The sequence below is a fragment of the Corticium candelabrum genome, chromosome 2, assembly GCF_963422355.1.
Source record: "Corticium candelabrum chromosome 2, ooCorCand1.1, whole genome shotgun sequence".
Lineage (NCBI taxonomy): Eukaryota > Metazoa > Porifera > Homoscleromorpha > Homosclerophorida > Plakinidae > Corticium > Corticium candelabrum.
Window position 1 is genome coordinate 9,409,878 of NC_085086.1, and position 144,179 is coordinate 9,554,056.

Here is a 144,179-nt window from a genome sequence, read left to right on the forward strand (position 1 = left end):
CTAGTACGCACAAACGACATCTTTCACAAGTCGTAGTAGGGGCGTGGTTGTATGAGAAATGACTCAGGATCTCCGTCAAGCACTCTAGGCGAGCGTTCTGCGTTCTGCAGTGTTTCCCATAACTGAATTTAGTCAACTGCAGTCATTTGAAACATAGAACTGTTGCCGCAAGGTAGTAAAGGCAAGAAAATGGGTGTTTGACGATTAGGGCCGTTACCACGAGCGTTTCACTGACTGTAACTGTTACAGATCTTAGCTGACATGCAGGGTAACAACAACATTTGTAGGTAAAAAGTTTTTGATGAGCGATACATAAGTAACTAGGCTGAAAGATGCGTGTGCAAAATTTAAACGCTATTTTCCGGTGAACGATGCGTTTGTTTGATGAACGGGGTATGCAAGGCTTCGCGCAGTTTTCAATCTCACTCTAAGCAGAGAAGAGGTACAATGCTCTCTTTTCGTCTGCTGAATTACAAGTTGGATACCTAGTTCAGTTCAAAATCGGATAACTGACAACGCGCGTTCGCAATATGATGGTGTCCGAGGAATGGGGTTGCTTTCTGCATGACCCGAATCTACTGCTAAAAACCAAATGCGATAAATAAAAGGCACATTACAGTGTAGTTTTCTTATAGAAATCTTACTTTTAAAAATCTAAAAATTATTTTTTTCAGGGTATGTAAACCATTAGAACTATTGTATAAAAATTAAATTATTTTTGATTTTTGTATGTCAGTGGACCTTTAAAATATATTATCTTTCTATATAACATAACGTAAATTCGAGGTCTTTGATCAAATAGTAAATATACATTGTAAAAAGTATTCTGTCCAAAGCCTCACGTGCCGGACTGCTTCAGCAGATTCTGACATATTATTGCTGTATATTAAGTAAATATGGTATTAAGATTGATATATAAAATACTAAAGTTTTGAATTTATTTAGAAATTCAATGTCCACCTCTTAGCGATCCCGAACATGGTACAGTACAGTTGAGCTCAGAACAAAGGTTTGTAAATGATACGGCAGTTTACAGCTGTCATTCCGGCTATGACCTAAATATGGATAAAAAGATTCAAATATTTACTCGAATTTGCTTACAACACGATAACCCTCACGAATGCAAAGGAACGTGGAGCGAAAAACAGCCATGTTGTATACGTACGTCCTGTTTGTGTTAATCTTGTGACACTAATAACAAACTTGTATTACAATAGCAAGGTCATGTCCGGATCCTAACAATCCTAATTTCACACATGGAATCATAGAGGGAAAAGCCTATTTCTATCCCGAAACAATCTTCCTAAATTGCAGTGAAGGTCACGAGATCGTCGGCGGAAGATCCTATTTTCAGTGCAATCAAACTGGCCAGTGGCATGAAATATCAAAACCCAGTGACGAGGCAGCACAACAAGCCAATGAGAGAATCAACTCAGAACGTGAGAAAGTAAAATCCTGCGTATGGCCAAAGTCAAATTCAATCAAAACAAGGCACTTTCCCACCAACATAAGACAATTTCCTACCTGCCAACGTAAGAATATAACAATTACGTATTAAGTTAGTATGTATATTGAGTGCATTGCACCTTCTAGCTAAAGATTGTGGAAAACCTTTTGTTGCCAGTAACTGTACTCTGGTGTCAACGATCTTCCATTATCCACACAAAGTGATGTTTGCCCGCAACTATGGATACTGCGTTGTTGGCAGTAATATCTCTCAATGCAATTCACAAGGACTTTGGTCAAAAGCGTCACCAAGCTGTGAACGTAAGATATAGTTTTTGATTGATTAAGCAAACAGTTTTAATAACATTTGGAAATTGGCGCAAACAGATTGCTTCTGACTGAACAGAAGCAAATATTATGTGATTTGGACTAACGCGCGCAAATAGGCGTAATTAACTTTGAAACTATGCTCGTCCAAGAGATTAGTTTTTCAAAATTGACGAGTCAAATATCATAATAAATTAGCTAAATCGTTATCATAAACTGAAAAAATGACTTCAGTAATTTATTTTGAGTACGTAATTATATGTCATGGCTAGGAAATTTTCCTTCTTTTAATATATTAGTTAGATCATAACCCTGAGCATTATAGACGCTCTAGAAAGCCACTGATATGCTTGAATCAAAAATTAGTATAAATTTTTATATGGTAGTTCTCAAGGCGCACACATACCAGAAAAACTAATTTTAGATTTTTAAAAGTACTTTTTCTATAATATAATTCCACCGTAATGTGCTTCTGGGTTATCGCATACGGTTTCGAGAACCAGATTTGGGGCGTGTACATATGACAGGCGAAGTGAGAACGAAAGTCGTGTTAGCGCAAGTGGAATAGGTAACGCACAAGACTCGAAAGTGTACTACGGTTAGAATGGTAAGTTCACGTGTAGCAGCTGCGCGCTACAGCACGGTGAAAGTTGTGAGGCTTTTTCAGTTTCCGAAGACCACGAACAAAGACGAAAGTGGGCGGAACAACAGACAAACGAGAGATCGCTGGGAAGCCCAAAGTGATTCTTACGTCTTGTATAGTCGTTATTTCGAAGCAGACTGCTTTGAAGATGATCCACGATTGTGCTTCGCAATTTAGTTAAGGCTACCTGGACCCGAAATTGAGACGAATACCGTGCATACTGATTAAGACAGTGCAAGGGCTAAGCAGTTGGAAAACCAAAAAAGATGAGATTGGCATACGAAAACCGTGAAAGAAAGACAGTAGGTTGTATTTAGATTTTACAGAAGTGTACATGTAGTGATGTATTAATTAGATTGATCTAGTTCATGAGTCACTGAAAAATTTGTGTAGTGGGACAGAATCTTCGAAATGCTGACAAGAGGCATGACAAACAGATCTTTCTAATTGATATTAAGAAATATATTTGTATAGCTCCTGTGCAGAACAGAAATCCATTGTTGAAGTTATTGTTGGTAGAATTAATTTGTATTGTTTCTCATGAATTGGAGGAGAATCAGTTCTAGGCAATGCCATAGTCCTGCTGTCTGCAGTCTTCAAAACCCACACATTTAGGCAGATGCCAAAGAATCCTGGATGTTCAGTGATGCAGTTTTGTCAAGTATGCCCTGGCAACACACACAATGATGACCAGAAGTCAGCAACAACAACTACATGTAGTTGTACACCTAAACAAAATTCGACTACATGACTTGTAATATCAGCCTAAACTGTATAATATCACGATAAATCTAGTAGTCGTTCGCTTTGCTCGTCTTCGGGTGCTACAAGCGATGGCGTCTCAGTGGCGACAGGTTCAAAGCTGGACAGACCCACCTTTTCTACGGCTTCACTTTCGTCGTCTCCCAAGCCATTCTCCACATCACCAGTATCCACTCCATACGATAATGAAGGTTCTACGCACACAGACTATTCCAAACCGTCATGCAACGACGATTCCTGAGGCTGACGTAACCGTAACTATGGTGTTTTTGCCGCTAACGATTGTACCTCGTGAAGAATATGATAGCGCAAAGTTTTCTTGAGATCACCGACGTCTTCATCACTAGAGAAATCCGCTTGCTCTGTCGCGTTCACTGCCTGAGCTATTCAGCGAAACGTTATGCGCTACGCGACATCCGTTCTCACTTTTACGTCATATGTAGAGCACCGCCCCTGTTATAGGACACTATCAATCATCGGACAGCCACAAGATGTAGACGGAGTAAGACTGAGATTTGCTGAAGCCCACCGTAAGAAGGATTAGTAAAAACTGTGATTGTAGACGCGGGAAATCCAATCGATTCAAACGGTTATGCTAGGACGGTAAACATGATCCTTTTCTGCGATACCGTTTATCAGATACCACTATCATTCATCGGACACGACCTTCCCATGAAACAACGTAAAGGCAATTCTGCAACTTCGCATCAGATATATATATATATATATATATATATATATATATATATATATATATATATATAGGGTAATTGCTAACTAGCTAATAAAACAACACTATCACTGTCTCCGTTTGCTACTGTACTCTCCAGGAAAGATAGCGCATGCTCATTGAGCGTGATAACGCCCCTTTCGACGGACAGTCGTTTTTGTTTTTGCAGCAGCAGTCTGCGGGTAATAACGTCATGAAAGAGAGTGAGAAGGAAATATGGTGTGACCCCAAATTCGTGTGACCTATATTTGACTCAGTACGGTTATTAACCGAAATTGCTGAATTTTGTATGCTGACACGATCACTCTGTTGGCATCTACCAGACCTCTGGTAATGCCTAATCTTCCAAGCGTAAGAATTGCAACTCCTGAGTTTTGTACAACTGCATGCATAGGCATGATGCACAGGGATGTAGTAAAAGATTCATGTCATCCATGTTCGAGCATTGTGGTGAGCACATTCTCCCAATTCGCACAGGAACAGCTCGTGCTTTCCTCTCAAGGCGCCTAAATTGATATTTGGCTCTGAATAGGACGTATGCAGGTGTTTCTATCCCATTTTGATATCTACCATTGCTTGACCTTGCAGAGTCACGACGTGCAGCACGTCATCGTTGGTACAACGAGTTGTACTAAACGCAAAAACTTTGTTTACTATCAGAGCAGCTAGAACCTTCACCCCTGCTTCTCCTAGGTAAAGTTGAACTAGATTACGCTAAGTCCTTGTAAACGCTACGCAATGACTTTCAAAGGTTAAAAAAGAGCGGTTTAGCACTTCAATCGTGCCCTCTCATCGGTTTTGGTTGTAGCCTTCTTTGTTGAACGGCTAGTTCGTTCAAGCGACATCTTTTACACGTTCTAGTAGGGCGTGGTTGTATGAGAAATGACTCAGAATTGCCGTCAAGCACTTTACGCGAGCGTTCTGCGTTCTGCGGCGTTTCAGATAACTGAATTTAGTCAACTGCTGTCATTTGAAACCTAGAGCTGTTGACGAGAATGTAGGAAGGCAAGACAACGGGTGTCCGACAACGTGGGCCGTTACCACGGGCGTTTCACTGACTGTAACTCGTAATTACAGATCTTGGCTGACATGCACGGTAACAACACGATTTGTAGGTAAAAGTCGTTAATGAGCGATACATATGTAACTAGCCTAAAAGATGCGTGTGAGCAATTTAAACGCTACTATCCGCTGAACGATGCGTTTGTTCGATGAACGGGTTATGCAAGGCTCCGCACAGTTTTCAATATCACTCTAAGCAGAGAAGAGGTAAAATGCTCTCTTTTCGTCTGCTCAATTACAAGTTGGATACCTACATTTAAGATGTGGTAGGGACTGAGTTCAAAATAGGATAACTGACATCTCGCGTCCAGAATATGATGGTGTCCGAGGAACGAGGCCGCGCTCTACCTGTCCCGAATCTACTGCTCGAAACAAGATGCGATAAATAGGAAGCACATTACAGTGCAATTTTCTTATAGAAACCTTGCTTTTAAATATCTAAAAAGTGTTTCCGGGTGTGTACACCATTAGAACTATCATATAAAAATTTAAAATAATTTTTGATTTTGGTATGTCAGTGGACCTTCAAAATATATTATCTTGATACATAATATAACTTAAAGCCGACGCCTTTGAGCAAATACTAAATGTACATTGTTAAACGTGTTCTGTCCAAAGTCTCACGCGCCGGACCGCTTCCTCAGATTCTGAAATATTATTGCTGTATATTTAGTAAATATGTTATTAAGATTGATTAATAAAATACTAAAGTTTTGAATTTATTTAGAAATTCAATGTCCACCACTTAGCAATCTCGAACATGGTACAGTACAGCTGAGCTCAGAAAAAAGGTTTGTAGATGATACGGCAGTTTACAGCTGTCATTCCGGCTATGACCTAAATATGGATAAAAAGATTCAAACATTTACTCGAATTTGCTTACAACCCGATAACCCTCACGAATGCAAAGGAGAGTGGAGCGAAAAACAGCCATGTTGTATACGTAAGTCTTGCTCGTGTTATTCTTGTGACACTAATGACAGACTTATATTACAATAGCAAGGTCATGTCCAGATCCTAACAATTCTACCTTCAACAATACTACCTTCAAAAATGGAAGCATAGAGGGGAAAGCCTATTTCTACCCGGAAACAATCTTCCTAAATTGCAGTGAAGGTCACGAGATCGTCGGCGGAAGATCCTATTTTCAGTGCAATCAAAGTGGCCAGTGGCATGAAATATCAAAACCCAGTGACGAGGCAGCACAACAAGCCAGTGAGAGAATCAACTCAGAACGAGAGAAAATGAAAGCCTGCATATCGCCAAAGTCAAATTCAATCAAAACAAGACACTTTCACAGCAAAGTGAGACAATTTCCTACCTGCCAACGTAAGAATATAACAATTACGTATTAACTTAGTATGTATATTGAGTGCATTGTACCTTTTAGCTAAAAATTGTAAGACACCTGTTGTTCACAGTAACTGTACTCTGGTGTCAAGGAGCTTCCATTATCCACACAAAGTGATGTTTGACCGCAACTATGGATACTGCGTTGTTGGTAGTACGAGCTCTCAATGCAATTCACAAGGACTTTGGTCAAAAGCGTCACCAACCTGTGAACGTAAGATACAATTTTTGATTGATTAAGCAAACAGTTTTAATAACAGTTGGAAATTGGCGCAAACAGATTGCTTCTGACTGAACCACATTGTTACGTACAGAAGCAAATTTTATGTGATTTGGCCTCCTAACGCGCGCAAATAGGCGTAATTAACTTTGAAAATATGCATGTCCGAGAGATTAGTTTTTCGAAATTGACGAGTCAAATAACATAATAAATTACCTAAATCGTCATCATAAACTGAAAAACTGGCTTCAGTAATTTAGTTTGAGTACATAATTGTATATGTCATGGCTTGCAAATTTTCCTTCTTTTACTATATTAGTTAGATCATAACCATGAGCAGCACAAACGCTCTAGGGAGCCACTGACATGATTAAATCAAAAAACAATAAATTTTTATAAGATAGTTCTCAAGGCGCACACATACCAGAAAAAATAATTTTAGATTTTTAAAAGTACCATTTCTATAATATAATTCCACCGTAATGTGCTTCTGGGTTATCGCATCCGATTTCGAGGACCAGATTTGGGGCGTCTACATATGACATGCGAAGTGAGAACGAAAGTCGCTTTAGCGCAAGTGAAATAGGTAACGTACAAGACTCGAAAGTGTACTGCGGTTAGAATGGTTAGTGCACGTGTAGCAGCTGCGCGCTACAGCACGGTGAAAGTTGTGAGGCTCTTTCAGTTTCCGAAAACCACGAACAAAGACGAAAGTGGGCGGAACAACAGACAAACGAGAGATCGCTGGGAAGCCCAAAGTGATTCTTCCCTTTGTATAGTCGTTATTTCGAAGCAGACTGCTTTGAAGATGAACCACGATTGTGCTTCGCAATTTAGTTAAGGCTACCTGGCGCCGAAATTATGACGAATACCGTGTATACTGACTGAGACAGTGCAAGGGCTAAGCAGTTGGAAAACCAAGAAAAATGAGAATGGCATAAAAGAACCGTGGAAAAAAGACAGTACGTTGTATTTAGACTTCACAGAAGTGTACATGTAGTGATGAATTAATTAGATTGATTTAGTTCATGAGTCACTGAAAAATTTGTGTAGTGGGACAGAATCTTTGAACTGCTGACAAGAGGCATGACAGACAGTTTACACCGTCTTGCTAATTGATATTAAGAAATATATCTGTATATCTCCTGTGCAGCACAGAAAGTTATTGTTGGTAGAATTAACTTGTATTGTTTATCATGAATTGGAGAAGAATCAGTTCTAGACAATGCCATAGTCCTGCTGTCTGCAGTCTTCAGAACCCACACATTTAGGCAGATGCAAAGAATCCTGGGTGTTCAGTGATGCAGTTTTGTCAAGTATGCCCTGGCAACACCCACAATGATGACCAGAGGTCAGCAACAACAAGTACATGTAGTTGTACACATAAAACGTTTTGACTACATGACTTGTAATATCAGCCTAAACTTTTTAATGTCACGATAAATCTATTAGTCTTTCGTTTTGCTCGTCGCGGGTGCTACAAGCGATGGCGTCTCAATGGCGACAGGTTCAAAGCTAGACAGCCCCACCTATTCTACGGCTTCACTTTCGTCGTCTCCCGAGCCATTCTCCACATCACCAGTATCCACTCCATACGATACTGAAGGTTCTACGCGCACAGACCATTCCAAACCGTCATGCAACGACGATTCCTGAGGCTGACGTAACCGTAACTATGGTGTTTTAGCCGCTAACTATTGTACCTCGTGAAGAATATGATAGCGCAAAGTTTTCTTGAGATCACCGACGTCTTCATCACTACAGAAATCCGCTTGCTCTGTCGCGTTCACTGCCTGAGCTATTCAGCGAAACGGCGACATCCGTTCTCACTTTTACGCCATATGTAGAGCACCGCCCCTGTTATCGGACACTATCAATCATCGGACAGCCACAAGATGTAGACGAAGTAAGGCTGAGATTTGCTGAAGCCCAACGTAAGAAGGATTAGTAAAAACTGTGATTGTAGACGCGGGAATTGCAATCGATTCAAACGGTTATGCTAGGACGGTAAACATGATCCTTCTCTGCGATACCGTTCATCGGATACCACTATCATTCATCGGACACGACCTTCCCATGAAACAACGCAAAGGCAATTTTGCAACTTCGCATCAGATATATATATATATATATATATATATATATATATATATATATATATATATATATAGGGTAATTGCTAACTAGCTAACAAAACAACACTATCACTGTCTCCGTTTGCTACTGTACTCTCCAGGAGATATAGCGCATGCTCATTGAGCGTGATAACGCCCCTTTCGACGGACAGTCGTTTTTGTCTTTGCAGCAGCAGTCTGCAGGTAATAACGTCATGAAAGAGAGTGAGAAGGAAATATGGTGTGACCCCAAATTCGTGTGACCTATATTTGACTCAGCACGGTTATTAACCGAAATTGCTGAATTTTGTATGCTGACAAGATCACTCTGTTGGCATCTACCAGACCTCTGGTAATGTCTAATCTTCCCAGCGTAAGAATTCCAACTCCTGAGTCTTTTACAACTGCATGCATAGGCATGATGCACAGGGATGTAGTAAAAGATTCATGTCATCCATGTTCAAGCATTGTGGTGAGCATATTCTCCGAATTCGCACAGGAACAGCTCGTGCTTTCTCTCAAGGCGCCTAAATTGATATTTGGCTCTGAATACGACGTATGCAGGTGTTTCTATCTCATTTTGATATCTATCATTGCTTGACCATGCAGAGTCACGACGTGCAGCACGTCATCGTTGGTACAATGAGTTGTACTATACGCAGAAACTCTGTTACTATCAGAGCAGCTAGAACTTTCACCCCTGCTTTTCCTAGGTAAAGTTGAACTAGATTACGTCAATTCCTTGTAAACGCTACGCGACTACTTTCTTTGCAACGGGTAAAAAGAGCATTTCAGCACTTCAATCTTACTCTCTCATCGGTTTCCGTTGTCGTCTTCTTTGTTGAATAGCTAGTTCGTTCAAGCGACATATTTTACACGTCATAGCGGTGAGTTGTTGCACAAGAAATGACTCAGAATTGCCGTAAAAAACTCTAGGCGAGCGTTCTGCGATCTGCGGCGTTCCAGATAACTGAACTTAGTCAAATGCAGTCATTTTAACTGAACTTAGTCAACTGTAGTCATTTGAAATCTAGAGCTGTTGCCGAGAAGGTAGGAAGTCAAGACAATGGGTGTCCGACGATTGGGGCCGTTACCACGGACGTTTCACTGACTGTAACTCAAACAGATCTTGGCTGGCATGCAGGGTAACAACACGATTTGTAAGTAAAATGTTGTTGATGCGCGATACATAAGTAACTAGGCTGAAAGATAATGTGAGCAATTTAGACGCTATTGTCCGGTGAACGATGCGTTTGTTCGATGAACGGGGTATGCAAAGCTCCGCACAGTTTTCAATCTCACGCTAAGCAGAGAAGAGGTACAATGCTCTCTTTTGGTCTGCTCAATTACAAGTTGGATACTTACATATATGATGTGGTGGGGACTGAGTTCAAAATCGGATAACTGACAACTCGCGTGCGGAATATGATGGTGTCCGAGGAACGAGGCCGCTCTCTACATGCCCTGAATCTACTGCTCGAAACAAGATGCAATAAAACTGAAGCACATTACAGTACAATTTTCTTATAGAAATCTTTCTTCAAAAATCTAAAAATATTTTTCCCGGGTAGGTGCACCATTAGAACTATCATTTAAAAATTTAAAATAATTTTTGATTTTTGTATGTCAGTGGACCTTTAAAATATATTATCATACTATATAATATAACCTAGAGCCGGCGCCTTTCAGCAAATAGTAAAGGTACATTGTTAATAGTGTTCTGTCCAAAATCTCAAGTGCCAAACCGTTTCCGAAAATTCTTACATATTATTGCTTTAGGTATACAATGTCCGTCTCTTGAACATATAAGAAACGGCGGCTTTGTTCTGAAAAAAGACAACAGATATGTAGACACCAAAGCGCGCTACACCTGCAACAGAGGCTACGATATCTTGATGGATGCAAAGAGGTCATCTTACAGCCGCCAATGCCGTCAACATAAAGACACGAAGAAATGTGAAGGATACTGGAGCGGAAGAAATCCGTGCTGCATACGTAAGTTTTATATCCATAGTAACAATACAATAATCAATTCATTTCTAATTTAGCAAGATCGTGTCCGAATCCTAAGCCATTTTTGAACGGAATGGTTATTGGAGAAAATTTCTTTTACCCTGAAACAATTTTAATCAATTGTAGTAAAGGGCATGAATTGACGAAAGATGGGCCAGTTTATAAATGTGATGAAACAGGGTCTTGGGTTCCTCTATCTGGTCAATTGGCAAAAAAGCATAAACCCGTTAATTTGCGTGCTGCGGCAGAACTGCAACTAGTCCAAACCTGTCTAAGAAGAAAGAGCATTCAAACAAAAAATTCGACAATTCTCAAACAAATTTCGCAAGTTGCGAACGTAAGAACATTTCACGTTTCTAAAACAATTTTATACTCTTTGGCGTGTTTAGCGGTCAACTGCGGAAAGCCGAAAAATCCTGTAGATGGACAATGTTCAGGAACTTACTATAAGTTTAAAGGAGTTGCGCTATGTACATGCAATCGGGGATACTGCATAGTTGGACCAAACGAAACTCAATGTAACTCATCAGGAGAATGGTCGAATAAGGCACCAAGCTGCAAAAGTAAATATGGTATTGAGATTGGCATATAAAATACTGCAGTTTTGAATTTAATATTTTGGAATTCAAATGTCCACCTCTTAGCGATCCCGAACACGGTATAGTACAGTTGAGCTCAGAACAAAGGTTTGTAGATGGTACGGCAGTTTACAGCTGCCATTCCGGCTATGACCTAAATATGGATAAAAACATTCAAAGATTTACTCTAACTTGCTTACAACTCGATAACCCTTACAAATGCAACGGAGCGTGGAGCGAAAAACCGACATGTTGTATACGTACGTCCTGTTTGTGTTAATTTTGTGACACTAAACCTGGTTCACAATATTGACACCGACGTCGACGTCGACGTCGAAAATAGAAATGAATCCTATTCCAGCGTCGACGTCGGCGTCAACATCAAAGGATGCCGCCGACGTCGAGGCGGTTTCTTTGAAGTTTGACGGTCAACTGAGCGTCGGCGTAATATTGCGAACCAGGCTTAATAACAGAATTGTATTACCATAGCACGGTCATGTCCGGATCCTAACAATTCTAACTTCAGAAATGGAAGTATAGAGGGAAATGCCTATTTCTACCCCGAAACAATCTTCCTAAATTGCAGTGAAGGTCACGAGATCATCGAAGGAGGATCCTATTTTCAGTGCAATCAAAGTGGCCAGTGGCATGAAATATCAAAACCCAGTGACGAGGCAGCACAACAAGCCAATGAGAGAATCAACTCAGAACGTGTGAAAGTAAAAGCCTGCCTATCGCCAAAGTCAAATTCAATCAAAACAAGGCACTTTCTCACCACAGTGAGACAATTTCCTACATGCCAACGTAAGAATATAACAATTACGTATTAACTTAGTATGTATATTGAGTGTATTGTACCTTTTAGCTAAAAATTGTAGGAAACCTGTTGTTGACAGTCACTGTACTCTGGTTTCAACGAGCTTCCATTATCCAAGTACAGTGATGTTTGACCGCACCGATGGATACTGCGTTGTTGGCAGTAACAGCTCTCAATGCAATTCACAAGGACTTTGGTCAAATGTGTCACCAACCTGCGAACGTAAGATATAATTTTTGATTGATTAAGCAAACAGTTTTAATAACAGTTGGAAATTGGCGCAAACAGATTGCTTCTGACTGAACCACATTGTTACGTACAGAAGCAAATTTTATGTGATTTGGACTAACGCGCGCAAATAGGCGTAATTAACTTTGAAACTATGCGCGTCCAAGAGATTAGTTTTTCAAAATTGACGAGTCAAATAACATAATAAATTACCTAAATCGTTATCATAAACTGAAATAATGGCTTTAGTAATTTATTTTGAGTACGTAATTGTATGTCGTGGCTTGGAAACTTTCCTTCTTTTAATATATTAGTTAGATCATAACCCTGAGCAGTATAGACGCTCTAGAGAGCCACTGATATGCTTAAATCAAAAATTAGTATAAATTTTTATCTGATGGTTCTCAAGGCGCACAAATACCAGAAAAAGTAATTTTAGATTTTTGAAAGTACGGCTTCTATAATAATTACACCGTAATGTGCTTCTGGTTTATTGCATCCGGTTTCGAGGACCAGATTTGGGGCGTGTACATATGACATGTAGGTCAGAACGGAAGTCGTGTTAGCGCAAGTGAAATAGGTAACGCACAAGACTCGAATGTGTACTACGGTTAGAATGGCTAGACGATGTGTGGCAGCTGCGTGCTATAGTACGGTGAAAGACTGTATAAGGCTCTTTCAGTTTCCGAAGACCACGAACAAAGACGAAAGTGGCCGGAACAACATACAAACGAGATCGCTGGGAAGACCCAAGTGATTCTTCCATGTTGTATAGTCGCTATTTTGGAGAAGTCTGCTTTGAAGATGAGCCAGGATTGTTCGAGCAATTTAGTCTTGGCTACCGGGCGCCGAAATTGAGACTAATACCGTGCATAATGATTGAGACAGTGCGAGAGCTGAGCAGTTAGAAAAACCAAGAAAGATGAGATTGGCTAACGAAAAACGTGAAAAAAGACAGTAGGTTGTATTTAGATTTTACAGAAGTGTACATGTAGTGATAAATGAAATTGACCTAGCTTTATAAGTCTCTGAACAATTTGTACAGTGGTACAGAATCTTCTAACTGCTGACAAAAGGCATGACAGCCAGTTTACACCATCATGCTAATTGATAGTATAAATTATATCTGTATATCTCCTGTGCAGCAGAGAAATCCATTGTTGAAGTCAGCATTGTTTGTAAAATTAATTAGTATTGTTTCTCTTGAATTGGAGGAGGATCAGTTCTAGGCAATGCCATAGTCCGGTTGTACGCAGTCTTCAGAACCCACACATCTGGGCAGACATCAGATAATCCTGATGCAGTTTTGTAAAGTATGTCCTGGCAACAGCCACAATGAAGACCAGAGGTCAGGAAAAACAACTACATGTAGTTGTACACCTAAACAAAATTCCGCTAAATGACTTGTAGTAACAGCCAAAACTGTTTAATACCACAATAAATCAAGTAGTCGTTCGTTTTTCTCGTCTTCGGGTGCTACAAGCGATGGCGTCTCAGTGACGACAGGTTCAAAGCTAGACAGCCCCACCTATTTTACGGCTTCACTTTCGTCATTTCCCGAGCCATTCTTCAAATCACCAGTCTCCAATCCATACGATACTGAAGGTTCCACGCACAAAGACCATTTCAAACCGTCCTACAACGATGATCCCAAGGCTGACGTAACTGTAACAATGGTGTTTTGCCCAGTAACGATTGTACCTCGTGAAGAGTATGATCGTGCAAAGTTTTCTTGAGATCACCGACGCCTTCATCACTAGACAGAGCCGCTTGCTCTGTCGCGTTCACTGCCTGAGCTAGTCAGCGAAACGTTTTGCGCTAACGCGACATTCGTTCTCACTTTTACGTCATATGCAGAGCACCGCCCCTGTTATCGGACACCATCAATCATCGGACAGCCACAAGACGTAGACGAAGTAAGACTGAGCTTTGCTGAAGCCCACAGTAAGAAGTATTAGTAAATACTGTGATTCCAGACGCGGGAATTCCAATCGATTGAAACGGTTATGCTAGGACGTTAAACATGATCCTTCTCTGCGATCCCGTCCATCGGATACCACTATAGCGCGGCACGTTCCTCGGACACAATCATATTCCGGACACGAGTTCTCAGTTATTCGTTTTTGAACGCAGTCCCTACCACATCATAAATGTAGGTATAAAAGTTGTAATTGAGCACACCGAAAGAGAGCATTGTACCTATTCTCTGCTTAGAGTGAGATTGAAAACAGTGTGGAGCCTTGCATACCCCGTTCATCGGACAAACGCATCGTTCACCGGAGAGTAGCGTAGAAATTGCACACACGCATCCTTCAGCCTAGTTACTTGTATATTGCTAATAAACAACTCTTTACCTGCAAATCGTGTTGTTACCCTGCATGTCAGCCAAGATCTGTATGCGTTACAGTCAGTGAAACGCCTGTGGTAACGACCCCAATCGTCGGACACCCATTTTCTTGCCTTCCTGCCTTCTCAGCAACAGCTCTAGGTTTCAAATGACTGCATTTGATTAAATTGAGTTATCTGAAACGCCCCAGAACGCAGAACACTTGCCTGGAGTGCTTGATGGCAATTCTGAGTAATTTCTCCTACAACGACGCCCCACTAGGACGTGAAAAAGATGTCGCTTGAACAAACTAGCCGTTCAACAAAGAAGACGATAACCGAAACCGATGAGAGGGCAGGATTGAAGTGCTAAAACTCTCTTTTACCCTTTGCAAAGTAAGTCGATTGCCGCGTAGCGCGCGTTGACAAGCACTTGACGTTATCTAATTCAACTTTATCTAGGAGAAGCAATGGTGAAGGTTCTAGCTGCTATGATAATAAACAAAGTTCCTGCATTCGGTACAGCTGGCTGTACCAACGATGACGTGTTGCACTTCGTGACGGTGCAAGGTCAGGCAATGGTAGATATCAAACTAAGATAGAAACACCCGCACACGTCTTATTCAGAGCCAAGTAACAATCTAGGGGCCTTGAAAGGAAAGTACGGGCTGCTCCTGTGCGAGTTGGGAGAATGTGCTCACCGCAAATCTCGAACATGGATGACGTGAATCGTCTGCTACATCCGGTGCATCAAGACTGTGCAGTTGTGCTGCAAGACACTCAGTAGTTCAAATTCTTACGCAGGGAAGACTAATTAGTACCGGAGGGCTAGTAGATGCCAACAGAGTGAGTTTGTCAGCAGAGAAAATTCAGCAGTTTCCGCTATTGACCGTTGCTGAGTCAACTAAAGGTGAAACGAATTGGGGGCCGTACGATATTTCCTTCCAACTCTCTCTCTCTCTCTCTCTCTCTCTCTCTCTCTCTCTCTCTCTCATGACATTACTACCTGCAGACTGTTGCTGCAAAGAAAAAGACTGTCTGACGAAAGGGCGTTACCTCGACTCAATGAGCGTGCGCTATCTCTCCTGGAGAGTAGCAAACGGAGACAGTGATAGTGTTGTTGTGTTAGCTAGTCACCTATAAACCTATCTCAGGTGCAAAGTTGCAGAATTGCCTTTGCGTTTTCATGGGGGACGTCGTGTCCGGTGAATGATAGTGGTGGTGTCCGATGAACGGGGTCGCAGAGAAGGATCATGTTTTCCGTCCTAGCATAACCGTTTCAAGCCTTTGGATGTCCCGCGTCTGGAATCACAGTCTTTACTAATCCTTCTTACTGTGGTCTTTAACAAAGCTCAGTCTTACTTCGTTTACTTCTTGCACGGCTGTCCGATGATTGATGGTGTCCGATAACAGGGGCGTCGCTCTATCATTCATCGGACACGACCTTCCCATGAAACAACGCAAAGGCAATTCTGCAACTTGGCATCAGATATAGGGTTATTGCTAACTAGCTAATGCAACAACACTATCACTGTCTCCGTTTGCTACTGTACTCTCCAGGAGAGATAGCGCATGCTCATTGAGCGTGATAACGCCCCTTTTGGCGGACAGTCATTCTTGTCTTTGCAGCAGCAGTCTGCAGGTAATAACGAAAGAGAGTGAGAAGGAAATATGGTGTGACCCTAAGTCGTGTGACCTATACTTGACTCAGCACGGTCATTAACGGAAATTGCTGAATTTTGTATGCTGACAAGATCACTCTGTTGGCATCTACCAGACCTCTGGTAATGTCTAGTCTTCCCAGCGTAAGAATTTGAACTCCTGAGTCTTTTACAACTGCATGCATAGGCTTGATGCACAGAGATGTAGTAAAAGATTCATGTCATCCATGTTCAAGCATTGTGGTGAGCATATTCTCCCAATTCGCACAGAAACAGCTCGTGCTTTCCTCTCAAGGCGCCTACATTGTTATTTGGCTCTGAATAGGACGTATGCAGGTGTTTCTATCTCAGTTTGATATCTACCATTGCTTGACCTTGCACCGTCACGACGTACAGCACGTCATCGTTGGTACAACGAGTTGTACTATCAGAGCAGCTAGAACCTTCACCGTTGCTTCTCCTAGGTAAAGTTGAACTAGATTACGTCAAGTCCTTGTAAACGCTACGCGAATATTTTCTTTGCAAAGGGTAAAATAGAGCATTTTAGCACTTTCATCGTGCCCTCTCATCGGTTTCGGCTGTCATCTTCTTCGTTGAACGGCTACTACGCACAAATGACATCTTTTACACGTCGTAGAAGGGGCGTGGTTCTATGAGAAATGATTCAGAATTTCCGTCAAGCACTCTAGGCGAGCGTTCTGAGTTCTGCAGTGTTTCCGATAACTGAATTTAGTCAACTGCAGTCATTTGAAACCTACAGCTGTTGCCGCAAGGTAGTAAAGGCAAGAAAATGGGTGTTTGACGATTATGGCCGTTGCCACGGGCGTTTCACAAACAGTAACTGTTACAGATCTTGGCTGACATGCAGGGTAACAACACGATTTGTAGGTAAAAAGGTTTTTGATGAGCGATACTATAAGTAACTAGGCTGAAAAATGCGTGTGCAAAATTTAAACGCTATTGTCCGGTGAACGATGCGTTTGTTTGAAGAACGGGGTATGCAAAGCTCCGCGCAGTTTTCAACCTCACTCTAAGCAGAGAAGAGGTACAATGCTCTCTTTTCGTTTGCTGAATTACAAGTTGGATACCTAGTTCAGTTCAAAATTGGATAACTGACAACGCGCGTCCGCAATATGATGGTGTCCGAGGAATGGGGTCGCTCTCTACATGGCCCGAATATACTGCTAGAAACTAGATGCGATAAATAGGAGGCACATTACAGTTTAGTTTTCTTATAGAAATCTTACTTTTAAAAATATAAAAATTATTTTTTTTCGTGTATGTAATCCATTAGAACTATTGTATAAAAATTAAATTATTTTTAATTTTTGTATGTCAGTGGACCTTTAAAATATATTATCTTTCTATATAACATAAAGTAAATCCGACACCTTTGATCAAATAGTAAATATAAATTGTTAAGAGTATTCTGTCCAAAGCCTCACGTGCCGGACTGCTTCAGCAGATTCTGACATATTATTGCTGTATATTAAATAAATATGGTATTAAGATTGATATATAAAATACTAAAGTTTTGAATTTATTTAGAAATTCAATGTTCACCTCTTAGCGATCCCGAACATGGTACAGTACAGTTGAGCTCAGAACAAAGGTTTGTAAATGATACGGCAGTTTACAGCTGTCATTCCGGCTATGACCTAAATATGGATAAAAAGATTCAAAGATTTACTCGAATTTGCTTACAAGCCGATAACCCTCACGAATGCAAAGGAACGTGGAGCGAAAAACAGCCATGTTGTATACGTACGTCCTGTTTGTGTTAATCTTGTGACACTAATAACAGACTTGTATTACAATAGCAAGGTCATGTCCGGATCCTAACAATTCTAACTTCAGAAATGGAAGTATAGGGGGAAATGCCTATTTCTACCCCGAAACAATCTTCCTAAATTGCAGTGAAGGTCACGAGATCGTCGGCGGAAGATCCTATTTTCAGTGCAATCAAAGTGGCCAGTGGCATGAAATATCAAAACCCAGTGACGAGGCAGCACAACAAGCCAATGAGAGAATCAACTCAGAACGTGAGAAAGTAAAATCCTGCATATGGCCAAAGTCAAATTCAATCAAAACAAGGCACTTTATCAACAACATAAGACAATTTCCTATCTGCCAACGTAAGAATATAACAATTACGTATTAACTCAGTATTTATATTGAGTGCATTGTACCTTTTAGCTAAAAATTGTAGGAAACCTGTTGTTGACAGTAACTGTACTCTGGTTTCAACGACCTTTCATTATCCAAGCACAGTGATGTTTGACCGCACCGATGGATACTGCGTTGTTGGTAGTACTAGCTCTCAATGCAATTCAGAAGGACTTTGGTCAAATGCGTCACCAACCTGTGAACGTAAGATATAATTTTTGATTGATTAAGCAAACAGTTTTAATAACAGTTGGAAATTGGCGCAACAGATTGCTTCTGACTGAACCACATTGTTACGTACAGAAGCAAATTTTGTGTGATTTGGACTAACGCGCGCAAATAGGCGTAATTAACTTTGAAACTATGCGCGTCCAAGAGATTAGTTTTTCAAAATTGACGAGTCAAATAACATAATAAATTACCTAAATCGTTATCATAAACTGAAAAAATGGCTTCAGTAATTTAGTGTGAGTACGTAATTGTATGTCATGGCTAGGAAATTTTCTTCTTTTAATATATTAGTTAGATCATAACCCTAAACAGTATAGACGCTCTAGACGGCCACTGATATGCTTGAATCAAAAATTAGTATAAATTTTTATCTGATAGTTCTCAAGGCGCACACATACCACAAAAACTAATTTTAGATATTTAAAATTACGGTTTCTCTAGTGTAATAGCACCGTAATGTGCTTCTGGGTTATCTCACCGGTTTCGAGAACCAGATTTGGGGCGTGTACATATGACAGGCGAAGTTAGAACGAAAGTCGTGTTAGCGCAAGTGAAATAGGTAACGCACAAGACTCGAAAGTGTACTACGGTTAGAATGGTTAGTTCACGTGTAGCAGCTGCGTGCTACAGCACGGTGAAAGTTGTGAGGCTCTTTCAGTTTCCGAAGACCACGAACAAAGACGAAAGTGGGCGGAACAACAGACAAACGAGAGATTGCTGGGAAGCCCAAAGTTATTCTTCCGTCTTCTATAGTCGTTATTTCGAAGCAGACTGCTTTGAAGATGATCAACGATTGTGCTTCGCAATTTAGTTAAGGCTACCTGGACCCGAAATTATGACGAATACCGTGCATACTGATTGAGACAGTGCAAGGGCTAAGCAGTTGGAAAACCAAGAAAGATGAGATTGGCATACGAAAACCGTTAAAGAAAGACAGTAGGTTGTATTTAGATTTTACAGAAGTGTACATGTAGTGATGAATTAATTAGATTGATCTAGTCCATAAGTCACTAAAAAATTTGTGCAGTGGGACAGAATCTTCGAACTGCTGACAAGAGGCATGACAGACAGTTTACATCATCTTTCTAATTGATATTAAGAAATATATCTGTATATCTGTTGTGCAGAACAGAAATCCATTGTTGAAGTCATTGTTGGTAGAATTAATTTGTATTGTTTACCATGAATTGGAGGAGAATCAGTTCTAGGCAATGCCATAGTCCTGCTGTCTGCAGTCTTCAGAACCCACACATTTAGGCAGATGCCAAAGAATCCTGGGTGTTCAGTGATGCAGTTTTGTCAAGTATTTCCTGTCAACACCCACAATGATGACCAGAAGTCAGCAACAACAACTACATGTAGTTGTACACCTAAACAAAATTCGACTACATGACTTTTAATATCAGCCTAAACTGTTTAATATCACGATAAATCTAGCAGTCGTTCGCTTTGCTCGTCTTCGGATGCTACAAGCGATGGCGTCTGTGGCGACAGGTTCAAAGCTAGACTGCCCCACATATTTTACGGCTTCACTTTCGTCGTCTCCCGAGCCATTCTCCACATCACCAGTATCCACTCCATACGATACAGACGGTTCTACGCACACAGACCATTCCAAACCGTCATGCAACGACGATTCCCGAGGCTGACGTAACCGTAACTATGATGTTTTTGCCCGCTAACGATTGGACCTCGTGAAGAATATGATCGCGCAAAGTTTTCTTGAGATCACCGACGTCTTCATCACTAGTAGAGAGAGTCGCTTGCTCTGTCGCGTTCACTGCCTGAGCTAGTCAGCGAAACGTTTTGCGCTAACGCGACATCCGTTCTTACTTTTACGTCATATGGAGAGCACCGCCCCTGTTATCGGACACCATCAATCATCGGACAGCCACAAGATGTAGACGAAGTAAGACTGAGCTTTGCTGAAGCCCACAGTAAGAAGGATTAGTAAAAACTGTGATTCCAGACACGGAAACTCCAATCGATTGAAACGGTTATGCTAGGACGGTAAACATGATCCTTCTCTGCGATCCCGTCCATCGGATACCACTATCATTCATCGAACATGACCTTGCCATGAAACAACGCAAAGGCAATTCTGCAGCTTCGCATCAGATATAGGGTTATTGTTAACTAGCTAATACAACAACACTATCACTGTCTCCGTTTGCTACTGTACTCTCCAGGAGAGATAGCGCATGCTCATTTAGCGTGATAACGCCCCTTTCGACGTACAGTCCTTTTTATCTTTGCAGCAGCAGTCTGCAGGTAATAACGTCATGAAAGAGAGTGAGAAGGAAATATGGTGTGACCCCAAATTCGTGTGACCTATATTTGACTCAGAACGGTTATTAACGGAAATTGCTGAATTTTGTAAGCTGACAAGATCATTTTGTTGGCATCTACCAGACCTCTGGTAATGTCTAGTCTTCCCAGCGTAGAATTCAAACTCCTGAGTCTTTTACAACTGCATGCATAGGCTTGATGCACAGAGATGTAGTAAATGATTCATGTCATCCATGTTCAAGCATTGTGGTGAGCATATTCTTCCAATTCACACAGGAACAGCTCGAGCTTTCCTCTCAAGGCGCCTACATTGTTATTTGGCTCTGAATAGGACGTATGCAGGTGTTTCTATCTCAATTTGATATCTACCATTGCTTGACCTTGCACCGTCACGACATGCAGCACGTCATCGTTGGTACAACGAGTTGTACTAAACGCAGAAACTCTGTTACTACAAGAGCAGCTATAACCTTCACCCCTGCTTGATTTAGGTAAGGTTGAACTAGATTACGTCAATTTCTTCTAAACGTTACGCGACGACTTTCTTTGCAAAGGGTAAAAAAGAGCATTTTAGCACTTCAATCTTACCCTCTCATCGGTTTCGGTTGTCGTCTTAAATGTTGAAAGGCTAGTTCGTTCAAGCGACATCTTTTACACGTCATAGTGGGGCGTGGTTGTACGAGAAATGACTCAGAATTGCCTTTAAAAACTCTAGGCGAGCGTTCTGCGTTCTACGGCGTTCCAGATAACTGAATTTAGTCAACTGCAGTCATTTGAAACCTAGAGCTGTTGCCGAGAAGGTAGGAAGGCAAGACAATGGGTGTCCGACGATTGAGGCCGTTACCACGGGCGTTTCACTAACTGTAACTCAAACAGATCTTGGCTGACATGCATGGTAACAACACGATTTGTAGGTAAAAAGTTGTTGATGAGCGATACATAAGTAACTAGGCTGAAAGATGAGTGTGAGCAATTTAGACGCTATTGTCCGGTGAACGATGCGTTTGTTCGATGAACGGGGTATGCAAGGCTCCGCACAGTTTTCAATCTCACCCTAAGCAGAGAAGAGGTACAATGATCTCATTTGGTCTGCTCAATTACAAGTTGGATACCTACATATATGATGTGGTGGGGACTGAGTTCAAAATCGGATAACTGACACCTCGCGTGCGAAATATGATGGTGTCTAAGGAATGAGGCCGCTCTCTATATGCCCTGAATCTACTGCTGGAAACCAGATGCGATGAATAGGAAGAACATTACAGTGCAATTTTCTTATAGAAATGTTGTTTTTAAAATCTAAAAATATTTTTTTCATGGTATGTACACCATTAGAACAATCATATAATAATTCAAATTATTTTTGATTTTTGTATGTTAGTGGACATTTCAAATATATTATGTTTCTATATAATATAACCTAAAGCCAACGCCTTTCAGCAAATAGTAAATGTACATTATTAAAAGTGTTCTGTGCAAAACCTCACGGGCAAAACCGCTTCCGCAGATTCTGACATATTATTGCTTTAGGTATACAATGTCCGTCTCTTGAAAGTATAAGAAACGGCGGCTTTGCCCTGAATAAAAACAACAGATATGTAGACACCAGAGCGCGCTACATCTGCAACAGAGGCTACGATATCTTGATGGATGCAAAGAGGTCATCTTACAGCCGCCAATGTCGTCAACATAAAGACATGACAAGATGTGAAGGATACTGGAGCGGAAGAAAACTGTGCTGCATACGTAAGTTTTATATCCGTTGTAACAATACAAAAATCAATTAATTTCTATTTTAGCAAGATCGTGTCCGAATCCTAAGCCGTTTGTAAACGGAATGGTCATTGGAGATCATTTCTTTTACCCTGAAACAATTTCAATCAATTGTAGTGAAGGGCATAAATTGACGGAAGATGGGCCAGTTTATAAATGTGATGAAACAGGGTCTTGGGTTCCTCTTTCTGGTCAATTGGCAAAAAAGCATAAACCCGTTAATTTGCGTGCTGCGGCAGAACTGCAACTAGTCCAAACCTGCCTAAGAAAAAGGAGCATTCAAACGAAAAATTTAGAAAAGTCTAAACACAATTTCGCAAGATGCGAACGTAAGAACATTGCACGTTTCTAAAAACAATTTTATACTCTATGGCGTGTTTAGCGGTCGACTGCGGAAAGCCGAAAAATCCTGTGGATGGACAATGTTCAGGAACTTCATACAAGTTTAAAGGAGTTGCAAGATGTACATGCAATCTGGGATACTGCATAGTTGGACCAAACAAAACTCAATGTAACTCATCAGGACAATGGTCGAATAAGGCACCTAGATGCAAAAGTAAATATGGTATTAAGATTGGTATATAAAATACTAAAGTTTTGAATTTATTTAGAAATTCAATGTCCACCTCTTAGCGATCCCGAACATGGTACAGTACAGTTGAGCTCAGAACAAAGGTTTGTAAATGATACGGCAGTTTACAGCTGTCATTCCGGCTATGACCTAAATATGGATAAAAAGATTCAAAGATTTACTCGAATTTGCTTACAAGCCGATAACCCTCACGAATGCAAAGGAACGTGGAGCGAAAAACAGCCATGTTGTATACGTACGTCCTGTTTGTGTTAATCTTGTGACACTAATAACAGACTTGTATTACAATAGCAAGGTCATGTCCGGATCCTAACAATTCTAACTTCAGAAATGGAAGTATAGAGGAAAAGGCCTATTTCTACCCGGAAACAATCTTCCTAAATTGCAGTGAAGGTCACGAGATCGTCGGCGCAAGATCCTATTTTCAGTGCAATCAAAGTGGCCAGTGGCATGAAATATCAAAACCCAGTGACGAGGCAGCACAACAAGCCAATGAGAGAATCAACTCAGAACGTGAGAAAGTAAAATCCTGCATATGGACAAAGTCAAATTCAATCAAAACAAGGCACTTTCCCACCAACGTAAGACAATTTCCTACTTGCCAACGTAAGAATATAACAATTACGTATTAACTTAGTATATATATTGAGTGCATTGTACCTTTTAGCTAAAAATTGTAGGAAACCTGTTATTGACAGTAACTGTACTCTGGTTTCAACGAGCTTCCATTATCCAAGCACAGTGATGTTTGACCGTACCGATGGATACTGCGTTGTTGGTAGTACTAGCTCTCAATGCAATTCAGAAGGACTTTGGTCAAATGCGTCACCAACCTGTGAACGTAAGATATAATTTTTGATTGATTAAGCAAACAGTTTTAATAACAGTTGGAAATTGGCGCAACAGATTGCTTCTGACTGAACCACATTGTTACGTACAGAAGCAAATTTTGTGTGATTTGGACTAACGCGCGCAAATAGGCGTAATGAACTTTGAAACTATGCGCGTCCAAGAGATTAGTTTTTCAAAATTGACGAGTCAAATAACATAATAAATTACCTAAATCGTTATCATAAACTGAAAAATGGCTTGATTAATTTATTTTGAGTACGTAATTGTATGTCATGGCTAGGAAATTTTCCTTCTTTTAATATATTAGTTAGATCATAACCCCAAACAGTATAGACGCTCTAGACAGCCACTGATATGCTTGAATCAAAAATTAGTATAAATTTTTATCTGATGGTTCTCAAGGCGCACACATACCACAAAAACTAATTTTAGATATTTAAAAGTAAGGTTTCTATAACGTAGTTGCACCGTAATGTGCTTCTGGATTATCTCACCGGTTTCGAGAACCAGATTTGGGGCGTGTACATATGACAGGCGAAGTTAGAACGAAAGTCGTGTTAGCGCAAGTAAAATAGGTAACGCACAAGACTCGAAAGTGTACTACGGTTAGAATGGTTAGTTCACGTGTAGCAGCTGCGTGCTACAGCACGGTGAAAGTTGTGAGGCTCTTTCAGTTTCCGAAGACCACGAACAAAGACGAAAGTGGGCGGAACAACAGACAAACGAGAGATTGCTGGGAAGCCCAAAGTTATTGTTTCGTCTTCTATAGTCGTTATTTCGAAGCAGACTGCTTTGAAGATGATCAACGATTGTGCTTCGCAATTTAGTTAAGGCTACCTGGACCCGAAATTATGACGAATACCGTGCATACTGATTGAGACAGTGCAAGGGCTAAGCAGTTGGAAAACCAAGAAAGATGAGATTGGCATACGAAAACCGTTAAAGAAAGACAGTATGTTCTAATTAGATTTTACAGAAGTGTACATGTAGTGATGAATTAATTTGATTGATCTAGTTCATGAGTCACTGAAAAATTTGTGCAGTGGGACAGAATCTTCGAACTGCTGACAAGAGGCATGACAGACAGTTTACATCATCTTTCTAATTGATATTAAGAAATATATCTGTATATCTGTTGTGCAGAACAGAAATCCATTTTTGAAGTCATTGTTGGTAGAATTAATTTGTATTGTTTACCATGAATTGGAGGAGAATCAGTTCTAGGCAATGCCATAGTCCTGCTGTTTGCAGTCTTCAGAACCCACACATTTAGGCAGATGCCAAAGAATCCTGGGTGTTCAGTGATGCAGTTTTGTCAAGTATTTCCTGTCAACACCCACAATGATGACCAGAAGTCAGCAACAACAACTACATGTAGTTGTACACCTAAACAAAATTCGACTACATGACTTTTAATATCAGCCTAAACTGTTTAATATCACGATAAATCTAGCAGTCGTTCGCTTTGCTCGTCTTCGGATGCTACAAGCAATGGCGTCTGTGGCGACAGGTTCAAAGCTAGACTGCCCCACATATTTTACGGCTTCACTTTCGTCGTCTCCCGAGCCATTCTCCACATCACCAGTATCCACTCCATACGATACAGACGGTTCTACGCACACAGACCATTCCAAACCGTCATGCAACGACGATTCCCGAGGCTGACGTAACCGTAACTATGATGTTTTTGCCCGTTAGCTAACGATTGGACCTCGTGAAGAATATGATCGCGCAAAGTTTTCTTGAGATCACCGACGTCTTCATCACTAGTAGAGAGAGTCGCTTGCTCTGTCGCGTTCACTGCCTGAGCTAGTCAGCGAAACGTTTTGCGCTAACGCGACATCCGTTCTTACTTTTACGTCATATGGAGAGCACCGCCCCTGTTATCGGACACCATCAATCATCGGACAGCCACAAGATGTAGACGAAGTAAGACTGAGCTTTGCTGAAGCCCACAGTAAGAAGGATTAGTAAAAACTGTGATTCCAGACACGGAAACTCCAATCGATTGAAACGGTTATGCTAGGACGGTAAACATGATCCTTCTCTGCGATCCCGTCCATCGGATACCACTATCATTCATCGAACATGACCTTGCCATGAAACAACGCAAAGGCAATTCTGCAGCTTCGCATCAGATATAGGGTTATTGTTAACTAGCTAATACAACAACACTATCACTGTCTCCGTTTGCTACTGTACTCTCCAGGAGAGATAGCGCATGCTCATTTAGCGTGATAACGCCCCTTTCGACGTACAGTCCTTTTTATCTTTGCAGCAGCAGTCTGCAGGTAATAACGTCATGAAAGAGAGTGAGAAGGAAATATGGTGTGACCCCAAATTCGTGTGACCTATATTTGACTCAGAACGGTTATTAACGGAAATTGCTGAATTTTGTAAGCTGACAAGATCATTTTGTTGGCATCTACCAGACCTCTGGTAATGTCTAGTCTTCCCAGCGTAGAATTCAAACTCCTGAGTCTTTTACAACTGCATGCATAGGCTTGATGCACAGAGATGTAGTAAATGATTCATGTCATCCATGTTCAAGCATTGTGGTGAGCATATTCTTCCAATTCACACAGGAACAGCTCGAGCTTTCCTCTCAAGGCGCCTACATTGTTATTTGGCTCTGAATAGGACGTATGCAGGTGTTTCTATCTCAATTTGATATCTACCATTGCTTGACCTTGCACCGTCACGACATGCAGCACGTCATCGTTGGTACAACGAGTTGTACTAAACGCAGAAACTCTGTTACTACAAGAGCAGCTATAACCTTCACCCCTGCTTGATTTAGGTAAGGTTGAACTAGATTACGTCAATTTCTTCTAAACGTTACGCGACGACTTTCTTTGCAAAGGGTAAAAAAGAGCATTTTAGCACTTCAATCTTACCCTCTCATCGGTTTCGGTTGTCGTCTTAAATGTTGAAAGGCTAGTTCGTTCAAGCGACATCTTTTACACGTCATAGTGGGGCGTGGTTGTACGAGAAATGACTCAGAATTGCCTTTAAAAACTCTAGGCGAGCGTTCTGCGTTCTACGGCGTTCCAGATAACTGAATTTAGTCAACTGCAGTCATTTGAAACCTAGAGCTGTTGCCGAGAAGGTAGGAAGGCAAGACAATGGGTGTCCGACGATTGAGGCCGTTACCACGGGCGTTTCACTAACTGTAACTCAAACAGATCTTGGCTGACATGCATGGTAACAACACGATTTGTAGGTAAAAGTTGTTGATGAGCGATACATAAGTAACTAGGCTGAAAGATGAGTGTGAGCAATTTAGACGCTATTGTCCGGTGAACGATGCGTTTGTTCGATGAACGGGGTATGCAAGCCTCCGCACAGTTTTCAATCTCACCCTAGGCAGAGAAGAGGTACAATGCTCTCTTTTGGTCTGCTCAATTACAAGTTGGATACCTACATATATGATGTGGTGGGGACTGAGTTCAAAATCGGATAACTGACACCTCGCGTGCGGAATATGATGGTGTCCGAGGAATGAGGCCGCTCTCTATATGCCCTGAATCTACTGCTGAAAACCAGATGCGATGAGTAGGAAGAACATTACAGTGCAATTTTCTTATAGAAATGTTGTTTTTAAAATCTAAAAATATATTTTTCAGGGTATGTACACCATTAGAACAATCATATAATAATTCAAATTATTTTTGATTTTTGTATGTTAGTGGACATTTCAAATATATTATGTTTCTATATAATATAACCTAAAGCCGACGTTTTTCAGCAAATAGTAAATGTACATTGTTAAAAGTGTTCTGTGCTAAACCTCACGGGCAAAACCGCTTCCGCAGATTCTGACATATTATTGCTTTAGGTATACAATGTCCGTCTCTTGAAAGTATAAGAAACGGCGGCTTTGCCCTGAATAAAAACAACATATATGTAGACACCAGAGCGCGCTACGTCTGCAACAGAGGCTACGATATCTTGATGGATGCAAAGAGGTCATCTTACATCCGCCAATGTCGTCAACATAAAGACATGAAAAGATGTGAAGGATACTGGAGCGGAAGAAAACTGTGCTGCATACGTAAGTTTTATATCCGTAGTAACAATACAAAAATCAATTAATTTCTATTTTAGCAAGATCGTGTCCGAATCCTAAGCCGTTTGTAAACGGAATGGTCATTGGAGATCATTTCTTTTACCCTGAAACAATTTCAATCAATTGTAGTGAAGGGCATAAATTGACGGAAGATGGGCCAGTTTATAAATGTGATGAAACAGGGTCTTGGGTTCCTCTATCTGGTCAATTGGCAAAAAAGCATAAACCCGTTAATTTGCGTGCTGCGGCAGAACTGCAACTAGTCCAAACCTGTCTAAGAAAAAAGAGCATTCAAACGGAAAATTTAGAAAAGTCTGAACAAAATTTCGCAAGATGCGAACGTAAGAACATTGCACGTTTCTAAAAACAATTTTATACTCTATGGCGTGTTTAGCGGTCGACTGCGGAAAGCCGAAAAATCCTGTGGATGGACAATGTTCAGGAACTTACTACAAGTTTAAAGGAGTTGCAAGATGTACATGCAATCTGGGATACTGCATAGTTGGACCAAACGAAACTCAATGTAACTCATCAGGACAATGGTCGAATAAGGCACCCAGATGCAAAAGTAAATATGGTATTAAGATTGGTATATAAAATACTAAAGTTTTGAATTTATTTAGAAATTCAATGTCCACCTCTTAGCGATCCCGAACATGGTACAGTACAGTTGAGCTCAGAACAAAGGTTTGTAAATGATACGGCAGTTTACAGCTGTCATTCCGGCTATGACCTAAATATGGATAAAAAGATTCAAAGATTTACTCGAATTTGCTTACAAGCCGATAACCCTCACGAATGCAAAGGAACGTGGAGCGAAAAACAGCCATGTTGTATACGTACGTCCTGTTTGTGTTAATCTTGTGACACTAATAACAGACTTGTATTACAATAGCAAGGTCATGTCCGGATCCTAACAATTCTAACTTCAGAAATGGAAGTATAGAGGGAAATGCCTATTTCTACCCCGAAACAATCTTCCTAAATTGCAGTGAAGGTCACGAGATCGTCGGCGCAAGATCCTATTTTCAGTGCAATCAAAGTGGCCAGTGGCATGAAATATCAAAACCCAGTGACGAGGCAGCACAACAAGCCAATGAGAGAATCAACTCAGAACGTGAGAAAGTAAAATCCTGCATATGGCCAAAGTCAAATTCAATTAAAACAAGGCACTTTCCCACCAACATAAGACAATTTCCTACTTGCCAACGTAAGAATATAACAATTACGTATTAACTTAGTATGTATATTGAGTGCATTGTACCTTTTAGCTAAAGATTGTAGGAAACCTGTTATTGACAGTAACTGTACTCTGGTGTCAACGAGCTTCCATTATCCAAGCACAGTGATGTTTGACCGCACCGATGGATACTGCGTTGTTGGTAGTACTAGCTCTCAATGCAATTCACAAGGACTTTGGTCAAATGCGTCACCAACCTGTGAACGTAAGATGTAATTTTTGATAGATTAACAAAACGACGTTAATAACAGTTGGTGATTGGTGCAAACAGATTGCTTCTGACTGAACCACATTATTACGTACGAAAGCCAATTTTGTGAGATTCGACTTAACGCGTACTAGTACGCGTACTTAACTGTGGAATTAACGAGCGTTTAAATAATTTATTTTGAAATATTGACGAGTTGGTATTTATCTCTTTGGTAATTCTATACTGTATGTCATGGCTTGAGAACAATCTTTTCTCGCACATTTACATCATACCACTCGGCAGCATAAACCCTATAGATATACTATATTTCTGTATAATATAACCTAGATGTTATTGTATTTTAGGAATTTATTGTCCTCAAATGAAGTATAATGCGACTGAAATGTGGGTAACAATAAAAAGAAATGGACAAGCCAAAGACTGCCTTAAATACAAGTTTTGCTACGGACATACTGTTACCTTTGATCCTCGCCCTGGTTACTCCCTCGACCGCAGCGTTCAACTCGTATGTGAGCAATACAAATCAAGCCCTCATCAATGCGCGGGCTACTGGTATCCCGACGATCGACTACCACAACCTTTTGGTATTCACACGTGTCTTTTCTTGATAAATAACAGACTGTATAGTATTTGTAAATAGAAAAGATTTGCCCTCCTCCTCCTGTAAAGATCAATAACGGACTTGTCCAAGGTAGTGATTCTACCGTCGGATCCACAATCAGCTTCACCTGCTCAGCAGACTACGAGCTAAAGGATGGTAGTAATACAAGAATATGTTTGTCGTCGGGACAGTGGAGTGGAATGCAACCAAGATGTGAACGTGAGTCGTTTTCCACTTGCTCTGCTCGATTTCCTTTGACAAGTATTTTCTCACTAGACGTTTGCGCCAAATATGTGGCACAACCTGGCTCCGTTCAGTATTGTACAGCAACAAGCGGAAAGGCAGAACTAGTCTGTCCAGGAATAACTGAGTGTCCGTCAGACCTCACTCCCGTCTGCTCTAGTGATACACAAACCTACGACAACCTTTGTCTTCTAAAAATTTATGGCTGCAGAAAGTACGGCGTCAACGATACAACAACCGCTGTAGCAAACGACAACTGTCTATTCGGTACGAAGTAGCTAACAGTTAAATAGACCACGGTGCTTTGAAAATTTTACATTAACATGCATTAGGTGGAATTTGTACTGAACCGCAACCCAAACCATCACCTGGAGATCAGTGCAGACAAACTGCGTATCGATATTTCTACAATACTGAAACGTCAGAGTGTGAATGGTACGCAAACGGACCCTGTTACAAAGGACATAACAGTTTTTATACATTGGACGATTGCAAAGATCACTGTGAAACAAGTAGAAACACCGTAGTTGGTTATCCATAATATATAAATGATTGATAAAATTTATTGTATTTAGGTAATCCTTGCATTTCTAAAATGGATCCTGGCTTGTGCAATCTTCATCAGCTACGGTACTATTACAACCTGACAGAAGAGAAGTGCATGGAATTTAACTATTCAGGCTGCTATGGAAATGAAAACAATTTTATATCAGAGTCAACGTGTGAAGCAAAATGTAAGCACTAAAAAGAATATAAGGAGTCAGTCATTAACGTACTAATATGTTTCAGGCAGCGGAGTTCGCATCACTCCTACACCTGTCATGATGACTGCAGGTAAATGACAAGTTGACTGTACTGTCACGTTATAGTTGGTCCCCGCCTTAAATGGCCCAGCGACCAGTTTTGGCTGCTATAACCAATACCCCGGACTAGTTGTGATTCCATAGTTGATCTGGTATTGCGTAAGTGGTTGCTGACCCGCGGACGCTAACCCTATCCCTAACCAGCAATCATGGATAGAATCAGTTTCCTTAATAATAACAATGATATATTTAGCTGTGTCATGTGGACGACCTCCTTTGCTACTAAATGGGAAATATGAAGGACACTTCTTTAGCTATGGAGCCATGGTACGCTACCACTGTAATGTCGGATACTGTCTAGCTGGAAACAATACCTCCATTTGTTTGAAAGAAGGTCATTGGCATTCAAACACACACAGAAAATGTCAAAGTATACCTAATTACCAAAAATTCCATGCTAAATAGATTTAACTTGTATTGACTTGTTATAGTTCTGAAATGTCCCAATTTACAATCGATATCAAATGGTTCAGTTTCGGTGTCGTCAAACTATTTGGGCGGAACTGCTACATACCGATGCAAAACTGGCTTTGATTTGATTGGTTCACGTACAACATCATGCCAGAAACATTCACCAGCGCATTGCAGTTTGACATGGACTGAACACCCACCAACATGTAGAGGTTATTTAATATGGCATTAACAGTACTTGTTAACGTTTGAGTTGCTACCGACAATTGTATTTAGGTAAAGATTGCGGCGATCCGGGTGACATTAGTCGTGGAAGAATAGCCGTGATACAAGGAGACGGAAGGCGATATCCAAGTTACATACAGTTTATATGTAATCTAGGATATCAAATTGTCGAAGGCACAGAGTTTATGACGTGTTCAAGTTCACAAGTGTGGAAGGGAAAACGGCCAAAGTGTCAACGTAAATGGTTACTAACTTACACTAGAAATAAGTTCAATTGCTATTTATTTCAGCTGTTTATTGTGGTGAGTTGAAACAACCCAAGAATGGCGAAATTATCGTGAACAAATTCTATTTTGGAGAGTCCGCGACGTTTTCTTGCAATAGAGGATACATGATGATAGGAAAAAAGACTTCAACGTGCGTGGCGTCTGGTACATGGACTAATACGTCACCCAAATGTATTGGTACAAAGCGCTGCGTAAAAATGCCATGAATGGCAGTTTTGTAAGTTCTGTTTTGTCTTTTAGAAACTAGGTGTTTTCCAATTCAAAGACAGAAACATGGGCGTGTTGTTGGAACGGGCAACCAAATTGGCTCTGTTCTTGTATTTCAATGTACGTTAGGATATGCCCTGAAGGGACCTTCAAAACTTCATTGCGTCCAGACAAAAAATTTACCAGCAAAATGGAATATGCCAATACCTGAATGCCAAGGCAAATAGTAAATTCTTTCAGTTTACAGATTTATATATACTACGTTTTGCAGCAATGCGGTGCGAGCCCTTGCAACCTCCTGAAAACGGTTTTATCAGTGGCAAAAGCAACACATTTCCGAATTATGTTGTCTATGCATGTAAAGAAGGATACAGACTTATTGGAACATCAAAGCGCAGCTGCAATGCATCTGGACAATGGAAAGGATTAGCACCAAATTGCCAACGTACGCAAGCAGTTGTCACAAACATATCCTTACTGCAATTCTGATTCCGTCTTGTTGTCTAGGCATTTCATGCCCGCCAATTCAAAACCCATTAAATGGCGAATTGGTTAGCAATAACTTTTCTATAAACTCTACAGTTGAATTTATTTGTAATGCCGGATATGCTGTGCGAGGTTCGTATACGTCTACCTGCATGGTTCAAGGAATCTGGTCAAGTGAACCTCCAACATGCCAACGTTTGTTGAATATTTTGTGTTAGTTGGGTATTAGATTGAAATGTTCTCTCAAATAGGTATAAAATGCGCATCACTGCCTAGACCAAAGTTTGGTAAAGTAGTTGTTTCGCAAACTCATGTCCGAAGCGTTGCTCGGTACTCTTGCATATTTGGGTACAGGCTCGTTGGCGTCACTCACAGACAATGTACGCAAACCTCTCAGTTCACTGTGGAAGCAATGTGGAGTCCTAAATCTCCCAAATGCATTCGTAAGAAAAGCATTATAATACCCATAATTGTTAATTTGCTAAAATTTCTATATTTAGCTGTGAGATGTTCTACACTTCATGCTCCATTAAACGGAAAAATTGTTGGTAGCAAATTCTATTATCCACATTTTGTGCTGTACTTATGTGACTACGGATACCAAATACTGTCCGGAAATAGCACTAGAAAATGCAACGAAATAGGAAAATGGACAGGCATCGCGCCATTGTGCAAAGGTATACACACAATCTTGCACAGATCATTTAGATATCAATCACTATGAATGCATTTTGTTATCAGGTGTTTGTGAAGTTGCAAAACTGAACTGTTCAAACGCTCAGATTTGTGCAGTGGACAGCGACGGCAGTGCAACGTGTGTATGCAAATCTCAGTCTGCTTGTCCATTAGACGTCAGACCGGTCTGCGGTTCTGATGGGCGAACTTATATAAACGAGTGTTTACTGGAAGTGGAAGCATGTCTGTTTGGATCAGATTTATTAAGATCGATTAGTCAAGGAGCGTGTGGTAAATTGCAATGCTGCAGAATAAATTATTAAACTGAAAAATATTATATTACAACTTTAGAATTCTCTTGTCATGTCTGCCATTCCAATGCTGATTGTGTTGAAAATACCAACTGTAGCTGCAAACCTCGTTTTGTTGGCGACGGAAGGAAATGCTGTTTTGAAGGTTTAGTTTGGCTCAATTTTTTAGTAATGCGTATAAAACTTTGCAACAAATGTCAACATTGTTCTAGAATTGACCAACCAGGTGGCGTTACTTGGATCTGCTGCATGGTTCGATTGCCAAGAATCGTGCGATCTTCCGTTTGGTTCAACTCAATGGTACCTGAATGGTCAACTTCTAGACCACTTGGATACTAAGTCTAGATTTGCGGTTTCAATAAACGAACGAGGACTTGCCATTACAAAACTAAAGTTAGAAGACATTGGTGAGTATACATGCAAGGTGTCCAGTGACAGGATCACTTACGAACGACATGGACATTTGGATGTCATCGATCCAAGCAACCAATTTTCGGCTATTTCTCAATGTTGTAAGAGGCATTTAAGTTTAATATCTGTTAATAGTCAGAAAATAATCATTAATAAACCAAACTAACTTACCCAGATCTAATACTATTTCTTAAATTGTCGATAGCAAAAATTGTAGTTGGAAACGTCTGAAAAAGTCAACAAATTAATCTTTGTGGTAAACAATGATATAAAGATTGCCATAATCAAATGTCGTATTAAATTAAATTTCCAAATGGTACGATAAAAACTTGTAAATAATATTACTGGATTTTATTATTTAATGTAACGAAGAAGATTTAACTTTAGTAAACGCGGTACTATGTTAATTGCTGCAACTCCAATTTTACGTTTGCACTTGTTTCAGCAAGTGTTCCTGCCATGTCGAGAAAAACGTCTACGTTTTTGTGCATTTAATAATTATCATTGCAATGGCACAAAACACATGCAGCTCACACAGTCATCATGTCTGATCGCATGCTGCGCATGCGCGTAGCAGGGATTAGGCATAAGGGGGACGTGCAAGTCAAAACGTTTTAATCTAGGTTTTCGTCCATACGGTATGATTATGAACGTGTATGAGTGCTACGTACTCTGAACGTTGGAGGCAACAGAGACGTCTGTGACTCCTCCTAAGGACCAACCCAAAGCACATACGGGGAAATATCAACATCTGCCTTGCTGGTACACCTCTTTGAGGAAGCGTCCAGCTACGCTACCGGATGCGAATACAGCGGGGTTGTGTCAATCAATTATCATTCACATTCCATTGAGTAATAGTCGTTATGTTTAGTTTACTTTTTTTACGGTATATCATCTGCATAGTGTAGCAGATATGTAGAAATTCTTAAAATATTTTAACTTGTATGCAGCATCTGATTGTGGCAAAAGTTGTGCTAGAAAGCCATTTGTTGCTGGAGGCGACACGACTAGTCCTGGTGAATTCCCATGGCAAGCAATGCTGTGTTCTCCTCGGTTGGGGCAACATTGTGGAGGAGTTCTCATTTCAGACAGATGTGTGCTAACCGCAGCACATTGCTTAAAGTATCAGAGCATTAATAGAAAGACTATCACTGTTTGCTTAGGCAAACATTGTGGCAATTGCTCCGAATCTGATTCTTTATCCAATTCCGTTTGTTCCAATTCTTCGTCAATAATCATCCATCCAAATTTTAATCAATCTTCTTTCGATCATGATATCGCCGTTTTGAAACTTGCTCGTCCGGTTAACTGCAATTGTCGAACGATCATGCCAGTGTGTCTACCAGACAAGACAAGAGATTCGTCATTCATCCGAGCTCAACAAAACGGCATCGTCACTGGATGGGGTCGCGTCAATTCGACAGTCAGCAGATCTAGATGCTTACGTAAAGGCGACGTCAGGTTAAAATCTCGCCGTCTTTGTCAAATAAAGCATCAAGGTTACCAAATAACTGAAAACATGCTGTGCGCTACTGATTACAACGGTGCCTGTGAAGGAGACAGTGGCGGACCTCTGGTGGTAAAGAACAGAAAGTTTAAAGGTCGCTATGTGTTGGCAGGAGTTGTGAGTTGGGGAATCGGATGTGGCGATAAGACAAAGTTTGGAGTCTACACAAATGTGATCAGTCATCTTGACTGGATCAAGTCTACTTGTGGCATCAATTGAATATTGCAGTCTATAGAGAGTTTCTCCATACCAAGAAGACAAGAAAATTTTGATTTTTCGTTTTGCTTGTTGCATGTTTTCGTTCGACTGTTTAGACGTCGAAAATGTTGCTGAATCGTCAAAACAAGAATATGGAAAAGTATTCGCAAAAGCAGACGTAATCTAAATATCAAGTATCTTGTAACCTTATTATTTGGACCAATGTTTCAATTAGTTTCTTTAGACTACAACAGGATGCTATTAGATGCAGTTTTAAAATTTTATTAATCTAACCACTAGTCTGCATTCATAATTGCTTCTTTATTTAATTTTATTATTTTAACATTGCTTTTATACACTAGTGAATTAATTGAAATACAGGCGCTGTCGCCAAGCTATAACAGTATTTATCAAAGCCTTCTTTAAAATTTCATTTTATATTTTTCCAGATATCCGCACCCAAAGTAAATTTGACTAGTTGGCATAGCACATGAAACAATCTTGCGGAAGCAATAGTAGTCCTAATTGTTTTTAAATGCAATGAAATGGCTTAATTCAATGGATTACAATTACCAACAACATTGATTTGTGCAATGTGATGGTGGTGGTGTGGCAACTGAGACTGGATCTACGAGGCCACGGTCTGGATCGCTAGCAGGACTCACGATCCCAGTAGTAGGCGTTCTAAAGTAACTGCGACTAACTTACTCTCCGTAGACGTAGAAAAACGTGACAGGGACAGTATATATATATATATATATATATATATATATATATATATATATATATATATATATGTATATGTATATATATATATATATATATATATATATATATATATATATATGTATATATATATATATGTATATATATATATAAGCTCCAATGCCCGGCTTCGCCCGGGGGGACAACACCCGGGTAATAGTTTAATCACACAAATTATTGATTTGCAGACACTGTTTGCTATTAATGACAGACAGACAGTACAGACAGACACACAAACAGACAGACAGGTTGCTTTTATAGGTAGAGATTACAGCAGAAAGTATCTAAAAATGCGTTTGATAGTTGGAGAGGCAGAAGGGGTGTAGCCAAGTCACTTACAGTTTGTATAGAGAGATCTTTGTAGATTTGCAAACTCTCTGCTCTAGAGTGTTGGTTATCATCTCTGTACAAAAAAAGTTCCAATCACAGCACAAACCAATGACACTAACTTATGCCCTTGTCAGCGCAACCTGAGCCAGTCCGCCAGTTCGGAGGCAATGTAAAAACAACGAAAAATGTCGCGTATACACTTTCAATGGTATAGCACTCCCGGATATTGCGAAGGTAGTAGACTGTAATGTTTTGGCGCAGTAGACTGTAATGTTTTGTCAGCAACCGTTTACTGTCACTAATTACCCGTGGTGTGACTCTGAACTAAGTCAGTAATATGTAGTAGGATGACGTCACTTTCTGCAAGGCGAACGTAAATCTGCTAACGTACTTGCATAGACCACAGGTCAACACTTTTCTTGATTTCTCTGACTGCATATTGCGACCGCGCTTTCTTGCTGCTCGGCGTTACCAATCTAAATGCAGACCAAGAGGAGGACGGCGCCGGCGACCAGGAAGTTCCGGGTGCTGGAGCTGTTGCGGTACTAGCAGTTTGGTGACTTGCTTCACTGGTTACACCTACAACTGGCTGCAGCTGTAGGCAACGACTGTGCGAAAACGACGAGGCATTGCACACATTCCACTCTTCCAAGAGCGGGTCGCCGTATAGTTGATAGCGACGACAACCCATCGAATCGACGTCCAGTCAGGGGAAATATTGCCGCCTCGTCGCCATCCTTTCTTTTCAGGTAAATGACTTCTGCCTATACAGTGACATGCAACACTAAATTCTGTTGATCCTTTAATTAATTAGTTAACAATGTATGATTGTTTTACCATCTAAAGCTGTTTGCGCCGTGTACAACTTAACTTGCCTTGAAAACTAGAGACAGCCGCAAACTGCTCACGTCAGACAATTTCATTGGTAGCGCTTGCTTTCCTCGACAGATTGACAGACAGAGAGACTGGCAGACAGATGGACGGACAGACAAACAGATCGACAGAGGTACAGACAAATACACAGACCGACAGAGGTCAGACAAATAGACAGACAGACAGATCGAAAGATCGACAGAAAGACAGACAGACAAACACACGAACAGACAAACATACAAACATGAGACTGGAAGATAAACAGAGAGCAAAGACGGAAACGATCTGATTCGCAGAAACTTCACGTGGTAGACATGTAGACAAATGTGAAGGAGAGAGACACCACACGGCGAAGAGAACAATAGTTGATGCTAAAGATATATAATGAGCAACGCTTCAGTAAAAACCTTCTGGCTCAACGTATGACTAAGATGTTGAAAAATTTCAAACAGTAGGTGTTAATATTGATATTGATGATGTTGATATCAAAACCAGCTATTTACTAAAGTATGTCCGATTTTATATTTAATCAATATGGGTCGAAGGTCACCAGTTTCCTGATCCATTCGGATTCTCTGCACTTGCGGGATAGGTCGTCATTCAATCCCAGATAGTCAATGATGGTGACTTTCATATCCTCTACAGAGAGCAGTGGTGTGTTGAAATGTCGTCCTACCGGTTTGCCTTCCAGTCGTTGTTTGTTACGTCTGCTCTGTGATTGTTCATTCGTTGATGGAGGCAATGTCCCGTCTCTCCGACATATTGCATGGCACACTTCGTACACTCTATTAAGTATATCACGTTACTTGTTTTACAGTTGTACGAGCCTTTGATTTTTAGATCTTCTTTGTTGTGTTGCTTCTGAATGTATCAGATGTTGTCATCTTGAGCCACATACATACATACATACGTACATACATACATACAGACAGACAAACAGACTGACAGACAATAAACACAAGAGTTATAAGTGTACATATAGAAATATAATATAAACATACAAACAGGCAGACACACAGAGAGACAGACAGACGAACAGACGAACACATATACATACATACATTTTTTGATTGTACATACGTACATACAAGAGCCCTTAAGGCCCAGGTTCGATACTACAAGTACAATCTAAACTCAGTTACTATATGTCATCATGTTCTTGTTCATCTTTGCTTTCTGCGAGTGCTGCTGCTAATGCTAATGCTACCGCCGCCGCCGTCGTCGTCGTCGCCGCCGCTGTTGCTGCCGCTGCCGCTGCTGCTGCCGCTGCTGCTGCCGCTGCTGCTGCCGCTGCTGCTGCCGCTGCTGCTGCCGCTGCTGCTGCCGCTGCTGCTGTTCCCGCTGCTGCCGCTGCTGCTGTTCCCGCTGCTGCCGCCGACGCTGCCGCCGACGTTGTCGCCGACGCTGCCGCCGACGCTGCCGCCGCTGCTACTGCTGCTGTTGCTGCTGCCGGTGCTGCTGCCGGTACTGCTGCCACAGCAATCACTCCATCATGTCACCAGGTACGTCCTACTCGCTGCACTTCCCAGTTCATACTTCACACTTCACACTTGCTGTTCAGAAGTGACTCTCCGGAGAGTGAGGCAGTTGTATGTTAGTTCCTTGCCCCCAAAAAAATTTATGTGTGTGGCCCTTCCTCACTCAAACTCTGACCCGAAATTCACGAATGTTTACAATCTCCAACTGCACACTCTAAGCAATTGAGCCACATATATACATACATACATACATACATGATGGTATGTCCACTGATTTCAGTGATGACTCTTTAATGTTTCTTGTGTCGCATGTGAGACATGAGTCCTGCTTTTGAGCGACACACTAAGTCACATGTCAGACAACGAAAAGAAGGACTGACATGTGATGATTGTATTTGTTGCAGATGTTGTTGCTGTTGAACTTGTTGAAGGTGGAGTCGCTGCTGGTCTTTGCGACACTGTCTCTTAGCTCTAGCAGCTTTCAGACGACTTTCCTCAAAACTTTGAATGCATTTATGACAACGGTTCCTCCACAGTGCCCTATCTTTTGCAAGGGTCTCAAAACTGGAAGGGTTGATGGAGCATTTCTTCAAGTTAGCCTTTAGAGAGTCTTTAAATCTCAGCTTTGGACCTCCCTGGTGTCGCGCCCCTTCTCCCAATTGCCCATAAAAAAGTTGTTTGGGAGTTCTTGTATCGGACATTCGGACAACGTGACCAGCCCAACGAAATTAACATTTAAGGAGGTAGTACTCCAGACCACACATATTGCTTACAGAAAGTACCTCTGTGTCTGGAACCATATCCTCCCACTTAATACCGCAGATCCGACGAAGACATCTCATGTGAAAGCTGCTAAGCACAGCAAAATTTCGACGGAGCAGTGTCCATGACTCACAGCCATATAATAAAGTTGGTAAGATGGCTGCTTTGTATACAGATATTTTGGTCGTCAGCTTAATATCATGTCTATTCCACAGCTTCCTGGAAAGCTTGCCAAAAGCTGAGCTAGCTTTTGAAATTCTGCAGGACACTTCCGTGGCAAGTGTGGTGTCAACTGACAAAGAGCTACCGAGATAGATGAAATTTTGGACATACGTAAGGGGGTGATCACCTACCATGATTGGTGGAGGAACTGGACTGCCTCCAGGCTTAGGTTGGAAAAGCGCATGGGTCTTTTTCAAACTGATTGAAAGACCAAAACGCTCTGCAGATCTATTGAAGCACTTCATGATACATTGGATGTCATCAAACGTATGAGCACAGACTGCACAGTCATCGGCAAACAATAGGTCCCGAACTATCACGTCAGAAACCATTGTTTTGGCTTTCAGTCGTCGAAGATTGAAAATACCACCACTCGATCTAAACTGGACTTGGATGCCAGGTCGGAGATCTTTCAATGCATCATTCAACATACACGAGAACAATATGCTGAACAGTGTTGGGGCAAGGACACATCCCTGCTTGGCACCATTGCTGACTGGGAAACTGGACGAGATAGAACCATTGTCTATGACTCTAGCTTCCATGCCATCATGAAAAGCCGCAATGAGATTTACAATTTTAGTTGGACAACCCAGTTTGGCTAGGATCTTCCACAAGCCCGTACGATCGACTGAGTCGAATGCCTTGACTAAATCAATGAAAACGATAAATAGATCCATGTGTTGTTCCCTACATTTTTCTTGGATTTGACGTGCAGAGAAGACCATATCAATAGTCCCGCGACCTGAACGGAAACCACATTGAGACTCGGGTAGAATCTTCTCCGTTAAGTGAGCAACGAGACGATCTAGAAGAAGTCTTGCCATAATTTTACCGGCCACAGATAACAACGATATCCCTCGATGGTTGTTGCAGTCAGATTTATCACCTTTCTTCTTGTACAAATGCACAATGTGAGCATCCTTAAATGCTTTAGGGACTCTCTCCTGTTCCCAACATTCTCTGACGAGATCACCTAGTTTGGTTAACAGCAAGGGGCCACCATGTTTAAAGACTTCAACAGGCAAGCCATCTGCACCTGGAGACTTGCCATTTGACATATTGGCAATTACATTGCCAATTTCAAGTATAGAAGGAGGGTCAGACATTTGTGAGATAAGGGGCATCTGTGGGATTGCTTCAATGGCTTCCTCACAGATACGAGAAGGCCGATTGAGAACAGATGAAAAATGCTCTACCCAACGATCCAGGATGTCTTCTTTACCATGCAACATTGAGGATTCATCAGCAGTGCGAAGTGGTGTACTTCCACTAAATTCTGGACCAAAGATTTGTCTCAGGCCAGTATACAATGTCCTCATGTCATGTCGGTCACTGGCTAGCTGGAGCTCTTTTGCTTTCTCATCCCACCATGCATCCCTCATAGCACCAAGTCGTGATCGAACTAATCTCTTGCTGGATCTATAAGCATTGGCTTTTCTATAATCGTTCCTGTCAGCCAACCACGCCCGATGCTTATGATGTAAACTGTCAAGGAGATTACAAATATCAATGTCATTGTCGTCAAACCAGTCTTGATGTTTCTTTCCTTGGATGCCAAGAACCTGTTTTGATGCATCATAAACAGAATCACGTAAGCATGACCACTGTGAATCAATATCACACGCAGATGTACAAGCAGGCACACTCCCTAAAGTTTCAGAAATTTTCTCACAGAGATTCTCTCTGGCGCCAAGTGTTCGTAGACTATCCACATTCAACTTCTGTTGTTTACTCTTGGATTGATGGCGTGCAGGAGCCTTGATAGTATACAAGAGATTGATCCGCACCATTCTATGATCAGATAAATCAGTAGCAGATGCACCACGCATTACTCTTGTGTGTTTGACATATTTTACGTCTGCCCGACGAACAATAGCAAAGTCAATCATATGCCAACGAGACGACCGCGGGTGCATCCATGTTGTCTTGTATTTATCTTGTTGTTGAAACAATGTGTTTGTTATTGTTAAATCATGAGATGCACAAAGGGTCAGAAGAAGGGTGCCATTACTGTTTTCGGTTCCGATGCCATGGTGGCCAAGAATGCCAGCCCAGGCTTCATGGTCAGATCCAACACGAGCATTGAAATCTCCTAAAAGCAGTAATTTGTCTTTTGGTGACACAGACTTTATCACATTATTCAGATCATCATAAAACTTTTCTTTGGCCTCGATTGTATCACACATAGTTGGAGCATAGGCACTGATGATAGTTAGGTAATTGTGTGAAGTCAGAAGAACACGAACAGTCATAAGGCGATCGGTGATGCCCTTTGGAAAAGTATCGAGACGATTTACAAGAGATGTCCTAATGGCAAGACCAACACCAGACTGCCTCTTCTCACTAGCGGGTCGACCTTTCCAAAAGATTGTGAATCCACCACCTACTTCACGTAACTCTCCGTTGTCCGCAAGGTGAGTTTCACTAAGGGCAGCGATGTCAATCCTATAACGCTTTAGCTCGTGAGAGAGAATTGCCGTTTTGCGCTGAATCCGATCATTAGAGTCAATAAGAGTCCTTACATTCCAACAAGCAACTTTAAGTTCCGTTTTCCTCTTTGTTCGACCGCAAAATTGGACGACTAACCAGCCGCGGTAAACTGGTAAGTGGCAACAGGGTGAGCTTTTTTTAGACCACCTTTTCTAGGTCCTTCCTCATTCGAGGTGAGCAGTGCTCTCACTGAAAAGTGCTGCTCAGTCGTGCTAGTAGGACCGGATGTAGTTTTCACCCCAGGTAAACTACAAACGACCATCTTGCTAGCACCGCTTACATGCAGATTCGTGACTGATGACTCCCGACACCATCCTATGCCTGTCATCGTCGCCCCTCCTCTATCGCTGTAAGACTTTAAAGAAAGAGAACAGAAGTCCCAGTAATAGGAAACACTAAAGGAACCTGCACAATGAAGAGATTATAGTGAGCCAGGGGTGTGCAGATCCAAACCCACTCTCTCGTCCAGAACGCACAAAACAGATCTCTGGGGCAAGAGATGCAACAAGAGAACTTATGCGTCTAGATGCATGTGACTTGCCAGCTACACCTGAGAGAGATCTGTGTAACTGCCATTTGAGTATGTCACAAGCTACTCGGTATGATTGCCCTCAGAGCCATTGAACTGCATAGAATAGGTCCAGTCACATTTGCCTCATCAGCCAAACTGCTTGAAGTCACAGATCCTTGACCACAAACAGAGCACTACCAACGCTCATTTTAAGAAAACTACGCGCTGGCACAGGCCTTGAAATGGCGGCCTGCTCTCGCCATGTCGTAGTGTTGTCAATAGGATATTGGAGCATTTAGACGAAGCAGCACTGCCACATGCTGCATCACTCCTCCCTGTTAACACTACCGCTGTTGGTCCACGACTGCTTATTCGACAGGAAACCTGCTTATGTCGCAGCTAACCTCCATATCTGAAGGCCATTCCACTATCCGCCACCTGTGGACGCGCCTAGTAGTAGACAGCTCTACCCTAGGACATACATACATACATACATACATACATACATACATACATACATACATACATACATACAGACAGACAGACAGACAGACAGACAGACAGACAGACAGACAGACAGACAGACGGACAGACAGTAATCACAAGAATTGTAAGCGTTCATATAGATAATAATTTAAGTAAAACTACACAATGTCAATCAATTACTATAATCACGGACAAACTGCAGTATAGGATGGTGACTTGTCGAGCATACGCAAAATTCGTCAATTAAACGATATAATTGACAAAAACGCAATTGTGGAACACGTATTCCGAAACAATTTTTAAGGTTTCCAACTGAAAGCAGAATGTGTCAAGGTGAAAATCATCCATTTATATTCATGCTCTGGATTACGAATGGACTGCGAGCCCACGGTTTGGTTTGCGAGCAGAGCGAATAAATTAAGGCGAAAACTATTACCACCTATTTTGATGTTGGTGGAGGTTAGATGAGTTGCTACAAGGATATGAGAAGGCACATACTAAACCATGCCCTTCAGCTAGTTTGTACATGTCATTCGCAACATTGTTTGCACTGTCGTTTGATTGGGTTCAACTGCCACACTCACCTGATGAGCGTTACATACGTTTGTCACTTCCCCTCAGGTGATTCTTACCCGGATAAACAGGTCATTACTTCGTCCTTATCTTGATCAGCGGTCGCACATCAACTCAATTACAGCTTAGTCGTCGAGTTTGTTTGTTAAGGTAAGTCGAGGTGTGTTGCTACGCCCTTGGTAGTAACTACATGGGCTGTGTCAACTCTATCTGCTGCTGCATGCTGTTCTAGAAGCTAAGCATCAACATGTAGTGTATAGTCGCTGTAACAGTATGCGAAAAACGATAGAAATATTTGTACTACGAATTTACAGGAAACAATACTGGCGTAAGTGTGTGCTACTCTGTTGTACTATTTGTTGGTTACGTCAGTTACGTCATCGGCAGAAACAGGTTTTCTAATTCGAGTCAAACATTGTGTGAATATAAATTTAAATAATATTAGGTATCTACTTTGCGTGCTACAATGCGGTTGACAATGGAACAACGTTTGTTGGTCCACAGTCAATGACTGAAGGAGGAGAAAAATGTTCAGCATTAGATGGTGAAAACAGAATTTATTGCAGAAATCCAGACAATACTGGTTCCCGTCCTTTGTGCAAAACTGAAGATCAAGGCAAAGTAAAACAGCAAGCATCTTACAGCTATTTGTACTTTCGTACCTTTTATTTGCAATATTATCAAATTTTGTGTTAGTGGAAAATTTATACTTAAAAAATCGTTAAGAACATAACCCTCTATCCGACCGATTTTCAAAGAGGCGAAAATGCAGCTGTAGCAAAAAACGCAATTGACGGGATTATACCTACGGATCCTGGAAAAGAGAGTTTCTGGTATTGTGCATCATCAACCAGGTCATCACGTAGTAGACTTCAAGTCCTGCTTTCAAATAAATACAATTTGATATCAGTTAAGCTCTATCTTCGGAACTACCGACGAAAGTGGCAAAACGGATTGAAGGCGATAGTTGCAGATGAAAAAGGTCAAGATCATCAATGTGGTGAAATATATAATGAGAGTCAAGGACAAACTCCCACATTCGATTGTGACAAAGGAGTTATTTCTTCTTCTCTCCGACTACAGAAAGAAAGCGAATTGTGGCTTCAAGCATGTGAAATTGAAGTTGCGGCGAGTGAGTTGATGCCATGCGTATTTGCGTGATTTCGTCTATCAAGTCTATTTTGCAGTTACGGAATGTGAAAGTCCTTCTGTAGTAAATTTCTCCACGTGCTCGTTTGAATAAGTATCAATTAACTCAAATGCAAGCTACACTTGTGTGCCAGGTTACTCACCAGCGTCTCCTCAACGTATTACGTGTCTGACTTACGGCAAATGGTCTTCACCTTTACCTGCCTGTGGTGAGAAAAATCTCTCGTTTCTAGCAGAATGAGTATACACATTGGTTTTGTAATCTGAACAGAGCCTGTTTCGTGTGCTGCACCATCAGCTAGAATAGGAAACGCTTTTTCTACACAGTCGGACAAAACAAATACTCAATTTGGAAGTGTCGTCCAGTATAATTGTGATAGAGGTTATGAAAATGAAGGTAACAACGTTCAAATTTACAGCTCGAATAGACAATGGGAAGGAAAGATTGTTTGTAAAGGTACAGTCCTAAAATTGGTCAATATTTTTATTAGGTTGAAAGCATTTAATATTTCTCGCGTTACAGTTTTGAATTGCACTTCGATGTCTCGTCTAGAAAACGGCCAGATACAAAAAAGTGGACTGGAGATAAACTTTTTGTGTAATGCCGGGTACAAACTATTAAATAGCCACAACGCTTATTGCCAGAGAGGAAATAAATGGGCATATATAAATGGAAAACCAAAATGTGAAGGTACTACTTAATGACTGTGAATGTTTCTGTAGGTGTCCCTGTGTGTGTGTGTGTGTGTGTGTGTGTGTGTGTGTGTGTGTGTGTGTGTGTGTGTGTGTGTGTGTGTGTGTGTGTGTGTGTGTGTGTTCTGTGTGTATCGGTGTCGGTGTCGGTGTCGGTGTCGGTGTCGTTGTCGGTGTCGGTGTCGGTGCGTGTGTGAGTGTGAGTGTGTGTGTGTGTGTGTGTGTGTGTGTGTGTGTGTGTGTGTGTGTGTGAGTGTGAGTGTGTGTGTGTTTTTGTGTGTGTGTGTGTTTGTGTGTGTGTGTGTGTGTGTGTGTGTGTATATGTGTGTGATTGTGAGTGTGTGTGTATACACACGTAAACGTATACGAGCGCATCACACACACACACACACACACACACACACACACACACACACACACACACACACACACACACACACACACACACACACACACACACACACACACATCATTGTTCGCTACTCGTGTACGAGTTCACGACTTCTCTACTGATTAGAATTCAACCATCACTTGTGTGCTTGTTCATGTGCATAGAGACCAATACGAGAATGACAATCGCGATGACAGATGGCGCACACATATTGACTTGTAATTACTCCTTGTGCCATTTACTCGTTTATGTGTCGTCGTTCTTCTAATTTTTTCATTCTTTCATCCTCAAACTTCTTCAGACCAGATGACACTTTCTTCCTCCTAACCAAACGATCTGACGCCATTGACTCCCAATTGTCTTGATTGATGCCCACATTCTGCAGATGATGACACAGCATGTCCTTATATCTAAGTTTTTGGCCACCAGTTCTTCTCTTAGCATTTAACAACTGTCCATAGAACCCTTGCTTTGGTAGCATTCTGTCATTCATTCTTGTGACATGACCGACCCATTGTAGTTGTGGTTTTGTTGTCATACATTCAATCCCTGTCATACCAGATCTTTTCAGAACCTTACTATTTGTCACTCTTTTTACTCCAATGAATTGGCAAGATACGACGCAGACTACGAAGATGGAATTTTTCAAGTTCTTTAATGTTTCTCCGGTAAAGCGTCCCTTATTGTGACCCATATAAAAGAGATGTAAGAATGATGATGGTTGAATTCTAATCAGTAGATAAGTCGTGAACTTGTACACCAGTAGCGGACAGTGAATGAATGAATGAATGTGTTTGTGTGCGCGTGTTTGTGTGTTTTTGCGTGCGTGCGTGCGTGCGTGCGTATGTGTGTGTGTGTGTGTGTGTGTGTGTGTGTGTGTGTGTGTGTGTGTGTGTGTGTGTGTGTGTGTGTGTGTGTGTGTGTGTTACAAGAGTTTGAAAATGTTACATCGTTCTTCTATCTCGGTAATCCAGACGGCAGGGTTAGTGCTAACATTTACATTTACAGTTGTCTTGACACTTCTACACGATCTTATGGCTCTCTTCGTCGTATTTTCAAAAATTCTAACGTCATAAGTGTCATCGTGACAAACGCTGTTAAAAAAGACAGCAGTCAACATTCCTGTCTTAGACAAATATTGTCTCATCCAAAGGTTTTCCTCAACTATAACATTCAGTTTTTTATTATTTCTTTATATTTTAACAAGATATACATTATCAGCCAGTTCTTATAATCAAACTAGATTTCTGATATAATATGAAAATTCTAAACCGTATTCACCAAATTGACTTTAATTTGCAACTAATTTCATCATAATATCAAATTTACAGTAACAAAATGTAGTAATTCAAGTCTGCTGTTTAATAAAATTGAGAAATAATATTTTCGAAAAATTTAGAAAGAAAGATGACACCTGTTGTATGTAGAGAGGTCTTCTGATACTTTTATCATTTGGTTCTTCTCAATTTGAATTTTTTTCTGGACATAAACTGACACTTATAAAACTACTCAATTTTTGTAACACTCAGTGTGCAAGTACAAAGTACATCTCACGCAGAGACGGTGAAACTAGGAGCAGGAAGGCCCACTGTTCCTCCAATATCGTCATCTCCAGCACAATGCCAAAGCAAAATCTTCTCATATAATGAAATTTTTCAAACTCTCAAATTCAACTTCTTGTCGGAGTCTATCATCCTAACTTGCGGTATGATACAACTTGTTTATCGTTGAACGTCAAAAGAAATAGACAAGAAAAACACGGTTCTATTAACTAGCAAGTTTTGCATAGGAGATATCATTGCTTTTCCCATCGCCTTGGGTACTAAATAGATGAAAGATCTTACGGAGGCGTAGAGACGTAGTTGCCATTAATGGAGCTCTTCGATTTCTCCCCCCTGTAGCTCGCTTTCATTATGACCTATTTTATATAGTAGTGACCATTTGCAGCTGATTGATGGTCATCTGTCCCGTGGCCCCAAGGATAGCTACACCTGTGTCTCTCCTCGCATGCTTGCAACAGGAATGAATCTATGAAAGCTTGGCAACTTGAATTTCATCCAACCACAACGAGTTTTAAGTATATGTATGCACGTATTTCTGTGCATGAATAACAGTCTGCACAAAGGGTTGAGAGCTTTATTATTGCCATTTCAATTCAACATTTCTCACACTTAATTAAAATATAGTTGTAAACTCAATATTTAATCATATATAGCAACACTGACTGTGACTATATACTACATACACATATAAATCAAGTTTGTATGATGTGGTTCTTACTGTATTCTGTCTCTTAGCAATCAACTGAAAAAAACCCGTAATCCCTTTAATGGGCAATGTTCTGGGAACACCTATCGCTATCAGAAAGTTGCTCAGTGTACATGCAATGCCGGATACTTTATGATAGGCAGCAGAAAGATAACATGCAACCATAAAGAGGTGTGGTCTCCATCACAACCAGAATTCCAAATTAATGCTTCCCAATATAACAACAACACTCTCCAATTCAATGTTCTTTCTCTAGGAGTCTATTGTCCTAACTTGCATTATGATAAAACTCGTTTATCGATGAACGTCAAAAAAAGTAAACAAGCAACGAGCTGCTCCACGCAAAAATATTGCATAGGAGATATTATTACTTTCTCGCCTCTTCTCGGGTACTACCTAACAGGTGGATCTCACCTCGCATGCCTGCAACAGAAACCGATCTACGAAAGCAGGGGCAACTGGAATGTCAGCCATACACCGCAGGCTTTAGGTATAAGGTACACGTTCAAGTTGTTTCTTGTATTGAATAACAGACTGCAGAAAGAATTTTGGTATTATCATCAATAGCGTCATCATAACTCAAGATTTTCTTGCTTATATTGATATTTGTGAAACACTAATTATAGATTTCAGTAGCTGTCATACAAATGACCAAGTACGATATGGTTTTTGCTGTATTGTCTCTTAGCGGTCATATGCGGCAAACCCATTGATCCATCCAATGGACGATGTTCAGGAAAAGTCTATCGCTATCAGGGAGTTGCTCGATGTAGATGTGATGCTGGATACTACATGAAAGGCCAATTTGATATAACATGCAACGCTAAAGCAGAATAGTCTCCACCCCCACCAACATGCCAAAGTAAGTTTCTCTAATGTAATGATTATTTTGAAACAGGTTTTTTTGTATTCTAGGGGTCTTTTGCCCGCATCTGACGTATAATACAACTCGCTTATGGACGAAAGTGAAAACTGTTCTACGGGAAGGTTTTGCGTGAGTGATATCGTTACGTTCCTGCCTCGTCCTGGTTACTACCTGAAAGGTAGCCTTCACCTCAAATGCTTGACACCGAAATCAATCTACGAAAAGATAGGCAACTGGAATTCGAGCCAATTACCGCAAACATTTGGTACACACACTTTACTTTTCTGCAATAAAAAGTAGTTTGTATTACTTGGGCTGATCAGAAAAGACGTGCCCTCCTCCACCCTCAAAGATCAACAACGGATCAGTCCATGGCAGGGACTCTACAGTTGAGTCCATAGTCACATTCACATGCTCAGATGGCTACGAGTTAGTAGATGGCGATCCTAAAATATTTTGTATGTCGCATGGACAGTGGAGTGGACAACAACCAAGATGTCAACGTGAGTTTTTCTAGACTAACATTGGTCGAATGCCTTTTTGACTGTTTCTCAATAAACGTTTGCACTAAGCTCGGGCCGCAAAACGGGTCTGCTCAACATTGCGTCGTTCGAAATGGAAGGGCAGAACTAGTCTGCCTAGAAGCAGACCAGTGCCCGTCAGATTTAAATCAGGTGTGCTCTAGTGATGCAGAAACTCACAACAACGTTTGTCGTATGAAAATTGCCGGCTGCAAAAAGTACGGCGCTAGAGACACAACGACGGCTATAGCTGAAGGGCAATGTCGTTATGGTACAAAATAACTGGCAAATGTTTACCCTTCCATGTTTTAATATTAATTAGGTGGAGTTTGTACTGAATCTCAACCGACACCTGCTCCTGGAAATGAGTGTAGAGTCGCTGCCTATCGATATTATTACAATACTGCAACATCAGAGTGCGAAAGGTATGCTCACGGACTGTGCTACAAAGGACACAACAGTTTCTTTGCATTGGACAATTGCAAAGACGTTTGTGTCAAAAGTACGATCAATTTTAATGCTATTCGTCCGCCATATATACTATTTATAACTTACATTTTATGCAGCTAATCCTTGCTTATCTGCAATAGATCCTGGCTTGTGCAAATTCCGTCAGCTACGTTATTTTTACAACGTGGCAGAAAAAAAATGCAAGGAATTCTACTATTCAGGCTGTTTTGGAAATGAAAACAATTTTGTGACAAAGCCGGCATGCGAAGCAAAATGTAAACACTGCAGTAACTTAAGTGTCAATCAATAATGTGCAAATATGTTTCAGGCAACGGTGTTCGCGCAACCCATGGAGCAGATATGACCGCAGGTAGACAACAGCACTATTCTACCACATTTGGTATTTATTTTCACAATATTTTGAAATTTCAGAAGATTGCTGTAAAAACACTCTGAAAGATCAGTGCAAAGGCGAGCTAGGTCAGGTGGAGTATACTAGTATAACTGAGGTCAAGTTTAATTGATATCAATAATTTAGCATTAGATATCGATTCTTCTGACCAAGAAACAAAGCAAGGCAAAGTGTTCGTCGGTCTTAAATTACAATCAAAGAATTTACAAGGTCAACGAGTATCGAGATATAAGAATGCCGAAGCTCTTTCACTGCCGACTGTTGAAAGCACGGTGGACGGATGCAACATGAGATGTCCTCATTTCAACTCAGGAACAAAGTATCTAGTTGTTGTGAAAGGTGCCACAATCAACAAAAAGCAGATAACATCTGAAAAGTATTACATAATTCAATATGCAAGTGGTGAGAAAACGGAAAAGTTTGATGAACTGAAAACCTGCTCTTAAAGAAAACGATGCCACGACAATTCAATGCTCTCTCGCTTCGATAGAAAAATGGAATTCAACGTTGTTGTTTGTGCTTTGTTTCAATGTTTGAATGTTAGAATTCTGTGCTTGTTTGAATGTTATAAATCTGTGCTATCTCAGTTCCGATACTTCTACACTGTACTGTAGAGATGAAGCTGTAGACAAGTAGTGCTCACTTCGAATGGCAGTAGACAAGGAAGTATTTCATATTAACTTCAGACCTATTTATCGTATAAAATGTAATATTGGCGAGAAATTTATTTTGACGAAATGGCATATTTTACAGCGACCACCCATATAAAATCCGTTATTAATTTGGCCTCCGTGATATGTTGACGTTATCAGGCACGTGGCTCAGCAAGATGGTAGGTCATCCTTGCGTGCCGTCTGTTGTGCCTATGCAATAGTTGGAGACTATGCAGTAAGTTATATATATATCAGTTAGCAAACGACGATGTCCAAGCGCCAAAATAAAATCCACCAATATGTTTTGTCTGTAAATTTCTTAGCAAACCGTCAAAATAAATTTCAGCCAATTATTCATTTTTTACCGTAATTCGATGTAACTGGTTACTATATAAAAAGTAGATTCACGTAGAATTCTTTTTCGTTTCGTTCGACTAACACTTGAAATTACGAAGAAAAGACAGCTTATTAACAAATAATTGCGAAAGTGAGACTGTTCTTTCATAGATTGATTGTATTTCTGTATTGACGTTATGAGCCATATAAAAACAATTTTTCATTAGTATAATAGGGTATCCTCCAGATATTAGATTGTCATTTATCTAGATATCTTAATCTAACTGGGTACATTAAAGGATAAATCACAGTTAGAGGCTGTGTCGTCAAAATTTTGTACTATATTTACAGACACTTGCTTAAAGTTTCTTTTAGGTTTTTCTAGATATGCGCTTCCTAACCTAGATTTGACTAGTAGACATTGCACCTCGGATTGCTTATTTCCATCTACCGCTTTTTATGCCACATTGTCATCATCCAGTTCAGTCATCGTATTTGCACAATTGTTACTAATTGTTTAGTTACGCGTCCTTACAAAACGTCGAATAAGAAACCATACAGAAATGGCGTCTGTTAATTAAATGTGCAAATGCAAAGCTCGACCAAACTTTCAAATGGAGCGCTTAAACCAATGGATTAAACAAAATTCACAAACCGCATTGATTTGTGTAAAGTGATGTGAGGCAAATTGAGACTGGAACTACGAGGACGGAGTGTGGATAGCTTCGTACCCAGGCCCTCTTGCGCGTCCGGATTAGTAGAAAGAACTAAGAAGGGTTAGCAGAAATCGAGTTTTCTAAGTTGTGTTCAACCTTTACACTATTTCTTGCCGGTTTGCTTCTCTGTGTGAAGGTCACAATTGACACATCATACTCACCTGATAAAGTGTGCATCCTCTTGTAGCTTGTTCTTGCCTGTTTCTATCGGGATAAACCGCTTCTCATCAGCTGAACACCAGGAAGGTCAATGACACCATGCATTTGCACTGCAGTACTCTCCGATATCATACACATCAATTGATGGATAAACGTAAAAGTCGTAAACTAATAATTGGAAATATTATATAAAGTTAAAATAGAAATTCTCGTAAACAAATAAATAATTGATTAACGAAAATGTGCATTGCGAATTAGTAGTTGCAATGTTTAAGGAAAGTGAATCGTGTAATAGCAAGGTTTGCATGTTTATAGCGTAAGGCTAGGATGTGTATGTTATTCAAAATTTGTGGATTATGGCACTGGCGGATCTAGAGGGGGTTACGGGGGTTCCGTGAAACCCCCTAAAATTTTATGTGACGTCATCACGCGGCGATGATCGCGTACCAGCAGTCGGACAGTATGAGTGAGTCGTAGGATACTCCTCTTTTTACAGCCTACAAGGCGCGAACATCGGACACAATGCACCAGTTCAACACATGGAAGAGCGTGCTGAACGGCTTCACATCGTCAGTTGACATATTTGTTTGGCTGCCCTAGAAAGTCGTCGCTTGAAAGAAGCTAGCCCTTTCAGATTTCAAGTTGCCAAGACATTCAAAAAATGTTGCAAAGGCTTCTTTCTGTAAAATCAAGACATTTCAGGCTTTCAGCCAGGAAAAAAGGTGTGGCGGATACGGCTCTGTGTGAGCCGCTCTCCCACATTTTCCGGGACATGAAGGCTGGAAAAGCTAGTTGAAATCAAACCGTGGCTTTTTGGCTCAGCTCGAACACCACCACTTCGTTACTTTCTTGCAATGATAATGTTTCAAAGTAGTTATTTTCCATCTCATGAAAATATATTTGATGGTCAGAACTCTCACAATTTCATGAAACCATATATGTAGAAGCTGTTTTCGAAAGGAAGGAAAGAGCGGTAACATTTGCCTGTCTAGCAAAAGACATGTAGGCTTGCAAAATCAATTCAAATTGTTTAGTACAGTAAATTCGTTAATTAACACATACTTCCGTTCTATGCTAGAGATGATTAAATAGCTAATTTATATCTGGAGGCGTGGCTGATCTTTACCCTTTGTAACGTCATGGAACCCCCCATCCGAAAATCTTGAATCCGCCCCTGTATGGGTTCATCACAATACTAATAGTTGCCACGCCTCAAGCACCTGAAATGTGTGTTATCCTGTTGTCACATTTACCGCAACTATTCTCCCAGGACTAGGAACGGCCTCAACTTGAACAATGGTTGACAATCAGGTGATTTAGAATTGCAGTATTGGAACCGCGTTCGCGAAGGTAAGCCGCGTCGAGTAGCTGAGACACACCTTCAAGCACACATAAACAACATGTACTGTCGGACTTAGTGTGATGTGTTGAGTTTAGAAGATGTAGTGTCGAATTAACTAACTTACGTATTCCGTTGTTTACACTTTACGCTTTTACTCTGAACGCTAACAACAACTCGTAAAACCGACTTCTGTTCTAAATTTTTTAATTTTTTATTTCATACTTTTAATTGTTACTAGCATTTTTATTAAAATTTTTGTGTTTATTAAATTTTAAATATTAATTTTTTTTAAATGGTTCTTCATTATTTGAAGTTTGATTTTGTGATGTTTAGATTGATGTTTTAAAGTTTGATTTTTAGGCACCTATGTGCTCAAAACTAGAAACTTGAACGCACAGTTCGCTTTTATCTTTCTAACATGAATAGAAAATAGAAAATAGAAAATAGAAAAGAAAAAATTGAAATGACAGCAGACAGTAGAAACAGCGGTGGTCTCAGTGGGGATCTCAGTGGGGGTTTCAGCGGGACTTCCATTCGTACGAGTGTCTCAGGAGATCACATTTCCAACACACAAGCAGGTGTTTGTTTTAATTTACCTTCGTTCACTTGCTAACCACGTAGGCAGCTTGACTACTTCATCTGACACACAACGCTGAGCCAGTGATTTCCGCGGTTCCTAGCTGTTTAGGTACGTTCATTGTACACAACACGCTACCTTTACCGTAGATGAACCGGTTGAAGGGGAAAATGCTATGTTAGATAAGCTCCCCATTAGCGGATCGCCGAGTTGGCAACTGTGGTGACGAAGTATACAGAACGACGTTTGTCGTCTAGAAAAAATCGAGACACAATTAAAACATCGAAACCGTCAACCTACTACTAATATTTAAGCAGTAGACTGCGCTCTTTCATGGGCACACTCTAGATGTAGTACGATGTAGCGGTACCGTATACAAGAGTGAGCGTGGTTGTCTAGAGGAGGTCACATTGCTCATTTGCATGACGTCGACCAACTCAGCAAGTAAACAGACATGCACGTTTATCGTCAACGCCTTTTGAACTCCAGTTGAAGTCAACTCAACTCAACTCAATTAATTAAGTCAACTAGCTAATGTAGAACAGTGTGCGGTTACAACTTTAAGGAAAATGGTCATAGCTAGTCAGCTACAGCTAAAGCTAGTTGTACTAAGTAGAGTACTATGTCAATGCTAGATATAACCACTACACTCAATAGTGCTAGACAATGATTGTAGATCGAGTTCTACCGTGACACTCGATGATCTCTGGGCTGTCATTGTCGGCGCGTACGTTCACATCTGCAGTCAAGCTGCGGACGAGGAGGCAGCGGCACCTTGGGTTGTGGCAGATGGAAACACGATTGGTAGTTCCGTGTCCGACGAGCTGTCGTCGTCAGCTACGTCGCTCCCAAGATCATTTCGCATTTCTTTTCTGAGCTCTTTCATGTCGTCGAAACCGCGAAGAGACAGCGGATGTTTGTCGTCTGACCACGTAGCCTTGCAAAGTGGGCAACGCCCGTAATAAGAAGTGCACTGTTCGCAGCCAAGCCTTTGCCGTCAGCAAATAGACACTGTTATCGGACTTCTGATGAGCAGGTGGCAAACATTGCAACGCATCATTCTTGGTACTATTGTCGCTGCATAGTTACGATTTAGTGCGTCGTTTCGATGGCAATCAATGGCGAGTCACTTGCTCCATCTTGTCCTCGATGTTCTCGAGTCACTCGTGTACTCGTTCGAAGCTGGACGCCAGGCGGCCGAGTTAGCGCGTCTTCTAGTTTGCCGTCGATCTTGAAAAGGATATCTATATCCGGAGATGAGGCATGATTGCTCGAGCTCAAAGACTGCAGCTGGCCGTAACCATATGCTCTTGACGAGGCCGTGGCCGATGAAGCTCGTTTTCTTTTGATCGGTGCCGTTTCTCGTATATAATCAAGGTAGCTCTTAAGTGAGTCGTAGTCACACTGGAGTACCGCACAGATTCTTCAAGACGTTGCCTTCCAAAAGTCTACGTCTGCATGCATCCAAAACAATTAGGTTAATTAGTTAAAGCGTAAACGTATATATATATACATACCAGCTACAGTGCATGCATGCTTGCTAGTGCAGTTGAGCATGCAAGGCTTTAGGGTGATCGACATGTTTATGCACAGACAAATTAAAGAAGACCGCGCTGCATGCTGCAGAGACTCCCATATAAACACCTCGTCATGTATACTGTGCATAGTCTCGCGTGGCCAGACGTTCGCGCTGGGAGGAGCGTGCGGGGAGGAGGAGCCTGTAGTACGTCTGGACACAGTGGCCGGGTTTTTGTTGGCAACGCCATAATCTTGGCGTGACCAATCACGTTGCAGAACTGCAATTATGGGCGTAGCTTAACTACACGTCCGGGACTTCATGGCTTCAATCGCTAAAATGTCATACGATCAAGAGTCGATTTCGCTTGCCATTATGTTTGCAACTAAGTTTATGGGGTACCTCGAGCTTCGAACTTTACAGGAACAGGTAGTGAAACACTTCGTTGGAGGTAGAGATGTTTTTGTGTCCTTTCCCAGCGGCGGTGGCAAGTCGCAGTGTTACGCTATCCTACCGCTTGTGTTTGATTTCTTGCAAAAGAAAGAACGAGAGAAACAGTCACTAGTTATTGTGGTGAGTCCTTTGATTGCGCTAATAAAAGATCAAGTTAGATCGCTTCGCGACCACAACGTGAGCGCCGTCTACGTGAATGAAGAAGACCAATTCAGTGCTGTCGCCGATATGAAGTACCAACTAATTTTTATGAGTCTTGAAACTATGCTAAGACGTTGGGGGGTGCGGGATATGTTGCTGAGCCACGTCTTTCAAGAAAATCTGGTGGCTGTTGCAATTGATGAAGCTCACTGTGTGAAAAAATGGTTAGGTTTCAATTTGTCTTGAAAACTGAGTGACATTACACTACGAGTTATTGGTAATATTTATACAATTTAGGGGAGAGACCTTTCGAAAAGAATTCTCGAATATTGGATAGGTTAGAAGTTTGATTCCTAGAGGAGTAAACATGATGGCACTAACAGCAACAGCCACTGTAACCACACGTAAAGCAATATGTAAGACTCTTGGCATGCTGGACTCAGTTGTTGTAGCTGAATCACCCAACAAGCCCAATATCAAATATTCTGTTCAGCATAATCCAGGCACTTTAGAAGAGACATTTGCTCCTCTTGTTGAGAAAATACGCTCCCATCGCCAATCATTACCACGATCAATCATCTTTTGTCGTAGCTATGACTCTTGTTCTTCAATTTATTTGTTTATGAAGAGTCGACTTGGAAGAGAGATGACTGAGCCAATGGGGACACCTGACTTGCCTAGGTTTCGCCTGAAAGATATGTTTACTTGGTGCACACGTCTAGATATCAAGGAGTCAATTATTGGATCATTTTGTGACCCCCATAGGCAGTTGCGAGTGGTCATCTCCACTGTAGCTTTTGGAATGGGTCTTGATTGTCCTAATGTAGGTGCAGTTATAAACTGGGTGCTTGCTGAAGATGCTGAGCTGTATCTGCAAGAAACTGGACGTGCAGGTCGAGATGGATTACCAGCAAATGCAGTTTTGTATCATGGTGGTCCTGATCTGATTACTCGAAATGTGTATAAAGATATAAAAGATTATTGTGGAAACAAAGACATCTGTAGAAGGAGGTTGTTGCTGGGGCTTTTTCACAGTTCAGAAGAAATAGGAACTAGTCCTCAGTTTCCATGTTGTGATGTATGTGATTTGCTGTGAATATATCTTTTAACAGTTGTGATGTCCTCTTACCAAATATAGGCATATAGGTATGAGTTCCTTTATGCATTGCATTTGAACTTGGACTCTCTTGCTGAAATGTAATTTACTTAATGCTATGCCAAACAAACACCTTATACAGTGTATGTGGTACACATTTATGTATTGCATCGACATCTCAGGAGTTTGTTGAACTGGGACAGCATCCACAACTTTAAATTAGGTAGAGAAACTTTCCGCATGAGGTTACTTTTGAAAGCTGGAAAGTGACGATACGATGACTTCGGCCTGCTTGTTTATGGAATACTTGTGATGTCGTGAATGGCTGTTTTATAATTCTGTCTAAGTCTGCTTGAGAAGAGCGATGTGAGTTACCACCAGATTGAACTGGTATATTATTAACAACATCAAACTGATGCAAAATGGGATATATCTTGCCAATACAGCGGCCAATGAGCTGAACTGACAAATCGGTAACATTTGATCCAAGATCACACAGAGAAGCTTTCACATCACGATTTAGATGTTCCATATGTAGGTCACATGGTATGTTCTTTCCGGGGCGTCCATGGGTATTGACTGTGCGAGTCCACTTCAACTGAAATGCCATCCTTGGGCTGAGAAGAAATTTTTCTTGCGCTAGTAGTGTGAAAGCCTCTATAGAGTAATTTGTACTATTCGAAGCTCGAAAGATGGGGAGGAAATAACGCCAACATCGTAGAATTCTTGAACCATCTCCTTCCCTAATCGCATCCACAAACTCCATAAACAACAGTTCAAGTGACAACACGTCACTTGAGTATTCATAAATTGTGTCCACTGACTGTGCTGAGGTAGTTTGCTCCAAAATGTGTGCGAATGAAATGTCTACATGTCTATCAACAATCTCTCGAACTGCACGCAGTAGCACATCTAATTGCTGACATGGCTCTAACTCTTTTGAGCCTTCTGGAAAGAAAACAGAAGTTGGATTATCATTAAGTGTTGACATTTGAAACACATCCATGGCAGCACAGAGAATGTGACTTTCTACTACAGTCATAAAAATATCCTGAGAGGCATGGACATCTTGTGATAGATCTTTCCTCACATTTCTTCTGTTTATCAAGTTCCTGAGTTGAAACAGGGTGTCCCTATCTGCTCCAGATGCAGCAGAGTACAATCGCTTCCAGATGACCTGTCAAAAAAGAACAAATGGTATGTGAAATTTGATTGCAACTTCTACAATGCATTGCTGTGATCAGGTAACTTTTGTTTCCTGGGGAAGAGAATATGCAAGAAAACATATGCGACCTCCCCACAAGCAGGCTAAAATAATATCTTGTGATCTCTGGTGCAGTTGCTGACTAAATTAGGAGCTTGACACCATTCATTAATTTATCCAGACACTTATAATTGACAGAAATGATTAATAAGTGATCATTAGGGTCAACCTACTACATCAAATACAATAATGCAGGCAACGATCAAACAGTTATGCTTACCCCAAGAAGAACTACTTTGGCATGCCAGTCTTCAACCAATGCTGTTATTCCTTCTAGACGATCGACATCTGTGCTAGAATTGCTCATGAGCCGCTGGCTTCCTCTTACTCTTGCTGCTGTCATCTGATCTCCTCCTGCAAGGTTCAAGAATTATGATGGACATTTTAGGTGTCACACCATCAACATCTAATTGACAGAGTTCATACCTAATCCAATGTTAAAAAACTTGTGTTTCGTTAGTTCAACTGGTTCAGAGCAACCCTCTACAAGTACTTCTTCCGTTTCTGGTATTTTAGGAACATAGGAATGCAATTTGTCAAGAATAGACACCATTTCCTCTAATTTCTGTTCAGACTTGAGTTCAATTCCCAAAGGAACCTAAAAGGCACAAGAGCATATTATTCCTGCGTATCAACACTTTTAAGCAGAACATTTACTATAATCACACGCGTGCACGCTCACTCACACACACACACACACACACACACACACACACACACACACACACACACACACGTAATTGTCGTTGCCAAAGTGCAGAAACATGAAACTTACAACATGTGACTTCAACGACATTTGTGCAGAAAATTCATGAGGAATATGTCTTCCTGCTGCTTTTCCAAAACTTGAGAAAAATGGCATATACTTACAAAGTACACGAGCGATCAGAGTTGTAAAGTTTGATTTATTAGTTTCATCATCCACTGGCGTTGGAAGAAGCTGACAATTGGATAGTACAGACATCTGGAAGACACTTCTGGTCACTTAGACTACTCAAGTCAACACGATCTCTGACTGCATAAGTGTGGAAATAATGAAGAGATCAAGTTTGATAGTCACTTCTCATATGATAGGGACGGAGTTCCTTGTCAATGTTGTCTCCTACCAATTTGTATGTTGGTAAGCTCCGTGGTTGCTCTTCAGTCAACTGCTCCTCGGGTTCTGAAGACACTGAAACAGAGTTAGTTGCAGAAGCTTCTGAAGGAGACGTAGATGAAAATTCACTTGGCCAAGGAAGAGGAGTGTTGTCATCAGCCTCTTGTATGTAGAAGTGAGCCCTAACAGACTGATGCGAATTTTTAGTAGGCTTATCAGACGCAGGAGTAGACGACATAATAGCTGTTAGCTGCATCATGTCTGTTGCTATGGCTTCTTCTATATCTGCCTCTTGACTGGGTTTTTGTAGTGTGCTCTACAAACAAATATGGAGTCACAACAGTTAAGTTATGAGTTAATTACGCAAATGATTACACCTTTGATGCTTCCATGGTACTCTCAATAGTTTGTCTCCAATGCAAAACCTCATCATCATACTTCTTGCCAAGGCAATCAAGGTATCTCAAAGTGCTCTGTCGAGACAATGACAAAAGCATCTTTTGAAGTCTTTTGTACACCTGCAACAAGTACAAATGAAACAGAAACAAGTCAATGAAAATGATCTTCCTTTGTAGATAATGGAAAGGTGTTCTGTACGTCCTCTATACAAGGAAGAAATCAAGATTCGATGTGTGTGTGTGTGTGTGTGTGTGTGTGTGTGTGTGTGTGTGTGTGTGTGTGTGTGTGTGTGTGTGTGTGTGTGTGTAAGAAAACATAAAATGTGTATAATAATATGTAAACATATACCAATGCATAAGAGTGCACATGTCTGGGTGGAATTGGATTTACCTGCTTTGAACTGTGACAATTGTGCAGAATCAGTAAAATTAATCGCTGCAAAGCATTCATGCAGTTGTTTCGGTGTCGAAGAAGTATGGCTGCACATACACCAAGAACAGTAGTACCAGACACACGATGGCTTCTATTCCGTCTTTGTTGTTTACTGAACATTCCTTTTTTCTTGGTCAATACCATCAGTGCAAGCCTTCAAAACTGCAAAGAGTGTTGGGGCTTTTGTCTTTAGCTCTGATACCAGCACCCCCCAAGAAAAGTCAGCTAGAGCCTCAGATGAAGTTGCTCATAGTGAAGATTTGCTTCTTTTGGCACAAAGACAAGTCATGACGTTTGCCAAAGCCATCGTAAGAAGGTTAAACACTTCTTTCTTGACCCTAGGGTTTTTCATTGCTCGTCGAGCAATTGTTCTATGTGACCTCCTTTCTACCCTACTAGCAAGACTCTGCATGCCTGGTGACCGTGAAATTGCATAAGCATGTGATCTCAATTTTCCTTTTACAAGAACCTGCATAGCGTTATATATATTATTAGCTTACTATAGACTTTAGCTAACCAAACACCTACAGCCACAAATGGGGATGATGTGCTCTTGGGTACAAGTTTCTGAAACGTCTGTTTGATTGGTGTGTCGTACCTTTATTTTTTAGTGCCAGGAAGATTGATACCAGACTCTTTGGTAAACCGTTTTACTTGAGAACGAGCTTGAGCTGAAGACGCTGACCTGAGTATCAAGCGCGCACGTTCATGACGTCATGCATACATGACGTCATGCATAGCAGCCGCAAACAAAACCCGGCCACTGTGTCCAGGCGTTCTTCTCGCCCCTCCTTCCGGCACGCCCCTCCCCCTGCACGCGAACATCTGGCAACGCGAGACTATACTGTGCATCCATGCATACATGTGAGAGAGCAGTCGACCCGTCCAATTACTAATGAGCGGTGGTTCGGACTCTTCTAGAGCTGCAATGCTATTTGTTTTGACGTTTATTGTTAGCCATGCATGAGGTTAGGTAACTCTTTTCCCAGACCACCGGACTAGATTCCACTCCAGTCGGACTATGACTCACTGAAGTGCTACCTCGATTCTATACGAGAGACGGCTCCGATAAAAAAACGAGCTTCATTGGCCACCGATTTGTCAACAGCGTGTACTTACGGCCAGCTGCAGTCTTTGAGCGCGAGAACTCATGCCTCATCTCCGGATATGGATATCCATTTCAAGATCGACGGCGAAGTAGAAGATGCGCTAACTCATCTCGGCCGCCTTGTGTCCAGCTTCGAACGAGTGCAAGAGCGACTTGAGAACATTGAAGACAAGATGGAGCAAGTGACTCGCCATTGGTTGTTATCTAAACGATGAACTAAATCGAAAGCATAGACAATAGCACCAAGAATGATGCGTTGCAAGATTTGCCACCTGCTCATAAGAGGTTCGATAACAGTGTCTATTTGCTGACGACAATGACTCGGCTGCGAACGTTGCACTTCTCAATGCGGGCGTTGCCCACTTTGCAAGGCTACGTGGTCAGACGACAGACATCCGCTGTCTCTTCGCGGTTTCGACGACATGAAAGAGCTCAGAAAAGTAATGCGAAATGAACTTGGGAGCGATGTAGCTGACGACGACAGCTTGTCGGACACGAAACTACCAATCGTGTTTCCATCTGCCAAAACCCAAGGTGCCGGTGCCTCCTCGTCCGCAGCTTGACTGCAAATGTGAACGTACGCGCCGACAATGACATCCAAGAGATAATCGAGTGACACGGTAGAACTCGATCTACAATCATTGTCTAAAACTATTGAGACTAGTGGCTATACCTAGCATTGACATAGTAGTCTATGTTCTGGGAACTCCTCTCGCTATCAGAAAGTTGCTCAGTGTACATGCAATGCCGGATACTTTATGATAGGCAGCAGAAAGATAACATGCAACCATAAAGAGGTGTGGTCTCCATCACAACCAGAATGCCAAAGTAATGTTTACTAATATAACAACAACACTCTCGAATTCAATGTTCTTTCTCTACGAGTCTATTGTCCTAACTTGCATTATGATAAAACTCGTTTATCGATGAACGTCAAAAGAAGTAAACAAGCAACGAGCTGCCCCACGCAAAAATATTGCATAGGAGATATTATTACTTTCTCGCCTCTTCTCGGATACTACCTAACAGGTGGATTTTACCTCGCCTGCCTGCAACAGAAATCGATCTAGGAAAGCAGGGGCAACTGGAATGTCAGCCAACCACCGCTGGCTTTAGGTATAATGTACGCGTTCAAGTTGTTTCTTGTATTGAATAACAGACTGCAGAAAGGATTTTGATATTATAATCAATAGCGTCATCATAACCCAAGATTTTCTTGCTTATATTGATATTTGTGAAACACTAATTATAGATTTCAGTAGCTGTCATACAAATGACCAAGTAAGATATGGTTTTTGCTCTATTGTCTCTTAGCGGTCAACTGCGGCAAACCCATTGATCCATCCAATGGACGATGTTCAGGAAACGACTATCGCTATCAGGGAGTTGCTCGGTGTAGATGTGATGCTGGATACTACATGAAAGGCCAATTTGATATAACATGCAACGCTAAAGCAGAATGGTCTCCACCCCCACCAACATGCAAAAGTAAGTTTCTCTAATGTAATGATTATTTTGAAACAGGTTTTTTTTGTATTGTAGGGGTCTTTTGCCCGCATCTGACGTATAATACAACTCGCTTATGGACGAAAGTGAAAAAAATGTTCTACGGGAAGGTTTTGCGTGGGTGATATCGTTACGTTCCTGCCTCGTCCTGATTACTACCTGAAAGGTAGCCTTCACCTCAAATGCTTGACACCGAAATCAGTCTACGAAAAGATAGGCAACTGGAATTCGAGCCAACTACCGCAAACATTTGGTACACACACTTTACTTTTCTGTAATAAAAAGTAGTTTGTATTAGTTGGGCTGATCAGAAAAACGTGCCCTCCTCCACCCTCAAAGATCAACAACGGATCTGTCCATGGCAGGGACTCTACAGTTGAGTCCATAGTCACATTCACATGATAAGATGGCTACGAGTTAGTAGATGGCGATTCTAAAATATTTTGTATGTCGCATGGACAGTGGAGTGGAAAACAACCAAGATGTCAACGTGAGTTTTTCTAGACTAACATTGGTCGAATGCCGAATTGACTGTTTCTCAATAGACGTTTGCACTAAGCTCGGGCCGCAAAACGGGTCTGCTCAACATTGCGTCGTTCGAAACGAAAGGGCAGAACTGGTCTGCCTAGAAGCAGTCCAATGCCCGTCAGATTTAACTCAGGTGTGCTCTAGTGATGCAGAAACTCACAACAACGTATGTCGTATGAAAATTGCCAGCTGCAAAAAGTACGGCGCTAGAGACACAACGACGGCTATAGCTAAAGGACAATGTCGTTATGGTACAAAATAAATGGCAATGTTTACCGTTTCATATTTTAATATTAATTAGGTGGAGTTTGTACTGAATCTCAACCGACACCTGTTTCTGGAAATGAGTGTAGAGTCACTGTCTATCGATATTATTACAATACTGCAACATCAGAGTGCGAAAGGAATGCTCACGGACTGTGCTACAAAGGACACAACAGTTTCTTTACATTGGACAATTGCAAAGACGTTTGCGTCAAATGTAGGATCAATTTTAATGCTATTCGTCCACCATATATACGATTTATAACAGTTATTTTATGCAGTTAATCCTTGCTTATCTACAATGGATCCTGGCTTGTGCAAATTCCGTCCGCTACGTTATTATTGCAACGTGGCAGAAGAAAAATGCAAGGAATTCTACTATTCAGGCTGTTTTGGAAATGAAAACAATTTCGTGACAAATCCGGCATGCGAAGCAAAATGTAGACACTGCAGTAACTTAAGTGTCAATCAATAATGTGCAAATATGTTTCAGGCAACGGTGTTGGCGCCACCCATGGAGCAGATATGTCTGCAGGTAGACAACAGCACTATTCTACCACATTTCGTATTGATTTTCACAATATTTTGAAATTTCAGAAGATTGCTGTAAAAACACTCTGAAAGATCAGTGCAAAGGCGAGCTAGATCAGTTGGAGTATATGAGTATAACTGATGTCAAGTTTAATTGATATCAATAATTCAGTATTAGATATCGATTCTTCTGACCAAGAAACAAAGCAAGGGAAAGTGTTCGTCGGTCTTAAACTACAATCAAAGAATATGCAAGGTCAACGAGTATCGAGATATAAGAACGCCGAGACACTTTCACTGCCGACTGTTGAAAGCACGGTGGACGGATGCAACATGAGATGTCCTCATTTCAACTCAGGAACGAAATATCTAGTTGTTGTGAAAGGTGCCACAATCAACAAAAAGCAGATAACATCTGAAAAGTATTACATAATTCAATATGCAAGTGGTGAGAAAACTGAAAAGTTTGATGAACTGAAAACCTACACTTAAAGAAATGATGCCACGACAATTCAATGCTTTCTCGCTTGGATAGAAAAATGGAATTTAACGTTGTTGTTTGTGCTTTGTTTCAATGTTTGAATGATAGAATTCTGTGATTGTTTGAATGTTAGAAATCTGTGCTATTTCAGTTCCGATACTTCTACAGTGTACTGTAGAGATGAAGATGTAGACAAGTAGTGCTCACTACTAATGGCAGTAGACAAGAAAGTATTTCATATTAACTTCAGATCTATTTATCGTATAAAATGTAATATTGACGGGAAATTCATTTTGACGAAATATCATCGTTATCGAAATCTCGGTATCGTTAGAAACCGCTGGGTCTGGCATTTCTGTTTATTGAATTATCTAAGCTTTTCCTATAAACGAAACGGAAGGATAATACTTGTGAATATCAAACACAAACGGATGGAGCAATGGCTATTATCCAATTATCTTGTAAAACAAACGGATCTGCAACTGGAACCATTTAAGATACTTGGTATAACATGGTCCAACTGGAGCAGCTCTTAGTGCTCTAATGAGCACACCTTGTGTGACCTCTACTTCATTACTCACCTCCGAGTTCATGTTTACGGGAACAGAAAGGAGGTTGTGTTCATCTCTTACACTATTTTTTGCCGGTTTGCTTCCTTGTGTGAAGTTTACAGTTAACACATCAAACTCACCTGATAAGGTGTGCTTTCACAGCAATCAACAAACCTTATAAATTTTGTAGTTCCTTCATGTGACGTACCGCAAGAGAAGTTAAAGAACGCATCTACTAAGCTGCCTAACAAGACAAGACAGCCAGTTGGCAGTACAGTCAACTATACACACGATAGCGGCTACTTGATCAAAGGCCAGAACAAGATAACATGCAATTCAAACGCAGAATGAAAAGGAGAAATAATCTCCAAAGTTGATTATTAGAATAACTTCAACTCAATGTTTAAAAACTTGGCTTTATTATAGAATTTTTGAGCGGTCACATGCCTTTGTTAAAGCATGGAAGAGTTGAAGGAAATAGCAACAAGGTAATTTTTCGTTCTCTTATGGCTACCGACTGAAGAACGCGGGTAACGCATATTGTGGGGAAAAAATAGTAGATATATCAATAATCAACCTCCAACATGTCAAAGTAAATAAGTACATGTTAAGTCTAATAATATTGCTGACAAATGCAACTTAATTTTTCAGTTATAAAATGCCAAGAACTCGAATTAGAAAATGGAATTGTACCAAAGCACAACCTAACAGTAAACAGCATTATCACCTTTGCATATAAGAAAAGCTACAAGAGGAAGGGCATCAATTTACGTAAATGTGTCTCAAACACTGCCTCCGCTCTGAGACCCATCTGATCCTGTCTCATGCAAAGGTTCGTTAGAAATAGACAAACTTGATTCCTTTACATTTTATATCATTTCATAACTTTACAAAACCATTAAAGAATATCAGTTTTAAGCAAATATAGGCATTAAAAGTGTAATAGTTAAGTAAACGTTTAATTTGTCAAGAAGGCACATGTATAGTAAAAAATGATCACAAAACTGTTTTTATAAAAGGTGTTTTTACAAAAATTAATTTAGCAAGATTGTCGACTAAATTTGCAGTTGTCATACTCTTTGTACAAGTTTAAATATTGCAATTTACAATTAAGGTATATTAACTGATTAGGAGCAGTTTGTGGGCGTGTACATGACATAAAGTGAGAACGAAAGTCTCTTTAGCGCAAGTGAAATAGCTAACACACAAGAGTCAAGCGTGTACTACTGTTATAATGGTTAGACGATGTGTGGCAGCTGCGTGCTATAGTACGGTGAATGACGGTATGAGGTTCTTTCAGTTTCCGAACACGACAAACAAAGACGATAAAGTGGGCGTAACAAGAGACTAAAAGATCTCGATGGGAAGTCCCAAGTGCATGATTCTTTCGTGTTGTGTAGACTGCTTTGAAGATGAGCCACGATTGTGCGAGCATTTCGGTTAGGATACCGGGCACCGAAATTGAGACGAATACCGTGCATACTGATTGAGACAGTGCGATGGCTGATCAGTTGGGAAAACCAAGAAAGATGAGATTGGCATAGGAAAACGTGAAAGAAGACAGTAGGTTGTGTTTAGACTTTGTAGAAGTGAACATGTAGTGATAAATTCAATTGATCTAAAATTTATGCTCTCTAGTCACTGAACAATGTCTAGAGTGGTTGGTACAGAATATTCTAACTGCTGACAAAAGGCATGGCAGCCAGTTTACACCATCTTGCTAATTGATAGTAAGAAGTTTATCTGTATATCTCCTGTGCAGCACAGAAATCCATTGTTGAAGTCAGCATTTTTGGTGGAATCAATTAGTATTGTTTCTCACGAATTGGAGGAGGATCAGTTCTAGGCAATGCCATAGTTCTGCTGTATGCAGTATGCATAACACACACATCTAGGCAGTCGCCAGAGAATACTGGGGTTTCAGTGATGCAGTTTTGTCAACTTATTCCCCAGACAAAATTCCCCTATATGACTTAGAATATCAGCCTAAACTGTTTAATACCACGATAAATCAAATAGTCGTTCGTTTTACTCGTCTTCGAGTGCTACCATTGATTGCGTCTCAGTGGCGATGGGTTCAAAGCTAGACAGGTACACCTATTCTACGGCTTCACTTTTGTCGTCTTAGGAGCTATTCTCCACGTAATCAGTATCTACTCCATACGATACTTAAGGTTCTATGCCCACAGACAGTTTCAAACAGTCATGCAACGAGTATTCCTGAAGCTGGCGTAACAGTAAACAATGGTATTTTGTTCGCAAACGATTGTACTTCCTGAAGAATGTCATCGCGTAAAGCATTCTTGAGATCACCGCCGTCTTCAACACTTCAGCCGCTTGCTGTGTCGCGTTCTCTGCCGGAGCCAGTCATCGAAACGTTTTGTGCTAACGCGACATCCGTTCTCACTTTTACTTTATATAGAAAGCGTAGCCCTTGTTATGGGACACCATCAATCATCGGACAGCCGTGCAACAAATGAACGAAGTAATACTGAGGTTTGCTAAAGCCCACAGTAAGAAGGATTACTAAAGACTGTAATTGCAGACGCGGGACTTCCAAAGGCTTGAAACGATTATCTTAGGAAAATAAACATAACCCTTTTCTGCGAACTGGTAATTTCTAGTCTTCGCAGCGTAAGAATTTGAAATCCTGAGTGTCTTGCAGCACAACTGCATGCACAGGCTTGATGCACCCGGATAAAGTAGAAGATTCTTGCCATCCATGTTCGAGCAATGCGGTTTGAACATTCTGCCAATTCGCACTGGAACAGCTCGTGCTTTTCTTTCAAGGTCCTCAAATTGTTATTTGGCTCTGAATAGGACGTATGCAGGTAGTTCTATCTCAGTTTGATGTCTACCATTGCCTGACTTTGCACTGTCACGACGTGCAGGACGTCATCGTTGGTAAAACGAGTGGTAGTGAACGCAGCAACTTTGTTTACTATCAGAACAGCTAGAACCTTCACCCTTAGTTTTCCTAGGTAAAGTTGAATTAGATTACGTCAAGTCCTTTTGAACGCTACGCGGTGACTTTCTTTGCAAAAGATAAAATAGCGTTTTAGCACTTGTATCGTGCCCTCTCATCGGTTTCCGTTGTCGTCTTTGTTCTTGTACGGCTAGTTCGTTCAAGCGATGGCTTTAACACGTCCTAGTGGGGCGTGGTTGTATTGGAAATTACTCAGAATTGCCTTCAAGCACTCTAGGCGAGCAGTCTGCGTTTTGCGGCGTTTCAGATAACTGAATTTAGTCCACTTCAGTCATTCTAAACATAGAGCTGTTGCCGAGAAGGTAGGATGGCAAGACAATGGGTCTCCGACGACTGGGGCCGATAGCACGGGCGTTTCACCGATTGTAACTCATTCAGGTCTCATCTGACATGCTGTAACAACACGATTTGTAGGTAAGGAGTTGTTGATTAGCAATATATAAGTAACTAGGCTGAAGAATTCGTGTGTGCAATTTAAACGCTATATTTAGGTGAACGATGCGTTTGCACGACGAACGGGGTATGCAAGGCTCCGTACCCCACTGAAAGCGGAGAAGAGGCACAATGGTCTTTTGGTGTACTCAATTACAACTTGTATACCTACATTTATGATGTTGTAGGGACTGCGTTCAAACACATATAACTGAAAACTCGCGTCCAACTGGAGTACCGCACAGATTCCTTGAGATAGTGCCTTCCAAATGTCTACGTCTGCATGCATCCAAAGCAACTAGGTCAATTAGTTAAAGCGTAAACGTATATACATACCAGTTACAGTGTATATATGCTTACTAGTGCATTTGAGCATGCAAGGCAATTGGGTGATCGACATGTTCATGAACAGACAAAGTAAAGAAGACCGCGATGCTAGAGAGACTCCTAGATAAATGCCTCTTCATGCATACTGTGCATGCATAGATGTAACGTATATCCTACCTCTTGCTCCGTCGTCATCTGCAAACGGTACGCCGGGGTTGTCCACTAGGATAATTCGGTCGTCACACGGAACAACACCTTTAGCTTTGAAGTGACTCTGAACTAAGTCAGTAATATGTAGTAGGATGACGTCACTTTCGGAAAAGCGAACGTACGTCTGCGAACGTATTTCAATAGAACACAGGTCAACACTCTTCCTGATTTCTATGCCTGCAGATTGCGACCTCGCTTTCTTGCTGCTCGGCGCTACCAATCTAAACGCAGACCAAGGGGAAGACGGCGCCGGCGTCCAGGAAGTTCCGGGTGCTGGAGCTGTTGCGGTACTAGCAGCATGGCGACTTGCTTCACTGGTTACACCTACAACTGGCTGCAGCTGCAGGCAACGACTGTGCGAAAACGACGAGGCATCGGACACATTCGACTCTTCCAAGAGCGGGTGGCCGTACAGTTGATAGTGACCACCAGCCGAGAGTCCATCGAATCGAACTCCAGTCAGGGGAAATATTGCCGCCTCGTCGCCATCCTTTCTTTTCAGGTAAAAGACTTCTGCCTATAAAGTGACATGCAACACTGAATTCTGTCGATCACCTTAATTAATTAGTTAAGATTGTATGATTGTTTTAACATCTAAAGCTGTTTGCGCCGTGTACAACTTATCTTGCCTTGAAAACTCGAGACAACCGCAAACTGCTCACGTCAAACAATCATGTCACCAGTTACGTCCCACTCGTTGCACTTCCCAGTTCATACTTCACACTTCACACTTGCTGGACAGAATTGACACTCCGGAGAGTGAGGCAGTTGAATGTTAGTTCCTTGCCCAAAGGAATTTATGCATGTGGCCCTCCTGCACTCAAACTCTGACCCGAAGGCCCGAATGTTGCCAATCTCCAACTGCACACCATAACCAATTGATCCACACACACACACACACACACACACACACACACACACACACACACACACATATATATATATATATATATATATATATATACATTATTTTTCTTACAAGGACCCTTAGGGCCCGGGTTACTGCAGACACTACGAAGTACTTGCTACGATACTTTCTACCATACTTTCTACGATACTAGTATACAATCTACGATACTACTATACAATTGAAACACTATCAGCAGTCACTGTCTATATGTAACTTCTTCTTTGCTTCTTGGACAGAACCCGACACTCAGGAGAGAGAGGCAATTCTATGTTAGTTCCTTGCCCAAGGGAAATTATGTATGTGACCCTCCCGCAATCGAACTCTGACCCAAAGGTCCATACATACATACATACAGACAGTTAGAAGATGCTGGTCAGTATACATGCAAGGTGTCCAGCGACAGGACTACTTACGAACGTCATGGACATCTGGATGTCATCGATCCAAGCAACCAATTTTCGGCAATTTCTCAATGTTGTAAGATTCATTTAAATTTAACTTTTTCTTTAATAGAGATAAGGTAAAAATTAAAAAACAAAATGAATTGCACAGCTCTAAAATTATTTATTAGATTATTGATACTAAACATAGTATTTAAAAACGTGTGAAAGTAAGTCAACAAATCAACCTTTGTAGTAAACAATGAAATACCGATTGACATAATCAAATGTCGTATTAAATTGACTTTCTAAACGGTACGATAAGCATTCGTAAATAATACTGTTGTAAATAGAATTATTTAATGTAAGCGCGGTAATATGTTAAGAGCTGCGACACCAGCTTTACGCTTGCACGAGTTTCAGCATGTGAAGAATCATTGTGCATTTTGTAATTATTGTTAGAATACAAAACAACACATGCAGCTTGCACATCATGCATGATTACATGCGATTACCGCGGAGTCCGTTCCTCAATTATCATTCACATTCAATTGAGTAAATAGTCGTTATTTTCCATTTATATATTTTACTGTATATCATCTGCAGAGTATAATAGACATGCAGCAATTTTTGAAATGTTTAACTTGTATGCAGCATCTGATTGTGGAAAAAGTTGTGCTAGAAAGTCATTTGTTGCTGGAGGCGACACGACTAGTCCTGGTGAGTTCCCATGGCAAGCAATGCTGTGTTCTCCTCGGTTGGGACAACATTGTGGAGGAGTTCTCATTTCAGAGAGATGTGTGCTAACAGCAGCACATTGCTTAAAGTATCAGAGCAATAATAGAAAGACTATCACAGTTTGCTTGGGCAAAAATTGCGGCAATTGCTCCGAATCTGATTCTTTATCCAATTCCGTTTGTTCCAATTCTTCGTCGATAATCATACATCCAAATTTTAATCAAACTTCTTTCGATCATGATATCGCAGTTTTGAAACTTGCTCGTCCGGTTAACTGCAATTGTCGAACGATCATGCCAGTGTGTCTACCAGACAAGGCAAGAGATTCGTCATACATCCGAGCTCAACAAAACGGCATCGTCACTGGATGGGGTCGCGTCAATTCGACAGTCAGCAGATCTAGATGTTTACGTAAAGGCGATGTCAGGTTGAAATCTCGCCGTCTTTGTCAAATAAAGCATCAAGGTTACCAAATAACTGAGAACATGCTGTGTGCTACTGATTACAACGGTGCCTGTGAAGGAGACAGTGGCGGACCTCTGGTGGTAAAGAACAGAAAGTTTAGAGGTCGCTATGTGTTGGCAGGAGTTGTGAGTTGGGGAATCGGTTGTGGCGAAAAGACAAAGTTTGGAGTCTACACAGATGTGATCAGTCATCTCGACTGGATCAAGTCTAGTTGTGGCATCAACTGAATATTGGACTTTATAGAGATTATCTCGACTCTGAGGAAGACAAAGAACTTTGAGTTTTCTTTCTGCTTGTTGCACGTTTGCATTCGACTGTTTATACGTAGAAAATGTTACTGAATCGTCAAAACAAGAATATAGCAAAGTATTCGCAAAGCAGGCGTACTGGCTGTATAAATTATCGAAATTGATGATTGTCCCTAAAACGACTCCATCAAGTATCTGTTAACTTTCTTTATTTGGGCCAATATATTAATTGCTTTCTTTAGACAATAACAGGATGCTGTTAAATGCAGTTAGGAAATTCAAATAATCTAACCTCTAGTCTGCAGTCATAATCATTTCTTTAGGTAATGTATATTATTATTTTAACACTGCTTACGTACAGTAATGGATTAATCTCAATATTGGTGCTGTCGACAAGCTTTAATAACATGTTTACCAAACCCTTTTTCAAAATTTCCTTTTATATTTTCCAGATATACGCAACTCAAACTAGACTTGACTAGTTGGTATTGCACATAAAACAAATGTACAGTAGCAATAGTCGGCCTAACCGTTTATAAATGAAATCAAAGGTCTTAATACAATAGATTAAATTTACTAACAACATTGATTTGTGCAATGTGATGTGTGGCTGAATCTACGAGACCACGGTCTGAATCGCGAGCAAGACGCACGACACCAGTGTAACACCGGTTAACTTACTGTCCGTTCGTACTCCAACATAAATTTCACGGTTATTAGAAAAGAGTGAAGCTAGCAAAACACAATTTTCTATATTGCGTACCTCTTAACAGTATTGTTTGCTCGGTTGTTTTCTTGCGTAAATTTCACAATTAATTAACACATCACACTCACCGTTATAGTGTGCATCTTCTTGTCGCTTCTCATTGCTTGTTTTCCATCGGATAAAACGGCTCCTCAGCAGTTAAACACCACGAAGGTCAACCACAATAAGCATTTACGCTGCCGCAGTCCTCGTATATACTTGATTGCGGACCGTTGAGAATTAAACGTCATGATGCTGTATGTGCCTCTTGAAGAAAAATGCTTCGTGAACAAAAATGCTCGACTCTGTCCTTTGATAGACCGGGTGATGTTTATCACCCTGATTTTTCTCAGGGCAAACCTGCCTATTTTGATGTGTCGGTCAGGAATTCATTCGGCCCTTCCCACATTATCAACGCTGCAAGTAAAGCAGGTGTGGCTGCTGAAGCTGGCGAATGTGAGAAAGGTCTTTTAATATTATTTTAATATATATATATATATATATATATATATATATATATATATATATATATATATTGAGCCACCTAGGACATCAATGCTATATGTAAAATCCACATGGCTACATCACCGTTTTCAAAGTTTCACTATTTTATCTAAGACTATGTTAAAAATGTACATTTAGTTGTAATCCAGTAAAGTCAAGTCTCTGAAAAAGTAAAAAGTAAAGTAATGCTAATATATTTTAAGTATTTGAAATACACAATTTGAGTGTAACAACTATTAACTTGTAAAGAGACTATTTACTGCAACGTTTGTAAGCCACATAATTATGTATAGGGTAACGACTTGAAAACACTGCGATGATGAGTAAACATAAATAGTATCAATGATTTCAAATTTTCATAACAATAAAAAAATTGTTGCTTGCTTGGTTCACTTTGAACATCTTTTACTCAGTTAATAAAATAGATCTTGTGCTACAACGTACCTCAGTACCTGCTTACTTAAAAAAATGTGTTGCTTTTAAAACAAACTCTGCTTAGAAATACACAATATTGATCCTATATCTAATTCGTCGTTTTATCGACTCGTTTTTATTAATACGATACATATATAGTATTCCTCAAATGCAAGCTCAGTTAGGAAAACGTGACAGTAACAATACGTTTTAAAACGATCTTAAGAATTGAGTGGCAAACTGTTTCCCTAGCCAAAGTTCGTAGGTGTGATTTAATATGCAATCGACAAGATATAATGAGTCTTGAGAAACTAGAGGATGTTCTCGAGATTTTAGATCTCGACGACGTCAATCACCTACATATAGCAATTTAATGTACTCATACTAAAAAAATTGCAAAAGTCTAATTATTCGTAAATATTAAATAGGAGAAATGCATAAATTATAAATTATTGTAATTAAGATGCTAGTTCAAAATAATTATTTTGACCTTGGATAGGCAGAATGTAGGTATTCTAATGCGCATAAAATACAGGGTACAGTTAATGACCTATTCAATACTCGGTGACGATCAACCATTGAGATGGTATGAAATGAGTTCAAATATATATATATATATATATATATATATATATATATATATATGTATGTATATATACACAGCACTGAGAAGAATAGTTTTGCCGTATTATTCAAATAAAGAATATTTGACACAGTCATCAGCAAAAGATTTGTTACTACAGGCTATCCGCCTGCTTTAGATAAATGTGGTTCTCCTAGTAAGAGATAGGGGCACTGATATGATATCTCAATCGTCGTTCTATCTAACTCGTCAGTTCTTCTAATTTCTAATATTCTCTAAAATACAAAAGTAGTAATTATTAGAAGTGACCATATACTTTCATGTAGAGTCGTAGGCCTGATTGGGCTGCAGTCTTCAGTTTGGCAGAGTTGCCTATTAGACAATTAACAAGAAAATAAGTTTCAAAAAGTGGCTACTTTGTAGTTTTGATTTCAGTAATGCTATTATTAATTGAAGATTTTAAAATTTGCCAAATTTTGAAAGCAAACTGTACTCATGCTGCGACATTGAGACAGCATGTGTATCACGCTACAGTAGATATCACAGCTTGCATACCCGGATTAGGAAGTGTTGGACTAGTAGAAGAACGGTTGGCAATTAGGCGATTTAGAGGTGGATTATTAGAACAGAGTTCAACAAGGTAGGCGACGTATAGTACAGCTACACAACATCAATAAAGTACAGGGAAACCTGACGGAATGTCTTGCATGTCGATTCTCGACACAAACACGTCCGCTTCCTAACCCAGATTGCGTGTCGTTTACGCTCTACGTTGATTTACAATGCTAAATATTCTAAATCAAATGTTAATAACATATTTTATATCTTCTAGGTATGTAGTTGATTTGTGCGTGGTCGGTGGTGTTGCAATATTGGTTCATCACGTCAGCTGCAGAGACAGGTAGATAGAATATAAACTAAATGTATTTTCAAATATTCATCACAAACACTAGGTGCCTACTTTGCTTGCTACAATCCATCTGACAACGGAATGTCGTATATTGGTCCAAGATCAGAGTCGAGAGAAGGCAACAAGTGTTTATCACAGACAAACGGTGAAATCTCTTATTACAGAAATCTCGACAACTCGTCATCAAGTCCTTGCTGCAAGACAAGTAACGGCAAAAAGGAAATCTGCGATGTAGATTTATGTTATGGTAGGGTTGTGTTTATAATTAAACTTATAAGTTGTAATTGTAATATAATCATATTTTGCATAGGATATTTCATCAATTTCAAAAATGTTACAACGCTTTCCTCTCGACCGCTCACGAGTCAGGAAAAGCCATTTCTAGTAAGCCTTGCTACAGATGGAAATGTAGGGAAAAACCGAGACAGTGCTTCGTAACAATGATGCGAAATAAGATTGCTTGGTGGAGGGCAGATTTAGAAAAGGACATTGTCATTAACAGTGTCGTATTTTACGTCATAGACGCGTGAAAAAGTGTTGAACAAATTCAAATTGAACTTTACAGGTCTATCAATAGCGATTTATATATTTCCTGTGGAGACCCTTGCATACGCAACACTTCAGTGATTGTTATTGGCTATCGCAAATGTGCCGTTGGCAATGCAATAAGAGCACGATACGTCCGTGTAAAGGGTAGTTTTAAAAGTGACGGTATATTTGTACTTATTTTGTGTGAAATGCAGATAAATTGCGGTATCGCACCTATAAGACAGTGTAGACATCGTGACTTTCCCTCAGACAAATCTAAACCCTTTAGCGAAACTTTACGCAAAGATTCGTTGGAAATTCAACGCAATGAAGCCTACTGGCCACGTTCAGTACGAGAGTTGACGTGTCAAAACTGTGGTTACTGGTCGATACCGGTGTGCATAAAAAGATGATATCATAAAAATAAAACTTTGTATTGGTTTGCTATTGGTAATTTCTCATCGCTCTGTTAGTATCACTACTAAACTTGAAGACTAATACTAAACATATTGAGCTTTTACCAGGAGTGTTTAGTCATGCAGAAGAAAATGCCGTGGGCCTAAACGCAATTGACGTTATTGTACGTAGTAATACTGGTGGCGAAATTGGTTTCTTAAAATGTGCAATAGCTAGTTCCTCACGTTCCAGTCAGCTTCGAGTATTTCTTTTAAGATTAATATGTATTAATGTCAATTAAGCTATATCTTCGAGACGGCAAAAATCGACAAAGCTGGCAAAACTGAGTGAAGATAATAGTTAAAGACAGCAATGAGCAAGAACAATAATGTGGAGAGACATACAACAAATCTTTTCAAGGCCAGAATGTTTCTTTTAGATGTGGAAACTGAATTCTTTCTTCATTTTTTCGCCTTACATTTGACCATCGTGGAACGCCCTCTTCTACACGACCTATTCAAGTATGTGAAGTGCAAGTATTAGTAGGTAAGTTTGATAGTATACTGAATGCTGATTCAAGTCTCTAATATCTATTTCAGTTATTGAATATGGAAATCCTCCATTAGTTCGTTTTGCTTGGCGTGCCATCAGGTCATTATCGATCAATTTAACAGCGACGTATATTTGTATGCAAGGATATTTTTTAACAACTCCTCAGACTATTTTAAGTGTTTCAGTCATGGCAACTGTTCGTTGTCATTACCTTCCTGTGCATCAGGTAAAAGAACAAAAATTTACCGCATTCCTCATCTCCATGTTGTTCTGGGTAGTTGGTTTATGTGACGACCCACAAGAAAGATTGAATCACGCATTCACTAAACTATCGAGCGATACACAACGACCTATAGGCAGTAAAGTTTATTATACATGCGATAGTGGTTACGAGAAACAAGGAGAAAACCAACTAATTTGTAATTCAAACGCCGAATGGGAAGGACAAATCAATTGCAATGGTAAATATTACAATCGTTTGTCTTGCAATTCTTTTCAATTTTTATCTTATTGTAGATTTAAAATCCAGTCAGATGCCTCAGTTAGAAAATGGAGTTGTAAATGGAAATAGATACAATGCAACATTTTCATGTTTTTATGGGTATCGACTAATAAACAGCGGCATTGCATACTGTGGAAAAAGCAGTACGTGGAGATACCCTAATCAGAGACCCAAAAAGTCAAGGTACCAAGTCCATTCAAGATTCATATTACGGTACCCAAAAAAACTAATTTTTGCCAGTTATGCGGTGCGCGAATCTCAAATCGGTGTTAAATAGGAAAGAGCAAACGCTTGACCTGACGGTGAACAGCACTTTAAACTATGTTTGTAAGAAAGGATACATAAGAAAAGGCATCAAGTCACGGACATGTGCAAACGAGATCACAGCCTAGTGGGACCCGGCTGAGCACACGAGTAATGTCTCATGAAAGGTTTGTCTCAACTAAAAAATTCATTTTTTTATAATTTTGTTACATTCTTAGGAAAATGTAAATTTTAGTCAGTCTTATAATTGAATTAGATGTCTGATAAAATATGAGAGTTCTAAACATATGCACAAAGTTGGCAAAAAACTACATCATAATGTCAAATTTATAGTAACAAAAAATGTAGTAATTCAAGTCTACTGTTTAATTAATAAAACGGCAAAATATTTTTCTTTAAAAATTTAGAAGGAATGGTAACACCTGTTGTTTGTACAGGGAAGACTTTGTGATACTTTCATCATTTGGATCTTGTCGGACCTAAATATACCTGACACTTATAAAACTTCTTAGATATAGTACACTCAGTCTGCAGGTACAACTTATATCTCACGCATAGGCGACAAAAGCGGGGGCAGGAGGGGCGACTGCTCCTCCAATATCTTCATCTCCACCGCAATGCCAGAGTAAAAGTTTTCATATGACATTTTTCAAACTCTTAAATTCAACTTCTTGTAGAATTATATTATCCTAACTTGCGGTATAATACAATATTTTTATCGTTCAAAGTCAAAATAAAAAGACAAGAAAAACGCTGTTTTGCTTAGGAGATATCGCTACGCTTTCACATCGCTTTGGGTACTACCTAGATGGAAGATCTCACAGAAGCGTATGCATAGCATCCATGCAGGGTGGGAGGGACAGCCTAGTTGCTTTTCGTTTTCTTACACCTGTAGCTACTATGACCTATTTTACATGTAGCAACCATTTGCAGCTGATTGGGGGGGGGGGGGGGTCATTGACCCCATGGTCTTCAGGGTTTCTGTGTCTCACCTCACATGCTTGCGACAGAAATTAATTTGCGAAATCATGGGCAACTGGACTGTCAGCCAACCACAACGAGCTTTAGGTATGTGTACACGGTTTTCTTTTCTTTGCATGAATAACAGTCTGCACAAAAGGCTGAAATATCTTCTTACTGCCATTTTAGTTCAACATCTTGTCGTAGTCAAAGTGATACTTGTGAGGCTAAAATAAATATGCAATCATATATAGTGACATTTACTGTAACTATATACAACAGACACATACAAATCACGTTTGTATGATGTGATTCTTGCTGTATTCTGTCTCTTAGCAGTCAACTGCAAAAAGCCCCTTGATCCACAAGATGGGCGATGTTTTGGAAACTCCTATCGCTACCAGAATGTGGCTCAGTGTACATGCAATGCCGGATACTTCATGATAGGCAGCACAGAGATAGCATGCAACAATAGAGCTCTGTGGTCTTCACCACAACCACAATGCCAAAGTAAGATTTTCTCATATAGCAACATAATTCTCGAATTCGATGTTGTTTAGGAGTCTATTGAAAGGATTTTGGTATTATCATCAATACCGTCATCATAATTCAAGACTTTCTTGCTTACATTGATATTTACGAAACACTAATTATAGATTTCAGTAATGGTCATACAAATGACATTGTAATATATGGTTCTTGCTCTATTGCCTCTTATCGATCAACTGCAGAAAACCCATTGATCCAATCAATGGACGATTTTCAGGAAACTCCTATCGCTATCAGGGAGTTGCCTGGTGTAGATGTGATGTTGGATACTACATAAAAGGCCGAAGAGATATAACATGAAAGGCCTTAGCAAAATGTTCTCCACCTCCACCAACATGCAAAAGTAAGTTTCTCTAATCTAATGATTATTTTTAAAGTCAATTTTTGTATTCTAGGGTCTATTGCCCGGAACTGACGTATAATGTAACTCGTTAATGGAAAAAATGTGAAAAGCTGTTCTACAGGAAGGTTTTGTGTGGGAGATATCGTTACTTTCCTGCCTCGTCCTGGTTACTACCTGAACGGTAGCTTTCACCTCAAATGCTTGCCATCGAAATCAATCTACGAAAAGATAGGCAACTGGAATTCGAGCCAACTACCGCAAACATTTAGTATACAAACTTTACTTTTCTGTAAAAAATAGTTTGTATTATTTGTGTTGATTAGAAAAGACATGACCTACTCCACCCTCAAAGATCAACAACGGATCAGTCCATGGTAGGGACTCTACAGTTCATTCCACAGTCACATTTACATCCTCAGATGGCTACGAGTTAGTAGATGGCGACTCTAGAAGATTTTGTATGTCGAATGGACAGTGGAGTGGAAAACAACCAAGATGTCATCGTGAGTTTTTCTAGACTAACATTGGTCGAATTCCATCTTAGGTGTTTCTCACTAGACGTTTGCACTAATCTCGGGCCGCAAAACGGGTCGGCTAAACATTGCGTCGTTCGAAACAAAATGGCAGAACAAGTCTGTCTAAAGGCAGACGAATGCCTGTCAGATTTCACTCCGGTGTGCTCTAGTGATGCAGAAACTCACAACAACGTATGTCGTATGAAAATTGCCGGCTGCAAAAAGTACGGCGCTAGAGACACAACGGCGGCTGTAGCTAAAGGACAATGTCGTTATGGTACAAAATAACTGGCAAATGTTTACCCTTTCATATTTTAACATTAATTAGATGGAGTTTGTACTGAATCTCAACCGACACCTGCTTCTGGAAATGAGTGTAGAGTCACTGCCTATCGATATTATTACAATACTGCAAAATCAGAGTGCGAAAGGTATATACGCGCACGGACTGTGCTACAAAGAACACAACCGTTTCTTGACATTGGACGATTGTAAAGACGTTTGCGTCAAACGTACGATCAATTTTAATGCTATCCGTTCGCCATATATACGATTTATAACAGTTATTCTAGGCAGCTAATCTTTGCTTATCTGCAATGGATCCTAGCTTGTGCAAATTTCGTCAGCTACGTTATTATTACAACGTGACAGAAGAAAAGTGCAAGGAATTCTACTATTCAGGCTGTTTTGGAAATGAAAACAATTTTGTGACAAAGCCGGCATGCGAAGCAAAATGTAGACCCTACAGTAACTTAAGTGTCAATCAATAATTTGCAAATATGTTTCAGGCAATGGTGTTTGCGCCACTCATGGAGCAGACATGACCGCAGGTAGACAACACCACTATTCTATCATATTTGGTATTGATTTTCACAATATTTGAAATTTCAGAAGATTGCTGTAAAAACAGTCTGAAAGATCAGTGCAAGGGCGAACTAGGTCAGATGCAGTATATGAGTATAAGCTGATATTAAGTTTAATTGATGTCAATAATTCAGTATTAGATATCGATTCTTCTGACCAAGAAACAAAGCAAGGCAAAGTTGTCGTCGGTCTTAAATTACAAACAAAGAATTTACAATGTCAACGAGTATCGAGATATAGGAACGCCGACACACTTTCACTGTCGACTGTTGAAAGCACGGTGGACGGATGCAATATGAGATGTCCTCATTTTAACTCAGGAACAAAGTATCTAGTTGTTGTGAAAGGTGCCACAATCAATCAATATATGATATATATAATATAAACATAATAAATTGAGCTGTTACCCTACTCAAGCAGAAACTTGTATCGCAAAATCGAGGTCGACTGAACGTCAGTACGTATCGCTTCTCGTTGATCCTTGTTTCAGAAAGTAGTTGCTGAGAGATATGAAGCTTACAACAAACCGCATTACACCCTAGATTTGTTCCTCGCACCCTGTGCACTCTAACAGAAAACCTTTGAAGGAGAACTAGGCGATCGGAACGTCACTTTCCAAAGGACTCTTGCAGAACCTCTCGCGTTGGCCTCGGAATTCGGTTCATGTCACCGTAACTGTGCAAAATGTATCTTAGACTTATCTGTGACAAAGTGAGACGTACAATCTTTTGAAAACGATCAGTCAGTTAAAGAAATAATCAAGCGAGACTACGCAAACTACAATAGTCAGTATATATTCTCAGCAGTAATTATACACTATATATATATATATATATAGTGTGTGTGTGTGTGTGTGTGTGTGTGTGTGTGTGTGTGCGTGCGTGTGCGTGTGTGTGCGTGCGTGCGTGTGTGTGTGTGTGTGTGTGTGTGTGTGTGTGTGTGTGTGTGTGTGTGTGTGTGTGTGTGTGTGTGTGTGTGTGTGTGCAAAAAAGTCTCTACAAACTGCAAACGGTACAAATAATAGTTGCTCTAAATGACAAAAACTCTTTATGCCCATAAAATTATAAATTTACGTGAGTCACTGAGCAACAAAAAGAGAAACAAAAACAGCAGCAACCACCACAACAGCAATAACAACAATAACCCCTTCAAAGTAAGAGAGAAAAAACGGAATAACAATTTTAAAAAGTAAAAATTAATTAAATCTCAAACGTTAATGTTAAATTTTAAAAATGTTAGTTAAATTGAAATGTTAAAATTTTAAATTCAAAAAATATTAGGTCTTTCAAGTTACGATTTTCAAAATAAAATTAAGAAATAGAAAACAAAAGCAGAAAATTACAAAGTTAGATACATAAAAAGTGTAATACATAAACATAGAGGGGTCCAACCGCCTCATTGACCCTCTATGTCTACATAAATAAGACATGTATATTTTCATTATCTGTTGACAATGTTGTCCCTGAGGAGATTTATAGTAATTTAATTAATACGTTAATTGATGTATATGTCAGTAAGAAATGTGCTTGCTAATCACAGGGTGCGGTAGTACCCTGTATGTAGGGATTGACCAGATTGTGTGGGCGTGGTCATATTATAGACCTTCAGAAATCACCTTAAAATGCCGTTAAATATCTTGAAAACGACAGATAGAAAATCTTACAAGTTCAACTACGTTTTACTACTTCTGAATTGATCTCAGCTTGTATTCAGAATGAGAAAATTGCTCGTCAATTTCGTAGTTTTCGCTGGATTTTGTCTTCTTTCTTCTTCTTCTTCTTCTTCTTCTTCGTCTTCTTCTTCTTCTTCTTCTTCTTCTTCTTCTTCTTCTTCTTCTTCTTCTTCTTCTCCTTCGTCACGCATAAAGCTTTGGGTTACAAATGGACTACTAGACGACGGTGTGGTTTGCAAACAGACCGAATAAATTAAAGCGAAATTCAACTATTACCGCCTATTTGATGTTGGTGGAGGTTGAAATTTTAGAAGGATATGGAAGAGCACATACCGAGCCATGCCGTTCAGAGAGTTTGTGCATGTCATTCGCACCATGTTTTGATCTCTGGTTAGCTTGGGTTCACCTACAACACTCACCTGATGAGCGTTACCTCCGTTTTTCACTTCCACTCAGGTGTTCCTTACCCGGATTAAAAGGTCATTACATCGTCCTCCTTACATTGTCGAAAATCAGCTCAATTACAGCTTAGTCGTCGAGTTGGTTTGTCAAGGTCAGTCAAGGTGTGTTGCTACGCCTTGATAGAGTAACTACACGAGCCGTGTCAACTCTGTCTGCTGCTGCATGCTGTTTTAGAAGCTCAGCATTAACATGTAGTGTATAGTCGCCATAACAGTACGTGAAAACCGGTAGAAATATTTGTACTAAGAATTTACATCTTTCAGGAAACAATGCAGGCGTGGGTGTGTGCTTTACTGTTACAATATTTGTTGGTTACGTCAGATACGTCATCGGAAGAAACAGGTTTCCTAATTTGAGTCAAATTTTGTTTGAATATATATATATATATATATATATTTATTTTCAAATATTAGGTATCTACTTTGCATGCTACAATGTGGGTGACAATGGAACAACGTTTGTTGGCCCACAATCAATGATTGAAGGAGGAGAAAAATGTTCAGCATTAGATGGTGAAAATAGAGTTTATTGCAGAAATACTGACAACTCTGGTTCTCGTCCTTCATGCAAAACTGAAAAACAAGGCAAAGTCAAAAAGCAGGCATGTGCTATAGTGTCTTGTCATGGTAAGTATGTAGATCCCAAAGTAAAACACGAAATCACGATAGAATACGTTGTATAGGATATTCTATCAATTTAAAGAACGTCACGCCCTTGTCATCAAAACCAGTACAAATTGGTCGTCAAATACTTGGATCAAGTTTGGCCAAAGATCGACGGCTTAGTACCGTCTTGACAGACTGCTTTATTTCATCTCTAAAAGATACGGATGCTTGGTGGATGGCAGATTTGGGAAACGAAATAATCGTCAACAGTGTTGGCTTTCATGCACTAAACCTCCAGTTCTCTGACCAAAATATTAAACAGATAGTAGTAGAATGATCAATTACTAAAGATAATTTGTTTTCTCCATGTGGCGATCCATGGAATCCAAAGATTGCAACAGATGAAATTGCCTATCGCAGATGCGCTCCTGACGCCGGAATTTGGGCAAGATACGTTCGTATCAGAAGCACTTTTGATAGCAACAGTTTTTCAACGCTCGTTTTGTGTGAAGTGCAAATAAACAGTGGTATAGTTTCTTCACAGTGCAGACATCAAAATTTACTCTCTAACCAAAGAAGCACTTTTAAGGAAATTCCAAAAGAAGAAGGGTTGGAGATTCAATGCCAAAATGGATATTGGCCTAGATTGCCGCAACAACTGACTTGCCAAGACTCTGGCTACTGGTCTGAATTTAGTTGTAAGAAAGGTAAGAGTTAGGAAATCCTAACATCTATTTGTACTTTCGTCTTTTTATTTGTAATATTATCAAATTTTGTGTTAGTGGAAAATTTAGACTTAAAACAAATCGTTCACAACATAACATTCTATCCGACATTTTATCAAAGTCGCGGGAATGCAGCTGTAGCAAAAAACGCAATTGACGGGATAAAACCTACGTATCCTGGAAAAGAGCATTTCTGGTACTGTGCATCTTCAATCAGATCATCACGAAGTAGACTTCAAGTCCTGCTTTCAAATAAATACAATTTGATATCAGTTAAGCTCTATCTTCGAAACGTACGACGAAACTGGCAAAACGGATTGAAGGTAATAGTTACAAATGAAAATGGTCAAGATCATCAACGTGGTGAAACATATAATAATAAAACTCACGGACAAACACCTATATTCGATTGTGAAAATGGAGTTATTTCTTCCTCTCTCCGACTACAGAAAGAAACCTTGTGGCTTCAAGTATGTGAAATTGAAGTTGCTGCGAGTGAGCTGATGCCATGCATATTTGTGTGATGTCGTCTATAAAGTCTATTTTGTAGTTGCCGAATGTGAAAGTCCTCCTCAAGTAAATTTCACTACGCGCTTGTTTGAATCAGTATCAATTCACTCAAATGCAAGCTACACCTGTGTGCCAGGATACTCGCCAAAGTCTCCTCAACGTATTACGTGTCTGACTTACGGCAAATGGTCTTCACCTTTGCCTTCCTGTAGTGCGAAAAATCTCTCGTTTCTAGCAGAATAAGTAGAGTTATTGGTTTTGTAATCTAAACAGACCCTGTTTCGTGTGCTGCGCCATCAGCTAGAATAGGAAACGCTTTTGCTGCACTGTCGGACAAAACAAAAACTCATTTTGGAAGTGTCGTCCAGTATAATTGTGATAGAGGTTATGAAAATGAAGGCAACAATGTACAAATATGCAATTCAGATGGACAATGGGAAGGAAAGATTGTTTGTAAAGGTACAATCCTAAAAATGGTCAATATTTTCAGTATGCTGAAAGAAGTTATTTCTCACATTACCGTTTTGAATTGCTCTTCGCTGCTTCGACTAGAAAACGGGCAGATACAAAAAAGTGGACCGGAGATAAACTTAAAAAGAAAATAAATGAGCATATAGAAATGGAAAACCAAAATGTGAAGGTAGTAAATAATGTGTGTGTGTGTGTGTGTGTGTGTGTGTGTGTGTGTGTGTGTGTGTGTGTGTGTGTGTGTGTGTGTGTGTGTTTGTGTGTGTGTGTGTGTGTGTGTGTGTGTGTGTGTGTTTGTGTGTGTGTGTGTGTGTGTGTGTGTGTGTGTGTGTGTGTGTGTGTGTGTGTGTGTGTGTGTGCGCGCGCGCGTGTGCGTGTGCGTGTTACAGTGATGGCGAGCTAGTGTCGCGTAGCCTGACCCCTTTGCGCCGCGTCATCCCCCTGGGAGGAATGGGATCTGGTGAACAGGCTTTGATGTCGCTGTGTGCCGCGTAGACAGAAATCGGCTATCTAATTAGCTGAAGACTGGATTAGTTTCTTAAACGCTTCACTAAAGACTAGACTGGTATGCAAGCAGGGCAATCCTATCTCATTAGCTTCTCTTGTTTCGTAGAGAACCACTCGAAGACCACAGCTAGAATCGTTGCTGTTTGTGAAATCTGCATGTCTACAGCAACTAATTAAACGCGGCAGCCGGAATTTTGACGTCGACAGGATCGATGTCGTACGTCTGGCTTTGTGCACTCGTGTCACAATAGAGACTGAATGCGAATGCACTGAATGGATGCGAACGTACTCAATGCTGTTTGCTGTTTTGACGTCTAATGCGGCTGCTGATAGTCCAGAGTTAGCGATATCAGGTCCTGGAATTGAAGGGCTTGGAGCTGACACCATTGAAACAAGATGAGTCGTCTTTCTGTGTTTGGGTAATCATCTCACATGTTTTGTGCATTGCTTTACATCGACTACATTCGCATTCAGTCTCCATTGTGACACAAGCGCACAAACGCTAAGTTTATAAGTAGAACAAATTTTACTTAATTTCTCTAATCTGGTTTTATTGTAGAATTTTTGTGCAATCATATGCCTGTGTTAAAATATGGGAGAGTTGAAGGGAATAGCAACAAGGTAATTTTTTTGTGTTTTTATGGCTACCTACTAAAGAACGCGGGTATCGCACATTGCGGGGAAAACAACACTTAGAGATATCTCAATATACCACCCCAAAAATGTCAAGGTAAATAACTACATATTAAGTCTAATAATATTACTGACAAATACAAGTTATTTTACAGTTATGAAATGCAAAGAACTCAAATTAGAAAATGGATTGTTAACAAAGCACAATCTGACAGTAAACAGTACTATCTACTTTGCTTGTAAGAAAGGCTACGAGAGGAAGGGCATCCGTTTACGTATATGTGTCTCTACCTCTACCACCGCTTTCTGGGACCCACCTGAGGAGACGAATTCTGTCTCATTTCAAGGTTCTTTAGAAATAGACCAACTTTATTCCTTTACATTGTACATTCTATTTTTTTGCAATCTCGTTGAAGGAATTCCGTTGTCTGTTATATACTTAGCTGTCTGTCTGTGTGTATGTGTGTGTTTGTATGTATATTTCTCTTATTTGTGAGAGGCTGTACCTGTTAGTACAAAGTGAAATATATTATTATTATATTATTACGTAACTTTCAAAAAACTAAATAACTCTTTTAAAGAAACTTAAAAATAAAATTTTTTATAGTTAAGTAGACGTTAATATGTCAAGAAGGCAAATGTATAGTAAACGATCCTAATACATTCTTATGTAAAGCTGTTTTTTACAAAATGAATTTAGCAAAAGTGACGGTAGTCTCTTACACAGCCCCTCTTAACGCGCGCGCGAGGAGCGGAGAGGGGGCGTTGCCCGCATGCAAAAAGGAGGTCCGTTGAAATCCAGCAGATAATTGGGAACAGAAAAGGAGTGACTAACGCCTGACATCGTCTCTTTAGCACGCGTAGAATGCGTCTGCCTCGGGTGATCGCCAGTTATTATGTCACTAGACACGCTGTGAAGTTGAGACTTCATACGTTTGCATGCGCATTGTTCCATACAGCCGTAGTAGTTCACTAGAAGGGCACAGGGACTGAGGAGATCGGAAAGTAACAGTCATTCCCTCATACACGGGTAAGATCCTGAGATTCAGATGGCAAGCTACCTCGGAATGCGTCAAATAGTCAAGGTGACGTACGCTAACGTTGTATTGGTGCAGAGATTCCTAGTGCATCACGTAAGTTTCACCTCGTGATTCATAAACTGCTGGGTCTGGTGAGTCTGGTCGTCTAGTCTAGAGGGTCATGATCACCTCATCGTCATCAAGTAATCACGTAAGTTTTAGCTTGTGAGTCTTAGCTAGCTAACTGCGATAGCCGTAAAAAATTCCCGGGCTAGGGTCTACGGACCGATAGAGTAGGGTCAACTATTACCACCAATACATGTACAACGTACGTCACCTTGATTTGAACGCGCGTACGGCATTCGCATACCGCGCTAGATTGCCATCTGAATCTCAGGCTCTTACCGCTGTATGAGGGAATGACTGTTAGTTTTCGATCTCCTCAGTCTCTGTCCCCTTCTAGTGAACTACATGATCTGCTAGGTATACACTCTATGGAACAATGTGTATGCAAACGTATCACGTCTCAGCTTCACAGCGTGTCGAGTGACATAATAGCTGGCGATCACCCGAGGCAGGCGCGTGCTACGGGTACTAAAGAGATGACGTCAGGCGTTAGTCACTCCTTTTTCGTTATCAATATCAATTGAAACAGTCCTCTTCATAAATATAAAAGAATTTGTATACAAAACGAGACACTCAATCACTGTGTTGGGAAATGGTCCAATAAACAGCCGGTGTGCAAACGTAATCATTATCTTAAATTTTTAAAAACGCTGGTTTAGTTTTGGCGTCTTTAGCTAAACGTTGTCCCACAGTCATGAAGCAAAAGAATAGAAAAATATTGGGCAAACTATATGAGTACCCACACTCTATCACTATTGGCTGTGATGATGGTCACGAACTTCGTGGTGGCAGTAGCGTGTGGAATTGCTCTGACCAAGGAACATGGATTGACACAATGACCAAAAAGAGTGGCGAACTACCTTCATGCGAACGTAAGAGTAATTATTGATTTCACAAGCTAACATGCTAACAAGCTAACATGCAATTCAAACGCAGAATGCAAAGTAGAAATATTCTGCCAAAGTTGATTATTACAAGAACATCAACTCAATTTTAAAATTATTTTTTATTGTAGAATTTTTGTGCGATCACATGCCTGCATTAAAGCATGGAAGAGTTAAAGGAAATAACAACAAGGTAATTTTTTTGTGCTTTTATGGCTACCGACTTATGAACGCGCGTAGCGCACATTGCGAAAGAAACAACACTCGGAGATATCTCAATAAACAACCCCCAACGTGTCAAAGTAAATTAATACATGTTAAGTCTAATAATACTGCTGACAAATACAAGTTACTTTTTTAGTTATGAAATGCCAAGAACTCGAATTAGAAAATGGAATTGTACCAAAGCCCAACCTAACAGTAAACACCACTATCACCTTTGCATGTATGAATGGCTACAAGAGGAAGGGCATCAGTTTACGAAAATGTGTCTCTAACACTACCACCGCTTTCTGGGACCCATCTGATTCTGTCTCATGCAAAGGTTCGTTAGAAATAGGCAAACTTGATTCCTTTACATTGTTTATCACTACATAACTTTACAATACCCCTAAATAATATTAGATGTTAAGCAAATTTAGGCATTAAAAGTTTAATAGTTAAGTAAACGTTTAATATGTCTAGAAGGCATATGTATAGTAAATGATCAAAAACATTTTATAAAAAGCTGTTTTTACAGAAATGAATTTAGCAAGATTGACAGCTGCATATGCCGTTGTCATACTCTTTGTACAAGTTTAAATATCACATCTAACAAATAAAGTATATTGGTTGTAAATAATAGAGTATGTGTTCACTGTTTTGGCAAGATCATGTCCAAATCCATCAAGGTCAAACTTCGTGAATGTAACTATAGTAGGCGATGCATTCTTCTTTCCAGAAACTATAAACCTGACTTGCAATGAAGGTCATGAGCTAATCGGTGGTAAATCTATATTCAAATGCAACGAGAAAGGCAACTGGGTTGAGGTCAAAACGCCACAGAAAGAAACTGAAAATAATGTTCAAGATAGAATTAAAAATCAAAGAACGTACATTAAAAAATGTACAGAAAATCAAATGCTTGTACCTAAAACAAATAAAGTAGTAAATCCTCACTTTCCAACTTGTAAACGTGAGTAACAAGTTTAAAACAATATTTATAAGTTCTGTTAAACCAAATTATATATTTTAAATTATAGCAAAGAACTGCCACATACCAAAGGAGAGTCCACACTGCAAGAGAATAGAAGTATACTTTCAGTACGCAGGTGTCGTAAAATATGACCGCGACTATGATACTGCATACTTGGACCAAGTCAAACTCAATGTAACTCATCAGAACAATGGTCAAACAAAGCATCTAGCTGCAAACGTAAATACGTTATTAAGATATATACATATATATATATATATATATATATATATATATATATATATATATATATATATATATGTGTGTGTGTATATGTAATATTGACGATTTAAATTTAATATTTAGAAATTCAATGTCCACCTGTTAGCGATCCCGAACATGGTACAGTACAGTTGAGCTCAGAACAAAGGTTTGTAGATGACACGGCAGTTTACAGATGCCTTTCAGGCTATGACATAAATATGGATAAAAACATTCAGAAATTTACTCGAATTTGCTATCAACTCGATAACCCTCACGAATGCAAAGGAATGTGGAGCAAAATCTCGCCATGTTGTATACGTACGTCCTGTTTATGCTAATTTTGTCACATCAATAACAGACTTGTATTACAATAGCAAGGTCATGTCCGGATCCTAACAATTCTAACTTCAGAAATGGAAGCATCCAGGAAAATGCCTATTTCTACCTAGAAAAAATCTTCCTAAATTGCAGGAGAGGTCACGAGCTCGTTGGCGGAGGATCCTATTTTCAGTGCAATCAAAGTGGCCAGTGGCATGAAATATCAAAACCCAGTGATGAGGCATCACAAAAAACCAATGTGAGAATAAACTCAGAACTTGAGAAATTAAAAGCCTGCATATCGCCAAAGTCAAATTCAAACAAAACGACGCATTTCTCCCCGAAGTGAGACAATTTCCTACCTGCCGACGTAAGAATGTAGCAATTACGTATTAACTTAGTATGCATATTTAGTGCATTGTATTTTTTAGCTAAAAATTGTAAGAGACCTGTTGTTAACAGTAACTGTACTCTGGTGTCAAGGAGCTTCCATTATCCAAACAAAGTGATGTTTGACCGCAACTATGGATACTGCGTTGTTGGTAGTACTAGTTCTCAATGCAATTCACAAGGACTTTGGTCAAATGCGTCACCAAACTGTGAACGTAAGATATAACTTTTGATTGATTAACAAAACAGCGTTAATAACAGTTGGTAATTGGTGCAAACAGATTGCTTCTGACTGAACCACATTATTACGTACGGAAGCCAATTTTGTGAGATTCGGCTTAACGCGTTCTAGTAGGCGCACTTAACTTTGGAATTGATGAGCGTCTAACAAATTATTTTTTAAATATTGACGAGTTGGTTATCATGAAAAATGGCATCTATCTCGTTGAGTAATTTGGTTTATAATACGTAATTCTGTACTGTATGTCATGGCTTGTAAACTGTCTCTTCCTTTACTTTTACATCATAACACTCAGCAGCATAGATGCTATAAATATATAATCTTTCTATATAATATAAGCTAAAGCCGACGCCAATGAGCAAATAGTAAATGTACATTTCTAAAATTGTTGCGTCCAAGCTTCACGTGCCCGATCGCATCCGCAGATTCTGACATATTTTTGCTGTAGGTATACAATGTCCGTCCCTTGAACGTATAAGAAGCGGCAGCTATATCCTGAGTAAAAACCACAGATATGTAGACACCAGAGCGCGCTACACCTGCAAAAGAGGCTATGATATCTTTATGGATGCAGAAAGGTCGTCTTACAACAGCCAATGCCGTCAAAATAAAGACATGAAAAGATGTGAAGGACACTGGAGCGGAAGAAAACCGTGCTGCATACGTAAGTTTTACGTCTGTAGTTACAATACAATAACCTATTCATTTCTATTTTAGCAAGATCTAGTCCGAATCCTACGCCATTTGAGAACGGAACGGTTATTGGAGATCATTTCTTTTATCCGGAAACAATTTCAATCAGATGTGATGTCGGGTACAAATTGACGAAAGATGGGCCAATTTATCAATGGGATGAATCAGGATCTTGAGTTCCTCTATTTGGTCCATGGGCAAAAAGGCATAAACCCGAAAATTTGCGCGCAGAGGCAGAACTGCAACTAGTCCGAACTTGTCTAAGAAATAATACCATTCAAACAAAAAATTTTGAAAATTCTGAACTAAATATTGCAAGATGCTAACGTAAGAACATTGTACGTTTCTAAAACAATTTTATGCTCTATGGCGTGTATAGCGGTCAACTGCGGAAAGCCCACCAATCCTGTGGACGGAACATGTTCAGGACGTTACCATCAGTTTAAAGAGCTTGCGCGATGTACATGCAACCCGGGATACTGCATAGACCATATTAAGATAACTTGTAACGCAAAAGCTAAATGGTTTCCATCAATCCCAACCTGCTCAAGTAAGTCTCGCCAATAATCTTATTTCTTTTCAATGTATGTCATGGTATTTTAGGAATATATTGTCCTCAACTGAAGTATAATGCGACTCGAATGTGGTTAACACAAAAAAGGAAACGGACAAGCAAAAGATTGCCGTAAAGGCTAGTTTTGTTACGAAGATACTGTTACCTTCGATCCTCGCCCTGGTTACTCCCTCGACCGAAGCGTTCAACTCGTATGTGAGCAATACAAATCAAACCCTCGTCAATGCGCAGGCTTTAGGCATCCCAATGATCGACTACCACAACCTCTTGGTATTCATACGTGTCTTTCCTTGACAAATAACAGACTGTATATGATTTGTAAATAGAAATGATTTGCCATCCTACTCCTCTAAAGATCAATAACGGACTTGTCCATGGTCGGATCCACCATCAGATTCAGCTGCTCAGCAGACTACGAGCTAAAGGATGGTAGTGATACAAGAATACGTTTGCCGTCGGGACAGTGGAGTGGAATACAACTAAGATGTGAACGTGAGTCGTTTTCCACTTGCTCTTCTCGATTTCCTTTGACAAGTATTTTCTCAATAGACGTTTGCGCCAAATATGTGGCACAACCTGGCTCCGTTCATTATTGTACCGCAACAAGCGGAAAGGCCGAAACAGTCTGTCCAGGAATAACTGAGTGCCCGTCAGACATCACTCCGGTCTGCTCTAGTGATACAAAAACCTACAACAACCTTTGTCTCCTAAAAAATTATGGCTGCAGAAAGTACGGCGTCAACGATACAACAACCGCTGTCGCAAACGACAACTGTCTTTTCGGTACGAAGCAGCTAACAGTTAAATAGACCACGGTGCTTATAAAATTTACATTAACATCAATTAGGTGGAATTTGTACTGAACCGCAACCCAAACCATCACCTGGAGATCAGTGCAGACAAACTGCGTACCGATATTTCTACAATACTGAAACGTCAGAGTGTGAACGGTACCAGGGGCGTACGCAGGATTTCTCTAGAGGGGGTTCGTTGTAGGCGCGCCGAAAAGTTAAGTGCTGTACTACTTTATAGATTTATATTATTTTTTACAGATAATTTCAATGTATCCAAAATCGGGAGTCTCGTTGTGTCTTCTGCTGTCCCCATATGTAATGGTGCTGTGTAGTTGCGCTCATGCGGCATTGCCTAATTCGAATTCCGCCATTACCTAGCGCCTAGAGGGGGTTCGTCCGAACCCCCTCGAACCCCCTCTGCGTACGCCCCTGGGTACGCAAACGGGCCCTGCTACAAAGGACATAACAGTTTCTATACATTCGACTATTGCAAAGATCACTGTGAAACAAGGAGAAAAAACCGTAGCTGGTTATCCATAATATATAAATGATTGATAAAGTTTATTGTATTCAGGTAATCCTTGCATTTCTAAAATGGATCCTGGCTTGTGCTATCTTCATCAGCTGCGTTACTATTACAACCTGACAGAAGAGAAGTTCATGGAATTTAACTATTCTGGCTGCTATGAAAATGAAAACAATTTTATATCAGAGTCAATGTGCAAAGCAAGATGTAAGCGCTAAAGAAATATAAGGTGTCAATCATTAACGTACTAATATGTTTCAGGCAGCGGAGTTCGCATCACTCATACACCTGTCATCATGACTGCAGGTAAATGACAACACTATAGTACTGTCATGCTACAATTTGTCTCCCCTCGTTAAGTGGTCCGAGGACCGTTAGTGGCTGCCATAACTAGTAACCCAGACAAGTTGTGGTTGCCATAGTTGGCCCGGTATTGCCGTGAGTGCTCCCAGACACACACGACAAACCTAACCTAACATCGAAACTGTCAGTATGGCTAGGACCAGTTGTCGTGTGACACTACTACATCTAGCGATCATTTTACCTGTGATTTGAAATTACAGAAGATTGCTGCAGAAAGAACATCCTGAAATATCAGTGCAAAGGCGAGCTAGGTTAAGTCCGTTATCATATTATAACTAAGTCTTAATTTAATTGATATATTTAATTTAGTATTAGATATTGATACTACTGACACCACTACCAACAATGGAAGAGTGATCGTTGGAGTAAAATTCAAACCAAGGAATTTAAAATATCAAACAGTACGAAAGTATAAAAATGCTTTTAAACTTTCGCTGCCAATAGCTAAAAGTGAAGTGGAAGGATGCGACATGAAATGTCCAAAGTTGGATTCAAAGAAGAAATGTTTAGTTGTTGTTAAAGGAGCCAGTTTCAAAAAGAAGCAATTGAAAGCTGAAAAGTACCACTTAATGCAATACAAAGACGTCGAAGAAAAGTCTGAAAAGGTTGATCAACTAAAACAATGCAATTAAAATAGATGATGGCACGATCTGCAAGACTCTCGCGTTGACAAGAAGACATCAGTAGACAACTTGTGGTTGTTTGACTTCTAGCGAGTGAGCTAGAATGTTTGTGTTAGTGCTGTTTTGATACCTCTGCAAGGTGACGTAGAGATGACAATAGAGATGAGCGAGCAATTCTTGACTCAGAAAACTCCTTATTACGCGCCCGTGTGTGTGTGTGTGTGTGTGTGTGTGTGTGTGTGTGTTTGTTTGTGTGTGTGTGTGTGTGTGTGTGTGTGTGTGTGTGTGTGTGTGTGTGTGTGTGTGTGTGTGTGAGTGTGTGTTTGTGTGTGTGTGTTTGTGTGTTTGTGTTTGTGTGTGTAAAAGATTTCATGATATTCACAGCTAACCAATTACCAAAAGTCAGTCACCTCAGTAAATAAGTAATATCAAAACACATAATTTGAATAATAACTTAATGTAAAATGCATGTTTACGCAAAAAATTAGTTTAACCTTATAGTCTACATGCATTTATATAGACTAAATAGATTTACGTACATTAATGGATTAATCGCAATACCGGCACTGTAGCCAAGCTCTAATAATACATTTACAAAACCCTCCTTCAAAATTTCATTCTCTATATACATATATATATATATTTTTCTAGATATCAGCAACCCAAACTAGATTTGACTAGTTGCTATTGCACTTTAAATAAATGTTCGGTGGCAATAGTCGACCTACCCGTTTCTAATACAATCGAAGGGCTCAATTGAATAGATTAAATTTACCAACAACACATTGATTTTGCAATGTAATGTGTTGCAAATTGAGACTAGATCTACGAGGGCACGGTCTGGATCGCGAGCAGGACGCACGATCCCAGTAGTAAGTGTTAGTAGTAACACCGACTAACTTACCGTCTGTACACCAACATAATTTCACTGTTAGTAGAGAAATGAAAGCGCTAGCAAGACTCGAATTTTTAGATTGCATACCTTTTAAGTTTTTCTAGGTAAGCGCTACCCACCCAAATTTGACTAGTAGACATTGCACATCGGATTGTTATTTGATCTATCGCTTTTCATGCCACATCGTCGTCATCCTGTACAGTCATCATATTTGCTGCATTGTTACGAATTGTTCAGTTACGCGTCCTTGTTGAGCACACAGAAACGTCGAATTAGAAACCTCACAGAAGTGGCGTTTGTTAAATAAATGTGCAATTGCAATGCTCGGCCAAACATTGAAATGGAGCGCCTAAACTAATGAGTTCAAATTCACATAAAGCATTGATTTGTGCAATGTGATCTGACCCAAATTGAGACTGGAAATACGAGGCCACAGTCTGGATCGCGAGCTGAGACTAGAGTATTAGTACCGGTGTCACGGGGATTTGTGCACACTTGCGCTTTGCTCGCAATTCCAGACCGTCGACTCGATGCTCCAGACCTCATGTCGGGTACACATATCACCGGCCATGATGCAAAGCTGCCGGTGATTTCGGACCCCGGTGATTTGTGTACCCCTGTGCTTTCCTCGCCGTCCCAGACTGCTTTCAAGCTACAGGACTCGCGATCGTAATGCAAACTAAAAAAGCTCTCTGTTCCCAATCATCTATTGTACATCTGCATTTAGCTAGAGAACGAACATCTCGTGATAGTTGCACCCGTGGTCAGAAGATGACTATGAAGAAGCTGGATGATGACTGAATCGAAGAAGCCGGATGTATGATGACTGACTCCTAAACCTGCCGGATGGTGACTGTGACTCAACCAGATGACTGTGATCACAGTCACATGTGACTCAATAGGATAATGACTGCGGCATGCCGAGGGTACACTATATATTTAGAGACACAGCTATAGCGCTGGATTCAGATGCAGGTTGTTGCAGTTGTGCAGTTGAGTGTCTACAGTCGCGAGCAGTTGTGTATCATAGCATGTAGAATTGATTCTTTGGTTAGCTACAGTTGATCTACTCTAGAGTTGTAGCTGTATCTACGATTTCGTCCTAATATGCTTCTATTTGGCTTGTAATAAGTTGTCTCAGTCTGGACGCGCGTTATAGAGCCATATGGACAATCCAGAGTTGACGGATGCAGAGTCAGACGTAGAAGCTACAGTAAGGTAGCATTGACATCTGCATGCATTAGTATTGGAGAAATGCTCTAAACAATTGCAACGATTGCTTTAATGATGTGGTAGGAAGTAGATACTGTAACTTCAGTAGAACAATGGTCGGAAAACATTGTGAACTCATACAAAGAGTTCCTAGTCTCTGGAGGGACAAACTACACTGATATTCCAAGCAGGAAACGAAAGTCATTTAGAAGAGCAAAAGATTTTACAGTTCAAGATGGAAGGTTGTACAACACAGACTCCAGGTTTACTCAGACTGGCACTTGGTAGCAAAAATGAGCAAGATCGTGCCTTTCAGGCTAGTGCATCATAATACAAATTAGTTGCAGTTATTTGAAATATAGCTACGTATATGAGTGAAGAATCACTCTGTTGATTGATGTAGGAGTGTCACATAAATCCAACCGGCGGTCATCTGGGAAGAACTAAAATCATTGACAAAATAAGGAGCAGATACTACTGGCCAAACCAGTACATTGATATCGCAAATAAGGTAAAAAATTTTTGTTACTAATCTTGTAAAATAATTTAACTAGCACAATTAATGTCGTCTAGATAAGAAAATGTGATAGGTGCCAGATGACGAATTCTGTTCTCAAATTGCAGTCAAACGAACTCCACCCTATTCCTGTTCGTTCAGAAGTGTGGAGTCTAGTTGGAATTGATCTCATGGGACCGCTAACAATGACAAGTCAAGGAAACCAATACATACTAACAACGACATGCTATTTCAGTAAATGGGTTGAAGCTTTCCCCATATCAGACAAAACTGCTGTTACAGTGGCCAGGGCTTTGTACACTGCCTACTGTAGGCATGGAGCACCAAATGACATTATCACTAATCAAGGCAGAGAGTTTGTCAACCAGGTTGTATAACCAGGTTGTATGAGATATGTCCTATGTGCTTGTTAATTAAATCGTGTATGTCCAATGTAAACTTTGCTTCACCTGTACGTGTATCTACTACTAGTTGGATGTTTATACTGTGTTTGCTTCAACAGGTGTGCAAGGTACTCCATTGTCAATTCAATGTCAGGCAAAGAATAACAGCAGCTTATCATCAGCAGTCTAACGGACTAGATGAAAGAACAAATCAAACAATTAGAAAGTAAGATAAACAATATAAGAAGATAAGTGTAGTTCTATTGCAATTAGAGTAATATGACTACATAGATGCCTTGAAAAATTGGTAATAGAGCATGAAGAAGACTGGGATGAACTCCTTGACTCAGTTCTCTTTGCTATTCGAACCAGTGTTCAAGAGTCCACCAAGTTCTCTCCTTTCTTTTTAATGCATGGACGAGAAGCTAGGTTTCCTTTAGAAGCTGAAAACAGTGAGATTACTTCTGTCAGTCAGTTGGGTGATGTGCAGCAAGCAGTACATCATCTAAAGGAAATGAGAAAAAAAGTTTTCCCTCGAGTGAAAGAAAACATTGAAAACAATCAGGAAAGACAGAAACAACAATACAGAAAAAGAAAAGGAGCTGTAGCAAACTCTATCCAGGTTGGACAGACTGTTTTACAATTAAATATGCTAAAAAGGACAACGAAAGGTCATAAGATGGAAGACACCTGGCTTGGACCATACAGAGTTATAGAAATGACTGCATCTGGTGGCTGTGTCCTTCGTTGCATCAAAACTAATTTAACAATGAAGCGCAAAGTTAATATTAGTCAGCTGAAGATCTACAATACACCACAGAAGTCTTTTGAATTGACTAATGCGACAAGCAAAGATGATGAATCAGCTGCTACTAGGATTAAGGGCAACAGCAAGCCAAATTTCTCAGATTTAGAACGTCAGCTATTTGATCAAAGTCTGTTACGGCTGTGGCGCACAGGAGCAATATGGGAGGCTTGCAAAGCTGAAGAAGACGACGAGAGAGAGGTATGCTTACATCTGGCTACTGGCACAAATTGATTAGCTATGTTATGGTTACTGCATGTACTTTGTGTTTTGCAGCTTGCTGAACATACAAGCTCTGTTGAAGAATGTTGGCTTAGTGTCAATGTAGACGTGGCTCTGTGGCTAGACTGTCGAACATATGAGAAAAACCAACATTAAAACGAGTTAGTGATTTTGTGCTAGTAAATCCTGTTGTTCATCAAGAGTTCAATGATTTCTGCAAAAGCTGAAATAACACCAGAATTGCAATTACTACTAGACGTGGACTTGATTAAGGTCTGGGAAACTGACAAAGCACTCTCATTGCCAAGGGTGTCTCGATATCAAAACGTGTATGTCAACATCAGCAGCTCTCAACTTGATGACCTATGTCTGTGGGTATATGATATGAGAAAGCTGTATAACAGCAAAGGAAGAAGTTTGTTTGAGGTAGTTAATAAGAGAGCAAGTATGCCTCAAACATTGTCTAGTCTAACATCAGCTGCCGAGAGTTCACAAAGAGTAAGTCAACTGAATTTGCCAGTGGCAATAACCAGAAGATTTGTTATAAAATTTTCTTCTGCAGTGGGTACATGGTCTGGATCTCAATGAAACTGATAAATGTATTATACAAGGCAAGTGTGCCGACGGCTTTCTAACTGACAAGCACATGCATGCTGCTCATCAGCTTCTATTAAAGCAGTTTTCCTACATCCGTGAACTAGAGTCAACACTTCTTTGCCAGACTTACGGATTCGCTCATGTAACAAGTGATGGTATGAAATAGATACCCCTCTCACTGACAAGACACACACACACACACACACACACACACACACACACACACACACACACACACACACACACACACACACACACACACACACACACACACACACACACACACAACCATCACCTGGAGAACAGTGCAGACAAACTGCATATCGATATTTCTACAATACAGAAACGTCAGAGTGTGAACGGTACCCCATCGGACCCTGTTACAAAGGACATAACAGTTTCTATAAATTGGACGATTGCAAAGATCACTGTGAAACAAGTAGAAACAATGTAGCTGGTTAAAGATAATATAGAAATGATTGATAAAGTTATCGTATTCAGGTAATCCTTGCATTTCTAAAATGAATCCTGAGTCGTGCAATCGTCATCAGCTACGTTATTATTACAACCTGACAGAAGAGAAGTGTATGGACTTTAACTATTCAGGCTGCTATGGAAATGAAAACAATTTGATATCAGAGTCAACGTGTGAAGCAAAATGTAAGCACTAAAAGGAATATAAGGAGTCGATGATTAACTTACTAGTATGTTTCAGGCAGCGGAGTTCGCATCACTCCTACAGCTGTCATGATGACTACAGGTAAATGACAAGATTACTGTACTGTCACGTTATAGTTGGTCCCCGCCTTAAATGGTCGGGCGACAAGTTGTGGCTGCTATAACCAGTACCCCGGACTCTTTATGATTGCCATAGTTAGTCTGGTATTGCCGTAAGTGGTTGCAAACCCGCGAACGCTAACCCTATCCGTAACCAGTCAACATGGATAGAATCAGTTTCCCTAATAATAACAATGTTATATTTAGCTGTGTCATGTGGACGACCTCCTTTGCTACTAAATGGGAGATATGAAGGACACTTTAGCTATGGAGCCATGGTACGCTACCACTGTAATGTCGGATACTGTCTAGTTGGAAACAATACTTCCATTTGTTTGAAAGAAGGTAATTGGCGTTCAAACACAAACATAAAATGTCAAAGTATATGTAATTATCAAAAAATTCCATGCTAAATAAATTTCACTTCTATTGACTCGTTATAGTTCTGAAATGTCCTAATTTGCAATCGATATCAAATGTTTCAGTTTCGGTGTCGTCAAACTATTTGGGCGGAACTGCTGCATATGAATGCAAAACTGGCTTTGATTTGATTGGTTCACGTACAACATCATGCCAGAAACGTTTATCAGCGCATTGCAGTTTGACATGGACTGAACACCCATCAACATGTAGAGGTTATTAAACAAGGCATTAACAGTACTTGTTAACGTTTGAGTTGCTACTGACAATTTTATTTAGCTAAAGATTGCTGCGATCCGGGTGTCATTAGTCGTGGAAGAATAGCTGTGATACAAGGAGACGGAAGGCGATATCCAAGTTACATCCAGTTTATATGTAATCTAGGATATCAAATTGTCGAAGGCACAGTGTTTATGACGTGTTCAAGTTCACAAGTGTGGAAGGGAAAACGGCCAAAGTGTCAACGTAAACGATTACTAACTTACACTAGAAATAAGTTCAATTACTATTCATTTCAGCTGTTTATTGTGGTGAGTTGGAACAACCCAAGAATGGCGAAATTATCGTGAACAACTTCTATTTTGGAGAGTGCGCAACGTTTTCTTGCAATAGAGGATACATGATGATAGGAAAAGAGACTTCAACGTGCGAGGCGTCTGGTACATGGACCAATACGTCACCCAGATGTATTGGTACAGAGCGCTGCGTAAAAATGCCATGAATGGCAGTTTCGTAAGTTCTGATTTGTCTTTTAGAAACTAGGTGTTTTCCAATTCAAAGACAGAAACATGGGCGTGTTGTTATAACGGGCAACTAATTGGCTCTGTTGTTGTATTTCAATGTACGCTAGGATATGCCCTGTAGGGACATTCAAAACTTCACTGCGTTCAGATACAAAATTTACCAGCAAAATGGAATATGCCAATACCTGAATGCCAAGGCAAATATTAAATTCTTTCAGTTTACAGATTTATATATACGATGTTTTGCAGCAATGCGGTGCGAGCGTTTGCAGCCTCCTGAAAACGGTTTTATCTGTGGCAAAAGCTACACATTTCCGAATTATGTTGTCTATGCATGTAAGGAAGGATACAGACTTATTGGAGCATCAAAGCGCAGCTGCAATGCATCTGGACAATGGAAAGGATTAGCGCCAAATTGTCAACGTACGGAAGTAGTTGTCACAAACATATCCTTACAGCAATTCTGATTTAGTCTTGTTGTATAGGCATTTCATGCCCGCCAATTCAAAACCCATTAAATGGCAAATTGGTTGGCAATAATTTTTCTATAAACTGTACAGTTGAATTTATTTGTAATGCCGGATATTCTGTGCAAGGTTCGTCTACCTGCCTGTTGCAAGGAATCTGGTTACATAAACCACCAACATGCCAACGTTTGTTGAATATTTTGTTTTAGTTGGGTATTAGATAGAAATGTTCTCTCAAATAGGTATAAAATGCGTATCACTGCCTAGACCAAAGTTTGGTAACGTAGTTGTTGCGCAAACTCATGTCCGAAACGTTGCTCGGTACTCTTGCTCATTTGGGTACAGGCTCGTTGGCGTCACTCACAGACAATGTACACAAACCTCTCAGTTTACTGTGGAAGCAATGTGGAGTACTAAATCTCCCAAATGCATTTTTAAGAAAAGCATTATAACACCCATAATTGTAAATTTGCTAAACTTTTTATATTTAGCTGTGAGATGTTCTACACTTCATGCTCCATTAAACGGAAAAGTTGTTGGTAGCAAATTCTATTATCCACATTTTGTGCTATACTTATGTGACTACGAATACCAAATAATTTCCGGTAACACCACTAGAAAATGCAACGAAATACGAAAATGGGCAGACATGGCTCCATTGTGCAAAGGTATACATGCAATCATGCACAGATCATTTTGATATCAACCACTATAAATGCATTTTGTTATCAGGTGTCTGTGAAGTTGCAAAACTTAACTGTTCAAACGCTCAGATTTGTGCAGTGGACAGTGACGGCAGTGCAACGTGTGTATGCAAATCTCGGTCTACTTGTTCATTAGACGTCAGACCGGTCTGCGGTTCTGATGGGTGGACTTATATAAACGAGTGTTTACTGAAGTGGAAGCATGCCTGTTTGGATCAGATTCATTAAGACCGATTAGTCAAGGAGCGTGTGGTAAATTGCAATGCTGCAGGATAAAATATATAACTAAAAAATATTTTATTACAACTGTAGAGTTCTCTTGTCATGTCTGCCATTCCAATGCTGATTGTGCTGAAAATACCAACTGCAGCTGCAAACCTCGTTTCGTTGGTGACGGAAGGGAATGCTGTTTTGAAGGTTTAGTTTGCCTCAATTTTTTAATAATGCATACAAAACTTTGCAGCAAATTTCAACATTGTTCTAGAATTGACCAACCAGGTGGCGTTACTTGTATCTGCGGCATGGTTCGATTGCCAAGAATCGTGCAATTTTCCGTTTGGTTCTACTCAATGGTACCTGAATGGTCAACTTCTAGACCACTTAGATACTAAATCTAGATTTGTGGTTTCAATAAACGAACGAGGACTTGCCATTACAAAACTAAAGTTAAAAGATGCTGGTGAGTATGCATGCAAGGTGTCCAGTGACAGGATCACTTACGAACGACATGGAAATTTGGATGTCATCGATCAAAGCAACCAATTTTCGGCTATTTCTCAATGTTGTAAGAGGCATTTAAATTTTACGTTTGTTAATAGTCAGAAAATAATAATTAAAAACCTCTCTGACTTACACAGCTCTAATACTATTTCTTAAATTGTTGATAGCAATAATAGTAGTTGGAAGTCTGAAAAAGTCAACAAATTGATGTTTGTGGTGAACAATGATATAAAGATTACCATAATCAAATGTCGTATAAAATTAAATTTCTAAACGGTACGACAAGAACTTGTAAATAACATTATTGGATTTTATTATTTAATGTAACGAAGAAGATTTAACTTTAGTAAACGCTGTACTATATTAATTGCTGCAACGCCAGCTTTACGCTTACACGTGTTTCAGCACGTGTTCCTGCCATGTCGAGAATCACATCTACGGCTTAGCGCATTTAATAATTATCGTTACAATGGCACATAACACATGCAGCTCACACGGTCATCATGTCTGATCGCATGCCGCGCAGGCGTGTAGCCGGCATAGGGCATAAGGAGGACGTACACCTCAAAACATTTTAAGTTAGGATTTCGTCATTACGGTATGATTATTCACGTGTATGAGTGCTACGTACTCTAAACGTTGGAGACAACAGAGACGTCTGTGACTCCTCCTAAGGACCAAACCAAAGCACATATGGGGGAATATCGACATCTGCCTGGCTGGTGCACCTCTTTGAAGAAGGGTGCGGCTACGCTACTGGATGCGAATACTGCGAGATTGTGTCCATCAGTTATCATTCACATTCCATTGAGTAATAGTCGTTATGTTCAGTTTACATATTTTACGGTATATCATCTGCAGAGTGTAGCAGATATGTAGCAACTCTTAAAATATTTTAACTTGTATGCAGCATCTGATTGTGGAAGAAGTTGTGCTAGAAAGCCATTTGTTGCTGGAGGCGACACGACTAGTCCTGGTGAATTCCCATGGCAAGCAATGCTGTGTTCTCCTCGGTTTGGACAACATTGTGGAGGAGTTCTCATTTCAGACAGATGTGTGCTAACAGCAGCACATTGCTTAAAGTATCAGAGCATTAATAGAAAGACTATCACAGTTTGCTTGGGCAAACATTGTGGCAATTGCTCCGAATCTGATTCTTTATCCAATTCCGTTTGTTCTACTTCTTCGTCGATAATCATACATCCAAATTTTAATCAATCTTCTTTCGATCATGATATCGCTGTGTTCAAACTTGCTTGTCCGGTTAACTGCAATTGTCGAACGATCATGCCAGTGTGTCTACCAGACAAGACAAGAGATTCGTCATACATCCGTGCTAAAAAGAACGGCATCGTCACTGGATGGGGTCGCGTCAATTCGACAGTCAGCAGATCTAGATGCTTACGCAAAGACGACGTCAGGTTAAAATCTCGCCGTCTTTGTCAAATAGAGCATCAAGGTTACCAAATAACTGATAACATGTTGTGCGCTACTGATTACAACGGTGCCTGTGAAGGAGACAGTGGCGGACCTCTGGTGGTAAAGAACAGAAAGTTTAAAGGTCGCTTTGTGTTGGCAGGAGTTGTGAGTTGGGGAATCGGTTGTGGCGATAAGACAAAGTTTGGAGTCTACACAGATGTGATCAGTCATCTTGACTGGATCAAGTCTACTTGTGGCATCAACTGAATATTGCATTCTATAGAGAGTTCCTCCATACCAAGAAGACAAAAACTTTGGTTTTTCTTTTTGCGTGTTTCATGTTTGCGTTCGACTGTTTAGACGTAGAAAATGTTACTGAATCGTCAAAACAAGAATATTGCAAAGTATTCGCAAAAGCAGACGTACTCTAAATATTAAGTATGTTGTAACATTATTTGGACCAATTTTTCAATTGGATGCAGTTTAAAAATTTGATTAATCTAACCTCTAGTCTGCCTTCATAATTGCTTCTTTATTTAATTTTATTATTTTTTAACACTGCTTGCATACATTAATGAATTAATTTCAATACAGGCGCTGTCGCCAAGCTATAATTGTATCTACCCAAGTCTTATTTAAAATTTCATTTTATATTTTTCCAGATATCCGCAACGCAAACTAGATTTGACTGCACATGAAACAATCTTGCGGAAGCAATAGTCGACCTAAACGTTTATGAATGCAATGAAATGGCCAAATTCAATGGATTAAAATTACCAACAACATTGATTTGTGCAATGTGATGGTGGTGGTGTGGCAAACTGAAACTGGATCTACGAGTCCGCGCTCTGGATCGCGAGTAGGAGGCACGTTCCCAGTAGTAGGCGTTCTAAAGTAACTGCGACTAACTTACCGTCAGTAGACGTAGGAAAAAGCGTGACAGGGACAATATATATATATATATATATATATATACAGAAAACAATATCAAGTATTAAGTGACCAAGTGTTTTCCTAGTCCAAGTTAGTAAGTGTGATCTAATGTACAGTCTAGAAGATCAAATGATTTTTGAAAAAGTAGAGTCTGTTATCGAATATTAGCTTTCAGCGACGTCAATCACTTACCTATAACAAGTTAAAATACTCATTCTAAATAAATTTCAAAGTCTAATTTTTCGTAAATATTTAATATGAGACAAGCATGAGCTAAAATGCTTATTTTAATTTAAGATGTTGGTTAATAATTATTATTTTAACCTTAGATAGGCAGAATGTACGCATTTTAATGCGAACTTAATACTGGGTACAGTTAACGATCCATTCAATAATCAATTACGACTATCCATTGAGATGGTATCAAATGTGTTCAATTTCATATATATATATATATATATATATATATATATATATATATATAGCAGGAACTATTTTTCGTCTTTTTTAAATAAGGATTATTTGAGCAGTCATCAACAAAAATTTCTTGTCTCCTGGTAAGAGGAGATGGGAGTACTGATATCTTATCTCAATCTTCTTTCTATCTGACTCGTAGTCGGTTCTTTTAAATTTATAATATTCTCTAAAATACAAACGTAGTAATTATTAGAAGAGACAATATAATTTCATGCAAATTCGTAGGTTTGATTGGGCTGCAGCCGTCAGTTTTGTAGAAGTAGCTTATTATACAATTAATTAGACGTATAACTTTCAAAAAGTTGCTACTTTACAGTTTGATTTCAATAATTCCATTAATTGTAGATTTCAAAATTTAAAAAATTGAAAGCAAACTGTAGTGCTGCTGCGACAGTTAGATATCATGTGTAACCCGTTAGATATGACAGTTTGCTTACCCGGATTAGGAAGGCTTGGACTAGTAGACGAATGGTTGACAATCAGGTGAGTTAGAGGTGGATTATTAGAAAAGAATTCAACAAGGTAAGCGACGTAAAGTATAGTTACATAACATCAATCAAGTACAGCCAAAACTGACGGCATGTCGATTTTGGACACAACACGTTGGGTTCCTAACCCAGATGGCGTTTCGTTTAGTTTCTACGTAGCTGAACAAAAGATTCTAAATCGAATCCTAATAGCATATTTTATATAATATAGTCAGGAAGTGGATTTGTGCGTGGGCTGTGCTGTTGCAACTTTACTTTATCACGTAAGCTGCAGAAACAGGTTGATAGAATGTAAACTAAATGTATTAATAAAATAATCATTTACAAACATTAAGTGCCTACTTCGCTTGCAACAATCCATCTGACAACGGAATGTCGTGTATTGGTCTAAAATTAGAGTCGATAAACGGCAACTAGTGTTTACAGCTGACAGACAGTGAAATCTATTATTGCAGAAATCTCGACAACTCGTAATCAAGTCCTTGCTGCAAGACAAGTAGCAGCACAAGGCAAATCTGCGATGTAGATTAATGTTACGATAGCAGTGAGTTACAATTAAGCATAAAAGTTAAGGTATTAACATAATCATACTTTGTATAGGATATTCCATCAATTTGAAAATTGTTACAACGCTTTCCTCTCAACCGCGCACAAGTCAAGGAAAACCCTTTTCATTAAGCCTTGCTACAGATGTAAATCTCTGGAAAAAAGAGGCAGCGCATTGTTTCAGTGATAAGAAATGAGAGTGCTTGGTGGATGGCATATCTAGAGAGGACATTGTCATTAACAGTGACGTATTTTACGTCAGAGTCGAGCAAAATATTTTATTTTTTTCCCCAGCTATTTATCGTATTATTATTTAGCTACCACCTATATAAAATCAGACATCTTGGGTGCCGTGCCGTCTGTTTTGCTTATGCAGTAGTTGGAGATCATGCAGGATGTTAAGGAAATATAAGCCACGAACACAGCTGTTAATAACTAACCCATCAAGACAACTTAGGGTAAAGCATATATATATATATATATATATATATATATATATATATATATATATACATATCAGTTAGTAAACAGCAATGTTCAAATGCAAAAATAAAATCCACAAACATGCTTTGTCAGTCAATTTGGTGGCAAACCGTCAAATAAATTCCAGCCAATGTTTCTGCTCAGACGGTAATTCAAAGCAACTGGTTACTTTCTAAAAATGGATTTAATGTGGAAATCTTTTTGGTTTTGTTTGACTAAACTCTTGAAATTACGAAGAAAATTCAGCTTATTATCCAATCATTGTCCATTCGAAAGTGGGGTTGTCCTTTAAAACATTAATTGTATTTCTCTCTGTATTGACGGTGTAATCTATGAAACGCACGACTTTTTATTAGTATAATAGGGTATCCTTTAAATACTAGGTTGTCACTTATGTTAATCTAATTGCCTATGTTAGTCTAACTGGGTACACGAAAGGATAAATGGTTGTTATAGGCTGTGTCGTCAAACTTTAGTAATATATTTACAAACACTTGCTTAAAGTTTTTTAAATTTTTCTAGATATGCGCTACTCAACCTAGATTTGACTAGTAGACCTTGCACCTCGGATTGATTATTTCCATCTATCAATTTCAAGCCACATTGTCATCCGGTTCAGTCATCGTATTTACTGCATTGATACTAATTGTTTAGTTACGCGTCTTTGCTGAGCGCACAAAAACGTCGAAGAAGAAAAAAACCTTCAGAAATGGCGTCTGTTAAATAAACGTGCAATTGCAATGATCAGCCAAACATTCAAATAGAGCGCTTATACCAAACCGATTAAAAATTACAAACAGCACTGATTTGTGCAATGTGATGTGAGGCAAATTGAGACTTGAACTACGAGGACGCAGTCTGGATCGCGAGCAGAGAGCACAGTATTAGTATCGCCGTTACCTTCTTCACTCCAACATAAATTCTACGATTACTAGAAAGAAAAAGGGTTAGCAGAAATCGAATTCTCTAGGTTGTGTTCATCCTTTTCACTATTGTTTGGCGGTTTGCTTCCTTGTGTGAAGTTCGCAATTGACACATCATACTCACCTGATAAAGTGTGCATCCTCTTGTGGCTTCTCATTGCCTGTTTCTATCCGGATAAATCGTTTCTCAGCAGCTGAACACCAGGAAGGTCAATCACACCATGCATTTGCCTCGCAGCACACTCAGATATCATGCAAATAAATTGATAGTTAAATGTAAATACCGTAAACTAATAATTAGAAAATTACCTAAGCGCACAATAATAATAGTAGTATACAAATATATAGTTCGATTAACTTAGTATGTATATTAAGTGCATTGTACCTTTTAGCCAAAAATTGTAGAAACTTGTTTTTTACAGTTACTGTACTCTGGTGTCAAGGAGCTTCCATTATCCAAACAAAGTGATGTTTGACGGCGACTATGGATACTGCCTTGTTGGTAGTACTAGCTCACTTTTACATCATATGTAAAACGTAGCCCCTGTTATCGGATACCATAAATCATCGGACAGCCGTGCAACAAATAAACGAAGTAAGACTGAGGTTTGCTGAAGACCATAGTAAGAAGGATTACTACAGACTGTAATTCCAGACGCGGGACTCCAAAGGCTTGAAACGGTTATGTTAGGACGATAAACATAATCCTTCTCTGCGATCTCGTTCATCGGACACCACCATCATTCATCGCACATGACCCCAAATGAAAAACGCAAAGGCAATTCTGCAACTTTGCACATGAGATACGTTTATTTGTAACTAACTGACACAACCATACCACTGTCTCCGTTTGCTACTTTCCAATAGAGATAGCGCATGCTCATTTAGTAGATGTAACGCCCCTTTCATCAAACAGTCGTTATTTCTTCGTATTAGCAGTCTGCAAATAACATTGTCTTAAAAGAGAGTTTAAAGAAAACTATCGTGCGGCCTCAAATTTGTTTCATTTATATTTGATTCAGTAACGGTTACTAACGAAAATTGCTGAATACTCTGTTGGCATCTACTAGCCCTCCGTTAATTTCTAGTCTACCCAGCATAAGCTTTTGAACTTCTGGGTGTCTTTCAGCACAACTGCATACACAGGCTTTATGCACCCGGATAAAGTAGACGATTCATGCCATCCATGTTTGAGCAATGCGGTGAGAAAATTCTGCCAATTCGCACATGAGCAGCTCGTGCTTTTCTTTCAAGGTCCCTAAATTGTTACTTGGCTATGAATAGGACGTATGCAGGTGGTTCAATCTCAGTTTGATATCTACCATTGCCTGACTTTGCACTGTCACGACGTGCAGCACGTCATCGTTGGTACGGCAAGTTGTACTGAACGCAGGAACTTTGTTTACTATCAAACAGCTAGAACATTCACCTCTAGTTTTCCTAGGTAAAGTTGAATTAGATTACGTCAAGTCCTTGTGAACGCTACGCGGCGACTTTCTTTGCAAAGGATGAAAAAGCGTTCTAGCACTTCTATCGTGCCCTATCATTGGTTTCTGTTGTCGTCTTCTTTGTTGAATGGCTGGTATGTTCAAGCGACAGCTTTTACACGTCCTAGTGGGGCGTGGTTGTATTGGAAATTACTCAGAATTGCGGTCAAACACTCTAGGCCAGCAGTCTGCGTTCTGCAGCGTTTCTGATAACTGAATTTAGTCTACTGCAGTCATTTGAAACCTAGAGCTGTTGCTGAGAAGGTAGGAAAGCAAGAAAATGGGTGTCCGACGATTGGACCTGTTACCACTGGCATTTCACTGACTGTAACTCATACAGATATCGGCTGACATGCAGTAACAACACGATTTTTAGGTAAAGAGTTGTTGAATAGCGATAGCTAGGTAACTAGGCTGAAGTATTCGCGTGTGCAATTTTAACGCTATATTCAGGTGAACGATGCGTTTGCCTGATGAGCGGGGTATGCAAGGCTCCGCAAGTCACTCTAAGCAGAGAAGAGGTACAATGGTTTTTCGGTGTACTCAATTACAACTGGGATACCTACATTTATGATGTGGTAGGGACTGCGCTCGAAAACATGTAACTGAAAAATCGCGTCCGGAATATGACGGTGTCCGAGGAACGGAACAGCGCACCGAATCTACTGTTCGAAACCGGGATTCTTTTAGAAATCTTGCTTTTAAAACTTATAAATTATTTTTACGGATATGCACACCTTTAGAAGTATAACATAAAAATAATTTTCAATTTTTGCATGTCAGTGGCTTTCTAAAATATATTATCTTTCTATCGCAGAGTACCCTGTATGTAGGGATTGACAAGGTTGTGTGGGCGTGTTCGTATTGTAGACCTCCAGAAATCACCTTAAAACGCGGCTAAATATCTTGAAAACGAATGATAAAGAAGCTTACAAGTTCAATTACGCTTGAGTACTTCTGAATTAATCTCAGCTTGTCTTCAGAACTAGAAAAACCCTCGTCAATTTCGGAGTTTTTGCTGGATTTTGCCTTCTTCTTTCTTCTTCTTCTTCTCCTTTTTTCTTTTTCGTCACGCATAACTCTTTGACTACGGCATATCTAAAGCTAAAACTTTGGGAAATAACGTAGAATAAGCCAACCTGTATTCTTTTGATGATAGAAAAATGAAACATCTAAGGGAAGAGATTTGTAGAATGGATTTGAACCTGCTGCCCTACCTACGTTATACTTAATAGTTGTAAGCAGTTCTTAACAAACAATAACCAGACAGCCAATTTCAAGGTCTTGCTACCCTGTAATGTACGTTGTCTAGGTACGGACAAGGTGACAAGATATCTTGAAACGTACTGTGGTTCAAACACACTAGTTAAAGCCCACAGCTAGGCAAAGAATGGCGCTTTTGAATCGCATCAGCAAACAGAAGTGCATACTACTGTAGAAGTACGTAGTGACGTTGAACGTTATCGCAATCGAAGACGCGACATGCCTTTTCTTGAAGTAATTGGAACACCAACGCCTTCAAGCAGAAGGCAAAAGCAAATTAGGCTCGCTTTCATCACGAAATGCCGACGTTGAATGTGACGTTTGTTACAAGCTGCAGGTGTGGCCTAAAAGATAATATTTGCGCACAAAGTGAGTTGAATAAAGTTACCTGATTGTCGTGTATAAAGGGCGAACTCTCTATAAGCCGCAAATCAAAGACCTCGTGCGTTCAAGCCAGTCGCGTGTAGAGGCATTTTCAAGACGCTTAGCACTTGTGCTTATAGTACGCGCTTACGGTCACGTGCACGTGCGCAAATTCGGCGCGTGCGTGTAGCGTTCAATGACTTCGACACAATGATGACGAAGAAGAACCTGTCGCTCTTGAAACTGGCATTTCATGTTGTAATGCCGTACCCTAATGCGTTCAAATGGTACAGTACAGTACAAACTAGCCAAGTGCACCGGCCTGTCAGTCGTGGCCACACCCTTCCCGCCGACACACACACACACACACACACACACACACACACACACACACACACACACACACACACAACTATATGCACATATGCTCCTAGCCTTCAAGTGAGTAGAACACAGCTTCATTTATTAGTGGTAAGTTATAATTGCAATTAAATGGAACGTCTGCATGATTCAAACCTATACGCAAACACTGCACAGCTTATTTGCATATTTTGCAAGTAGAGACCACTCTATAAGTAAGATCCACATGCTCGAAATGTGTGACTACACACGTATACCATGTATGATTTTAGGAATGTGTATTTTTTCGTTAGCTATAGGATCTTTTTTTAATTAATGGGGCTTTTGAACTCCTAAAACTTACCAAAATAGAATATATAAAACTTTTTCTTTGACCAAAAAAGATGTAGGGATTGTATAAAAGGTAATAGAAACAAGATCTTGGGTTGGAAGAATTCACTAATGATGTCTGGCTCTGGTTCATCTTATCTTTAGATCTTGTTTCTATTACTTTTTATACAATCCCTACATCTATTTCTCCTTTTTAAAGAAAGTCTTTAAAATGCTAGTATAATATAACTTTAGCCGACGCCCATGAACGAATGGTAAATGTACATACTTTTTAAATGTTCTGTCCAAAGCCTCACGTGCGGACCGCTTCAGCAGATCCTCACATATTATTGCTGTAGGTATACAATATCCGTCTCTTGAACTTATAAGAAACGGCGGTTTTATCCTGAATAATGACAACAGATATGTAGACACCAAAGCGCGCTACACCTGCAACAGAGGGTACGATGCCTTTATGGATGCAATAAGGTATTCTTATAATCGCCAATGCCGTCAAGATAACAACATGAAAAGATGTGAAGGATACTGGAGCGGAAGAAAACCGTGTTGAATACGTAATTTTTAAATCCGTAGTAGCAATACAATAACCAATTTATTTCTATTTTAGCAAGATGTTGTCCGAATCCTAAGCTATTTGAGAACGGAACGGTTATAGGAGATCATTTCTTTTATCCGCAAAAAAATTTTAATCAATTGTCATGAAGGTCACGAATTGACAAAAGTTGCGCCAGTTTATCAATGTGATGAAACAGTGGTATTGGGTTCCTCTATCTGGTCCATTGGCAAAAAGGCATAATTCCAAAAGGCATAAGGAATTTGGTATCCCTTTGGGACATTTTGCATCCCCGAATCGTATATCCTAGAAAATTTGGAATCCTAGGAAATTTGGCATCCCCGAGTCGCCTTTTCTAGGGAATTTGGCATCCCCGAGCATATTTCCTAGGAAATTTGGCATCCCCCGAACAGTATTTCCTAGGGAATTTGGCATCTCTCGAGCCGTATTTTTAGAGAATTTGACATTCCTGCGCCGTACTTATTATGAGAATTTCGCACATCTAAAAATGTAGCATTCTAAACTCTATTTTACAGTTTGGGTTTTTGTGCTAAATTTCTAACAGATTGACATGTTATAAATTGCGAGTTTGTTGTCTAATTAAGTTTGCGACTGAAAACATCTATTTTAGTTAACTTTGTTAAAGCAAGTGACTGTATATCGTCTACTGTAGTTACAGCGTTCTTACAAACAGTCCACTTCGAGAAGTAGTCTATCAATGTCACGCAATATCGATTGCCGCTGCTGCTAGCTAGAGATTCAATCAGGTCAATCCCGACCTTTTTCCAAGTCTCCCTCACAGGAATAGGATGTACAGATGGCGCTGGTTTGTCAAACTTTCTCTTGAATCTGTGCACATGATCGTCTAGCCTCATCGCACAATTACTTCTTGGAAGTGCAACGGTTGTTCGTCGGCCAACTGATCATTTACCTACATGATGGATAGAGGATACCAGATTCCCCAAGGGATGCCAAGAGGGGTGCCTCAGACCTTCAGAGAATATGGCTCGGGGATACCAAATTCCCTAGTGAATACGGCTCGAGGATGCAACAAACAGGGGATGCCAAATTCTCTATGACACCGGGATACTGCATAAATCATAATAAGATAACTTGTAACGCGAAAGCTATTTGGTCACCATCAATACCAACCTGCTCAAGTAAGTCTCTCTAATAATGTTACTTCTTCTCAATAGATGTCATTGTATTTTAGGAACATATTGCCCTCAACTGAAGTATAATGCGACTCGAATTTGGTTAACAATAAAAAGAAATGGACAAGCAAAATACTGCCTTAAGGTAAGTTTTGTAACGGAGATACTGTTACCTTTCAGCCTCGCCCTGGTTACTCCATCGACCGCAGCGTTCAACACGTATGTGAGCAATACAAATCATGTACTCGTCAATACGTGGGCTACTGGCATCACGATGATCGGTTACCACAACCTCTTTGTATTTACACGTGTCTTTTCTTGATAAATAACGAGCTGTATAGTATTCGTCAATAGAAAAAAATGCCCTCCTCCTTCTCTAAAGCTCAATAACGGACTTGTCCATGGTAGTGATTCTACTGTCGGATTCACAATCAGCTTCATCTGCTCAGCAGACTACGAGCTAAAGAATGGTAGCTTAACAAGAATATGTTTGTCGTCGGGACAGTGGAGTGGAATGCAACCAAGATGTGAACGTGAGTCGTTTTCCACTTGCTCTGCTCAATTCCTTTGGTAAGTATTTGCTCAATTGACGATAGCGCCAAGTATGTGGCACAACCTGGTTCCGTTCAGTATTGTACCGTAACAAGCGGAAAGGCAGAACTAGTCTGTCCAGAAATAACTCAGTGCCCGTCAAACCTCAATCCGGTCTGCTCTAGTGACACAAAAACTTACGACAGCGTTTGTCTCCTAAAAATTTATGGTTGCAAAAGGTACGGCGTCAACGATACAACAACAGCTGTAGCAAACGACAACTGTCTTTTCGGTACGAAGTAGCTAACAGTTAAATAGACCAAGGTGATTAGAAATTTTTACATTAACATGCATTAGGTGGAATTTGTACTAAACCGCAACCCAAACTATCACCTAGAGATCAGTGCAGACAAACTGCGTATCGATATTACTACAATACTGAAACGTCAGAGTGTGAACGGCATGCAAACGGACCCTGTTACAAAGGACATAACAGTTTCTATACATTGGACGATTGCAAAGGTCACTGTGAAACTAGTAAAACACCGTAGCTGGTTATTCATAATATATAAATGATTGATAAAGTTTATTGTATTCAGGTAATCCTTGTATTTCTGAAATGGATCCTGGCTTGTGCAATCTTCATCAGCTACGTTACTATTACAACCTGACAGAAGAGAAGTGCATGGAATTCAACTATTCAGGCTGCCATGGAAATGACAACAATTTTATAGCAGATTCAACGTGCGAAGCAAAATGTAAGCACTGAAAGAAATTTAGGGAGTCAAACATTAACGTAATAATGGGTTTCAGGCAGTCGATTTTGCATCACTCTTACACCTGTCATCATGACTGCAGGTGAATGACAAGATTACTCTACTGTCACGCTATAGTTGGTTCCCGCCTTAAATGGTCCGGTGAACGGTTGTGGCTGCCATAACTAGTACTCGGAAAATTTTTGGTTGCCATAGTTGGTCCGGTATTGCAGTATGTGGTTCGAGACGCGGAGACGCTAATCATAACCTTACATACATACATACATACATACATACATACATATATATATATATATATATATATATATATATATATATATATATATATCCGTAGCCCGGAGAAGTCACCATGGATAGGACCAGTTGCTGCGCCACACTACTACATCTAGCGTTGATTTTACTCGTTATTTGAAATTGCAGAAGATTGCTGCAAGGATGCCCTGAAAGATCAGTGCAAGGGGGAGCTAGGTCAAGTCCTTTATCATATCATTACTAAGTTACAATTTAATTAATATAATTTATTTTAGTATTAGATATTGATGATAATGACACCACTACGAAAAATGAAAGAGTGAATGTTGGAGTAAAATTCAAACCAAGGAATTTAAAATATCAAACATTACAGAAGTATAGAAATGCTTTGAAATTTTCGCTGCCAATAGCTGAAAGTGAAGTGAAAGGATGCGACATGAAATGTCCAAAGTTCTGTTCAAAGAAGAAATATTTAGTTGTTGTTAAAGGAGCCAGTATCAAAAAGAAGCAAGTGAAAGCCGAAAAGTGACACTTCATCCAATACAAAGACAGCGAACAAAAGTCTGAAAATGTTGATCATAGAAAACAATGCAATTAAAATAGATGATGGTACGATCTGCAAGACTCTCACGTTGACAGGAAGACATCAGTTGACTATTTGTGCTTGGTTGACTTCTAGCGAGCGAGCTAGAATGTTTGTGTTAGTGTTGTTTTGATACCTCTACAATGTGACGTAGAAATGACAATGAAGACGAGCGAGCAAATATTGACTCAGAAAACTCCTTATTACGCGCCTGTGTGTGTGTGTGTGTGTGTGTGTGTGTGTGTGTGTGTGTGTGTGTGTGTGTGTGTGCGCGCGCGCGCGCGTATGTGTAAAAGATTTCATAATATTCACAGCCAACCAATTACAAAATTCATTCACCTCACTAAACAAGCAATAGCGAAACACATAATTTAGAATAATTACTTAATGTAAAATGCATGTTTAGCAAAAAATATTTTAACGTTATAGTCTACCTGCAAACGTACACTAATGGATTAATCTTAAAACCAGTGCTGTCGCCAAGCTTTAATAATACATTTACAAAACCTTCATTTCAAATTTTATTCTATATTTTCTATATAACAGCAGCCCAAACTAGATTTGACTAGTTGCTATTGCACTTTAAATAAATTTTCAGTGGCAATAGTCGACCTACCCGATTTTACTAAAATCTAAGGGCTCGATTCAGTAAATTAAATTTACCAACAACATTGATTTGTGCAATGTGATGTGTGGTAAATTGAGACTGGATCTACGAGGCCACGGTCTGGATTGCGAGCCGGACGCACGATCCCAGTAGTAGGTGTTAGAGTAACACCGACTAACTTACATTCTGTACTCCAATAAACATTTCACGTTTAGTAGAATAAAGGAAGTGCTAGCAAACACCATTTCTTAGATTGTGTACCTTCTAAGTTTTTCTAGATTTGCGCTAACTAACCTAGATTTGACTAGTAGACATTGCACTTTGGATTGCTACTTCCATCTTCTGCTTTTCATGCTACATCGTCATCATCCGGTACAGTCATTGTATTTGCTGCATTATTAATAATTGTTCAGTTACGCGTCCTTGTTGAGCAGACTAAAATCCTATAAGAAAGCTCACAGAAATGGCGTCTGTTAAATAGATGTGCAATTGTAATGCTCGACCAAACAATCGAATGGAGCGCTTAAACCAATGGATTAAAATTCAGAAACAGCATTGATTTGTGCAATGTGATGTAAAGCAAATTGAGACTGAAACTACGACGGCGCAGTCTGGATTGCGAGCTGAGATTAGAGTATTAGTACCGCCGTTACCTTCTCCACTCTAACATCAATTCTACGATTAGTAGAAAGAAATAAGAAGGGTTCGCAGAAATCGAGTTCTCTAGGTTGTCTTCATCCTTTCCACTATTGTTTGCCGGTTTGCTTCCTTGTGTGAAGTTCACAGTTGACATCATCATACTCACCTGATTAAGTGCATCCTCCTGTGGCTTCTCATTGCCTGTTTCTATCTGGATAAACCGCTTCTTAGCACCTGAACACTAGGAAGGTCAATCACACCATGCATTTGCACTGCAGAACTCTCCTACATGATGGACATCAATTCATGGCTACTCGTAAACCCGTAAACAAATAATTAGAAAAATTAAATAAACGTAAAATGGAAATATTTGTAAACAAACAAATAATTAGATTAGCGAAAATAACGCGTCTAATAGCAAGGGTTCCATGTTTATAACGCAAGGGTTGGATGTGTATGTTATTCAAAATTTGTGCGTCATAGGTTCATCACAACACTACTGGTTGCCACGTCTCAAGCACCTAGAATGTGTGATATCCTGTTGTCACGTTTTACCGCAACTCATCCCGGATTAGGAACAGCCTCAACTTGAACAACGGTTGACAATCAGGTGATTTAGAGTCGCAGTATTGGAACCGCGTTCGCCAAGGTAAGCCACTTCGAGTAGCTTACACGCCTTCAAGCACACATATACAGCATGTACTGTCCAGAGTGTGATGTGTGAGTTTAGAAAAATGCAGCGTAGAAATACCTAACATAGGTAGTCCGTTGTTTACACTTTACGCTTATACTCCAAACGCTAAGAGCAATTCATAATAACCGACTTCTTTCTACTTCTAGAAATGGTGTCGGTTTGTGCGTGGGCGGTGGTGTTGCCGTGTTTGTTGATTACAATAGCAGCCGAGGAAGGTTTCGTCAATAAATAAGAAAAGTAAATTTTGAAAGAATGATTGAATAAATGCTAAACATAGGTATATACTTTGCCTGCTACAATGCGGATGACGAAGGAGAGTCATATATTGGTCCAAAATCAAAGTCAGTATATTTACATATAAGGATTATTTAATTGACATAGACGACATCCAAACTACGCTATTACAGACTGCTTGACAATTCGTCGCCAGACCGGTTTTGCAAGACAAGAAGTAATCCAAGCAAGGCTTGCGCATGTTATGGTATTAATGCATTTTCAAAGTCAAATTGAAAGGGTATGATTTAAAAACATCATTGCTTAGGCTATTCCGTGAACTTGGAAAATGTTACAACATATTCGTCGCAGGCACGACCATTTAAAGAAAATATTCTTTCATCAAGATTGGCTAAAGATGGAAAGGTTGGTAAGAACCGGAGGGAGTGTTTCGTGTCAACTATTCGACGTGAGAATGCTTGGTGGATGGCAGATTTAGGAGAAGAAATTTTCATTAACAGTGTTGGGTTTCTCATAACAGAAGGGAGTATGAAAATGAGTGAAAAGATTCAAATTGAACTTTCTAACAATAGCCATTTATTTACCTCGTGTGGAGATCCATGGATATGGAACAGATCACCAGATCATGTCGCTTATCGCAGGTGTGCAGCTGATGGTGGGATATGGGCACGATATGTCCGTATAAAAAGCACTTTAAGCAACGACAGTGTCTCTGAGCTTGTTTTGTGTGAAGTACAGATAAACAGCGGGGTCGTACCTTTGAGGCAGTGCAGACATCGTGGCTTTTCTTTAAGCACGAATAAACCTTTCAAAGAAACATTGAAAAATACAACATTGGAAGCTCAATGCAATAAGGGATATTGGCCGCGTTCAATACAACGGTTGACATGCGGAACGTTTGGTTATTGGTCAAACGTCGATTGTCGGAAAAGTGAGATGAAAAGCCTAAAAATGCAGTATTGTTGTTATTGGCTGACATGTTATTGCTGTGTTAGTATCAAAGCTGGACTTGAAGACTAACACTAAACATATTGAGCTTTTGCCAGACGTGCTTCGTAGTCATGGACTAACTGCAGTCGCCATAAACGCAATCGATGGTATTATACCGTCAGACAGTGGAGGATCGGCTGAAAATTTTATGAAATGTGCAATTGCCAGTTATTCAGCCTTAACTGAAATTCGAGTCAAACTTTCAAATGAATACATGATAATGTCAATTAAGCTATATCTTCGAAACGGGACGGATCGACAAAGCCATCAAAATGGAATGAAAGTAACAGTTGAAGACAAAAATGGCCAGAAACTTCAATGCGGAGAGACCTACAATCAAACTAACCAAGGGCAAGATCCCACTTTCCAATGTAGAAATGGAATTCTTTCTCGTTTCGTTCGCCTAACACTTGACCACACTAAGCCAAGACCAGTTAAAAATAAACCAATTCAAATATGTGAATTAGAAGTGTTTGTAGGTAAGATTGAGACTAATAACTAGTTGATTATTAAAACAAATTAAATTAATTTCTTTCAATTTGGTTTTATTTTAGCATTTTTCTGCGATCATATTCCTGTGTTACCGCATGGTAGAGTTGAAGGAAATAACAATAAGGTTATTTTTTCATGTTTTTATGGCTACCAACTGAAGAATGCGGGTAGCGCATATTGCGGAGAAAACAATACTTGGAGATATCTCAATAAACAACCTCCAACATGTCAAGGTAAATAACTACATTTTACGTAAAATAATATTGCTGACGAATAAAACTTCATTTTCAGTTATGAAATGCCAAAGACTCGAATTAGAAAACGGAAAAGTACTAAAGCAAAACCTGACAGTGAACAGTACTATCAACTTTGCATGTAAGAAAGGCTACGAGAGGAAGGGCATTCCTTCACGTAAATGTGTCTCTAACACTACCACCGCTTACTGGGACCCATCTGATTCTGTCTCATGCCAAGGTTTGTTAGAAATTGACAGACTTGAATTGTTTACATTGTACATCATTACCTAACTTTTATAAACAATTAAATAACTGTTTTAATCAAATCTAGGAATTAAAATTTCTATAGTTAAGTCAACGTTAATATATCAAGAAGGCAAACGTATAGTTAATGACCCTAAAGCATTTTTTAGCAAAACTGTTTAAAAATATATATTTAGCAAAAGTAACAGCTGCATTTGCATTTGGCATATTCTTTGTTCAAGTCTAGATATCAAAATTTTATATATACCTAAAAGATTGACTAATACTGTATTCTCAAGTTAAAAGGTGCAAGAAGCCAGATAAACTTACCAACGGGAGCATTACTGGCCAAGAGTACACTTATTCTAAGATCATTCATTTTCACTGTGACAATGGCCATGACATCAAGGGCATAGCCAATTTTCGCTGCAACGAGAACGGAGAATGGGTTGACGCTGACAGGAAATCTTCTAGCAACTTTCCCACTTGCCATCGTAAGTTTCAACAATACTTCAGTATTACAGATACTAATACGTTTACAATACTTACGTTTGTTTAGCAAAGAACTGTGGGACACCAAGCGTACTTCCAAATGCAAACTTTATAGAGAAAAGCTACGTATTTCCTAACAAAGTCACATACAAGTGCACAAGAGGATATTGTGCTATAGGAAACCTAACCACGAGATGCCTTGAAAATGGAAAATGGTCTGCTGAAGATCGTTCTTGTGAACGTAAGATTTGATTGTTTCATGGCAATCGAATGCATTGAAGTACTCCTGTAATTACGTAAATACAGCAACGTTTGTTAGGTGTAAGATGTTCACCGTTGACATCACCCATTAACGGCACTGTGATTCAAGGCATGAACAAAAAAATAAATGTTGGATTTCAAGCAAAATTTGCCTGTAATCCTGGTTTTATATTAACTGGGAACTCAACAATTTACTGTCAGCAAAAGCAAAACCCGTTTGACTGCCAAGGAAAATGGTCAGAAAATGCGCCCACCTGTAAACGTAATAATTTTGTAGTAGTAAAATCATAAAGTATATTAGAATATTTTTGTTTTCACATTTTAGCAAGGGATTGTGAAAAGCCAAATCTAGCAGATAACAAAATTATGACGATTGTTGGCGATAAATTCTATTTTCCAGAAGTGATTCAATTCCGATGCGTTAAAGGCTATAATCTCCAAAGTGGAGGAGCTCGTTGGCGTTGTAGTCTTGACGGAATTTGGATTGATACCGAGAACAGAAATAATACAGAATATCCAATATGCAAACGTAATGCATGATAACGAATTGTTACTTAGACTAATGAAACAAATTCTGTGTTTAGCCGTTAGTTGTGGACAACTTCCAAATCTCGAAAATGGTAGAGTGGAGGGTCAGAATTTCGACTTTCCTGCTGAAGTCAAATTCTCGTGCAACAGAGGCTATTGCATTGAAGGTAGCGTAACATCAAACTGCCAAACTTCTGGTAAATGGTCCAGTGAGCCACCACGCTGCAATCGTAAGATATATTTGCCTCTACAAATATTTTCAACCAATACAAATGTGTATCTACAACTTTAGGAGTAAAATGCAAGAAACCATCTAAACCCAAGTTTGGTCAAATATTAGTCAACACGACTGATATATTTGTTGACTTCATAGCAACATATCAGTGTAACAATGGTTACGATATCAATGGAAAGGGTTCTCTTCACAAATATGAAAGAATTTGTTTGCAAAATAAGACTATCAATCACTGTGATGGGAAATGGTCAAATATACAGCCGGTGTGCAAACGTAATCACTATCACAATTTTTTTAAGATGCATATTTAATATTGGCGTCTCTAGCAAAACGTTGTCCCACAGTCAGGAAGCAAAACAATAGAACAATATTGGGCAAACTATATGAGTACCCACACTCTATCACCATAGGCTGTGATGATGGCCACGAACTTCGTGGTGGCAGTAGCGTGTGGAATTGCTCTGACCGAGGAACATGGATTGACACAATTACCAAAACGAGTGGCGACCTACCCTCATGCGAACGTAAGACAAATTATTGATTTCACTCTTCGTTAGCACAAGAGTCTCCTACTTTAGCAAGAGACTGTAACAAGCCGAACGTTTCAGAAAACTGCGGATTAAATGGAACGTATTACAAATATCCGGGAGTCGTAAACTTTACTCGCCTCCATGGCTATTGTGTTGATGGAGCTACAAGCATTACATGCAAAAGTGATGGGAAATGGTCAAGTCAATCTCCTTCTTGCAAAAGTATAATTTTAGTAAAAAAATTTCGTTTACTGTTTTTCCTTGTAATCAATTTTTATGTGTGACTATTAAGGGATAACGTGTCAGAAGATTTCTCGTCCACGGAATGGATCAATAAGTCGCAATACATTTGGACATAGAAACAATCCTTTTGTCAATTCAACTGTCGCTTTCTCTTGCGACGAAGGTTACGATTTGAATGGCAACGCGAACCTTTCTATTTTAAATGTATCATGCCTTCAACAAGATGACATTTTAGACTGCAATGGACGGTGGAACAATACAACTCCGTGCTGCATACGTAAGTCGAATACAATTAAAGTCAAATTAATTGTAAATAATAGAGTATGCGTTCACTGTTTCAGCGAGATCCTGTACCAATCCGTCAACATCAAACTTCATGAACGGAACTATAATAGGCGATGCATTCTTCTTTCCAGAATCTATAAACCTGACTTGCAATAAAGGTTACGAGCTAATCGGTGGTACTCCTATATTCAAATGCAACGAAAAAGGCAACTGGGTTGAGGTCAAAACGCCACAGCAAGAAAATAAAAATGTCGTTCAAGTGAGAATTGAAAGACAACGAAAATACTTTAAAAAATGTACAGGAAATCAAGTGCTTGTACCTAAAACAAATGAAGTAACAAATCCTCACTTTCCAACTTGTAAACGTGAGTAACAAGTTTAACTGAAGAAACTATTTATACGTTCTGTTAAAACTAAATTACATATTATAAATTATAGCAAAGAACTGCCACATGCCAAAGGAAAACTCACACTGCAAGAGAGTAGGAATCTATTTTCAGTACCCGGGAATCGTAGAATATGACCGCGACTATGGATACTGCATAGTTGGACCAAACATAACTCAATGTAACTCATCAGGACAATGGTCAAACAAAGTACCCAATTGCAAACGTAAATATGTTATTAAAATTGATATATGTATATAATATTGACGTTTTGAATTTAATATTTAGAAATTGAATGTCCACCTCTTAGCGATCCCGAACATGGTACAGTACAGTTGAGCTCAGAACAAAGATTTGTAGATGATACGGCAGTTTACAGCTGCCATTCTGGCTATGACCTAAATATGGATAAAAACATTCCAACATTTACTCGAACTTGCTTGCAACCGGATAACCCTCACGAATGCAAAGGAGCGTGGAGCAAAACACCGCCATGTTGTATACGTATGTCCTGTTTGTGTTAATCTTGTAACACTAATAACAGACATGTATTACAATAGCAAGGTCATGTCCGGATCCTAAAAATTCTAACTTCAGAAATGGAAGCATACGGGGAAATGCCTATTTCTACCCCGAAACTATCTCACTAAATTGCAAGGAAGGTCACGAGCTCGTCGGCGTAGGATCCTATTTTCAGTGCAATCAAAGTGGTCAGTGGCATGAAATATCAAAAACCAGTGACGAGGCATTACAACAAGCCACTGATAGAATAAACTCGGAACTTGAAAATTTGAAAGCCTGCATATCTCCAAAGTCAAATACAATCAAAACAAGACACTTTTCCACGAAATTGAGACAATTTCCTACCTGCCAACGTAAGAATATAACAATTACGTATTAACTTAGTATGTATATTGAGTGCATTGTACCTTTTAGCTAAGTATTGTAGGAAACCTGTTGTTGACAGTAACTGTACTCTGGTGTCAAGGAGCTTCCATTATCCAAACCAAGTGATGTTTGACCGCAAATATGGATACTGCGTTGTTGGCAGCAATATCTCTCAATGCAATTCACAAGGACTTTGGTCAAAAGCGTCACCAACCTGCGAACGTAAGATATAATTTTTGATTGATTAAAAAAGCAGTTTATAACATTTGGATATTGGCGCAAAGAGATTGCTTCTGACTAGCTCTACCACATTATTACGTACAGAAGCAAATTTTTGGTGATTTTTCTTCAGGCGCGCTAATAAGTGTAATTAACTTTGAAACTGTCCGCGTCCAAGAAAATACTATTTCAAAATTGACGAGTCAAATAAGATAATAAGTTAGCTAGACTGTTGTCATAAACTGTAAAATGGCTTTTATCCTTTTCAGTAGTTTGGTTTGAGTACGTAATTGTATATGTTATGGCTTTGGAAATTTTCCTTCTTTTCCTATTAGATCGTAACTTTAGGCTACATTAGACGCTCTAAAAAGGCTTTGATTTGCTAAAAACAAAAACTTTTTAAATTTCTATAAGATAGTTCTAATGGCGTCCACATACTGCAAAAACAATTTTTGATTATTAAAAATAAGGTTTCCATAAGAAAATTGCACCATAATGTGCTTCCGGGTTATCGCATCCGTTTTCGAGGAGCAGATTGGGGGCGTGTATATATGATATGAAGGTGAGAACGGAAGTCGTGTTAGCGCACGTGAAATAGGTAACGCACAAGACTCAAACGTGTACTACTGTGAGAATGGTTAGACGATCTGGGGCAGCTGCGTGCTATAGTACGGTGAAAGAAGGTATGAGGCTCTTTCAATTTCCGAAGAACACGAACAAAGACGAAAGTTGACGGAACAACAGACAAACGAGATAGCTGGAAAGACCCAAGTGATTCTTCTATGTTGTGTAGTCGTTATTTCGGAGAAGACTGTTTTGAAGATGAGCCAGGATTGTGCGAGCAATTTAGTTTAGTCTACCGGGCGCCGAAATTGAGACGAATAACGTGCATTCTGATTGAGACAGTGCGGGGGCTGATCAGTTGGAAAAACCAAGAAAGATGAGTTTGGCTTACGAAAAACGTGAAAGAAATACAGTAGGTTGTATTTAGACTTTACAAAAGTGTGCATGTAGCGATGACTGAAATTGATCTAGCTCTATGAGTCTCCAAACAATTTGTACAATGGTACAGAATCTTCTAACTGCTGACAAGAGGCATGTCAACCAGTTTATACCATCATGCTAATTCACAGCAACAAGTATATCAGTATATTCCCTCTGCAGTACAGAAATCCATTATTGAGGTCAGAATTGTTGGTAGAATTAATTTGTATTGTTTCTCATGAATTGGAAGAGAATCAGTTCTAGGCAATGCCATATTCCTGCAGTACGAAGTCTGCAGAACCCACACATCTGAGCTGACGCCAGGGAATTTTGGGTGTTCAGCGATGCAGTTTTGTAAAGTATGTCGTGGCAACACCCAAAATGATGACCAGAGGTCAGCAAAAACAGCTACATGTAGTTGTACACCTAAACAAAATTACACTACATGACTTGTACTATCAGCCTAAACTGTTTAATACCACGATAAATCAAGTGGTCATTCCTTTTGATCGTCTTCGGGTGCTACAAGCGATTGCGTCTCAGTGGTGACAGGTTCAAAGCTAGACAGCCCACCTATTCTATGGCTTCACTTTCGTCGTCTCCCGAGCCATTCTCCACATCACCAGTATCCAATCCATACGATACTGAAGGTTCTACTCACACACCATTTCAAACCATCACGCAACGACGATTGCCGAGGCTGACGTAACCGTAACAATGGTGTTTTTGCCCGCTAACAATTGTACCCCGTGAAGAATATGATCGGGCAAAGCTCTTTTGAGATCACCGTCGTCCTCGTCACTAGAGCCGCTTGCTCTGTCGCGCTCTGTGCTTGAGCCCGTCATCGAAACCTTTTGCGCTAACGCGACATCCGTTCTCACTTTTACGGCATATGTAGAGCACTGCCTCTGTTATCGAACACCATCAATCATCGGGCAGCCGTGCAAGAAGCAAACGAAGTAAGACTGAGCTTTGCTAAAGCCCGCTGTAAGAAGGATGAGTAAAGACTGTGATTCCCGTCGCGGGACTTCCAAAGGCTTGAAACGGTTATTCTAGGACGATAAACCTATTCCTTCTCTGCGACACTGTTCATCGGACACCACCATCATTCATTGGACTCCATCTCCCATGACAAAACGCAAAGACAATACTGTACCTTCGCATCTGAGATAGGTTTATTGGTAACTAGCTGACACAGCAAAACTACTATCACTGTCTCCTTTTGCTACTCTAAAAGAGTGATAGCGCGTGTTCATTGAGTAGAGATAACGCCTCTTTCGTCGGACGGTGGCTTTTTTCTTTGCAGGAGCAGTCTGCGGGTAGTAAGTCATAAGAGACAGAGTTTTGAAAAAATACCGTGTTGGCCAAATTCGCTTGATCTTTATTTGATTCAGCAACGGTTAAGCCTGGTTCACAATACACTTCGCGTCGTTTCGCGTCAAAGGAGGCCGTTTCTGATGCGACGCAAAGCGACGGGCTGCAATAGAAAAATCCTATCAAACACGTCGCGTCGCGTCTTGTCGGAAACCGTCTCTTTTGACGCGACCCGACGCGAGGTGTATTGTGAACCAGGCTTTATGAACGAGAATTGCTGATTATTCTATGCTGACAAGCTCACTCTGTTAGCATCTACAAACTTGGACTGAATTATAGGGACACCTGGCATTTTGTGTCTAGTCTAACTTTGGCACTGAATTTTTCTTTACCAAAACCAAATGTTTTCGAATTTCTTTTTCATGGATTGCGCCACTGTTAGTATGTAACATAGCTTGTGTTCAAGACTGCAGCTGTACTTACTATCTACTGCACATCTAGTTTGCTTTGAAGAAGGAAGACGGCCATTCCTACTTTTCTTGTCTTTGTACACGTTCATCGCTCTGGGTGTTCATTCTTGGCATACAATCTAAGAATGCTCTGTAGTAGAGAGTGAAAGCAATTTTGTGGGTCCTCTTATCAATATTATAAAAAAGGCGAATCATCTGTTTTTGCGGATTGATTTCGCGCATGTCATCACAATTTGAATTGTTTTGCCATTTTAATCAATAAACAAACTTCAACGTATAAAAAATCATGCAACACTAATATATTACAAAAAAATCCTGTTAACACAAAAAGTAAAAACCTTATAGCAACAAAAGAACATTGACATGCCACTTTCGGTCCACGTTTTACGTAGCAAAATCTCAAACTGCTACCGCCAAAATTTCAGCTGCACTAAAACCGCTACCCTTGAGACTGCCAAACTTAAGCTATAAGTTAGCCTGTACGTTCGCGCAGTTGCAGAGTCTTGTTCCGTGCGATATTTTACGAGTTGCAGCGATGCCTCGAGGTAAACAGTTGAGTCCAAAAATCCGAGGAAAATTGAAGCCCTTCACTCAGTTGGCCATTCGGTGCGTCAGATCGCAGCTTTTGTCCGCCGCTCCAGGAATTCAGTTCATCAGTGCCTGCAACGACTTTCCCATGGCCGCAGCGATTATGAAAAACGATCTGGACGTGGGAAGACAACGACAATCCGGGAAGATCATCGAATGAAGATAATGGCACTGCAGAACCGACGAGCACCATCACGACTGCTCTCGTATCAGCTGGCTGATGAAACCGGCAAGCAGGTGTCAAGTAGAACAGTCCATCGTCGTTTCAGTGAGACAGGAGTGAACGCTCGGAGGACTAGAAAAAACCACTGCTAACAGAAAACCACCGGCGTTTGCGACTGGGATGGGCAACCACTCACACATAATGGACTTTGGATGACTGGAAATCTGTTCTTTTTACAGATGAGTCAAAAGTCAGCATAGGAAACGATGGTGCTCTGTACATTTGGCGTCGCAAAGGTGAGGAATTTCTCCCTAAATGTTGTGACCATACTGTCCAGCACGCGGCTAGTGTAATGGTGTGGGGATCGATGTGTTGGCATGGTTTGGGGTCCTTGGTGCAACTGGAAGGTCGTTTGGACAACACGGCGTACCAACAGGTTCTGGAAGAGCACTTGCTTATAGACGCAGCGGCACTGATAGGAGACAACTTTGTCTTGCAGCAGGACAACGCGCCAATCCACACGTCTCGGTTAACAAGACAATGTCTACGACAGCATAACGTCACACTGTTGGAATCGCCGCCAAAATCGCCTGATACGAATCCAATCGAGAACTTGTGGCATGAACTCAAAACTGCTGCCAACCTTCGAGAACCGAGAACTGCAACTGAGCTCTGGAAAGCTCTACAAGAGGCGTGGCAGCAGATTCCAGCCGCGCGTGTCCGGAACTTGGCAGAAAGTGTTCCGCAACGTTTGGACGCAATCAGGGGGGCGAGAGACGGGAACACTCGGTACTGAGGAACTGGTGAAGGGCTTCAATTTTCCTTCGCGTTATTAAAACCGGCTTTTTTAAAAGCCACTACACAAAATCAGAGTAAGTCTAACTTACGACGCTTACGCAGTCATGACGTCATCCATTTTTAGGTCTTGTTTTCCGCAATGCGAAACGTAAAGAAAACAATTTAGGGTCTGCAGTATTCTCAAGAAACCTAACAATCAACGCGCTAACTATTAAGTTCTTAATAATATTGATAGTTGGTAAATTGTGACCTAATTATTGTGTTACTACATACCCACAGCGGGGTGTCCCTATAATTTGGTCCAAGTCTGTATAATAGGCACCGCTGGTAAAATCAATGTGTGTAGTACAAATAAGGACACAATTAATGACTTAATAGCTAGCAGTTGACTGAACCATCAGGGCAGTCACATTTACTGGTCTAGTCATGCAAGTGTCAATTACTATGCAATATATTACACTGCTCCCTTTTATAACAGACTCGTCCTCGAGCCTAATATTGCAATCGATCTTGTGGACGCTGAACCCGTCGAACATATCGAGCAACAGTCTGCTTTGCTGAATCTTCTGAGAGAATAAGGTAGCGAATTTGAGGTGGACACCATTGCCTACCTTTTCCGTTGGTGCTGCAGGATCTGCTCGCTGTGGTTGAATTCTGCGTCGAATGCAATTTACATGAACAAATATTTCTATTTCGACCATTCACAAATTCCAGCGTGACCGGACTTTTCTAACTGACTGCACAATCCAACCTCCTTTCCATCTTTGATCTAACTTTACTGCAGTTGGTATTGACAGTCAAACAGTATCACCTGCCCGAAAGCAGCGCTCCTTTGCTTGACGATCATGGTTTTCTTTCTGGCGATTTGCCGAAATATCGACCTTAGTTTTCACGAAGCCTTTAATCTCTGCCAGCTTGTGTTTAAGATGAGCTTGTTAGGATTCAGGTTCAAGCGCTTTTTCTATTTGCAAGCTATTGGTTTGAGATGCTTATTCAAAACATTAGACCAACTGATGACCTACCAGTTGAAGAATGTAAGATTGTACTGTTGTTCTATACGCAAACAATACCAATGACAGATGACATACCCAGTCATGCTGTTTTTGAAGACATGCTCTAAGCATTTGAAGTAAATATCTATTCAGGCGCTCTACCATCCCATCCCTTGTGGGTGATAAACTGTACTTTTAGATTTTCCTATGCCAAATACATCAAATGTCTGTCGCAACCAAACATTAAAAAATTTTGGCCTTGATCTGAGAGAATAAACTCAGGAATTCCAAACATTAAAAACAATTGTACTGGCTCAGATGTAATACTACAAGCTGTTTGGTCTTTTTACAAAATGGCTTCTGGCCACTACGTAAAATAGTCTTGTATGACTAAGAGTTACCTGTTTCCTCTTGACGAGATTGGTACCTTTCAAATGGCAACTGAAACCTTTTGCCGCGGTGGTCCAATTAGCATTAAAATCAGTGGAGCCTTCTTGGGTGCAGAAGGTTAGTTTCTTGACATCTATAGTACTCTTGATAGTACACTTTAACATCTTTGTTTACTCCAACCTAAAAGGTTAACTGTTGCAGTAGTCCAACATCTTCAAACCTCCTCGTTGTCCAGCACTGAGAGCAACATGAGCTTGCCTTAGTGCCTGTTGCTAGAAACTATCGGATAGAATAAAAACTGTAAATGCATCGCTCATTGCTTTAGGCTGATAACAACTATAGAAAACACCATCGACAGCAGTCAACAGCGGCCACAACTAAACTTATCTCTGTACAACTGAAGATGAGTTAGGAGGTGGCTACGAGTGTGACATACGTTTACACAGTTGAGAAATAGGTGGATCATTCCTCTGTGCCTAATACAAACTATCTCCTGACAAACAATGTGATACTAGTCAACGAACAAAGTTCATCTTTAGAAATACAGCTACAGAGGCGAAAGAGGGTATCTGCGTTGGCATTCCGCGATCCTGGTTTATACTCAATCTCAAAGTTATACTCCCATTAAACTAAAGACCAACGATAGAGCATTCCTTACGTTTGTGTTTTGACAACCGTTGTAGAGAAGCATAATCAGTACAGAACTTGAATGACTGTCCAAGTAAGCCATGTCGAAACTTTTTAGTACCAAATACTATTGCAAAGCACTCCTTTTGAATCAAACTGTAATGCTTCTACGCATTGGTCCAACTTTTACTTGCGTAAGCCACTACTCGATTATCTTTTTCTAGCATGCAGCACAATCCAGATTCACTCTCATCTATGCGCAACACAAGTTGGCCAGCATTCGCGTGCAACTGTGGGTACGCCAATACATGGGCAGTACTCGGAGCTACCTTTAGCTGTTTAAATGCTTCCTGAAATTCTGCCGACCGCGTGAAGGGTTCTCCTTTGTGTATGAGCTAATGTAGTGGTCCTGCAATGTAAGCAAAATGATAAATGTATCTCCGGTAATATAATGCAATTCCCAAATACTGACGTAACTCAGCTACATCATTCGAAATAGCTTAATTCCTCACAACCTTTATTTCATCCTCATTTGGAAGAGTTAAATTGGACAAAATTTTATGTCCAAGATAATTCACTTTATGTTTCCTAATGCATCATGTGTGTCCTGGTAATTTAAGACCAGACTTCCGTAAGCGCCAAAAAACTTCTTGCAATTCTTCACATGTAACTCAACGTTTGCTGAATAAATGCAAATGCCATTCATATAAGCAGTAACAAAGGGAAGATCACGAAAACAGTTTGTCCATCAGCTGCTGAAATGAGCTAGGAGGACCTGTCAGTCCAAACGACAATCTTTTAAACTGAAAGAGGCCTAAAACTGGTACAAGGAAAAATACAGTTTTAGATTGATCTCAATTATGGACTGGTATTTGCCAATATTCATATCGCAAATCAAGACTAGTAAGTACTGTGGATCTCGCCAAACGATCTTGTACTGCATCTGCAAGTGGTAGAGGATAGGCATCTTTAGAAGTTCTTTTGTTAATTTCTCGATAATCAACAACAATCTAAGTTCACATGATTTCTTTTTCACAAATACTGCTGGTACCATCATCTATGAAACAGTGCTCTCTTCTGTGATGCCTTGTGGTAACATATCTTTGATTTGTATTTCAAACTCATTGCGATAATGGGAAGATATCCGTCGAGATAGAACTCGCATTGAGGATCCAGACGTAGGAATATAGTGACATGCTAGAGAAGTCAGTGCAAGCGCTGTTCTGAATAGATTTTGGTTGTCTTGGGTGATCAAAGATAACGTATTGATGAAACATTTTTGTAACTCAGAGCGACAGTTATCAACAAAGGATGGTATTGCGCACTCATCAACAAGATCCTATTTACAACCGTCACCATTCACTAATGCAGACACAAAAAGTTTGTTATTTTGTTGAGAATGGAGCAAGAGTGGTATCTTTGACGTCCTTGCCTCTAGAGAAATACGGGCTGCAGATTGACAGTTGTAACTTCATACTTTGAGAGGTGTTGATGAGAAGTCAATAGTTAAACCCTCTAATGCAAAAAGTCAACACCAAGAATCGCCGGAATAATTAGCTTATCAATAACCACAAAGTCGAGGCATATTCTCTCTTTGTTCAGCTGTACCACAAAAGAAACATAGTCCGAATAGAAATCTCATCTCCAGAAAGCTATCAAAGTCGCAGTTGTCAAATAGGCCCTATCTTTACAAATTTGATACTATGGAAGTAAATCTTTTTCAAACACACACAAAAAAGATTCCGAGTCGTACATCGTAGTTGCTGCAACACTTCCCACATATTCCATATTAGTGGCTGCTTCAGACTTTATAGCAGCAACAACAATGCACTCAAGGACTACCATTTCCCTAGGGAGCGACTGCCGGCTCTTGCAAAAACTTTTTGACCATTTCCCTGATGGCAGTAGCTAGCCTAATAATATATTTGACCGTAAGAATAGCTTCGTTGACTCCGCCTACTCAGAGACCGTTCTAGACGTTTGTTTTGCGTGTGACTAATTTTATTAAAGTTAAAGCATTTAAATCTCGAAGATTTAGCTTATTTGCCTTGTACAGCATTCAGGAGTGCAACCTGTTCCGATAATGTCTCAACTTGTTTTTGTAGATGTTCCAGTTCATTCGTACCAACCTACTTATCACAGAGAGCCGCGATCTTTAAACATTACTCTTCGATTATCATTAGTAGTGTTGCTCGATCCACGACGGAATTCAATTTTCGAGTTTCCACGGCTAATCGAAATAGCCGGTTATTGTTATTGGCAATGAGGGAACAAATTGGTGCAACAGCAACGTCTCTCTAACTGTATCATCCATGTTTGACATAGCTTGATCCAACAGTTTCCGTAACTGATATAGATATGTTGTAAGCGATTTCTCCAGCTGTAACAATGGTCGGTGAAACTTGCTCAAAGACACAAATCTACAGGCTTCAGCCTAGTAAGGAGGTGTAGTTTTGTAACGTCATAATCTTCTTGAACATCTTGTGACAATTCCACCGATGACAAAGAGCCTCACCTTTCAATAACGTAGGCAAAATGAGTGATATTGTTTCCTTGCTCCGTTTGTTGGTCTTAATGCATATTTTGAACCTTAGAAACCATTTGCGTACGTCTCCTAAAGAAAAAATTACAGAAACACTAATGTGACGCTTTGTCATGATACAATCATCGACACAACCACCCTCTGTTAACAGTGAAATAGGCACTGCTGTTAAATTTAATAAATGTGTGTATTACAAACAACAACACAAAAGAAAGAATGACTCAATACGTAACAATGGTCTGAACATCCGAAGAGTCACATTTACCTTTCTAGTCATGCATGTGTCAATTACTATGCATTATATTACACATCTACTAGCCCTCCGCTAATGTTTAGTCTTCCCCAGCGTAGGAATTTGACTCCTGCGTGTCATCCAGCACAACTGCATGCTCAGGTTTGATGTACAAAGATGTAGCAGAAGATTTACGTCATCTATGGTCAAGCTTTGCGGTGAGCACATTTTCCTAATTTGCACAGAAACAGCCTGTACTTTCCATTCAAAGCGCCTAAATTGTTATTTGGCTCTCAATGAGACGTGTGCAAGAGTTTCTATCTCCGTTTGATATCTACCATTGCCTAACCTTGCACCGTCACAACGTGCAGCAAATCATCGCTGGTACAACCAGCTGTACTGAACGCAGGAACTTTGTTTACTATCAGAGCAGCTAGAACCTTCACACCTGCTTCTCCTAGGTAAAGTTGAATTAGATTACATCAAGTCCTTGTAAACGCTACAAGACGACTTTCTTTGCAAAAGGTAAAGAGCGTTTTAGCACTTCAATCGTGCCCTGTCGTCGGTTTCAGGTGTCGTCTTCTTTGTTGAACGAGCAGTTCATTCAAGCGACAGCTTCTACATGTCCTTGTGGGAGCGTGGTTGCATGAGAAATGACTCAGAATTGCCGTCGAACACTCTAGGCGAGCGTTATGAATTTAGTCAACTGCAGTCATTTGAAACCTAGAGCTGTTGCCGAAAACGTAGCAAAGAAAGACAATGGTTGTTCGACGATTGGGGACGTAATCACGGGCGTTCCGCTTACTGTAACTCATACAGACCTTGGCTAACATGCAGGGTATCAACATGATTTGTAGATAAAGAGTTGTTGACTATCGATATATAAATAACTAAGCTGAAAGATGCGTGTGTGCAATTTAAACGCTACTGTACGGTGAACGATGCATTTGTTCAATGAGCGGCGTATGCGAGGCTCAGCACATTTTCAACTTCACTCTGAGCAGAGAAGAGGTACAATCCTCTCGTTTAGTGTGATCAATTACAATTTGGATAATTACATTTATGATGTGGTAGGCACTGCGTTCAAAAGCGAATAACTGAGAACCCGCGTCCGAAATATAATAAAGTTCGAAGAACGGGGCTTAGCTCTACATGCACTGCTAGAAACCGGATGCGATAATCTGGAAGCATATTACAATGGGTTTTTATTAAAATATTGTTAATAAAAATATAAAATTATTTTTCCGGGTATGCATATCTTTACAACTACCATATATAAGTTTAAAATTTTTTTTGATTTTTCTTGTCAGTGTCCCTTTAAAATATATTATCTTTCTATATAATATAACCTAAAGCCGACGCCCATAAGCGAATAGCAAATGTATAGTTTTTAAATTGTTCTGTCCAAAGCCTCATGTGCCAAACAGCTTCCGCAGATTCTGATATATTATTGCTGTAGGTATACAATGTCCGTCTCTTGAACGTATAAGAAACGGCAGCTATATCATGAATAACGACAACAGATATGTCGACACCAAAGCGCACTACACCTGCAACAGAGGCTACGATCTCTTCATGGATGCAGAGAGATCATCTTACAACCGCCAATGCCGTCAAGATGAAGACATGAAAAGATGTGAAGGACACTGGAGCGGAAGAAAACCGTGCTGCATACGTAAGTATATATCTGTAGTAGCAATATAATAAACAATTCATTTCTATTTTAGCAAGATCTTGTCCGAATCCTAAGCCATTTGTGAACGGAACGGTTAATGGAGATCATTTCTTTTATCCGGAAACAATTTCAATAAGTTGTGATGTCGGACACGAATTGACGAAAGATGGGCCAGTTTATCAATGTAATGAAACAGGGTCTTGGGTACCTCTGTCTGGTCCATTGGTAAAAAGGCATAAAACCGATAATTTGCGAGCTGCTGCAGAACTGCAACTAGTCCAAACATGTCTAAGAAGAAAAATCATTCAAACGGAAAATTTCAAAAATTCTAAACTAAATTTTGCAAGATGCGAACGTATGAACAATACACATTTCTTAAAACAATTTTATGCTTTATGGCGTGTTTAGCGGTCGACTGTGGAAAGCCAAAGAATCCTGTGGATGGACAATGTTCAGGAAACTACTATCAGTTTAAAGGAGTTGCGCAATGTACATGCAATCCGGGATTCTGCATAGTTGGACCAAACAAAACTCAATGTACCTCATCAGGACTATGGTCGAATAAGGCACCAAGCTGCAAAAGTAAATATGGTATTAAGATTGATATATAAAATACTAAAATTTCTATTTAATATTTAGAAATTCAATGTCCAACTCTTAGCGATCCCGAACACAGTACAGTACAGTTGAGCTCAGAACAAAGGTTTGTAGATGATACGGCAGTTTACAGCTGCCATTCCGGCTATGACCTAAATATGGATAAAAACATTCAAACATTTACTCGAATTTGCTTACAACTCGATAACCCTTACAAATGCGAAGGAGCGTGGAGCGAAAAACCGCCATGTTGTATACGTAAGTCCTGTTTGTGTTAATCTTATGACACTAATAACAGACTTCTATTACAATAGCAAGGTCATGTCCGGATCCTAATAATTCTAACTTCAGAAATGGAAGCATACAGGGAGATGCCTATTTCTACCCCGAAACAATCTCACTAAATTGCAAGGAAGGTCACGAGCTCGTTGGCGGAGGATCCTATTTTCAGTGCAATCAAAGTGGTCAGTGGCATGAAATATCAAAACCCAGTGACGAGGCATTACAACGAGCAACTGAGAGAATCAACTCAGAACGTAAGAAAGTAAAAGCCTGCATATTTCCGAAGTCAAATTCAATCAAAACAAGGCACTTTCCAAACAAAGTGAAACAATTTATTACCTGTCAACGTAAGAATATAACATTTACGTGTTAGCTTACTATATATATTGAGTGCATTGTATCTTTTAGCTAAGTATTGTAGAAAACCTGTCGTTGAAAGTAACTGTACTCTGGTGTCAAGGAGCTTCCATTATCCAAGCAAAGTGATGTTTGACCGCAAATATGGATACTGCGTTGTTGGCAGTAATATCTCTCAATGCAATTCACAAGGACTTTGGTCAAAAGCGTCACCAACCTGCAAACGTAAGATATAATTTTGATTGATTGAACGAACAGTTTAAATAACAGCTGGAAATTGGCGCAAACAGATTGCCTCTGACTGAACCACATTCTTACATACATAATCAAATTCTATGTGATTCGGCTTAAAGCGCGCAAATAGGCGTAATCGAGTTTGAAACTATGCGCGTCCAAGAGATAAGTTTTTCAAAATTGACGATTCAAGTAACATAAAAAATTACATAAAATGTTATCATAAACTGAAAAATGGCTTTAGTAATTTAGTTTGAGTACGCAATTGCAAATGTCATTGCTTGAAAATTTTCCTTTTTTTACTATAATAGTTAGATCATAACCCTGAGCAGTATAGCCACTCTAAATTCAACAATTATTATAAGTTGTTATATGATCGTTCTCAAAGCGCACACATACCGAAAAAAATAATTTTAGATTTTTAAAAGTAAAGTTTCTATAACATAATTGCACCGTAATGTTCTTCTGGGTTATTGCATCCGGGTTCGAGGACCAGATTCGGGGCTTGTACATATGACATGCGAAGTGATTACGAAGTCGCTTTAGCGCAAGTGAAATAGGTAACGCAAAATACTCGAACGTGTACTGCGGTTAGAATGGTTGGAAGATGTGTAGCACCCCTGTGCTATAGCACGGTGAGAGAAGTTGTGAGGCTCTTTCAGTTTCCGAAGACCACGAACAAAGACGAAGTGGGCGGAACAACAAACAAACCAGAGATCGCTGGGAAGCCCCAAGTGATTCTTCCGTGTGCGTAGTCGTTATTTCGAAGCAGAAGCCACGACTGTCCGAGCTATTTAGTTAATTAATTAAGGCTACCGGGCGCCGAAATTATGACGAATACCGTGCATACCGATTGAGATAGTGCAAGGGCTAAGCAGTTGGACAACCAAGTAAGATGAGATTGGCATACGAAAAATGTAAAAGAAAGACAGTAGGTTGTATTTAGACTTTACAGAAGTGTACATATAGTGATGAATTAATTAAATTGATCTAGCTCTATGAGTCACTAAAAAATTTGTACAGTGGTACAGAATCTTTTAATTTCTGACAAAAGGCATGATAGCCAGTTTAAACCATCTTGCTAATTGATATTAAGAAGTATATCCGTATATCCCGTGTGCAGCACAGAAATCCATTGTTGAAGTCAGCATTATTGATAGAATTAATTTGTATTGTTTCTCATGAATTGGAAGAGGATGAGTTCTAGGCAATGTCATAGTGCTGCTGTTTGCAGTCCTCAGAACCCACACATTTAGAGGAAGATGCCAAAGTATCCTGGGTGTTCAGTGATGCAGTTTCGTAAAGTATGTCCTGGCAACACCCTCAATGATGACAAAAGAGGTCAGCAAAAACAAATACATGTAGTTGTACATCTAAACAAAATTCCACTACATGACTTGTAATATTAGCCTAAACTGTTTAATACCACGATAAATCAAGTAATCGTTCGTTTTGCTTGTCTTCGGGTGCTACAAGCGATGACGTCTCAGTGACGAAAGGTTCAAAGCTGGACAACCCCACCTATTCTTTGGCTTCTTTTTCGTCGTCTCCCTAGCCATTCTCCACATCACCAATATCTACTCCATACGGTACTGAAGGTTCTACGCACACAGACCATTTCAAATCGTCATGCAACGACGATTACCGAGGCTGACGTAACCGTAACAATGGTGTTTTTGCCCACTAACGATTGTACCTCTTGAAGATGATCGAGCAAAGATTTCTTAAGATCACGGTAGCCTCATCACTAGAGCCGCTTGCTCTGTCGCGTTCACTGCCTGAGCTAGTCATCGAAACGTTTTGCCCTAACGCGACATCCGTTCTCACTGTTACGTCAAATGTAGAACAATGCCCCTGTTATCGGACACCGTCAATCATCGGACAGCCGTGCAAGAAGCAAACAAAGTAAGACTGAGCTTTGCTGAAGCCTAGTGTAAGAAGGATTAGTAAAGACTGTGATTCCAGACGCCGGACTTCCGAACGCTTGAAACGGTTATTCTAGGACGGTAAACATGATCCTTCTCTGCGACCCTGTTCATGGGCAACTAGCATCATTCATCGAACACGATCTTCCCCATGACATAACGCAAGACCATTCTGTAACTACGCACCTGAGATAGTTTTACTGGTAACTAGCTAGCAAAACTATACTATCACTGTCTCCGTTTGCTAATCTCCAGAAGAGATTGCGCATGGTCATAGAGTCGAGGTAAAGCCCCTTTCGTCAGACTGTTGTTTTTTCTTTGCAGCAGAAGTCTGCAGGTAATAATGTCATGAGAGTTGGAAATATCGTGCTGCCCCAAATTCGTTTTACCTTTATTTGACTCAGCAACGGTTAAGCTTGGATCACAATACACTTCGCGTCGCGTAGCGTCAAAAGAAGCCGTTTCCGAGTCAACGCGATGCGACGGGCTGGAATAGAAAAAATATTATCCAACACGTCGCTTTGGAAACGGGCACCTTTGACGCAACGCGACGCGAGGTGTATAGTGAACCACTCTTTATAAAGGAGAATAGCTGAATAATCTACGCTGACAAGCTCACTCTGTTAGCATCTATAATAAGCACAGGTGGTAAAATCAAAGTGTGTATTACAAATAAGAACACAAAGAATGAATCAATAGTCAGCAATTGATTGAACCATCCGGGCAGTCACATTTACCGGTCTAGTCATGCAGGTGTCAATTGCTATGCAATATATTACACTACTTCCTTTTAAGCTAGGCTCATTCTAGAGCCTAATATTGCAATCGACCTGGTGGAAGTTGAACCCCTCGAGCATATCAAGCAACACTCTGGCTTGGTGGATCTTCTGAGAGAATAAAGTGGCGCATTTGAGATGGACACCATTGCTTGCTTTTTCCTTGGTGCTGCAGAATCTGCTCGCTGTAGTTGAATTCTGCGACAAATGCGATTTACATGAACGAATATTTATCTTTCGACCATTTACAATTTCCAGCGTAACTGGACTTCTAACTGACTGCACAATCCAACCTCCTTTCCATTGTGGATCTAACTTAACTGTAGTTGGTATTGACAGCCAAACAGTGTCACCTGCTCACTTAGTTTCACGAAACCTTTAATCTTTGCCAGCTTGCGTTTAAGATGAGCTTGATAGGATTCTGGTTCAAACGCTGTTTCTGGTTGTAAGCTATTGGTTTGAGATGCTCTTCCAATAATTAGACCAAATGGTGACCTACCAGTAGAAAAATGTGCTGTTGTTCTAAACGCATACAAAACCAATGACAGATGACACTGCCAGTCATGCTGTTTTGGACATATTCGTAAAGCATTTGAAATAACGATCTTTCAGTGACTCTACAATCGCAATCCTTGTGGGTGATAAGCTGTATTTTTAGACTTTCCTATGCCAAATACATCCAACGTTTGTCGCAAGCACAAGGTATCAAAAATTTTGCCCTTGATCTGAGAGAATAAACTCAGCAATTCCAAACGTCGAAAATAATTGCATTGACTCCGATTTAATACAAGAAGCTGTTTGTTCTTTTAACAGAATGGCGTCTGACCACTTGGTAAAATAATCATGTATGACTAAGAGGTATTTGTTTCCTCTTGACCGAGATTAGCAACTCAAAAATGGCAAATAAAACATTTTGCCATGGTGGTCCAATTAGCAAATTATATCAGTGGAGCCTTCTTGGGAGCCGGAAGTTTCGTTCTTGACATCTATAGCACTCTCGATACTACATTTCAACATCTTTGTTCATTCCAACCTAGTAGGCTAACGGTTGCAGTTTGCCAAATATCTTCAAACCTCCTTGAGGTCCAGCCCTAGGAGCATCATAAGCATGTCTTAATGCTTGTTGGTGGAAAATATCTGGTAAAATTAAAACTGTAATTGCATTACTCATTGCTTAGTGTTATGACATCTACAGATAACACCATCTACAAATGTCAATTGCGGCCACAATGGAATATATCTCTGCACAACTGAAGAAGATGAATTAGAAGGTGGCTCTAAGTGTGACATACGTTTACACAGTTGAGAAATAAGTAGTTCACTCGCCTGAGCCTAATACAACCTATCTCTTGACAAACAATGTGATACTCTAGTCAACGAACCTGATTCATCTTTCGAAATACAGGTACAGAGGGAGATAAAACAGCTGCATTGACATTCTGCAATGATGGTTTATACTCAATCTCAAATTTATACTCTTGTTAAGCTAATTTCCAACGATAGAGCATTCTTTCGGTTTTTTGTTTTGACAACAATTGCAGAGGAGCATGATCAGTATACAACTTGATTGACCGTCAAATTTAGTAATGTCAAAACTGTTTAGTACCAAATACTATTGCCAAGCACTCCTTTTGGATCACACTGTAATTTTTCTTCGCTTTGGTCCAACTCCTACTTGCGTAAGTCACTACTCGATTGTCTTGTTCCAGCACACACCACAATCCAGATTCACTCGCATCTGTGCGCAACACAAATTGGCCAGCATTCGCGTGAAACTGTGGGTACGCCAAGAGAGAGACAGTACTCAGAGCTACCTTTAGCTGTTTATACTTCCTGACATTCTGCCAACGGCATTTAGGGTACTTGTTTGTGTGTGAGCTAATGTAGTGGTGCTGCAATGTCAGCAAAATGATAAATGTATCTCCGGTAATATGATGCAATTGCTAATACCGACGTAGCTCTGCTAAAGCATTCGGAATAGCCCAATTCCTCACAATGTCTATTTTATCCTCATTTAGAAGCGTTTCCTTGACCATAAATACATGTCCCAGATATTTCACTTCATGTTTACCAATGCAACATTTGTGTTCTCGTAATGTAAGACCAGACTTCCGTAAACGACAAAAAACTTCTTGCAGATGATTCACATGTAACTAAACGTTTGTCATATAAATGAGAAGGTCGTCCATACATGCAGTAACAAAGGGAAGATCGCGGAAAAGTCTGTTCATCAATCGCTGAAATGAGCTAGGAGCACCTGTCAGTCCAACCGGCAATCTTTTAAACAGGAAGAAGCCTAAAACTGATACAGAGCAAAACGCAGTTTTGGATTGATCTCAATTATGGACAGTATTCGCCACTATCCATATTGCAAATCAAGACTAGTAAATACTGTGGATCTGGCCAAACGATCTTGTACTGCATCTACAAGTGGTAGAGGATAGGCATCCTTAGAAGTTCTTTTGTTATTTTCTCAATAATCAACAACAATCTAAGTTCACCTGATTTCTTTTTACAAATACTGCTGGTAACATCCATGAAATAGTGATCTCTTCTATGGTGCCTTGTGCTAACATATCTTTGATTTGAATTTCAACCTCATTGCGATAATGGGCAGGTATCCATCGAGATAGAAGTCATATTGAGGATTTAGACGTAGGAATATATTGACATGCTAGAGAAGTCAGTCCAGGCACTGTTCTGAAAAGATCTTGATTGTCTTGGATGATTAGAGATAACGTATACTTTGAACATGTTGGTAACTCAGAGTGATAGTTATCAACAAAGAATGGTATTGCGCACTCATCAACAACATCCTTTTCACAATCGTCACCATTTACTAATGCAGACACACAATGTTTGTTATTTTGTTGAGGTTTGAGCAAGAGTGGTATCCCTGACGTCCTTGCCTTTACAGAAATGCAAGCTGCTGATTGACAGTTTTGACGTCCTACGTTGAAAGGTGTTAATGAGAAGTCATGAACTAAACCATTTTCCTGCTAAAAGTCAACACCAAGAATCGCCGAAACAATGACCCTATCAATAACCACAAAGTCGTGGCTTATTCTCTCTTTGTCAGCTGCACCACAACAGCAACATAGTGTAGAGTAGTGGCCCGGCATATCCGGGGAACAGCAGTTGTGTAGCCGGGTACTGTACTTGTGCAACGGACGTGAGACTGGAAGTCTAACAGAGTATTACCGTGAGCACACAACACTGGCGACGAGGATGGTCGATCAAGAACCACAAGCCAGCAACGGCAGAGCACAGATAGCAGACGCACCCCGTGGACCACTGCTAGGGAAGCCGAGTCGCTACGTTCCGGGAGGAGATTGGCCAAGCTATACGGAACAGATGGATTTCTTCTTCGTGGCTAATGGTGTGTCAAACGCGCAGCACAAGAAAGCAATCTTGCTGACGAATGTTCCCACAGAAACATTCCAATTGATCAAGGACCTGTTGGCGCCAACACCACCTAGCGACGGCGGCGTCACATATGAACAGATCGTACAGGTGGTAAAGGACCACGTCAAGCCCGAACAATCTCCTCTCGTGAGTCGTTATGAATTTGACACTAGGGTGCGTAAATCTACGGAGTCGGTGAGTGATTTTGTCAAAGTCCTCAGGCACCTAGCAGCAAAGTGCAAATTCCACGATGACCAAAGAAATGAGCGTCTCAGAGACAGATTCATAGCGGGTATCAAAGATGATCGGATGTTGAGGACGCTATTAGGAGAGACGTTGACTGACCTTACGTTTGACAAAGCCGTACAACGTTGTGTGGCAATGGAGCAAGCCAGTAGGGATGTGGAGACGCTCAGAGGAGAGGCAGGACTCCAACCACGACTACACGAAGGCACGGTCGGGATGGCTGAGGTTCATCAAATGACAACGGGATCAACCACATGTTATCGATGCGGAGGAGCACATGAAGCCAGAGAGTGTCGATTTAGAACAGCTACATGTTTTCGTTGTCAAAAACAAGGACATGTACAAAGGATGTGCAGGACCAAACCAGGTCCAAGAAAAGAAGTCCAATCTGACAAGGGACCAATTCGGAAGGAAAATAAGAAGAAACCAGCGATGAAATGCCTGGAAGCATGGGAGAAGGAGGAACATAGTGAGAGTGACAGTGACTTGTACAACTTGTTCAGTCTTGGAAGAAACCACGCCATGGAGGTACAGGTGCAAATTGAACGGAAACCCATTGTCATGGAATTAGACACTGGGGCGGCCG

The 144,179-nt window shown here is 40.0% G+C and overlaps 8 protein-coding genes and 2 long non-coding RNA genes across 10 annotated transcripts in view; all 10 read left to right on the top strand.

Moving 5' to 3' along the window:
- Positions 1-1,778, top strand: part of LOC134176505 (sushi, von Willebrand factor type A, EGF and pentraxin domain-containing protein 1-like) — a gene marked incomplete at its 5' end in the record, with an annotated part of 13,368 nt that extends 11,590 nt beyond the window's left edge. The window contains 3 exons of the mRNA XM_062643172.1: positions 946-1,161; positions 1,218-1,532; positions 1,594-1,778. Of these exons, the coding sequence (XP_062499156.1) occupies positions 946-1,161; positions 1,218-1,532; positions 1,594-1,778 (716 nt within the window). The remainder of the gene's footprint in view (positions 1-945; positions 1,162-1,217; positions 1,533-1,593) is intronic.
- Positions 1,779-10,549: 8,771 nt separating this feature from the next.
- Positions 10,550-23,320, top strand: LOC134176506 (sushi, von Willebrand factor type A, EGF and pentraxin domain-containing protein 1-like). Its single transcript, XM_062643173.1, has 9 exons — positions 10,550-10,649; positions 11,735-12,049; positions 12,111-12,284; positions 17,825-18,034; positions 18,097-18,411; positions 18,473-18,646; positions 22,493-22,708; positions 22,762-23,064; positions 23,118-23,320. The coding sequence occupies exons 1-9, from the start codon at positions 10,550-10,552 to the stop codon at positions 23,318-23,320; spliced, it is 2,010 nt and encodes a 669-aa protein (XP_062499157.1).
- Positions 23,321-23,352: 32 nt separating this feature from the next.
- Positions 23,353-28,845, top strand: LOC134176507 (sushi, von Willebrand factor type A, EGF and pentraxin domain-containing protein 1-like). Its single transcript, XM_062643175.1, has 6 exons — positions 23,353-23,562; positions 23,619-23,933; positions 23,995-24,168; positions 28,018-28,233; positions 28,287-28,589; positions 28,643-28,845. The coding sequence occupies exons 1-6, from the start codon at positions 23,463-23,465 to the stop codon at positions 28,843-28,845; spliced, it is 1,311 nt and encodes a 436-aa protein (XP_062499159.1). The 5' UTR covers positions 23,353-23,462.
- Positions 28,846-28,923: 78 nt separating this feature from the next.
- LOC134198330 (sushi, von Willebrand factor type A, EGF and pentraxin domain-containing protein 1-like) lies at positions 28,924-36,334 on the top strand. Its single transcript, XM_062667702.1, has 22 exons — positions 28,924-29,087; positions 29,144-29,458; positions 29,520-29,693; positions 30,044-30,283; positions 30,340-30,519; positions 30,577-30,810; positions 30,876-31,055; positions 31,119-31,277; positions 31,333-31,377; positions 31,600-31,776; positions 31,838-32,029; positions 32,094-32,279; positions 32,333-32,506; positions 32,570-32,755; positions 32,808-32,981; positions 33,044-33,217; positions 33,274-33,465; positions 33,523-33,699; positions 33,764-33,988; positions 34,049-34,153; positions 34,221-34,520; positions 35,370-36,334. The coding sequence occupies exons 1-22, from the start codon at positions 28,988-28,990 to the stop codon at positions 36,143-36,145; spliced, it is 4,665 nt and encodes a 1,554-aa protein (XP_062523686.1). The 5' UTR covers positions 28,924-28,987; the 3' UTR covers positions 36,146-36,334.
- Positions 36,335-51,076: 14,742 nt separating this feature from the next.
- LOC134176195 (uncharacterized) lies at positions 51,077-52,106 on the top strand. Its single transcript, XR_009969266.1, has 3 exons — positions 51,077-51,229; positions 51,283-51,324; positions 51,387-52,106. It is a non-coding gene; the product is annotated as an uncharacterized LOC134176195 (long non-coding RNA).
- A 4,898-nt stretch (positions 52,107-57,004) lies between these two features.
- On the top strand, positions 57,005-58,355 carry LOC134176508 (ATP-dependent DNA helicase RecQ-like). Its single transcript, XM_062643176.1, has 2 exons — positions 57,005-57,483; positions 57,605-58,355. Exons 1-2 carry the CDS (start codon positions 57,005-57,007, stop codon positions 58,353-58,355), a joined length of 1,230 nt encoding a protein of 409 aa, XP_062499160.1.
- Positions 58,356-63,543: 5,188 nt separating this feature from the next.
- LOC134176620 (uncharacterized) lies at positions 63,544-64,416 on the top strand. Its single transcript, XR_009969302.1, has 3 exons — positions 63,544-63,770; positions 63,969-64,142; positions 64,197-64,416. It is a non-coding gene; the product is annotated as an uncharacterized LOC134176620 (long non-coding RNA).
- Positions 64,417-72,389: 7,973 nt separating this feature from the next.
- LOC134176128 (vitamin K-dependent protein C-like) lies at positions 72,390-73,191 on the top strand. Its single transcript, XM_062642806.1, has one exon. It carries the CDS (start codon positions 72,396-72,398, stop codon positions 73,188-73,190), a length of 795 nt encoding a protein of 264 aa, XP_062498790.1. The 5' UTR covers positions 72,390-72,395; the 3' UTR covers position 73,191.
- Positions 73,192-121,786: 48,595 nt separating this feature from the next.
- Positions 121,787-133,646, top strand: LOC134176123 (sushi, von Willebrand factor type A, EGF and pentraxin domain-containing protein 1-like). Its single transcript, XM_062642801.1, has 13 exons — positions 121,787-121,944; positions 122,008-122,211; positions 122,267-122,440; positions 122,503-122,718; positions 122,772-122,969; positions 123,024-123,197; positions 123,268-123,495; positions 123,560-123,868; positions 123,942-124,115; positions 124,178-124,393; positions 124,450-124,764; positions 124,826-124,999; positions 133,428-133,646. The coding sequence occupies exons 1-13, from the start codon at positions 121,794-121,796 to the stop codon at positions 133,586-133,588; spliced, it is 2,694 nt and encodes an 897-aa protein (XP_062498785.1). The 5' UTR covers positions 121,787-121,793; the 3' UTR covers positions 133,589-133,646.
- Positions 133,647-135,647: 2,001 nt separating this feature from the next.
- On the top strand, positions 135,648-137,493 carry LOC134176242 (sushi, von Willebrand factor type A, EGF and pentraxin domain-containing protein 1-like). The gene is made up of 6 exons (XM_062642921.1): positions 135,648-135,771; positions 135,824-136,126; positions 136,180-136,353; positions 136,411-136,626; positions 136,683-136,997; positions 137,059-137,493. The coding sequence occupies exons 1-6, from the start codon at positions 135,672-135,674 to the stop codon at positions 137,241-137,243; spliced, it is 1,293 nt and encodes a 430-aa protein (XP_062498905.1). The 5' UTR covers positions 135,648-135,671; the 3' UTR covers positions 137,244-137,493.
- Positions 137,494-144,179: the final 6,686 nt, after the last annotated feature.

Excerpts from the sequence above, each read along its gene's own strand:
- LOC134176506 (XM_062643173.1), top strand. The coding sequence starts at position 10,550 with ATGGATGCAAAGAGGTCATCTTACAGCCGCCAATGCCGTCAACATAAA. Across the intron at positions 10,650-11,734 it reads AAGAAATCCGTGCTGCATAC|CACGGTCATGTCCGGATCCT; the intron begins GTAAGTTTTATA and ends GTATTACCATAG. Across the intron at positions 23,065-23,117 it reads CAATTTCGCAAGATGCGAAC|CGGTCGACTGCGGAAAGCCG; the intron begins GTAAGAACATTG and ends TGGCGTGTTTAG.
- LOC134176507 (XM_062643175.1), top strand. The coding sequence starts at position 23,463 with ATGGATAAAAAGATTCAAAGATTTACTCGAATTTGCTTACAAGCCGAT. Across the intron at positions 23,563-23,618 it reads AAAACAGCCATGTTGTATAC|CAAGGTCATGTCCGGATCCT; the intron begins GTACGTCCTGTT and ends GTATTACAATAG. Across the intron at positions 23,934-23,994 it reads ACAATTTCCTACTTGCCAAC|CTAAAAATTGTAGGAAACCT; the intron begins GTAAGAATATAA and ends TGTACCTTTTAG.
- LOC134198330 (XM_062667702.1), top strand. The coding sequence starts at position 28,988 with ATGGATAAAAAGATTCAAAGATTTACTCGAATTTGCTTACAAGCCGAT. Across the intron at positions 29,694-30,043 it reads TGCGTCACCAACCTGTGAAC|GAATTTATTGTCCTCAAATG; the intron begins GTAAGATGTAAT and ends ATTGTATTTTAG. Across the intron at positions 32,756-32,807 it reads GCCAATACCTGAATGCCAAG|CAATGCGGTGCGAGCCCTTG; the intron begins GCAAATAGTAAA and ends TACGTTTTGCAG.
- LOC134176508 (XM_062643176.1), top strand. The coding sequence starts at position 57,005 with ATGTCATACGATCAAGAGTCGATTTCGCTTGCCATTATGTTTGCAACT. Across the intron at positions 57,484-57,604 it reads GCTCACTGTGTGAAAAAATG|TTTGATTCCTAGAGGAGTAA; the intron begins GTTAGGTTTCAA and ends ATAGGTTAGAAG.
- LOC134176128 (XM_062642806.1), top strand. The coding sequence starts at position 72,396 with ATGTTTAACTTGTATGCAGCATCTGATTGTGGAAAAAGTTGTGCTAGA.
- LOC134176123 (XM_062642801.1), top strand. The coding sequence starts at position 121,794 with ATGAACAAAAAAATAAATGTTGGATTTCAAGCAAAATTTGCCTGTAAT. Across the intron at positions 123,198-123,267 it reads TCAATCTCCTTCTTGCAAAA|GGATAACGTGTCAGAAGATT; the intron begins GTATAATTTTAG and ends GTGACTATTAAG. Across the intron at positions 124,765-124,825 it reads ACAATTTCCTACCTGCCAAC|CTAAGTATTGTAGGAAACCT; the intron begins GTAAGAATATAA and ends TGTACCTTTTAG.
- LOC134176242 (XM_062642921.1), top strand. The coding sequence starts at position 135,672 with ATGGATGCAGAGAGATCATCTTACAACCGCCAATGCCGTCAAGATGAA. Across the intron at positions 136,354-136,410 it reads TAAGGCACCAAGCTGCAAAA|AAATTCAATGTCCAACTCTT; the intron begins GTAAATATGGTA and ends TTTAATATTTAG. Across the intron at positions 136,627-136,682 it reads AAAACCGCCATGTTGTATAC|CAAGGTCATGTCCGGATCCT; the intron begins GTAAGTCCTGTT and ends CTATTACAATAG.